The sequence below is a fragment of the Hippopotamus amphibius genome, chromosome 16 (genome assembly GCF_030028045.1).
Source record: "Hippopotamus amphibius kiboko isolate mHipAmp2 chromosome 16, mHipAmp2.hap2, whole genome shotgun sequence".
In the NCBI taxonomy this organism is placed as follows: domain Eukaryota; kingdom Metazoa; phylum Chordata; class Mammalia; order Artiodactyla; family Hippopotamidae; genus Hippopotamus; species Hippopotamus amphibius.
Window position 1 is genome coordinate 41,343,906 of NC_080201.1, and position 144,179 is coordinate 41,488,084.

At 40.8% G+C, this 144,179-nt stretch overlaps 1 pseudogene; it reads left to right on the plus strand.

Moving 5' to 3' along the window:
- Positions 1–37,866: 37,866 nt before the first annotated feature.
- Positions 37,867–103,164, plus strand: LOC130838063 (gamma-glutamyl hydrolase-like; annotated as a pseudogene).
- Positions 103,165–144,179: the final 41,015 nt, after the last annotated feature.

Sequence of the window (144,179 nt, forward strand, 5' to 3'; positions counted from 1 at the left end):
ATGAAAGAGTTTTTCATGTCTTCTTCCACTTGCACTTTGCAGAAGTGGGAACTGAGGCTCAAAGAGGAGTTTTATGCAAAATCAAAAGGCAAATTTGAGAGGATTGAGCAGCAATCCTAAAACTCAGGTCTAGGACTCACTTAATTTATCCCAAGATAGAGAGCCACCTCTGGGAATATGAGTGTCTCCTCAATTTCCAACAAAAATTTCTATTGTTTTTCTTGGGGTAGTCATGCTCTTGGACAGTCAAATAGTCATACTCGTTTAGGGTGGTCAGCACTCCCTGTTCTTGGCTGTGCTTTTTTAAGAACCACTCCCTGATGGGTATGGAGGATATCACTTCTAGGTGGAATCCTGGATACCTGGGTGAGATTGTTTAGAGAGATTTTGAGAACAACATCTAATACACGATATGAAAGTGTTCTAGGCAATGTGGGTTCCTTTCTTGCCTCTCTTAGCTCTGAGATATCAGAAAAAATTTATTTAATTTCCCTAATCCTCAGTCTCCATACTGGTAAATAGAGATAATGATGATGATGATGATGATGAAGACTGTCTTGAGCATAAGGTAGAATATCATATGTAGAATACTTGGCAAATACAGCCAAGCATGAATAATGGAAACTATTTAGTTATCTTGTGTGAATTATCTGGATTTGAGTTATCTCAGTGAAATTATTGGCCAGGTGAGTCCCTGATGATGAATCCCATTAATGCCACAAATTGCAGTTTGCCAAATATCCTTAGGATGGAAACAGTCTTCTTCAAAGCCATCAGTCAAGTCCTTGATGCTTATCCAACATTCATTTAGCACCTACTTTATACTTCCCATGAGGTGCCATGGAATTTCAGAGCTCAAATAATTATGCAGAGGAGGAACTTAGAGGACCAAAAGACTGAAGGAAGAGCTTTCTTATGAAATCACACTAAGCAGCTGAGTTTTCTTCAGTCTGGCAATATGATGACCCAGAATGGACATCAAGAAACAAAAGTTACCATTTTTTGACCTCTGTATGTGCTAAGAAATATATTAAAGTTTTAGCTCCATTAAGCATTGAGCCCTCACATGAGTCCTCTAAAGTATCAATACTATTATTACTAGTCCTAGATTTTAGTTTAGCAGACAAAGGCTCCAAGGGAGTTAACTTATCCAAGGGCATAGTGAGTAAATGGTAGGAGTGGCTGCTTTCCAAATCCATGAGGGATGGAGTGTCTGCTGCTGGAGTCATCTCTGTGATCTTCATCTCCCAGAGTCAGACTCAGCAGCTTTGCAAGGGGGGCCACATAATGCTGAGATGAACCAGAATGATGAGCTGTTCCTATCCAACCAGAAAGTCCCACATATACTACCTCAGTTTCCAAACAAATTGATGGTATTAATTCTGCTGCAAATATAGCCTTCTCCACTTATAGGGAGAATAAAGCGTTATGACCTGATTATTCATCAAAGAGCAATACGAGCTTCCCCTTTTCCACTTTCCCTGTTCTCAACTGGACTCTAAAAAACTCTCATGAAATCTGGACATATTCTAATTCACTCCATATACTTCTGGAAAAGCAGATTAACAAATACTTCCTAGTAACACTGAATATTACAAGGCATCTTTTTCTCTACTAGATTGAAATGCAAAACAAGCTGAGCTCCTCCCCAAGAACTCCTTAATGAAGCATACAATAGTGCTCAGGAAGGGAAGTATTAGGTAAAATAAAAAAATAATACTAATGTGTGCTCTGGTAGACTTACTTAAACCTTTGGGGAAGTATAATTCCCGGAGTGGTAGATGAGGTAAAGAGAAAAATAGACTGCAGAGAGATGGAAATGTTGATGTAGATCCCCAAATAATTCTGTACTCATAAAATAAGTCCAAATGGAATGTGACATTGCTTCTAAGAATTAAATAATCTCAGCAATGGCCTAAAGTGCTATGAATATATCATGAATATGTATTTGGAGGGTGAGTAAAATTCAAGAATTATTTTTCTCTTAAGTCATCGCTGGGTCAAGGCAAACAGGCCCTTAAAGAACTGTTAAAATTTAGGGGTCTGTGTCAGAAAATTGATATAATCACTGTCTAATATATGAGTTTATTTGTTTGAAATTACTTTATACATGGTCCATTTCATTTCTCCCTCCCCACACTGCACAGCCACAAACCATATATCTTACTACGCCACCACCAAGCTGCTAATGGCTGTTGTTTTCTCAGACTTTCCATTAAAATATTCATAGTACCATAAAGAAAGATTCAAAAGTTCTAGAGCAATGGAGACATGGAGTTTTGATAAATTCATTAAATTCAGAATTAAGACCTGAAATCAGGATGAATGTCCAATAATTAAGGCTCAGTTGAAGCATTTAGTTAAGACAGCATGGCAAAATAGGGCAAAGATGGTGAAAAATTTCAGTCTGTTTCTGTCTAGCCTCTTTTCTCACAGATAGACAATCATAACAATCTATGGGAGGAAAACCCCTGTCCCTATACCCAATGAAGAAGTCCATAACTATGGCATCATCCCACCCTTCTGTTCCAGTCTAGGACTCCAATTTCAGAAATACAGAAGAAAAAGGGAGAACAGATGGAGGAGGGGTATTTTAGAACCATAAGTATAAAGAGGAATACTGGAGAGACTAAGCTTGGAAATGTAATAGGAATGCTGTGCTCTGAATAAGGTTAGAGTTTGTTCTCTCTTTCTAGCAATGAATGAACCACAATTTTAGTTAAGATTATACTCATTGTTGTAAATTCCCTCTTAATGTGAGCAAATTTATAGCCATTAGAGACCAAAATTATTAGAAAAACAGCTAACAGGGATGTACATTAACCCAGTTATTCTTATCATGAAACACATAAAAAATGATCACTTGAGTAATTTTTGAGACTATCTTGTGACCAGAGGCAGTGCCCAATGCCTGGGCACTGTAAGGGTTGTTCTAGATAATGTTTGATTCAAGAAGGAAATAAAAACTACAGGAATTAGTTATATGGCTAGGACTTTCCTCAAGGGAAAACTCTTGGCATAAATATTTCAATAATCAGTAATTGTGGGAATGTACAGGCAAACTTTTAAAATATTAACAAATAAGATAGTACATTAAAAGAAAAAGTATATTAAAAGAATATTATGTTAGCCTCCCAAATTCAAGAATTATTTCATTATAAGTACATAATAAATGCTAGGTGTTATGCTAACAGATTTCCTATATGTGCTAGACACTGGTATAAGTACCTCATTTGTATTAACCTATTTAAACTTCAAAACAGCTCTAAGTGATGATGGTATTATTATTTCTATTGAGTAAATAAAGGAACAGAGATGCAAAGAGTACAGGGGCTGTGAACAATAACCTAATAAAAATTGTAATATCAATTCAATACCTGCCCAAAGAGCCCTCAACAAAACTTTAGCACCTATTCTTAAATACTTTATGAAACCAATATTAGAAGGATAAGTCTATGGCAGAGACTCTAAGTGCACATCAAGTTCTCATGTGTTGCTCTATATTTTCCATTTTCCACGCACCTAATTATGGCAAATAGGATTAAGTGCAAGTGATAAATCATCCATGCCTGAGATCCTTTTGCTCTGCCTTCCCTGCCACATGACGTCTAAGGAGTTGTGTTCCAGGTTGTATAGCTACAAGATGGTGGAGGGCTGTCTGACTGCTATTGGACTGTTCTTGAGTGAGAAATTAAACCTTTGATTTGTTAATCTGCTGGGATTTCAGGAGAATTTCCATTTTTTTAACATTAACATTTTTTTAAATTATTTTTTGGGGGTACACCAAGTTCAATCATCTGTTTTTATACACATATCCCCGTATTTCCTCCCTTCCTTTACTCCACCCCCATCGAGTCCCCCCACGCTCCCCGCCCAAGTCCTCTAAGGCATTTTCCATCCTCAAGTTGAACTCCCTTTGTTATACAACAACTTCCCACTGACTACCTATTTTACAGTTGGTAGTATATATATGTCTGTGCTACTCTGTCGCTTCGTCTCAGCTTCCCCTTCACCCCCCGCCCCCTCCCAAACCTCGAGTTCTCCAATCCATTCTCTGTATCTGCATCCATGTTCTTGTCACTGAGTTCATCAGTACCATTTTTAGATTCCATACATGTGAGTTAGCATACAATATTTGTCCTTCTTTTTCTGACTTACTTCATTATGTATGACAGACTGTAGTTCTATCCACCTCATTACATATAGCTCCATCTCATCCCTTTTTATACCTGAGTAATATTCCATTGTATATATATGCCACATCTTCTGTATCCATTCATTTGTTGATGGGCATTTAGGTTGCTTCCATGTCCTGGCTATTGTAAATAGTGCTGCAATAAACATTATGGTACATGTTTATTTTCGGATTTTGGTTTTCTTTGGGTATATGCCCAGGAGTGGGATTACTGGATCATATGGTAGTTCTATTTGTAGTTTTTTAAGGAACCTCCACACTGTTTTCCATAGTGGCTGTACCAACTTACATTCGCACCAACAGTGCAGGAAGGTTCCCTTTTCTCCACACCCGCGCCAACATTTGTTGTTTCCAGATTTTGTGATGATGGCCATTCTGATCGGTGTGAGGTGATACCTCATTGTGGCTTTGACTTGCATTTCTCTGATGATGAGTGATGTCGAGCATCTTTTCATGTGTTTGTTGGCCATCTGCATGTCTTCTTTAGAGAAATGTCTATTTAGGTCTTCCGCCCATTTGTGGATTGGGTTATTTGCTTTTTTGGTATTAAGCTTCATGAGCTGCTTGTATATATTGGAGGTTAATCCTTTGTCCGTTGTTTCATAGGCAATTATTTTTTTCCCATTTTGAGGGTTGCCTTTCAGTCTTGTTTATGGTTTCTTTCGCTGTGCAAAAGCTTTTAAGTTTCATGAGGTCCCATTTGTTTATTCTTGATTTTATTTCCATGATTCTAGGAGGTGGGTCAAAAAGGATGTTGCTTTGATGGATGTCATAAAGTGTTCTGCCTATGTTTTCCTCTAGGAGTTTGATAGTGTCTGGCCTTACATGTAGGTCTTTAATCCATTTGGAGTTTATTTTTGTGTATGGTGTTAGGAAGTGTTCGAATTTCATTCTTTTACATGTTGCTGTCCAATTTTCCCAGCACCACTTATTGAAGAGGCTGTCTTTTTTCCATTGTATACTCGTGCCTCCTTTATCAAAGATAAGTTGCCCATATGTGTTTGGGCTTACTTCTGAGTTCTCTATTCTATTCCATTGATCTTCCTTTCTATTTTTGTGCCAGTACCATACTGTCTTGATCACTATGGCCTTGTAGTATAGTTTGAAGTCAGGAAGCCTGATTCCACCAACTCCATTTTTCCTTCTCAAGATTGCTTTGGCTATTCAGGGTCTTTTGTGTTTCCATACAAATCATAAGATTCCTTGTTCTAGTTCTGTGAAAAATGCCATTGGTAATCTGATTGGGATTGCATTGAATCTGTAAATTGCTTTGGGCAGTACAGTCATTTTCACGATGTTGATTCTTCCAATCCAAGAACATGGTATGTCCCTCCATCTGTTTGTGTCATCTTTGATTTTTTCAGCAGTGTCTTAAAGTTTTCTGCATACAGATCTTTTGCCTCCTTAGGCAGGTTTATTCCTAGGTATTTTATTCTTTTGGTTGCAGTGGTGAATGGGAGAGTTTCCTTAATTTCTCTTTCTGCTCTTCCGTTGTTAGTGTATAGGAATGCAAGAGATTTCTGTGCATTAATTTTGTATCCTGCTACTTTACTAAACTCATCAATTAGTGCTAGCAGTTTTCTGGTAGAGTCTGTAGGGTTTTCTATATATAATATCATGTCATCTGCAAAGAGTGACAATTTTACTTGTTTTCCAATTTGGATTCCTTTTATTTCTTTTTCTTCTCTGATTGCTGTGGCTAGAACTTCCAAAACAATGTTGAATAATAATGGTGAGAGTGGACACCCTTGTCTTGTTCCTGTTCTTAGAGGGAATTCTTTCAGTTTTTCCCCATTGAGAACGATGTTGGCTTTTGGTTTTTCATACATGGCTTTTATTATGTTGAGGTAATCTCCTTCTATGCCCATTTTCTGGAGAGCTTTTATCATAAATGGATGTTGAACTTTGTCAAAAGCTTTTTCTGCATCTATTGCGATGACCATATGGTTTTTATCCTTCAATTTGTTGATATGATGTATCACATTGATTGATTTGCGTATATTGAAGAATCCTTGCATCCAAGGGATAAAACCCACTTGATCATAGTGTATGATTTTTTTAATGTGCTGTTGGAGTCTGTTAGCTAGTATTTTGTTGAGGATTTTTGCATCTATATTCATCAGTGATATTGGTCTGTAGTTTTCTTTTTTTGTGACATCTTTGCCTGATTTTGGTATCAAGGGGATGGTAGCCTCATAGAATGAGTTTGGGAGTGTTCCGCCTTCTGCAATATTTTGGAAAAGTTTGAGAAGGATAGGTGTTAGCTCTTCTTAAAATGTTTTATAGAATTCGCCCGTGAACCCACCTGGTCCTGGGCTTTTGTGTGTTAGGGGATTTTTAATCACTGCCTCAATTTCTGTACTTGTGATTGGTCTGTTCATGGTTTCTATTTCTTCCTGGTTCAGTCTTGGAAGATTGTACTTTTCTAAGAATGTATCCATTTCTTCCAGGTTATCCAATTCATTGGTATATAGTTGCTTGTAGTAGTCTCTAATGATGGTTTGTATTTCTGAGGGGTCTGTTGTTACTTCTCCTTTTTCATTTCTAATTCTGTTGATTTGCATCTTCTCCCTTTTTTTCTTGATGAGTCTGACTAATGGTTTATCAATTTTGTTAATCTTCTCAAAGAACCAGCTTTTAGTTTTATGTATTTTTGCTATGGTTTCCTTCCTTTCTTTTTCATTTATTTCTGCTCTGATCTTTATGATTTCTTTCCTTCTGCTCACTTTTGGGTTTCTTTGTTCTTCTTTCTCTAGTTGTTTGAGGTGTAAGGTTAGGTTGTTTATTCGATAATTTTCTTGTTTCTTAAGGTAGGACTGTATTGCTATAAACTTCCCTCTTAGAACAGCTTTTGCTGCGTCCCATAGGTTTTGGGTTGTTGTGTTTTCATTGTCATTTGTTTCTAGATATTTTTTGATTTCCTCTTTGATTTCTTTAGTGATTTCTTGGTTAAGAGTGAATTGTTTAGCCTCCATGTGTTTGTATTTTTTGCAGTTTTTTTCCTTAATTGGTATCTACTCTCATGGTGTTGTGGTCTGAGAAGATGCTTGATATGATTTCAATTTTCTTGAATTGGCTGAGGTTTGATTTGTGACCCAAGATGTGATCTATCCTGGAAAATGTTCCGTGTGCACTTGAGAAGAAAGTGTAGTCTGTCATTTTTGGATGGAATGTCCTATAAATATCAATGAAGTTGAGATGGTCTAATGTGTCATTTAAAGCTTGTGTGTCCTTATTTATTTTCTGTTTGGATGATCTGTCCATTGATGTAAGTGGGGTGTTCAAGTCTCCCACTATTATTGTGTTACTGTCGATATCCCCTTTTACAGCTGTTAGCATTTGCCTTATGTATTGAGGTGCTCCTATATTGGGGGCATAGATATTTACCATTGTGATATGTTCTTCTTGAATGGATCCCTTGATCATTATGTAGTGTCCTTCCTTGTCTCTTGTAATAGTCTTTACTTTCAAGTCTAATTTTCTGATATGAGTATTGCTACTCCAGCTTTCTTTTGACTTCCATTTGCATGGAATATCTTTTTCCATCCCTTTCCTTTCAGTCTATATGTATCCCTTGGTCTGAAGTGGGTTTCTTGTAGGCAGCATATAGAAGGGTCTTGTTTTTGTATCCATTCAGCCAGTCTGTGTCTTTTGGTTGGAGCATTTAATCCATTTACATTTAAAGTGATTATTGACATGTGTGTTCCAATGACCATTTTCTTAATTGTTTTGGGTTTGCATTTGTAGGTGCTTTCCTTTTCTTGTGTGTCCTACTTAGAGAAGTTCCTTTAGCACTTGTTGTAAGGCTGGTTTGGTGGCGCTGAATTCTCTTAACTTTTGCTTGTCTGGAAAGCTTTTGATTTCTCCCTCAAATCTGAATGAGATTCTTGCTGGGTAGAGTATTCTTGGCTGTAGGTTTCTCTCTTTCAGGACTTTCAGTATATCCTGCCATTCCCTTCTGGCCTGCAGAGTTTCTGTAGAAAGGTCAGCTGTTATCCTGAAGGGTTTTCCCTTATATGTTGTTTGTTGCTTTTCTCTTGCTGCTTTTAATATTTTTTCTTTGTGTTTAATTGTCGTTAGTTTGATTAATATGTGCCTTGGTGTATTTCTCCTTGGGTTTATTCTGTATGGGACTCTCTGTGCTTCTTGGACTTGGTGAATTATTTCCTTTCCCATGTTGGGGAAGTTTTCCACTATAACCTCTTCAAATATTTTCTCAGACCCTTTCTTGTTTTCTTCTTCTTCTGGGATGCCTATAATTCGAATGTTGGTGCGCTTAATGTTATCGATGTGGTCTCTGAGACTGTCTTCTAATCTTTTTATTCTTTTTTCTTTTTCCTGCTCTGTGGCATTTATTTCCCCCATTCTATCTTCCAACTCACTTATTCGTTCTTCTGCCTCAGTCATTCTGCTGGTTATAACATCTAGAGTATTTTTAATTTCAGTTATTTTGTTATCCATTGCTGTTTGTTTTTCTGAGTTCTTATGAACTGTTTCTTGTACTTTCTCTATTTTGTTATTGAGATTTTGTATCATTTTTACTATCATTACTCTGAATTCTTTTTCAGGCATTTTTCCTATTTCCTCCTCATTTATTTGGTCTTGTGGGTTTTTTCCCTGCTCCTTTGCCTTCATGGTGTTTCTTTGTTTCCTCATGGTTGTCCAAACTTTTGGGGTTGCTTGTCCTGGTGATAGAGGTGTTTGTAGAAGACTGTCCAAGCATCAGATTAATGTCCAAGTATTGGATTAAACAAATGTTAAGTCTAGGAAACACTTACATGTATAAGACACACAATTACTGAATCCATTAGGACATAAGGCTCTAGAAAGACCTGACAGAACCCCAGTGTGCTATCAGATATTCAAAGAGAAACCCAACAGAAACTGACAACTGAAACAGAACAAATCAGAGAGAAAAGCAAAAGCAAACAAACAAATAACACCTTACACATACAAACATTAATCCAGGGAGATTTTGTAAGCTAGGATCGAATATAGAAAAGAGCTGGAGTACCACCAGAGAGAATGGAGATTCTCAGAATGTAATTAGACAACTGTACTAAGAACTAAGATAAAGACAAAAACCTAATATTAAATACCAAGGCAGTGCGTCATCTGGAGAATAGAGCAAGGAGTCTGAGCAGACCGATAGTGTTGCTTATAAGTATGTTAAGATAAAATAAACTTAAAATGGCTGGAAGAAAGGGGAACAGAAGAGCGTACTGTGGTTGGAAATATGCAAATAAAAAGAAAGGAATTGAAATGTATAAAAGATAGGGATGAAAGGAAAGTATGAAAGATATATTGTCCATACTACCAAAAACTTAGCTAGATATAGAAGTATATAAAAAGGCAAAAAAAAATAATAATAAAAAATATGATTAAAAATTATGTTATAAAACTTGTAGATCCCTTAGGGCTAAGTTCGTATTTAATAAAGAAGAAAAAAAAAAAAAAGAGGGAAAGAAAAAGAAAAAAAAAAAAATCCAGAACTGATCCCAGAATGGACCAGTTCAATAGGAATTGATACTAATATTTCTGTTTCCTTAGAGTCTCAGCTGTAAGTGTCCTTCTCCTCATCTTGGGTTTTTTTTGCATTATTCTGTGACCAGCAGAGTTTCCTTTATTGTTCGTCTGCAAGCGTCGGTGTGTGGGGAGGAAGAGGGTACAACAGTGGCTCCTTTCCCTGGGAGTGAGTGAGCAGTGGCGCACTGTTGTTTCAGTCGGGTTTGGAGGTGACTGTTGCAGAGGGACGCCGGAGGCTCAGGTGTAAACAGAAAGTCTCAGAGTTGGGCCTCTCTCGGGTTTGTTTGTTTTTTTTTTTCTCTGCAGCCTCCCTGCTGCTGGCGTTGCAAGGGGTTTTAATCTAGCCCTGCCCGAGTGCCTGAGAGTACTTGTTATCCCTGAGCACCGTATTTGGCCCACAGGGCGTCTCTCCACTGCCTGCTGCAGAGGTGCCGAAAGAGAGAGAGAGGCTGCGCGTGCGGCTCCTCCCCCCCGCCCGTGAGCCTACAGCCTCCAGCCGCCATCATGGCCGGGCAGCTCTCAGGGGCAGGCACTCCTCGCCGCGGACCTCTTCCCTCCTGTCCTCTCTGTCTGTCACCTTACTGGCAACAATGTTTCTCACCCTGAACCAACTCTCTGGTTCCCATGCTCCTGCTCCTGGACCCTCTGTTCAGCTGTGGATCGACCTCTCAGTCCAGGAACGCTAAGCTGCGGTGCGGACCCTCCGTATGTTTCTCACTCCGTCCCATCTGCCACAGCTCCGCCGCTTCACCCTCTTTGAGCCATCGTAGATGCCTCCCTACCGATTCCGTCGGGCTCCTTGTGGTCCTTTCTGGTGTCCGAGGCCATCTGCTGGTGTTCAGTTGGTTCTCTGTGGGAATTATTGCGTCTTTTGGTGCATTCCCAATGCATCTGTGGAGAGGGATGCATTCCACATCCCTCTACTTCACCGCCATTTTTTTCCTGTCATGGGATTCTTGTAAAGGCTAAATTGAAATAATACATGCAAACAGATGTACTTTGAATGTGTGCAATGAGATTTACAGGGGTGCCAATTGCTGTATCATTTTCATATTTTTTAAAATAGCCAAAAATTGGAAACAAAGCAAAAATGTCACCAAAACAGAATCAGCTCAATGGATATTGATTAGATCCTAAAGTGAAATATTATGTAGCTGTTCAAAAGAATGATAGTCCTGCCCAGTCTTCCTTATGGTGCAAACAATTGCATTTCACAAAAGTGGAAACAATGATTGAGAAGATAATGCTGGTCTCTAAAATAGGAGGAGAGTAGGGGGTTGCAATGGCTTCTAAATTTCAAGCCCACTATGGGAAATTCTAAGCTTATATACGCTATATATAAGTCTGTAATATATGATTCAATCATTGCACCAAATTCATTCATGCACTTATCAAATACTGCAGAGAAGGCACATCAAAACCAGTGTAAGGTGGTAAATGGCAATATTTTCTCACATTTGTGATGTGCATGATAATTTGTGAGGTACTGTGCACCCCTTAATCTCCTTTGAGCCTCCCAGCTACCCTAAGGGGTAGGAAGAGGAGGAATTTTTGTCTCATAGGTTTCTTCATTGGCCAGTGACCTGGTCCTTTCTCTTTAGCCTACAAACCTGTGAATCTCCATAGCTTTCACAGGGGGTTAACCATCAAACACTGAGCTCAGTTAGATTGAGGAATGAATCCAGATTCTTTTCCTCTGAATTCAAAGCACAGGCAGCCAGAGAGAGAACAGAACTTTGCTGTGAGCTTCAGTGTCAGCCTCACTCTTGGCTCATTCCGAGGCCCTACCCTTGTTTTACTTCCTCTTTGTTGATAATGTTTAATTGATGACATCTTTCTGCATCATCTGTATCCCTGTGAGCACTTGCAGTTGCTTTCAGGGTAGGTAGATACAACCTCAGTGTGTTACTTATTTACTTATTTATTCTTTCAAGGCTAAAAGGAATCGCTGTGACTAAAACAAGAGAACATCAGTTTAGGGAAAGTGTTGGAGTTCTAGACTAAGAACAGGGTGAGAGCAGTAGAGATGATGAGGCAATGTGTAGAGCCTGTTGCCACAACTGTAGCGAAAACTCCCATGGGGATTATATTTCCTGGAGGGAAGATTCCAGGCCCAGAACTGTTAGGCACCTTCCTGGTTTAAGATATGTAACTGTGTGTGGGTTGGGGGGTGGGGGGTGGGTAAAAAAAAACAGTTTTAATTACAAAATGAACTGTAGCACAGTTGGGTTTGTATCCAATCTGCTATCTTAATTGTGCCAGAAGAATGTGAAACCAGCTTCTTCCCTAGGTGAACTAGCTTTAGAAACAAATAGGTAATTTTTTCATAGTAGAATGGGTCTATCAGAAAGGCAAACAGAGCCTCCACCTTTAGGACCTCTTCCACTGAAAGCACTCCCTCGATGGCCAGCCATATTGCCCAAATTGAAAGTCTCCAAGAGATAGGAGTTATTTTGCCTTAATCCAATGATTTCTAAATGCTGACACATAAAAATCCTTTAGGAAGCTAATTAAAAATACAAATGCACAAACTTAATATCCCAAAGATCTGATTAGCCAGCCTTAAGTGGGATTCAGGAATCTGCATTTTAATAAGCTCCCCAGGTTGATGCTGGGGACCATCTTCTCAGGAAACCTTCTTGAGTCATTTTGCTCAGAATCATCAATCAACAATCTTTCTCTAAGAAATGGCAAGGATAGTCCTATGTCTGCTAAATCCAGGGCTTTCAAACCTCGTCCTGGGTGCTTGAGAACTTCTATCAATAGAGTCCCCAGAAACATGTGAGAGTCCCAAGAGGTCCTAACTAGACCTAATTAAACTCTGATTCCCTTTGTAAAATTCATTCTGAAGTCCACTTTTGCCTTCAGCCTCCAAATCGCTCCATACTTTTCACCCTCTGTGTATTTTTCCCCAAGTACATTCAAAGGCTTTCCCCCTCACACAAATATCTGCCATTTATAGATGAAATATGTGCTGTGTTGTTTGAAATTCTAACATGGACCCAATATAAGAAAAACAAAGACCATGTTCTGATCAGCTGCATTGTGCAGAACCGTCAAATGCCAGCCTGAAGGAGTGTGGGGTCATTGTACTGGATTGGGGGGAAAGGGATTTTCCCCAGTGTTTCATCATCACTTCTAAAAGCATTGTGGAGCATCTACCTCCTCCCCACACTCCTGATTTACTTCTCAATGTATTTCAGGCTTGGAGAACCAAGCCCTTTTAAATTTCATACAAACACTGTGACAGTGAAGACTCAAGTGGAAATTCAAGGCATATAGTAAAGTTTTCTATTCCTCCAGTTCTGCAGTCAGACAGGCTTGAATGCAAACTGTGACCCTATGCCACTCTATTTGCTCATTAATATAATGGGTGTAATATCACCCAACTCCTTGGCTTGTTGTGAGAATTTAAGGGAAATGAGGTGTGTGAAGCCCCTGGTATATAAGAAGTCCTCCCAAGGATAAATTACCCTAGCTGCTGCCAAAACATCTGAATCTGGATGGAGCCACTGCTGACTGGGGTTACTGAGTCAGAGGCACGTAGCCAAATCCTAAGAAGAAATACAGAGTCCCATATTGTAAGCCTGTTAGAAGCCTTAGCTTCAGGGATGAAGGGTGGCTCTGTGATTTAGAGCCCTACCTCTGCTTAGCTATGTATTCCTGGACAAGTCTTATTAGGGACTCTAGTGCTGCCCCACCAACATCTGTTCTACCCCATCAGCCATTATGTAGCACCCGTGTGGCCTGAGGACAAGGCTGGCTTCATAAGTATATAACCTTTGCAGGTCCATAGAGCCCCTTAGTTTAATATTCTGCTGTTGCCATCTTGAAATTCTTTACATTTTTGACTTTGAATTTTGGGTTTGTAAGTAAAGTTCAGTGGGACAATGGAGCATGCATGTGAACAGAGGAGATGTGATAGGCAGCAGCAAGCACCTGTGTGGACCCAAGCTGATTGGGGAGCACCAGGAGCAGTAGGCAGCTAGTACACTAGGCAGTTGGCCTGGCTGCCTGGTGTGCATACCTAGGGCAGTCAGGGGCACTATGGGGTCCCCAGGGGGCTGTCAGGGCCAGCATCCAGGTCCAGATTGGTGGCAACAATGGTGATGCTAGCAGCAGTGGTAGTAGTAGCCACAGCTGCCCCTAGAGAGGAAAAGCTCTGCATGGAGGCAGCAGTGGGACCGCAGTCAGTTTGTCCATCCATTCCCGGAGTTTGTCCCTACAGAATATACACAAATATTAAATATTTGGCCTGAGTGTCAGGATAGGAAGTTTCAGTACTCAGGCAGTAAATTTTGTCCGCAAACTATTACAAAATAAAAGTGTACACATGGACATTGCAATAAAGCATAACGGGGATCTATTAGAATTCTTCAAAGAATTCTAAGTGAAATTTTAAAGCATTGAAATTTTGAAAGCTCCTACAACATTGCAAAGAAGATAGCCACAGGATTAGAAATGGAACTTAAATTTAAAGATGTTCACATTGACAAAGAAGATCACTATTTTCATATGGCATCTCACATAATGTATCTTCTAATAAGAAAGATAATTCAAATTTTTTTTGTAGTCAAAGATAAGTGATAAACTATATAGACAGGCATATTGAATTATATACAAATCATGAAGTCAAAGTTTCTTATGTAATTGGTATAAGTTACAGAGATGTCAGAGGAAACATGAAAATGACATTGTATCAATTTACATTATAATTAAACTCAGTTACACAAAACTGATTTGTACAAAAATTTAAATCTTCTTAGAAAAAGTTGTACCACAGAATCATCAGCTTTTAGATATAATGTTTGAGAAGGGTATCTCAATGTTGTTGCAGCCTATAACATATCCTTAATAGTTCTAGTAAGAATTGAATTAGCAGAAAAATTCTTTCCAAATTAAAATTATTGGTGATCTTGCATTTGTGAAGAGTTACTGACATTGATTTCAATTATATCATTTGAAAATGAAGTTGCTAAAAGGAAAATTTCTGATGACCTAGTAAATGAACTTGCAAAAAAGTGAGTCAGAAGAATCTTATGATTAACTAAACTATCACACTGATAAATTATTATTATTTATTGTTTAAAGTTAAATTTATGTTGAATATCATTACTACTCCATTATATTTTATGTGACATTATTTTTAAAGGATAAGTCTTTATATCTTAGTACTTTACTATTACTGTTTCATGCTTTTTTAATTTAATTTTTATTTTATTTTGGAGTGTAGCTGATTTTACAATGTTGTGTTAACTTCAAGTGTACAGCTGAGTGATTCAGTTATACACATATATACAACCATTTTTTTCATAATTTTTTCCATTATAGGTTATTACAGAATATTGAGTAGAGTTCCCTATGCTTTCTCAGTGTAGGAAAATATATATGGCATAAAATTTATCATTAGTAACATCTAGTATATTTTCCTGCTTTTTATATAAGGAGCCCTGGATTTATATTTTATACTAGGCCCTGAAAATAATATAGCTAAAATAATATAGCTAGCCCTGTTACATTTTATGAATTACCCAAATTCCTGTCCCATCCAAGACCTAATATAAAGGTCAACCATTAACAATTGATTACTCTTAAATTTCAAAATACCATTTAATGATTTTGGATAGAAAGCTTTTTATATTTTATAGGCCTCCATATCTCTTTAGACAGATACAAAAATATGTCCAAGCGTATTTTAGAGAAATGATTTTGTTTTTTTTCTCTCTCATGCCTGATGCAATGGACTCTCAGGCACCATCAGAGCCCAAATTTTGGAACATGGAAGGCAATTTGCTTCCATACTAAATAGGCTTAGGCTGCTATTGTTTGAATACTGTAGAGAAACAAAATCAATTGGATGGATGGATGGAAAGATGATAGATAGATGATAGATAGATAGATAGATAGATAGATAGATAGATAGATGATAGATAGATAGATAGATAGATAGATAGATAGATAGATGATAGATAGATAGATAGATAGATAGATGATAGACAGATTCTCTCGTGTGTATATAGAGAGACTTATTAGGAAGTGGCTCATGCAATTATAGAGGCTGAGAAATCAGAAAATTCTGTCAGCAAGCTAGAGACTCAAAACTGATAGTATACTTCCAATCTGAGTCCAAAGACCTGAGAAACAAGAGAGTCAAAGTTCCAGTCCAAATTCCAAGAGTCTCGAGACCAAAGAAATGCCAATGCTCATGTCTGAGGGCAGGAAAAAGACCTATGTCCCAGGTCAAGGCAGTCAGGCAGGAGGAGTTCACTCTTACTCTGCCTTTTTGTTCTAATCAGGTCTTCAATGGATTGGATGAGGCCCACCCATAATAAAGAGAACAATCTGCTTTACTCAGTCTACCAATTCAAATGTTAACCTCATCCAAAAACATCATCACAGACACACCCAGAATAATGTTTGACTAAATGTCTGGGAGCCCTGTGGCCAGTCAAGTTGACACATAAAATTAACCATCACAGATAGCCCTGTAATTGCTCTATTTTTTTTTCCTATTTTCCCTTGGGATCAGATCTGCAGTCTTATTTTAGCTGTTCCCTCTGCTTCCTACATCATTATTTTTATTTCCCTACCATCTATGCCATCTAGTTATGTGATCTGGGGAAGTTATTTAATCTCTCAGAAACTCATTTTCCTCGGGTAAAAGAGTAACAGTATCACTTGCCCTACAGTGCTGTAGTATTAAGACACATGGGTACTGTGCTTAGTCACTCTTTCTCTCCTCTAAGGCTTTGCTCGGGGCCCTTCTGCAGGATGCCTTGTCTAACCTCTTTGATGCAGATTGCTTTCTCTTCCTCTCTGAATCATTCTTATACTTGTGTGGCACTTTATCCCATCAATTCACTATATTGTTGAGTAAACTTTGTGTCTAGTTGCATTAAACTCTTTTATGAGTTATAAGTTCTTGCTTAATTTTGTTTCTGTAGTTTTATTTCATGAGAAAGACTGCACTGTTGCTATTATTGCTGTTTTTCCTACCTTGGCTTTTTGTTTTTTTGTTTTGTTTTGTTTTTTAAAGCTCTTTATTGGAATATAATTGCTTTACACTGTTGTGCCAGTTTTTGAAGTACACCAAAGTGAATCAGCTGTACTGGCTTTTGATGTTGTGCCTAGAAGGGACAAAAAAGTGGTTCTTGGTGCCTGCTAGGCTGAACTATCTATTGAGAGAGTTGGTGGTTATAAGGTTGATGGCCTTTAGTCCAGTTCTCCTCTCCTTAGAGCACATGGTAGAACAGTACTTTCTCATTCCTCTTTGAAGTTTGGTGTAGTATGTGACATTCTTTAGCCAACTAAATATGAGTGGAAGTGATATGTGCTACTTTCAGGTAGCAGTGTCAAGATCCAGTGCCTGAACTGCCATGTGATCTTTCCTGGCCATGCTGATGATGGAAGCATGAGTTGAAGTGAACCCTGGGCTGCCCAAAGTCCCTGAGTGACCACATTAACAACATCCCTACACCCTGTGCTTAGACACAGAACATCAGCAAGAAATAAATTTCTGTCATATTAAGTCACTAATATTTGGGGATATGTGTTACTCTAGCATAACTTAGCATGCTGTGACTGGTACAGTAAGCAAGTAAATAATACAGTTCTTACACAGGAGTCTTTATTTGGACCCTGTGAAGTGCTTCTTTCTCCAACTTCTCATTTTCTCTTCAAGGCAAGGCAACCTAGTAATTAGTTCCATAACCCATTTGCTTTCCTCGTGGACATTTTGGGAGGAGAAATCTATAACCCTGCCCAGCACTGCTTCCCTTCCCTTATGCCTGCACCCTGGTTTAGACTCAGTCAAACATTTATCCAGTATGCTCTGGACCTGTATGACTGTGTGTTTCCTCTCCTCCTCCACCCCACTTTAGAACAAATGGAACTTTTCTAAGACTATTTCAGCTTGTCAATCTCATGTCAGATTTTTTATTGTATATCTTTCCAATTGAGTTAATTAAATTGAAAAGTCTCATTTGTGTGAATAAGATACATCTACTTCTTAATGACTTTCAGCTACAAAGGCACTTTCTTTTATTCAAATTCAACATTCTCTGATAAGCATTTTTAATTGTCCTAATACAAAAGCAGTGCAACTTATTTCCCATACTATAAAAATGTTTAGAAACTTCTGTGTGTGTGTTTATATTTGTAATTTTTTAAGCTCTAGCAAGAGAGAATCTTATCTTTCCCCCAGAAAATCCATTTAAAGACTTCAGCTTGGCTGAATGAAGCTTGCTGCAGTCTTGGGCTCAGTATAGTTACTTGTAATTACTTTCAGGTGCAAAGGAATTCCTAATGCTTCAAATTCTTTTCCCACTGTATTGAAGAAAATAGAAATAATTTATTATTGAAAGTGCTGCTGCTCTGACAGTTTGGTGGGTGGGAGTGACATTTTGAATTATCATGTAACATATAATGAGTCTGAAATGAGCGGTTCTGATCCAGTCAGCATTGAAGGCAATTTCCCTTGTAGGGCAAAATGCTTGCAAGTTAAATTGCACATCTTCACGAAGGCAGGGAATGGCATAAACTGTGGAAAGACTGATTTTGATTCTGCTGTTCTTAGAAATTGTTTTGGATGTGTATTCAGAAGCATATTTTATCTGAGACAGAACCCTATATTTTCTGCCAGAGAGATTTTTGAAAGACATCTTTGGTAAGGATTGTTTTTTTAGATATTATGGAAATAAAATCAGCAGGGGCTAATTTCTGCTTGTCGCTTTCTATGAATATTGCCTGACAGGGCTGCAAACTAGCCCCAAAATAAGTCTGAGGATTGCTGCTCCCTGCCTCTTTGTCCTTTCCTCTCCAGCCCAGGCTGTGCAAAATGACTTTGCCCAAAGGGAGGCCCAAAGGTGGGACTTGCTCAGAAATGACAAGCTGGGGAGTTTATTGCTTGCCCAAGAAGTGAAGAGGAAATAGCTAGAGAAGAGGGATGGTATGCACAGCCTGCCAGGAGATGATGGAGGACAGAGCTGTCACCTATGGAGAAGCAATGTTATTGAATTGGAAGGTTCCAAGTGCAAGATGAAGGAGTGCGTGAATTTACCTGGAAATCACACTAAAATGGGGCTAATTTCTCATGCCACTCCAGGAAAGCATGTGCTCTGTCTGGGCTTAGCTTCTCATTCTCCTTCATGCCATTGCCTGCCTCAATTGATTTCAGGAGTTACGTTCCAGACCGTTAGGAGTACCTTATTAAGAGTTGTTGCCCATGGAGTCCTTTCTTCCTTCTGATGGAACAAGTGATTTGCACAATTTACTTAAAACTGTTCCAAATGTCAGTCATTCTGGAGTGCTCTTTTGGTCAACTCTTCCCACAAATTAGATAGGGAAGCTGAGGTCTTGCAAATGCCTAGTGAAATGCCTGTTCTTCCTCCCATGTATTCACTCTTTGTGACAAAGACACTGGGTTCAGAACTTCCCTGGTGATGCAGTGGTTAAGAATCCACCTGCCAATGCAGGGGATATGGGTTCAAGCACTGGACTGGGAAGATCCCACATGCCATGGAGCAACTAAGCCCGTGTGCTATAACTACTGAGCCTGTGCTCGAGAACCTGTGAGCCACAATTACTGAGCCAGTGTGCCACAACTACTGAAGCCCATGCTCCTAGAGCCCATGCTCCACAACAAGAAAGGACACTGCAATGAGAAGCCAGTGTACCACAACAAAGAGTAGCCCCCATTTGCTGCAACTAGAGACAGCTCACATGCAGCAATGAAGATCCAATGCAGCCAATAAAAATAAATAAATTATTAATAAAAAAAGACAGTGGCTTCATAAGTCCTCAGGAGTACACCAGTTATTTACTCCCATGAAGAACCATACAAAGTCCACTACCAAACCAAGAGCTGAGGCCTCATCACACTGAGGCTCAAGCTCTCACTAGGCTCCAGAAATTCCATTCCTCTCCTTAGGCTTTCATCCTAGGAATGGAACACCTTATTGCTACTCTCTGGAAGCTCAACATCTCTTGTTAGTTCTCTTAGCTCTACCCATAACTCTATAAGTTGTCTCTTCATTAAATTCTCTTCATTTTAACCATCTGGGGTGTATTCTATTTCCTGCCTGGACCCTGTGTAATAGAAATATGCAATCTAAACTCAATAGAAATAAGAAACCCTGAAGTTTTAAGTAGTCAGGGAAGTCTTCCTGGGAAGGATGGAGCTTGAGATGTACCTTGTAGGAATCATTAGAGTGTAAAGAATTTTAGATAATACAAAGATTGAGAGAAGAATAGTTTGTATCTATCTGGTCTAAGTTTGTTTTATGCCATTTGCAACTACTCAGCCTGACTTAACCGAAGGGAATTTTTTGGTTCATATAACTAAAAATCCAGGAGTTTCAGTCATGGCTAGATCCAGGAATTTAAACAAAAGTGTAAGACTCATTTTTTCTTTACATTTTAGCTCTGTTTCTTCCTTGTTGGGTTCATCCTCTAGTAGGCTCTTTTTGGTGCAAAATTTGACCACTGGGTCAATTAGCTCACAGTCTCTGAAGGAGCAGAAAAATTTTCCTCTAATACCTAAGGCAACCTCTACCAAAGGACCTCATTGCCCTGTTTGGGTCAAACATGCACACATGACCAATCAATGTGTGCATGGTATTGGGGCATTTTAATTAGTTAAAGTTCTCACATCTATGGTCAGACAGTGGTGGCCTGTGTATTGAGTATGCTACCATGCTGGAAAGGGGCAGTTTTCAGAAGAAGGGGATGTGGGAGAGGCAAACAAAATGTCACAGTTGTCTGCTTCAATAGCAACTTTTCCACCTACCTTGGACCCAAACCCAATTCTGGCCTAGTGGTATGATGTTTAAAAAGCCACTGTCTACAAAATATGCTGACCCTGAACCAAAACATGAGCCTCTAAGTCCAATGAAAGGGTTCGCTTGAGGTGCCATGACTTGAAAAGTACTTTGCTAGGTAAACCTCTGCCTCCTGAGAATATCTCTAAAACTTCCAGTCTGTACACTGTTTGACACAGAGGCCCATAATTCAATTCTGGAGGTCAGAGAATTGAAGCTGATGACAGAAGATGAAATGTTTCTTCTAATTCCATCCTGCCAATCATGTTCACCTAGAGGAAGATAAGGCTAACAGCCTCTTTGTTTCTCAAACAATTAAAACTGTGTTAGCGTTTGGTTTAGAACCATACCTGAATGAGCTCCCAAAACTTTGCTTTCTTAATTTGATCTTAATCATCTTTATCCATAACCAATCATCCAGTAACTTCCAAGGAAGTAGACTGTGACTTCCTGGGACATTTGTATTTTTACAAATTTATCTTATTGGTAGTGTTGAAAGTAGGCCAACTGCCTTAGAACAATAGACCATTCAGCCCATCCTATTGAAATAGACAATGCCAGCTTCGATGAATTTCACCTGCAAAATTTTCAAAGGTAGGAAATACATGTGTTTCAGGGAGAGTTGGGGAGAGAAGGACCAAAGCAGCATACATTTGAAGGGATTAAAAGTCTTTTTCTAAGAAGCCATTGCCATGGCTTCAAAGAGCACTTTTCCAGGTAAACTTAGAAGACAGCAGGGCTTAGAGCCATATCTGTTCAACTACTGGCTCAACATCTAGCTTTACAAGCCAGTATCCACCTTCAATTCTTTCTTGGTCTATTCAGCATCATTACTTCTCCCAGTGAAATCAGAATCCCACCTTTTGCCAGCCTGTAGTATTGTGTATGTCCTGATCCCATCAGTAATCCTAGGCTACAGTGTTTTTCCCAAGCCATGAACATTCATTGCCATCATGCAGTACCCTCGCCAATTGGCCCTGCAATCCATAAAAGTCAAAACACAACAGAGATGTGGAAGCATGCTGAGCTTGAAATTCCTGACCCTCATAATTCCCAAAGATGGTTCGGGGTGGGGGGGTCATTGCCCACAAATAAACAGTGGGTGTGGTAGCAAATTACAATGCACCATAGAGTCACCAAGGAATTGCTGTACACAGGCTCTAGGCCAGCCCCAGACCAAGCCCTCAGAAGGGAAGACAAGAGAAAACAAAACAGAGAAACTCCCATTTTTAAAGATTTCCCCCAGCTCTTTGAGGCAGGGTATATTCTTATTTCTGTTATACAAAGCAGAGACTGGGTCTTGGAGAGGTGACTGAGGCTAAACTGCTGATTAGTGGGAGCATCAGGATTTGAGCTCACACTTTGTTACTCCAGTTCTTGAGAGCCTGACTACTGTATTTAATTCCTGCTACAATCTACATGAGTTAACAAGGGAATTGTTGAGCAAGGCAATTTCTTCTTAGTTGATGGAGCGCTGGCAATAGGTATGAAAAATTTGATTAACTAGACTATTTACCAAATGGGCACTTCTGGTTAATGAAGACCTTCTCTGAAGAAGAAAGGAGGTGGGAGGGAGGATAATGGTCGTGATCATAATGGCCAACTTCTTTGAGGGAGTACTAGGTTGAATCATGGGCCTCTAAGTTGTCTTTGTCCTAATTCCTAGAACCTGTGAATATGCTACATTACATGGCAAAAAGAAACTTTGCATATGTGATTAAGTGGAGTAACAGATATGATTAAGTTAATAATCCTTAGATGGAAAATTATCCTGAATTATTTGGGTGGGCACAGTGTAATCACAAGGGTCCTTATAAGAAGGAGGCCAGAGGATCAGAATCATTGAAAGATAATGTGATGATACTGTGCTGCTTGCTGGGTTTGAAGATGGAGGAAGGGGCCATGAGCCAAGGAACATGGGAGACCTCTAGGAGCTGAAAAAGCAAAGAAAGTGATTCTCCCCTAAAGCCTCCAGAAGGAACTAGCCCTGCTGACATCTTGACTTAAAACCAATGAGACTTCTGACCTCCATAACTGTAAGATAATGTATTTGTGTTATTTTAAGCCAGTAAATGTGTGGTAATTTGTTACAGCAGCAATAGAAACCACATAATGTGATTCTAAAATTTAATGTGCAAATGAATCACTAGGATATTGTTAAAATGCAGATTCAGTGGGTACGGTGGGGCCTTTCTGCATTTCTTTATTTTTTATTTTTTATACAATTTGTGAAGGTTATACTCCATTTACAGTTATTACAAAATAGTGGCTGTATTTCCATTGTAACCTATCTTACACCCAAAGTTTGTACCCCCCACTCCACCATCCCTATACTGTCTTTCCCCTCCCTCTCCACACTAGTAATCACTAGTTTGTTCTCTATATTGGCGAGTCTACTTATTTTTTGATATATTCAATAGTTGGTTGTATTTTTCATATTCCACATATAAGTGATATCATGCATATTTGTCTTTCTCTGTGTGACTTATTTCGCTTAGCATAATGCCCTCCAAATCCATCCATGTTGCTGCAAATGGCAAAATTTTGTTCTTTTTCATGACTGAGTATCATATATATATATATAATACATCTTCATTATACACTCACCTGTTGATAGACACTTAGATTGCTTCCATACCTTGGCAGTTGTAAATAATGTTACTATAAACATTGGAGTGCTTATACCATTTCAAATTAGTGTTTTTGTTTTCTTCGGATATATACCCGGGGTGGAATCCTGTGGTAGCTATGTTTTCAGTTTTTTGAGAAACCTCCATACTGTTTTCCACAGTGGCTGCACCAATTTACATTCCCACCAACAGTGTATGAGAATTCTATTTTCTCATCCTCACTAACATTTGTTATTTGTGATATTTATTTATTTATGGCTGCATCAGGTCTTAGTTGCAGCATGCAGGATCTTTGTTGAGGCATGTGAGATCTTTTCATTGGGGTATGGGCTCTTTGTTGTGGCGCACAGGCTTCTCTCTAGTTGTGGCATGTGGGTTCCAGGGTATATGGGCTCTGTAATTGTGGCACATGGGTTCCAGACAGCATGGGCTCTATAGTGTGTCACATGTGGGCTCTCTCATTGAGGCATGTGAGCTCAGTAGATGTGGCAGGGGGGCTTAGTCACCCTACAGCATGTGGAACCTTAGTTACATGATCAAGGATTGAACCCACATCCCCTGCATTGGAAGGCAGATTCTTTACCACTGGACCGCCAGGGAAGTCCCTGTTATTTGTGTTCTTTTTGATGACAGACATTCTGACAGGTGTACGGTGGCATCTCATTGTGGCTTTGATTTGCATTTCCCTGATGATTAGCAATGTGAAGTATCTTTTCATGTAGCTGTTGGCCATCTGCATTTCCTCTTTGTAAAAGTGTCTATTCAGTTCTTCTCCTCATTTTTTAATAGGGTTTTGTTGTTGTTGTTGTTTATCTTTATTGGGGTATAATTGCTTTACACTATTGTGTCAGTTTCTGCTGTACAACAAAGTGAGAGAGCCACATTTTTACATATACCCCCTAATCCCTCCCTCTTGAGCCTCCCTTCCAACCTCCCTATCCCACCCCTTTAAGTCTTCACAAAGCATCAAGCTGGTCTCCCTGTGCTCTATATTAGCTTCCCACTAACCATCTATTTTACATTTGGTAGTGTGTATATGTCGATGCTACTCTCTCACTACATCCCAGCTTCCCCTCCCCCTGGTATCCTCAAGTCCGTTCTCTACATGTATATCTCTATTCCTATCCTGCCACTAGGTTCATCAGTACCACTTTTCTAGATTCTGTAAATATGTGTCAGCAAACGGTATTTGTTTTTTCTCTTTCTGGCTTACTTCACTCTGTATGACAGACTCTAGGTCCATCCACCTCACTACAAATAGCTCAATTTCATCCCTTTTATAGCTGAGTAATATTCCATTGTATATATGTGCCACATCTTCTTTATCCATTCATTTGTCAATAGACATTTATGTTGCTTTCATGTCCTGGCTATTGTAAATAATGCTGCAACGAACATTGTGGTAAGTGTATCTTTTTGAATTATGGTTTTCTCCAGGTATATGCCCAGTAGTGGGAATGCTGGGTCATATGGTAGTTCTATTTTTAGTTTTTTAAACAACCTCCATACTATTTTCCATAGTGGCTGTATCAATTTACATTCCCACCAACAGTGTAGGATGGTTCCCTTTTCTCCACACCCTCTCCAGTACGTATGTTTTTTTTTTTTTTTTTTGAGTTGTATGAGTTGTTTATATATTTTGGCTATTAATCCCTTATCAGTCATGTTATTTTCAAATACTTTCTCCTATACAGTAGGTTGTCTTTTAGTCTTGTCGATGATTTCCTTTGCTATGCAAAAGCTTTAAGTCCTATTTGTTTATTTTTTCTTTTATTCCCTTTACATTAGGAGACAGGTACCCCCCAAAATACATTGCTCTGATTTATGTTAGTGTTCTGCCTATTTTCCTCTAGGAGTTTTATGGTATCTGTTCTTACATTTAGGTCTTTAATCCATTTTGAGTTAATTTTTGTGTAGGTGTTAGAGAATGTTCTAATAGTGTTTTACATGAAGGTGTTGAGTTTTTCCAACACCACTTGTTAAAGAATCTGTCTTTTCTCCATTCTATATTCTTGCCTACTCTGTCACAAATTAATTGACCATAAGTGCCTGGGCTTATTTCTGGGTTCTCTATCCTGTTCCATTGATCTATGTGTCTGTTTTTGTGACAGTTTCATGCTATTTTGATTACTGTAGTTTTGTAGTATAGTCTGAAGTCAGGGAACATGATTCCTCCAGCTGTGTTCTTCTTTCTCATGATTTTTTTTTTTTTTTTGGTTAAGCAGGGTTTTCTGTGTTTCCATACAAATTTTAAAATTCTTTGTTCTAGTTTTGTGGAAAATGCCATTGGTATTTTGATAGGGATTGCATTGACTATATAGAGTGCCTTGGATAGTATGATCATTTTAACTATATTAATTGTTCCATTCCATGAACATGATGTACCTTTACATCCTGTTTGTGTGATCTTCAATTACTTCATCAGTGTCATAGTTTTCTGAGTACAGGTCTTTTGGCTCCTTAGGTAGGTTTATTCCTAGGCATTTATTCTTTTGAATGTGATGGTAAATGGGATTGTTTTCTCAATTTGTCTTTCTGATGCTTCATTTTTAGTGTATAGAAATACAATGGATTTCTTTACATTAATTTTGTATCATAACTTTACTGAATTCATTGATGAGCCCTAGTAGTTTCTTTGATGGTGTCTATTTTTCTATGTGTAGTATCATTTCATCAGCAAATAGTGACAGCTTTACTTCTTCTTTTCCAATTTGGATTCCTTTTATTTCTTTTTCTTCTCTGATTGCTGTGGCTAGGACTTCCAAAATTATGTTGAATAAAAGTGGCAAGATTGAGCATCCTTGTCTTGTTCCTGATCTTAGAGGAAGTGCTTTCAACTTTTCACCATTGAGTATGACGTTAGCTGTGGGTTTGTCATACATAGCCTTTATTGTGTTAAGGTATGTTTCCTTTATGCCTGCTTTCTGGAGAGTTTTTATTGTAAATGAATGTTGAATTTTATCAAAAGCTTTTTCTGCATCTATTGAGATGATTTTATGTTTTTTTGCTCCTCAAATTATTAATGTAGTGTATCAGACTGATTGATTTGCAGATACTAAATTTTTTTTGCATCCCTGGGATAAGTCACACTTGATCACACTGTATGATCCTTTTAATATACTGTTGGATACAGTTTGTTAATATTTTGTTGAGGAATTTTCACCTATGTTCAAAAGTGATATTGCCATGTAATTTTCTTTTTTTGTGATATCTTTGTCTGGTTTTGGTGTCAGGGTGATGCTGGCCTCATAGAATGAGTTCCTTCCTCTGCAAATTTTTGGAAGAGTTTCATAAGGATAGGTGTTAACTCTTCTCTAAATATTTGATAGAATTTGCCCATGAAGCTATCTGGTCCTGGACTTTTGTATTCTGGAAGTTTTTAAATTACTAATTCAATACCATTACTAGTAATTGGTCTGTTCATATTTTCTGTTTCTTCCTGTTTCAGTCTTGGGAGATTGTTCTTTTCTAAAATTGTCCACTCTTTTCTAGGCTGTCTTTTTTGGCTTTTAGTTGTTCATAGTAGTCTCATACAGTCCTTTGTATTTCTGTGGTGTTGGTTATAACTTCTCCTTTTTCATTTCTGATTTTATTGATTTGGGCCCTCTCCTTTTTTTTTTCTTGATGGGTCTCACTAAAGGTTTTCAATTCTATTTATCTTTCAAAGAACCAGCTTTTAGTTTCATTGATCTTTTTCTTTTTCCTTTCTATTTTTGTCTCTAGTTCATTTATTTCTGCTCTGCCCTGTATAATTTCTTTCCTTCTACTAACTGGATTGTGTTTCTTCTTTCTGGAGTTGCTTTAAGTGTAAGTGCAGGTTGTTTGAGATTTTTCTTGTTTCCTGAGTAAGCATATATAACTATAAAATTCCTGCTTAGAACTGTCTTTGCTGTATCCCATGGGTTTTGGATTGTCATGTTTTCATTTTCATTTATCTCTAGGTATTCTTTGATTTCCACTTTGATTTCTTCAGTGATCCATTGGTGAGTAGTATATTGTTCAGCCTCCATGTGTTTATGTTTTTTGCAGTTTGTTTCTTGCAGTTATTTCTAGTCTCATAGCAGTGTGGTCAGAAAAGATGCTTGATATGATTTCAATTTTCTTAAATATACCAATACTTATTTTGTGGCCTAGCATGTAATGTATTCTGGAGAATGTTCCATGTGCCCTTGAAATTAATGTGTACTCTGCTGCTTTCAGATGGAATTCTCTCTCTCTCTCTCTCTCTCTATATATATATATATATATATATATATAAATATATACACACACACACACACACACATATAGTCTATTATTGATTCCTTCTAGTATTTCTTTCATTTTGGTTGTTCTTTATATTTTCTAACTCTTGTTAAAAACTTCTAACTTCTTGCTCTGTGCATCCATTCTTCTCCCAAGTTTTTGATCATCTTTGTGATCATTACTTTGAACTCTTTCTTCGGTAGATTGGCTATCTACACTTTACTTAGTTCTTCTGCATTTTAATCTCATTCCTTTGTCTGGAACATGTTCCTCTGCAGCCTCATTTTCTCTAAGTTGCTATTTGTATTTTTATGTATGTGTTAGCTAAGTTACATTTCTCAACCTTGGAGATGTAGCCTTCTGTAGGAGATGTCCTATGCATTCCAGCTGTGCACTCCCATCTCTTTACCCAAGCTATACACTCTAGGGATTTCCCCTAAGTGGACTGAAAGTGTCCTACTTTTGTGTCAGGCTGACTGTGTGACTGGACTAGTAGGCTCTGTTGGCCTCTAGCCTGGTTTGTTTCCAGGCCCTCCCTTGTATGGATGTTGATGGCTGCTGTTTGGCAGGGTCTGGTCATGAGACAGCTGGCTGTAGAAACTTATGGGGCCCTGGGGCTAGTGCTGGCTCACTGTGGGCAGAGTCAGGGTCTTGAAGACTCTGGGGCTGTTGCTGGCCCCCTGGAGTGTGAAGCCAGGTCATGGGGTTAGTTCCAGAGTACTGGTAGGTAGAGATGGGTCCTGGAGTCTGGTTGAAGGTCCCAAGGATCCCAGAGCTAATTTCAGATTATTGGTGGAGGGGGGATAGGTTTCTATATAGTTGTGTATGGGGTCTGGGATGTCCTAAGGATTATGTTGGCCTGCTAGTGCACAGGGCTAAGGCTCAGCTGGTCCCAGGGTAGGGTCTGGCCTGTTGTGAGCAGGCTGTGTCTTCAGGCTGTGGGATGGTAGTTTTCTTGCATCTGGTATCTGCCCACTGGTGGGTATGACTGGTCTAGAGGCTAGCACAGGCTTCCTGGAGGGCAGGGCCATGTCTAGGGGTGTGTCTAGAGGTGGCTGTGGGCTCAGGAAGTCTTTAGGCAGCCTGCCTGCTAATGGGTGGAACTGCGATCCACCCAGTTAGTTGTTTGGCCTAAGGTGTTCCAGCACCAGCACCTAAAGACTGTTGGGTGGGGCTAGGTCTTGGTGCTAATGAGCTACAGGGAAGATCTCAAGATGGCAGCCACCAGATACGGTTCAAGATAGTGGAGTAGGATGTGCTCTCACTCCCTCTTGCAAGAGCACCAGAATTACAACTAACTGCTGAACAATCATCGACAGAAAGACACTGGAACTCACCAAAAAAGATGCCCCACATCCAGAGACAAAGAAGCCACAATGAGATGATAGGAGGGGCACAGTCACATTAAAATCAAATCCCATAAATGCTGGGTGGGTGACTCACAAACTGGAGAACCGTTAAATCACAGAAGTCCACCCACTAAAGTGAGGGTTCTGAGCCCCACATCAGGCTTCCCAACCTGGGGGCCTGGCAATGGGAGGAGAAATCCCCAGAGAATCAGACTTTGAAAGCCAGCAGGATTTGATTGCAGGACCTCCACAGGACTGGGGGAAACAGAGACTCCATGCTTGGAAGGCACACAAAAAATAGTGTGCTTACCAGGACCCAGGGAGGAAGGAGCAGTGACCCCATAGGAGACTGAACCAGACCTACCTGCTGGTGTTGGAGGGTGGTCTGCAGAGGTGGGGGGCAGCTGTGGCTCACTGAGGGGACAGGGACACTGGCAGCAGAGGTTCTGGGAAGTGCTCATTGGCATGAGCCCTCCCAGAGTCCACCATTAGCCCCACCAAAGAGCCTGTAAGCTCCAGTGCTGGGTAGCCTCAGGCCAAACAACCAACAAGGTAGGAATACATCCCCACCATTGGCAGACAAGCAGATTAAAATTTTACTGAGCTCCACCTACCAAATCAGATTAAAGATTTACTGAGCTCTGCCCACCCAGCCCTACCCATTATCAGTCCCTCCCATCAGGAAACACACATGAGCCTCCTAGATAGCTTTCTCCACAAGAGGGCAGACAGCAGTATCAAGCAGTATCAGCAGTATTTCATTCTGTGGAACTGGAAACCACAGCCACAGAAAGATAGAGAAAATGAAAAGGCAGAGGACTTTGTACCAGATGAAGGGACAAGATAAAACCCCAGAAAAACAACTAAATGAAGAAGAGATAGGCACCCTTCCAGAAAAGGAATTCAGAATAATGGTGGCAAAGATGATCCAAGGCTTTGAAAAGAGACTGGATGCAAAGATCAAAAAGTTGCAAGAAAAGTTTACAAAAGACCTAGATAAATTAAAGAACAAACAAACAGAGATATGCAACACAACTGAAATGAAAAATACACTAGAAGGAACCAAGAGCAGATTAACTGAGACAGAGGGGCGAATAAGTGACCTGGAAGACAGAATGGTGAAAATCACTGATGCAGAAAAGAATAAAGAAAAAAGAATGAAAAGAACTGAAGACAGCCTAAGAGACCTCTGGGACAATGTTGGACACACCAACATTCGCATTATAGGGGTCCCAGAAGGAGAAGAGAGAGAGAAAGGACCCCTTTTCAATTTATAAGAGAAAGAAGATATTGGAAGAGATTCTAGTTGAAAAGTTCCCTAACATGGAAAAGGAAATTGCCACCCAAGTCCAGGAAGCACAGAGGGTCTCAGGCAGGATAAACCCAAGGAGAAACATGCTAAGACATATGGTAGTCAAATCAACAAAAATTAAAGACAGAGAAAAGTAATTAAAAGCAACAAGGGAAAAATGACAAATAACATACAAGGGAACTCCGATAAGGTTAACAGCTGATTTCTCAGCAGAAACTCTGCAAGCCAGAAGGGAGTGGCACAATATATTTAAAGTGATGAAAGGGAAGAACCTACAATCAAGAATACTCTACCCAGCAAGTATCTCATTCAGATTCCAGGGAGAAATCAAAAGCTTTACAGACAAGCAACAGCTAAGAGAATTCAGCAGCACCAAACCAGCCCTACAACTAACGCTGAAGGAAATTCTCTAAGCGGGAAACATAAGAGAAGAAAAGGACCTACAAAAACAAAAACAAAACAATTAAGAAAATGGTAATAAGAACATACATATTGATAATTACCTTCAATGTAAATGGACTAAATGCACCAACCAAAAGACACAGACTGGCTGAATGGATACAAAAATAAGACCCATATATATGCTGTTTACAAGAGACCCACTTCAGACCTAGGGACACATACAGACTGAAAGTGAGGGGATAGAAAAAAGATATTCCATGCAAGTGGAAATCAAGATGGCAGCCACCAGCAGCAGTGTTCTTTCCATACTATATTCCCAAATGTGGCCCCCAGGTAAGCCACAGCTCCCCCCCCCCGCCTCTCTGGAAGACTCTCCAAGACAAGCAGGTAGGTCTAGCCCTGGCTCTTATCAAATTACTGCTTTTGTTCTGGGCCCTGGTGCACATGAGATTTTGTGTACACCCTTTAAGAGTGAAGTCTCTATTTCTCCCTGTCCTATGGGTTTCCGGAAATTTAGTCCCACTGGTCTTGAAATGCAGATGCTCTGTGGCCTTATCTTCCTGGTGTGAGGTAGCTCAATGTGGGATTCAGAACTCTCACTCTTGTGGGAGACCTCTGCAATATAATTATTCTCCCAGTTTGTTGCTCAACCACCCAGGGGTATGGCACTTGATTATATCCTGAGTCCACCCCTTCTACCAATCTTGTTGTGGTTCCTTCTTTATGTCTTTAATTGTAGAAGATCTTTTCTTGTAGGTTCTGGTCTTTTACATCAATGGTTATTCTGCAGATAGTTGTGATTTTAGTTTACTCATAAGAGGAGGTGAGCTCAGGGTCTTTCTACTCTGCCATCTTGGCCAATCTCCTAGGATTCTGCAGTTCTAACAAAGTCCCAAGCAATGCTGAAGGTGCTGTTCCATGGATCATGCTTTGAGAAGGAGGGCTTTACATGAGACACCTCCCCTAATCTCCATAGTGACTATGAAGTAGTCTTTAATTTCCATTTTACAGTTGAGGAAATTGAGACTGAGTTTAAGAAAGGACAAGCAGCAAATGGCAAAGCATGAAACTGACTCCAATTTTGTTAGCGTTCAAAAACTGCTCTTTCCACCAAGTTAAAAACAAACAAAAAACAAGAATAAGAATGTAGGCTAGTGAGGGAAAAGCAGCAATTTATAATTATTTTTACATGGACATTGGTAACCTCTCTCTTCTTGGGGTAAAACTGAAGGAAGGTTTGGGATCTAGTAGAAACTATTGGATGGTAATAGCAGGTCAGGGTGTGATCCACATGTTTTCCTGTTCTCATACATGTGATTACTTCATTCACACATCAAAAAAGTAATCATGTGTGAATGAAGTTCAGTGCATTTAATTTACTTCAGAAAAGGCAATATTTAGTTTTCAACTGCATGAATTCAAGTCCACCTTTGGGTCTGAGGGATTACATTAACTATAAAGGAGAATAGATGGGCTTTTTCATCCTGGAATCTTTCTTTTGTGAATATTAAGAAATAGTAGTATTGATATTTGAACTTTCTCCAGATAGAAAACTATTTTTTTAATTTTTTTCTTTAACTGGTTTTAAAACAATCATTTCTCAACACCAGATGACTTGTTTGTGGTGCTCATCACACTTCTACTGGCTTGTATCTGTCACTTCCTTACCAGTTTATTAGCCATGTGAGGCAGAAACTGCACAACTTTCCTCACTACTGCCTTCCTAGGAGAGCTTTGCACCTTGCCTGGAACACAATAAGAAAGCATGTGCATGAATGGATGGTTGCATACATAGGATTCCCCTTGGCTATATCAAAAGCTCCCTAAGAGTAGAGACAATTCTCAAATTCATGTCATCCATATCTGCATCTCCCATATAGACAGTCAAATATGAGCCATAATTTGGGTTTAGAGCATACAGTCACTGCTTTTCCATGTCTTTGCAATCTTGTTTGGGAAACACCAGATGTGAACCTTCATGTTTGACATCAAGTCCACAGCTCAAGCCTTGGAGTTCTCTGTGAATAGTTATGTGGTCACGTGGTTGTGCTTTTCTGAGCCTTAGTTTCCTCTTCTGTCAAACACAGAATCGCGAGGTATAAAATTACTTTGAAATCTCTAAAAATAATACAAAATACCAAGTAAAAACCTTCTCCAGTATTTTGTCTATTGTAAGGAGGCATCAAACATTGATTGATTAAAAGGTTGCCACCTCCCTTGCCTGAGTTAGTGTAGCCTAGTGAACATTCCTGACTCTTTCTCTAACACCAGGACCTCAGGGCTACTAAGAATATCAGTTTTCAGGCCCTGAATTGAAGAGAAAAGTAGTAATTGAGGAATGGGCAACATATGAGAGCCAGAATTGGGCCAACCAGGTTTCCATCCCCACCCTGGCTTTACTAACATCGTGACCATGGGAAAAATCACCATGCTCTGAGCCTTGATCCCATCACATATTTCATGGGGTAATATTAGTGCCAGTTTCACCAGACCATTTACATGCAGTGCTTTCACCATGGCTAGTATAGACAGCAGTCAGAAAATGGCAGTTATCAGGTGGCTAAGGAGTCCAGTGACTCTGATTTAATTGATCAAGGTCTAGCTTTGCTTCCACATTTCTGTTTGCCAGTTTTTCCATCCTATCCTCCCTAAGGAAATCTGAGGTCCAACATCCTCTAAATGGCCAGCATTACCTAGTTCCTTATTTGCATAGCCCCAATTTAAGCATTCTTTTTTGGCAGAAAAAAAGCAGACACAAAATGTTTCCTTTTACTTCTACTTTGGTAGAATTGATGATAGCCAATTAAAAAATAGCCTTATTTATATGTTAACCCAGAAAAAATAATCAAAACATTAAAAAAAAAACCCTACAGGAAATTTATAAATGTAGAAAAGAAATAATCTCTCCGGAAGCAGAGTATGATGTTCTCCTCATTTGTCTGAAGTACAAATGTGCTGCGCCTCTGCAATCTCCCATGAGCAACAAAAAGTACATGGAAAGAGATGACCAGGTGAGTTCTCAATATTGATTTCCCCACATTTAATTGAAAGGTTTTTTTCTGTTTGATACTTACAATTGGACTTTTAATGCGATTTCAACCTCCCCAAATGGCTAAAATTTCACCAACATCACCTATCTAAAAGCAACCATTTTCCCTTCTGTGAAGGACTCCTGAAGGCATGTTTGTTGTCCAGGTCAGTATCTCCTGCCCTGACTTCCCCTTGCCAAAACATGCTTCTAACACAACAGATCTGACACTTTGTTGTAGCATTTGTGATATGACAGTCTTGTTGCTTTCATCTGTGGACAGCTAACTTGCTGGTTTTATTTTTCACTTTATCTTTTTCCAATCAATAAAGCTATGTAACTAGTGTGCTAAATACTACAGTAGATACTGAGGCCAGTAGACAGTACATGCTAGTCAATTTTTAATTATGGTTTTAATTTTTATATGATGTCATTTAATTTTATTAGATTATTGAAGTGAAGTTGTCAGATCACAGGATCTACTGCTTGGGCCAGGGCAAGAAATGCCCCAGAGGCTGCATGCAGGTGTATGACATCATTAAAATGGTCATAATTGGGTGTACATTACAATGTGCATATTGTGTACATAGATGTCACATATGACTGGGTGACTGGAACAGCTTTACCACTGGCAACATCTGAGTTAGCAGAGCCACTGTGCTCAGTGCCCCTCAGTGACCACATGGGACCATGGACTGTGAGCTGACTATAGACCCAGATTGCCACCAACTTGTCCCATGGCCTTAGTTAAATCCGTTATTTTGCTACCTGAGCCATAGATTCTGCATCAGTGAAATGGGGATCATGTCAGTTTTAGTCTTCTTGGAGAGAAACAAAAAGCAATAGAAACTTAGCCAGGATTATTGGCACTAATCTCTCTTCCCCTGGAAAGAAAGAAAAAGAATGAAAAGAAAGGAAGGAAGGAAGGAAGGAAGGAAGGAAGGAAGGAAGGAAGGAAGAAAGAAAGAAAGAAAGAAAGGAAGGAAGGAAGGAAGGAAGGAAGGAAGGAAGGAAGGAAGGAAGGAAGAAAGAAAGAAAGAAAGAAAGAAAGAAAGAAAGAAAGAAAGAAAGAAAGAAAGAAAGAAGAAAGAAAGGAAGAAAGAGAAAGAAAAAGAAAGGAAGGAAGGAAGGAAAAGAAAGAAAGAAAGAAAAAGAAATAAAAAGAAAGAAAGAGAGAAAGAAAGAAAGAAAGAAAAAGAAAGAAAGAAAGAAAGAAAGAAAGAAAGAAAGAAAGAAAGAAAGAAAGAAAGAAAGAAAGAAAGAAGGAAAGAAAGAAAGGGAAAGACAGGAGTAAAGGAAGAAAAATAGTAAAGGAGAACAGAATGAGGAGCGTAAGGGATACTGATAGTGCTTTGCCTGCATCCCCCCAGATCCTTCCCCCAGGTTCAAATTTCTTTAGCTTCCAACAGCCTGGACCCTCAGGCCAGAGCCACTTGACCTTCAAGAGTGGAGACTGGAAGCGTGTTTATGCCACACCCACAAACTCCCAGGTGTTACCTATATTCTAAAAATCTCTTCTGCATCTTCTCCTTCCTGGTCCTTCTTCCCCTACTTCCTGTGGGGTTCTCCAGAGTGTAAACCCCTTGCATACAAATCCGTGACTCAGTAAATGAGGAAAAGCACAGCTAAGATACCAAGAAAGAGCTGAGGAGATGAATCAATCATGTCACAGGCCAAGAGAAATTTTGATCAAGCTTCAGTTTGAAGGGCAGAGATATTTTGCACCAAGATTTCTTTATCAATTGCCATGTGCATACATGTGCATGTGTATATATGTGCACAGACTATTAAAGACTGCTTCCTATTATAGCAGGCTGCAATCCCCCTGAGAAGAAAACCCAACATAGTATCCAGTTGTCTCATGGAAACAGTATTGTCAGAGGAAATCTGTGCTCCTATGCATGAATGACTTGCTTGAATTTCCAGAATTGGCCACAAATGCCGCACGTAGTCAACCATTAACTAAATACAAAGGGCTCAATTACATAGGAAATAGAATGCAGAACTTCCTAAAGTGGAATATAAGTTTATTGAGCAGACCAATGGCATAAAATTGTATTGAATGTTTCAAAATGACAAAGAAATGTGCAAGGTTGCTTAATGTCTTAATTTCTACTTTGTTTTCCTTGCCATGAGGCAGAAGGAGCACTCTTTTAGACATGGAATTTGAAAGGCCTTCTTTCAAAGATTGTTGACAGGCATCTTTGGGCAGACTTAAGGCTGCTCGAGTGACATTAATCCATGGAGGTTTGGTTTGCTGCCTTCTCTCTGCTGTTTTTCCTTGACCCAGATTGCAAGCCATTTTCTCCTTGGATAAAACAAATGACTCCCCTGCCATGTCCCCTCCCATCCTTATTTGTACTTTTCTTGTGGCACTTCTTTCCTTACATTAACTGGATGGATACATGTGTCTCTCAAACGAAACTCTTTTCAATTTGATTATGTATTCACTACATAGTTACTGAGCACCTTCAATGTGCAGACTGTTCATCTATGCATGCTACCCTACTTATTGAGCACCTACTATGTACCCACATTCTTCCAAGCACAGGTGATCAGAGGTGAACAAGGCACCAAGGTCCCCATCTGGGGAGCTGCAGTCTATTGAAGGGAAAAAGTCGGTAAATGAAATAATTCCTGATAGTGATAAGAGCCACAAAGGACATGAATCAAAATAATGTGATACAAAGTGGGCATGGGAGTTCAGGGACAGTTTGAGGGCAGGACATTTTGACTGAGAAGGAGCCAACCATGGGAGGCAGGAGAAGCAACTGAGCTGAGAAAGTGCCTGAAATAGGGAGAAGGCCAGTATGGCTGACACATGGTGGGCAAGGTGGAAGCTGACAGGAAATAAGGTCAGGAAGGTGGGCAGGGGCCAGGCGGGTGGGACCTTGTGGCTGTGAGGAGGAGCGTTCATTTCATTCAACTGGACAAGTGAGGCCCTGAGCCAGCTGATCGTGCTGGGGCCTCCTTATCGTGTTCCCTTATTGTGTTCCCTTGGGAGATGACTGGAATGTGTATCCACATACTCTGCGTAGTTTCAAGCTCTGTAAATTAGCAGGTGAGGGCATGTCAGAGAGTAGACCGCTGTTTTCAAGCTGGCAGCATTCTCTTGGCTGGACCTTTAGGCTGAGACCTATGGCTTCCACCATGAGGAGACCCAGCATACATGGGGCCTCTGTCCCGGCCTCTTCCTTCTCTCCCCCTGTGGCCCCTCCTCCTGGGTCACACTCTCCGGATTCAAAGCCTAACCTGTTTTTTCTCCTATTGTTTTGCCTCAGAAGTGGGGACTATATCTTGTAAGCTCCTATGCCAAGTGTACAGTGAGCATACACTGAATAAAAAGGTGCAGACTCAAAGGCCTCTGCAAGGCCCAGTGAGTGGTACAGAGGGGCAAAAAGGCCCAGGCAGGACCTACAAAGTCTGGGAGGGGAGATCCTGACAGTAGGAGTCAGCTGCTGGCCATTTGGACATAACAATTCCAGCACTGGCAAAATACCCGATTTTTTACAAAAAGCTAGAAATCCATATTATTACATGAAATCCTTCTATTTGTAAATATTGATAATTAATTCACATTTTAACACTATGTGGGTCAAATGTGTCTTATTAGTTATATAATAAGAGCAAACACTCACAAAGCAATTACAAAGTGCCAGGTGCTCTTGCAAGCGCTTACATGTACTATCGTAATTTTAACAACCCTATTTGGCACTATTTTACACCCATTTTATCAGTAAGAAAATTGAAGTGCAGAGAGATTATGTAACTTGTCTAAAGCCAGCTAGCAAGCCACTGAGGCGCTGGGATCTGAAGCAAAGCTGTGTGGCTCAAAAGCCAAATGCTGTCTGTAGGTCAAGCATGGACAGCTACTGCCTGGAGTGCCCCATGCCTGTTTTGCCCTGTAATGGAGCTCTGACACCTCTCTAGGCCCCTGTCACCCTGCCTGGTAAGTGAGCTTGAAGATCAAAGCTGGCTGACTGGGGCTGAGCCAGGAGAATCTCATGCAAGGAGGACAGAGTCACTCTGGACATTTGGGCCTCCTTAGGGGCTGAGGTGAAACGTGCCTGCACGCCCGGCATTGGTGCTGTTACAGCAAGGCGCACAGTGTGGGGCTCCGCAGTTGTCATTAGCTCCATCACGCACCAGCAGTACAACCTTGAGCTGTATGGTGGTAGGAACACAGAACTAAGGGTCCAACCCCAGGTTCTGTTTTCTTTGTGTCCCTTGAGTAAGCTAAGTCACCTCTCTGAAACTCGTTTCCTCCTCAATAAAGGAGAAAAATAGTCTTTACCTTGCAGGATTGCTTTACATGAAAGGGAAGATACTAAAGTGAGACAGAAAAGATGCCTGAAGTGCAAAATGGAAGGAGGCCTGTCAACCCTGCACCTTCAGGACCCTGAGAGCGAGTGTGTCAAGTTTTGCCCTTTAGATGGCACTCTTGACTCACCTTCACCTGGCTCTGAAGGAAGTAACGAAGTAGAGGCCTAAGCTCAGAGGAAACACTCCAAGGTTGTTAGGTGTCATACTGGTGAGATCTTTGGGGATCTGTTATCTGCAAGTGAGAATGAGGGTATATGACAACTTTCCCAGGCTTGTGAGGACTGCATGGAATGCTTGAGATAGGCCACTTGGCATGGTGCCCAGCACACAAAGGGCTTTCTCAGGCCTTTGGGCAACCCCAAGCTTACGGTCTCACAGACAAGTGTTGACCTTGGTCAGCCATGGTGAGGGCCAGGAAGCACCTGACAGAGCGGTTCCTTTAACAGTGCATTGCCAGCTCTGACAATGCTATTTGGATGTGTCCTTCAGTCTGAAAAATAGCTCTGAGTGATAAGCACTTCTGCCCAATTTCTTGCAGTTGACACACAATGCTGACTTGAATACAGCTAATTTTGAAAGGAGAGGATTATACAAGGACAAGTTTCTTCCCTCATAGCATTCTGGGGAAGGCCAGGACCCTACTGTTTACCTAACAGACTGGGACAACATGGGATACAGGGGAGGGGGCAGTAGTGTGTCTGTGGTCATTGCTGTCAGTCCCCAGCTGTCAGGCCAGACTCCACCTGAACCAGCACACCTAGTGTGTGGTGCTGTGTCCTGGGAAGCAGCAGTCCCCTACACCTCTTCTCAGCCATTCAGCCAGTACCTGCTGAGTGTGGGATCTATGCCTGGAACTGTGCTAGAAACAGGGCCAGGGGAGCAGAATGGTGCAGCCCTCACCTTAGGGCACTCACGGAGGAGGAAACATTTAAGTAAAATTAAGGCAGTAGGAAAGAGATTCTCTGCTGTGAGGAAGAGAGAGGCCAGATACATCCCATGGGCTTCCCTGCCAGATTATTAACTACTCAAAGCAAACACCCAGTTTATACACCTTTGCATGAGTACCCAGAGATGAGGACCCAATAAAATCTGTTGATTAAAAATGCAAATATAGGGACTTCCTAGATGGTGCAGTGGGTAAGAATCCACCTGCCAATGCAGGGGACATGGGTTCGAGCCCTGCCTCAGGAAGATACCACATGCCACTGAGCAACTAAGCCCGTGTGCCACTACTATTGAGCCCATGTGCCATGACTACTGAAGCCCACATGCCTAGAGCCCGTACTCTGCAACAAGAAAGGCCACCATAATGAGAAGCCTACGCACCGCAACGAAGAGCAGCCCCCACTTGCCACAACTAGAGAAAGCCCGTGTGCAGCAACAAAGACCCAAAACAGCCAATAAAATAAATAAATAAATTTATAAAAAAAAAATGCAAGTATACAACAATGCAAAGGGATTCCAAACTTAGAAATCCCAACACAGAAAGTAACTGAAATAAAAAGGAAATTTCACTGCTCAGAACATTTGCCACATGGTCCCTGTAAATCACCATCAGTCTCACACAGTGTTAAACAAAGGGAATGGTGCCTCTAAAGGCCTTCAGAGGCCTGGAAACTGGCAAAAGTAGTTGCCCTTCCAAACACAGGGTGTCGAAGCTTTCGTGGGATTTAATAAAAATGTATATAAGAGACTTACCTGGTGGTCCAGTGGTTAAGACTCCACACTTCCATTGCAGGTGGCATGAGTTCAAAATGTATACAAATTCTCTTGCTGTGAGGTAACATATCTGCCCTTCTGTGGGGAGCCATGCCTGCTCAGGGACTTTTTGTTTAGAGCGGGAAGAAAAGTGGTAACAGCCAAGTCATTCTGGAGGTAATTATGATCCCAAAGTGCAGAGTAGGGAAACCAACAGGCTGGGGCTGGCCTCCTGTCTAGGCTGCGTCCAGCACGGCTCAATTCCTAGGACCTGGCATGGGTCACTCAAGTGACCAAGCTTTAGGCAAATTTCCCAAAGTGGGGCCTGCTTAGGTATTTAGGAAAGAGGCCAGGTTCCTGGGCATCCTTTATCAAGACAAGGTTGTAAAATGTGCCTGCTAGTTTCACACTGGGATGGGAAAGGGAAAATGTGAAACTTAAAAATAGTAAAATAAAATAAAAGCCCTGATGAATGCTGAAGAATTGAGCAATTAGGAACCCATGAATGGATGCATTAGAAATGACAGCAATAATTATTCCTTGTGTTTATACAACTTATATAACTTTGCATTTCACACATGTTATCCCATTAATCCTCATTTTTAATAATTTAAAATTGACTTTGTGTGCTTCTGAGTTTTTAGTGAAGCTTCATAACCATGTTGGGCTACTTCCACAGGACTGTAGAGGCCTTTGCAGAGACATTGTAAAGACTTATCCGAAATCACACCGCAAAAACATAACAGAGGGGAAAAATGAACTCATCCCCCCAACCAAATGCAAGGAATCCATCTTGCCTTCTCTGGGCTCCCACAGATTTGGCTTGAACTTGCCTTTTCCTAAACCTTCCAACTCTTGACACTAGCTTTGTGTGCATGATTCTCCCATCTTCTGGGACCCCTGCAAGATCTGGGGCCTTGTCATTCATTTTTGAGCCTCCAGTGACCAGTTCCATTCTCAATAAATGCACTAATAAATAAGTGAACATTAACATCAATAATGCCTTGCAGTGTTTATTGTGTTGGTCAGTAGTTTCTCCTTCTAGGTTCAGGAGCCACATATTCCTAGCTGGACTGTATTTTCCTGAGAGCAGCAACTGTATGTCATTTTTTTCCCCTTTTTTCTCTTTCTGCATTTGATAAAGTGACAGATTCCAAAAGCTTAATAAATGTCTGTTTATTAAGTTAACTCAAGTTTTCTTCATGATTCAAACAATCACCATGAGAGGGCAGCAGAAAGAAACAGTTAGGGGCCGCCGTCTTCCTTGTGGATCAAAGATGGTCTTGGTTTAAATTTTCCCCAAAGTAGAGCTTGAGACAAGGATTTGAATACAGGCAGTAGTTTATTTTGAGGAAATTAGACAGGGAAGGGAAGGCAGCAGTAAGAGGTATGTTATCAAGTCAGGGAACACCATAGGCAACTGAGCTGAATCCCACTGGGGAATGCTGGGGGACACTATAGAACACACTCAGAGGTGTCCCATCCCAGGAGTGAGGGAGCTGAGATATTCATCCACCAATCCCTGTTAGTCATTTTGGGGCTGTTCCTAATTGATTGCCTAACACTTTGAACCTAGTATGGTTCTGGCAGCCAGACAGTCTTCAGGCAAAAGAACGCAAGTCTTAGCTGTCGGGAGTCAGAGCAGAGTACACAGAAATGCTGAGCACTGATGGCAACTGCTATAACTGCTCTTTAAGTATGGTGTCAAGTGATATATGGGGCCCAGACCTTGACTATGAGCCCTGGTTTCCAGCTCTGGGTCAGAGTTCTCAGGATTTTTTGCCTCTTTCTTGGCTGTCCCAATTAAGTGGAGGACTCACCACCATTCTTCGGATCCAGAGGTTCATGACAGGAATGAAAAAGCCTGTCAGGGCTCCATGATGGAAAGGGGAACACTGGCCCAGGATGTCCTGGCTTGCATCTGAACTCTGCCTTTAATCAGCTCTCTCTGGGTATGTTCAGCAGACTGTATGGTTCTCCTCTCTGAATGGTAGTATATTTTTTCAAACCAGAGCAAGAAGGGACAGTTCTTATAAACCATGCAAACTGTCCTCAAGAGAGACAGAGAGGGAACCAGGGCACTATTAGAAAAAATATAGATAGTCCTTATTGTTTTTTTGCCCCCTCTCCCCAAACTGCAAACTCTATGATTGCCAAGTCTCAGGAAACTAGAACATTCCCTGACACATGGTAAATATTCAATGATGATTTATGTTGTTTTTATTTGATGAAGAGTAGGTGTATCAAGTCGGGGGAAGGAGCTCACTTTAGGCTGAAGGAGATTAAGAAAGGTCTCTGTGGAATGTCAACATTTAAGCTAAAACCAGAATGACAGGAAAGAGACATCCAAACAAAGATCTAGGTCAGGGACTGGCAAACTTTTTCTGTACAGTGCAGTACAGTAAATGTTTTAGCCTTTGTGGGCTATATGTGATCTCTGTCACATCTTCTGAAAAAGAACAACAACCAAAAAAAACCTTAAAATTATAAAACATTTTTAGCTCATGGGATGCACAAAAAAACAGGCTATGGGTCATAGTTTATTGACCCTTCTTCACAGGGAAAGCATTTCAAGTGAGGGAGCTGCTAGTGCAAAGGCCCTAAAGTGTTATGTACTTGGAGAATTTAACAGACAGAAGGTGGCCAGTGTGGCTGGAACATAGTGACCAGGACCCAGAGAGAGTGGAGGAGGAGATAAATCCAAAGAGACAGGTGGGCCCAGACCAACGGGGCCTGTAGGGCATTTCTATTTGATTCTAACTAAAATTGGGAAGCCACTGGAGGATTTTAAGCAAGGGGATGAGGTGATACAATTTATCTTTTACAAAAGATCTCTAGCTGCTTTATGGAGAAAGGCATTTGGTGGGAAGAGGAAGGGCAGTGAGGCCAGGCAGGGGTGAAACAGAAGACAGATGATAGATGAGGTGTAGAAAAGGCACCATCAGACTTGGGACACAGATGGCACTATAGGAGTTGTTTTTCAATCTGCTTCTTTTCATTTAACATCTAATATGTGGCACTTAATCCTTGCATAGAATAGAAAGAAATAGAAATCTGCAGAATATCACATTTGTACTATAATTTATTTCAGCCATCTCTGAAAGGCAGGCATTGAAATTGTTTCCAATTATTTGATATTAGCAGTACTTCTCCAGCGGTGCTTGATTTCCTTAACCTATAATAATAATCTCTTTGATGGAAACTAAAATTTTGGTAGTGAGCACTCATAGTGTATGCAGTGTTATACACACAAAACTTATACAATGTTATAAACTAATGTTACCTCAAAAATAAAAACAAACATAAAAAACTCCTAGAAGAAAAAAGATAATCTCTTTGAATGGGTGCTCTCTGAGGGCTCCCATATTTCCTGCATTTCAGGAAGAGCCAGAAAAACAAGTAAATAATGCTTCCTGTCTAGTGACCTCTCCCAGAGTTTGGAGTACTTTAAAGTCTTCATGAGCATTCCTTACCTGTCAGCACTCCCTTCCCTCTTTACCCCCAAACCGTCGTGCCCTTTGTTACCCTGTTTTTCCTTTGAACAGTCCTTCTGGATCTTGTCTCCTCCTCAATTCTTTTCTCCCCCAATCTCATTCTGCTACCTGAGGGATCATTTTCTCCCCAGATTCGGAGTAACAGCAAACTAGAGAACATGCGGATTAGGTAGACTCTAGAGTGCGCAAGGTGGTCCTTCCTGGCTATTGGCTCCTCCCTCCATCCCCTCACATCGTCCTCCCCAGTGACTGGCTCTCCTCTGTGATTGGTCTACCCAGAGACTGGCTCTCCTCTGTGATTGGCTTTCCCCTAGGGTATGGCTCTCCCCACCCCCAAGCTGCCATTTCCCGCTTTATGATCTCACCTAGTGACTGGCCCTCTTCTGTGATTGGTACCCCAGTGACTAACCCTTCCTCACTAAACGTCCCAGTCAGAATCTGCGAGGACCTCAGGGAGAGAGTCTGCATCCTGCTTCAGGTAGGAAGTTATGACAGTTAAAATGACACAGCTGGGAGCAGGCAGCAGGAAATGAAACCCAGGCTTGGGTTCCCCTTACTTTCCTGAAGAGACAGAGGGCTCTATTTCCCTGTAAAAACTTAATAGAGCCTTTTAGTCAGAATTCCAGAAGCAGAACCCTCTTCCAGAGGCAGCAACCAAGAGAACAAGGAAATCCAGGATTCTCTAGGTGGGCTGATGTTGAATCTTGCACACACTCACTTCTATTTTTTTAACTTGTTCCCCTTCTCCTCATTATAACTAAGTTTTGCATTCACTGCCCTTAATATGGAAGCGTGGTCTGGGCTGAGCTGGAAGGTTGAAGGGAGCTGAGGAGTAGCAAGAGACATGGACTTTTCTTTTTTTTCCAGTTTTAAACTTTTTTTTAAGCTCTTTATTTGTTTTACACTTTTGTACCAGCTTTTGAGGCACACCAAAGTGAATCAGCTGTATTTATACATATATCCCCATAGACCCTCCCTCCTACGACTTCCTCCCACCCTCCCAGTCCTGGCCCTCTAAGGCATCACCCATCATCCTGTTGATCTCTCTTTGTTATACAGCAACTTCCCACTAGCTATCTATTTTCCAGTTGGTAGTGTATGTATGTCTATGCTACTCTCTCATTTCATTCCAGCTCCCCCTTCGCCCCCCACCCCCCCAATCCCGTGTCCTCCAGTCCATTCTCTGCATCTGCATGAGACATGGACTTTTGAAAGGTCTCTGAGATGGGAATGTGAGTCCCTGGTGCTCCAAGAAAAGATATGGAAATCCCAGAAAGGTTGGGGAATCTGAACTCAGGACCTATGCTAATTTCTATGTGGAATCACACGTTTCTTGTATGGGATCTCTGCAAAGCCCAGAATATTAGGGCAAACGTGGCAGTTCCTCAGAGCCCAGGCTGAGCAGAAACTATAATTTCTAACAGCCCAGAATGTACCCACAGCTCAGGACTGGAAAACACAATTGTCTGTCCAGCCTAGGACGGTGCAGATATCATGGGCCCACATAATCCAGGATGGTGCCAATATCGTCATCCCTCATACCCCGGACTGAGCAGACACCATCCTCCCTCACAGGCCAGGACTGTGCACACATTTTATTCTCTACAACCCAGGTCTGTGCAGACACCAACTCCCTTATAGCCCAGCATGGGGCAGACAGTAGTCTCTCATAGCTCACAAGTGGGCAGGCACTGAAGTATTTCATAGCTCAATACTGGAGAGATGAGAATGAGGCTTACATAGACCCTGTTAACCAAACCTCGGGCATTTAGAGTGTATGTTCAGTGACTGAAGCTCAGTAGGAACCAGACAACACTGTAGATGTCAGCGTGGACAGAGACTGCCCAAGGATAAAGCCCCCATTCCTCAAAAGTAGCATTTCAAAGTCAGATGAGTCTTGCATATTTAGATGCTACTCTGGGGAGAAGAAAATTTCTGGATTAAATTTATCTGGATTAAGTATGATGCAAAGATTATGTTACAGAAAAATTTATCAGCACTTCTGTGCACACTTGTGTGGTGTGCTTCAAGGACAAAGAACAAGATAGACTCAAAGGGCCAATATTGCCAGAACAAAGAACTATAAGACTCCTATCACTCTGTACTGTGCAACAATTGCAATGTCCCAAACTTTCCCAAGCAGAATGCCATGTCCCTTGCCCAGCCCATATAAGGAAAGATATTTGCCCCATTTTTCTCCCACTCAGCACACTAAAAGTATACCTACTCTGCCCAGTCAGCAGATAACTGCATGTTCCTTGGCTATAAAAACAGGCAAGCAACCCATGCTCAGGGCTGACTTTCCCTGGCTACCAGGAAGTTGGCCTGCTGTTCTTGCAGCATCCCTTCTCCCTAATAAACTCTATCATCCTTGCCTTCGGCCTTGTGTCTGGAAATTCTTTTTGAACCGGCGCTCAGACCACAACATTTGGTGGCCTGTATGGGGAACTTCTCCTAGGGGAAGATCTCCTACTCCACTTCCTTTCCTCATTCCTTGGGACCCTCTGTGAATAGGCAGGTGGCTGTGGAAGCAACAGAGGAGCCCTGGCCAGGACCATACCCCGGTGGGTTCCAAGGGCTCCACAGTGCACTTCGCCCCAGTAACTGCTGCCTGGAATAGATGAGGATCCTTCTGTCTTCCTTCTGACTGAGGACTAGGCCAATTGATATTGTGTGGGCACGGGTCAGGCATTTAAAAGCCATTAGGGTAACTGCTGCTTGAAGACTCCCGTGAGAGGATAAGGGGGTCACAGAACAGGCCAGGCTTTTAGAGTGTCTGACCCCAGCAAGACAATTTCCGTGCAACGTGAGGCACATAGTGGTTGAAGCAAAACATAAAGCCCACAGTCGCTCGGCCACCGCCTCCTCAGCAGGGTTCAAAGGCAGGCTCCTCAGTCCTCTTTCCCTATTACCTCCACTTCCTCTCCTCCGGCCCGGACTGACTCCAAAGGATCTCGCCACCTCTAGACCATCCTGAAAACGTCTTCCCATCCCTGAGGAACTTCTAACAGTGAGTCAATGCCTGGCTAACCACTGGGAACTCCCCTCTCTGTTTTCACTGGTGCCACAGATGCACATTTCCCATGGGTGCCTCAGACACAGGGTTTCTCACTGGTGCCTCAGCCACACAGTTTTCTCTCTGGTGCCTCAGATGCATGGTTCTCACTGGTGCCACAGATGCATGGGTTTCACTAGTGCCACAGCCACACGGAGATGTCACTGAGACAAAAGGGGATGCCTTTTTGCCCGTCACTGATTCTCAATACCCCTTCCCCATTCTACAGCATCAGGGCTAAGAGTGGGGTCAAAAATGTCTATCCCCTTAGACTCACCTCTCGGTTGTATTCTCAGGAAATGGAAGAAGTTTGACCCAGACAGTCTCAAAAAGAAGAGGATCATTTTCTTTTATAACAAGGCTTGGCCGGAATACAAACTGGGAGACCAAGAACAATGGCCTCTTGATGGGACACTAAATTATAACACAATCCTCCCACTTAATCTCTATTGTTGGAAACTAGGAAGAGATTCTGAGGTTCCATACATCCAGGCCTTCATGGCCCTCAGTCAGAATCCGAGCCTGAGGGGCTCCTGTCACATGTGTCTCTCCACCGCCTCTCTATTGCCTCGTCCTTCCCCTTCTCCTTCCTCATCAGCTCCACTACCCTGTCCCTCTCCCCCTCCACCAGATACTTTAGATGACCCTTCCTGTCCCCGGTCACACTCACCTCCTCCTCAACCTTTTGTTCCCCCACCCCACTTCCTTACCCAGATGCAAATCAACCCTCCCATCCCCACACTCAGTCACAGGCAGCCCAGCGCTCTACATCAGGCTCCAATGTGCTTCCCTTACGAGAGGTCACTAATAGAGACCTAGGTACTATCAGAGTTCACGTCCCCTTCCCCATGTCTGATCTCTGTCATATCCAGGGTAAACTGGGCTTTTTAGCCAGGACGCTTCCACTTTTATCAGGGAATGTCAAGCCCTTACCATAGCTTATCTTGACCTAACCTGGCAAGACATTCATATAGTCCTAAGTACCTGCTGTACACATGAAGAAGAGACCAGGATCTGGGCCTTAGCTCAGGCTTGTGTAGATGAGGCACACGCTGGAAATCCTAATGAGAACCAAACAGGGGCAGAAGCAGTCCCACAGGCAGACCCAGGGTGGAAATATCAAGCAAATGAAAATGGGCCAACAGGAGGGCTCCCTAGGAGAAATTACATGGTTACCTGTCTAGTAGAAGATATGAAAAAGGTGATCATCAAACCTGTCAATTATACTAAACTCAGAGAAGTTACACAAGAGCACTCTGAGAATCCAGCCTTTCTTCAGGCCTGATTAGCAGAGGCTATAAGGAAATACACCAACCTAGACCCTGAGACCCTTGAAGGTCAGACTATACTTGCAGTTCACCTTATAAGCAGGGCATCCCCTGACATAACACAAAAATTACAGAAATTAGAACAGGGCCCACAAACCCCATTCTCTGTCCTACTTGACCCAGTCTTTAAGGTCTTTAATAACAGGGAGGAGGTTTCCAGGAATAGGCAAGAACTAAGAGAGGAAGAAAAACTAAAAAGACATGCTCAATATATTGCCATTACTCAGTCCCTCCCATGACAGGGACCCATGGGAATCCCTCCCTCTTCTCAGAGACTGCCATTGACCTGCTACCAGTGCGGTCAGCTGGGGCACATTGTCAGGAATGGCCACATCCTGCCACCTGATACCCCATGCCCTTACTGTTGCCAAAAGGGCCATTGGAAAAGCAGTTGTCCCTCCTGCCCTCAAGTGGGTAGGCCAACACAAATCATCCAGCACCTGGGGTACTTTGGGACTTGGCCCCCTGGGCCAAAATCAAGGACAATTGCCCCTGGTGGTGGTAACTGACTATCAGGAGCAAGAACCAGATTGCGCTTTAGAGCTGGGGCTCCGGAATATGGCTGACCAAAGGTGCCCAGAGCTCTATCTACAGGCCCCTATGTTCCCCATAAGAACGGAAGAGCCCCGGATAACCCTGGATGTGGCAGGGGCTACTATAACCTTTCTGATTGACACTGGGGCTACTTATTCAGCCCTGACTTCCTTCTCTGGTCCCATTCGCCATTCCTCAATCCTCCTAATAGGGATAGACGGACAGCCCTCTTGTGGCCGATTCACACCTCCCTTACCTTGTTCTCTTGAAAATACTTTATTCATACATTCTTTCCTAGTCCTCCCAACCTGCCCTACACCTCTGCTAGGCCAAGACCTTTTAACAAAACTTAAAGCTACTTTATCATTTACTCCAGTAAATATGGCCTTAACAACCACCATGAAGCCTACTCTAATCACACACAACACCCAATCAAGCATGGAACAGAAATCTTGGACCTATTAGAGGCCATAAAATCCCCTAAGGAAATAGCTATCATCCACTGAAGCACACACCAAAAGGACACATCAGACACAACTAAAGGAAATGATATGGCAAATGGGCCAAAAGGATCACCCAAAATGTCCTACAGACCCCCTTGATCCCAAGTTTAGAGTCTTCACCCCCACGGTACTCACCATCAGAACTTAAAGAGGGACAAAACCATGTGTTCACTCTAACCTCTCAAGGCTGGCTAAAAACCCCAGACACCAAACTTCTTCTACCAGAAGCCGCCCAATGGAAGATTCTGAAGCACCTTCATCAGGCTGCACATTTAGGACCCAAATCCCTTTACAGACTGGTAGGGACAATATTCACAGGGAATCTTCTCCACCCTCCAAACTATATGCCAGGCCAACCCAGAGGGGGCTATAAACCCCCCACCCACCCCATTATCTCATCTGATCCAAAGGTGGGAGAACCAACCAGGAGAAGATTGGCAGATAGATTTCACCCAGATGCCCCCTTGTAAAGCCTTCAAATATCTCCTAGTCATGGTGGACACCGTCACAGGATGGATAGAGGCCTTCCCTACTAAAACTAAGAGAGCATCCAAAGTTACCACCACTCTCATGGAACATACTATACCCTGGTTCAGGCTACTGCACTCTTTACAGTCAGAGAACGGCCCCGCCTTTATTTCAAGTCTAACCCAAGGGGTCAGCAGGCCCTCTAAATCAGTTATCTTCATTCAGCATGCTGTCCTCAGGTGTCAGGCAAGATGGAAACAGCCAATCAAGCCCTCAAGAAATATCTGACCAAGTTAACAATAGAGACACACCAAACATGGGTTTCCCTCTTAACCAATGACAAAACAAACCATCCTTATACTTACTATTTTGATTCCCCTTTCTACATTTACTTCCCCAAATCTCCTAATATCACCACCGATTGGACCCAAACTAGCTATTTTGGGACCTCCACCTGCCCCACCCCTCCCTAGGTGTACCCTGACAGAGAGCAGGTAATGGGAACCCAGGGCCCTATGATGCCCCCACCCAGCAGGAAGCAGCCAGAGAGATCGTAGCCCCTTTCCCTTTCAAAAGGGATTCCTGCGAGAGAGTAGCACAGACATATACATACTACCAACTGTAAAATAGTCAGTGGGAAGTTATTGTATAACAAAGGGAGTCCAACTCGAGGATGGAAGATGCCTTAGAGGACAGGGACGGGGAGGGTGGGGGGGGGACTCGAGGCGGGGGGGAGTCGGGGAGGGGAGGGAATGCGGGGATATGTGTATAAAAACAGATGATTGAACCTGGTGTACCCCCCCCCAAAAAAAAAAAAAAAAAGGGATTCCTGGACACCTGAGAGAGAGCTAGGCAGATAGAAAGACATGAGCATGGTATCAAAAAGGGCCAAAATATTGGCCCCTTAAATAAAAAGAGGGGGGAATGTTGTGTGCTCCAAGGACAAAGAACAAGATAGGCTCAAAGGGCCAATATTGCCAGAACAAGGAGTAACAGGACTCCAGTCACTCTGTACTATGCAACAATTGCAATGTCCCAAACTTTCCCAAGGAGCATGCCATGTCCCTTGCCCAGCCCACATAAGGAAAGATATATGCCCCATTTTTCTCCCACTCAGCACACTAAAAGTATACATTCTCTGCCCAGTCAGCAGATAACTGCAGGTTCCCTGGCTATAAAAACAGGCAAGCAACCCATGCTCAGGGCCAGCTTTCCCTGGCTACCAGGAAGTCAGCCCACCATACTTGCAGCATCCCTTCTCTCTAATAAACTCTATCATCCTTGCCTTCTGCCTTGTGTCTAGAAATTCTTTTCCAACCTGCACTTGGACCAAGACAACTTGCATTCTGAAGAATTAAAATAACCAGCCTTCCATATTTTCCTAGGTTCCATAATCCTTTTGCCTCCATGTTAGGTGACCATTATGGGAGCACATGGAGAAGGACATCCTAAATGTGATTTTGTGCTACCTATCTTCTCACAGGACAGTCCCCATTGTCAAGAAATTTGGGCTGTTTAGCTCTTGGTACTCAAAGGAAAACCTTTAACAGAAATCAGCTTCGCTGTCCCTGCCTCAGCCTTCTTAAGAGGGCTTCATAGAGGACCCTCAGGCAGTGTGGGTTATGTGTTAGATGGAAGCTTTATTTTCCCCCAAAGATGTTTCTTCAACAGCCTGTTTCCACCAAGAAAACCAGCCCTTATCACTGCCTTCGACAAAACAGACCTTCATGCTGAGTGCTGCTCTCATTGCTCCTGTTTTCTCTGTGTTTAGACAAAGACAGTGGATTTGTGTTTTATTATACAGTGGTAGGCCTAGGAAAATCAATTAGCAAGCAGAGTGATCAACAGTAACCATGATTACTATCATTTGCTAAGCTCTTATTATGTGCCAGGCACCGCATAAGCACCTCATGTGCATTATCTCACTTTATCGTAACACAAGGAGACAGGAATTATTATCTTTTGCACTTTACAAATGAATAAGAGGCAAAGAGGTTAACGGACTTTACCAGTCACGGAAATGCTAAGTGTCAGATCAGGATTTCAAAACAGGTTTTTGTGATTCTGTAAATCTTACACTAAGCCTCTGGGGCTGTAGCCAGGCCTAACACTGTACGTTATGAGACTTCAGGGAGTTTCCAGGGACCAGGATCCCCTAAATGCAGCTGTTGGGGGAGGTTGTGAGCAGCCTGGAAGGGACCCTATGAATGATTTATGTGCCTTTCTTTCCGCAAACGGATAACTTGGTCTCATTTCTTGTTTTCTGTTTTTGTTTTTTAATTTGAAATAACACCATACAGTTGGCAAAGCCTGTGAGGAAAACCATTTTATTACTTTTTCTAGATATAATGTGAAAAAGTTACTGACCCAGAGCTCTGGAGCAGGAGCCAATTATGCAAGGTCTTTTAAGAAGGGGACAGATGGCATGTGAAGCTGCAAACATGGGGCTCTTGGACAAGCTTTTGTGGAGAAGTTAAGGCCCACATTCTTGTTCTCTCCCTAATATAATCATCACATTAGAGTAAGAATGAACACTTTTCATGAACTGTGTTTGAACTTTGTGATGATATTTGCAAGGAATGCCTCTGAGCCCCAAAGGGAGTCACATTACCTCCATAAAGTGTTCATTGAGCCAATTTGCCAAAGGGTCAAATATTCTGCATTTTGGGATTTCAGTGTATGCCACCTTGACTGTTTCATCTTTGTTGTCTAAATTTGCCTCTCTGGACTGTTTTCTAGGAAAGCAGGAGCTGAGTCTCTCTTTTGATCACTCCCTCACTGTCTGGCAGTGACAGGCATTTCAACTCTCAGTAGTCACTTGTTGTTTGATAAGCCCTGTTTGAATACCAAATCTTACTCTTTATAGGAAAAATAATAGGTGTATACCCTTTGGGGTGTTGGGAGGATTAAAGATAATGTAGGCAAAGTATTCATTACATTGCATGATATGTAGTAGGCAGTTAATTAATGGGGACCACTACAATCTGTCTCAAAAATAAATGGTTGCAAATGGTACTCACATTGTGTTCCTCCAGGGAGTGAGATTATGTCTCCTGGAACTCTGCAGAGGTCGGTCATCTGTATCCTCATTTATCTTTCTTATCGATCCTAGTCCACCTGCTGATGAGACCTTCTGGTAATGCTTCTCCAGAAGGTGTAATTAAAAATAAACAAAACAAAACAAAACAAATATAAGAGAGAGTTGAGGAGCGAGGGCCGGGAGTGGCATGGTAACAAGTTGGAAATGCAAAAGAGGTAGTGATAAAATAGTAATAAAATAGTCTCCACACCTGAAAGAATGGAGAAATTACTTGAGACCTAAGGATTTTCTAAGAAATGATAAAGGCAACATGGGAGAATTGCAGGGGAAGAACCACAGATCCAGGCAACTTGGGTGTGTCAGGGGCCTTCTAGATGTCTAGGGGCCAAACCCTCTTATTGTGTGTGTAAGCAAGAGAGGATGAGGAAGGTGGAGGAACTTGTCCAAAATCCTGAGGAGGTAAACAGCTCTTCTTTTGTGTTGTGTTGCATTGTTCTGCTTCCAGGATACAGGTATACTCTTCCGGGAAATCACCTCCAGCCCCACATTTAGTTTATATGCCCCAGTTATATGCCAGTTAGACTCCAGGACCCTCTGTTTCCAGGGGATTGCATGTGACTCGAGCCTGGGCAGTTAGTCCCTGAAATGCCCTAGAGATGGTGATTAATTCATGCCACATCCTGTGACCCAAGCTGGTTCAATGAGAATGGCACCCAGGATGAGTGTAGGAGCTATTGGGAATAACAGTTTTTTCCCACTGGATTTGATGCTGGGAGAATGTGAGGGCAGAACATTCGAGGGTCCTTGAACCACCAGGTGGAGTCTGAGAATAAAACATCAGGGAGAAAAGCAGAGCTGAGAGATTGGGTTTCAGTGACTTTTTTTTTTTTTCTTTTTTTAATCCCTGGGTCAAAGCACACCTGAAGATAAAAAACTTGTTGCATTTTCCGGTTATGTGAGGCAATAAAGTCCCTCTGTTCTTGTCCAGTTTGTGGTGAGTTCTCTTTCACTTTCAACACTCATAGTTCTGACACACTGGGTCTCAGTGGGGAATACAGTACATTGGTTTACTCATCATCTGTTCCAGTCTCTAGTAGTTTTCCCTCTACTGCAGGAATGGGGGAAGGGGGGCTAAAAACTCCAGATTGAAGAGTTCTTATAGCTAGGACTCTGTATGTGATCGAGGTTTTACCAATCAGATGAATTCCTGTAAGACTTGATTTACAGCCAAGTTAAATGGGGAAAAAGATGACACTTCCATGTTACTTGTGCTGAGATAGCTGTTGTAGGGGTGCTTCTTAGTCCCCATATGCTGCCGAAGTGGCAGAACCTGGAGTTAGTGCTTAGGACAGAGTTATGTTGATTTACCCGTGCCTGATAGTGACAAAACTGGCAAGCAATTCGCTTGGTAGCCTCTTCTATATTGATGGTCTTGGCCTCAGTGTTGTAGAGCCTATAGAGCCTTAGGCCTTCCAGGGATTTTGTAAGCATCTTCTTTCTTTCTTTTTCTATTTATTTTATTTTTTTTAATTTTAAGAACTTTTATTGAGATACAGTTAACATAAAATAAACTGCATGTATTTAGAGTGTACTATTTGGCATCCCAATCTCCCAATTCATTCCCCCCCCAACCCTTCCCACTTTCCCCACTTGGTGTCCATATGTTTGTTCTCTACATCTGTGTCTCTATCTCTGCCTTGCAAACTGGTTGATTTGTACCATTTTTCTATAGTCTGCATATATATGTTAATATATGATATTTGTTTTTCTCTTTCTGACTCACTTCACTTTGTATGACAGTCTCTAGGTCCATCCATGTCTCTACAAATGTCCCAGTTTCATTGCTTTCTACAGCTGAGTAATATTCCATTGTGTATATGTACCACATCATTTTTATCCATTCATCTGTTGATGGACATTTAGGTTGCTTCCATGTCCTGGCTATTGTAAATAGTGCTGCAATGAACACTAGAGTGCATGTGTTTTTTTTGTTTTTGTTTTTGTTTTTTTTTTTTTTTTTTTTTTTTTTTATGTTGTTCTCTGGGTATATGCCCAGTAGTGGAATTGCTGGGTCATATGGTAAGTTTATTTTTAGTTTTTCAAGGAACCTCCATACCGTTCTCCATAGTGACTGTATCAATTTAAATTCCCACCAACAGTGCAAGAGTGTTCCCTTTTCTCCATACGCTCTCCAGCATTAACTGTTTGTAGATTTTCTGATGATGCCCATTCTAACTGGTGTGAAGTGATACCTCATTGTAGTTTTGATTTGCATTTCTCTAATAATTAGGGATGTTGAGCAGCTTTTCATGTGCTTCTTGGCCATCCATATGTTTTCTTTGGAGAAATGCCTACTTAGGTCTTCTGCCCATTTTTTGATTGGGTTGTTTGTTTTTTTGATATTGAGCTGGATGAACTCTTTATATATTTCAGAGATTAATCCTTTGTCTGTTGATTCATTTGCAAATATTTTCTCCCATTCTGAGGGTTGTCTTTTCATCTTTCTTATAGTTTCCTTTGCTGTGCAAAAGCTTTGAAGTTTCATTAGGTCCCACTTATTTATTTTTGTTTTTATTTCCATTACTCTAGGGGGTGGATCCAAAAAGATCTTGCTGTGATTTACATCAAAGAATGTTCTTCCTATGTTTTCCTCTAGGAGTTTCATAGTGTCTGGCCTTACATTTAGGTCTTTAATCCATTTTGAGTTTATTTTTGTGTATGGTGTTAGGGAGTGTTCTAATTTCATTCTTTTACATGTAGCTGTCCAGTTTTCCCAGCACCACTTATTGAAGCGGCTGCCTTTTCTCCATTGTATATCCTTGGCTCCTTTGTCATAGATTAGTTGACCATAGTTTATTTCTGGGCTTTCTATCATGTTCCATTGATCTATATTTCTGTTTTTGTACCAATATCATACTGTTGATCACTGTAGCCTTGTAGTATAGCCTGAAGTCAGGAAGCCTGATTCCACCAACTCCATCTTTCCTTCTCAAAATTGCTTTGGCTACTCAGGGTCTTTTGTGTTTCCATACAAATCATAAAATTTCTTGTTCTAGTTCTGTGAAAAATGCCATTGGTGATTTGATAGGGATTGCATTGAATCTGTAAATTGCTTTGGATAATACAGTCATTTTCACAGTGTTGATTCTTCCAATCCAAGAACATGGAACGTCCCTTCATCTGTTTGTGTCGTCTTTGATTTCTTTCATTAGTGTCTTGTAGATATCTGAGTACAGGTCTTTTACCTCCTTTGTTAGATTTATTCCTAGGTATTTTATTCTCTTTGTTGCAATGGTGAATGGGATTGTTATTTAATTTCTCTTTCTGATCTTTCATTGTTAGTGTATAGAAATGCGAGAGGTTTCTGTGTGTTAATTTTATATCCTGCAACTTTACTGAATTCATTGATTAGCTTAAGTAGTTTTCTGGTGATATCTTTAGAATTTTCAATGTATAATATCATTTCATCTGCAAACAGTGGACAGTTTTACTTCTTCTTTTCCAATTTGGACTCCTTTTATTTCTTTTTCTTCTCTGATTGCTGTGGCAAGGACTTCCAAAACTATGTTGAATAGTAGTGGTGAGAGTGGACATCCCTGTCTTGTTCCTGATCTTAGAGGGAATGCTTCCAGTTTTTCACCATTGACAATGATGTTTGCTGTGGGTTTGTCATATATGGCCTTTATTATGTTGAGGTAGGTAAGCACCTTATTTCTAAACTTTCTCCTTGAAATAGCTAAAGTGGTTTCTGTTTCCTGCAATGAAACTTGGACTAATAAACCAGAAATTCTGCCTCTGGACAGGGCACTTGCTTTCCATGATTAGGCAACAGCATCCCAGGCTCTCCCTGACCTAGGGCATCTTATTATTGTTGGGTGGCAGGAGACTGATGACTGCCACATGGACTCACAGAAGTATAGATTGACTGTTGGTGATGCTTGACTCCCAGCTGGTGCAGATTTGGGTCAGAGCAAGAAGAGACCTGTGGGAAGTGGTGCAAGGGGGTAAATGGGCTGAATTAGAAGAAAAGGTTTGCTTAGGCTCTGGGAAGAATAGCAGTTGAGCCCTGCTGTGCATACTCCACAGGGGTAGCTTAAAAGCAGATTATGCAGGGGTCATTGATTGTGATGCACCCCAGTAACAGTGCAGGGGAATGAGATGGTTTCTTGATTGTTTCTCAAAAGTCTGTATGACATTGGGATCACTGGTTATAAAACCAATGACCTTATGATTTTACACTAAGTAGGTGAGGTCACCTATTCCCATATCATCTAGTTATGAGCACATCTCAAGGTACTCTCCAGGTTTCTGGATCTTAAGTTTTCTCAGATATATGGATTGTTCCCTGAGATTAAGGACAGGGCAGTGAGTTCTCACAGTGTAGCTGGGCCCCAGTATTTAGCTCTGCATTTACATTTGAGTTCAAGCTCCAAATAAGATCTCCTCAACATAAAGATTCTGCAGACTTGCTGACTCGACATCCTGCCTGACTCCTTATTGTCCTCACACCAGCAACACCAGCATCATCACAGAACTTGTTAAAAATGGAAGTTATCAAGCCCCAACCCAGACCCACAAAATCTGAGCTTTCTGGTAGGGTTACTGTGGCAATTAAACTGGAACAAAGAGTGTAACACATGTAGCTAAGTGCCTACAACCACAGAACTGACCCTCCCTGTGTTTGTGTGTGTGTCTAAGTCTTTGCCCAAACGGGTGCCTCTGTCTGCATTGACTCCTTCTCCCTCAGCCTGCTGGACCTATAGTCTCTCACATCTTAGCTCAAGCATCCCTTTGTCTATTTGTCTCTGCAATCTTTTCTTATCTTCTTCTCTCCTGGTACCGACCCCTCCCTCCACTGAGCTTTCATCTTTTTTTTTTTTTTTTTTTTTTATGAATAAAGAGTCTTTTATTGACATTTTAGGATACTCCACGAGTGGAACTTTGAACTCCCGATAAGGACCCCCTCTACACACCTCCTGCCACAACCAAGCAGGGGCTAGAATGCCTTTCACATCAAGGGCAATTTGCAAATACCTGTTAATATACTGAATCTAATTTCTCCTTCTATCCACAAGAAGGAGATAAAATCAGGCAAATGGAAGGAAAGATGAGATGATTTTTTTTTTTTGAGGTGATCTTCTAAATATTCCTACTCCACTCTAACACACACACACACCACTATCCTTGGGATACAGTTGAATACACTCTGAGATACCCGCCTTACCGTAACTGGGATACCATTCACCATATTCCTCAAAATGCCTGCATTATTTTTATAGGCACTCTAGAAAATTTTCTGCCTCTCCATGGGAAAACGTTAAGAAAGTAAGTACAACATTGCACATTTCAAATACATCCTGAGGGACTGAATCCGTTTTGAATGGTTTTTAAAATGCCAAGAATTCCCAAGATTTAATCATAACTACTTACTTGAAAATGGTCGGAGCCATTTTCAACAGTATGATTTAGTAGAAGATGGTTTCCGATCTGTTTCAACTAGTTGGCTATCAATGAAAAGGTCAAAAATTGGCTTAAACCAACGTTTTCCAAACGTTGGTTTTTTAAATCATTTTCATAGAAAGGTAACAGATGTTTTCCCCTAAGTTGGAAATCTACAGAATAAAATGAAGTATCATTCTCTAGACGATACACCTTTGTGTGTGTGATGGATCTAGCGTATATGATGGTGCTTGAAGGGGAGTATAGGCAGCATTTCCTCAACTTTGGGGGGATCGTCTGATGGGATTTAGCAGGAACGGGTATGAATATTCACAAAGTGGCTGTGAGTGGTTTCATCTGTTCTTTCTGACCATTTTAAGGTAGGCAGCACTTTCAAGCTGATTAAGATGTATTGATATTTAACTTACTAGCAGAATGATAACTGATTCTGTTATTAACTGAGGTAAATCAGTATGATTAGGCAGAACCACACCAAAAATTTCAAAATTATTGGAATCGTTAGAGCAAATAAATCCCACTTGAGTTGGTCAGAACAAGTTTTAATTGGAAAAAGGCTGTGGGTTGGCATAAAGGTCCAAATATAACTAACTCATCCTTGAAAATTTAACAGATCAGCTTGAACCCGTAATTAACTGTTCAAAATAATTTTTTAAAATTGTTTAAAAATTGTTTTTAAAATGTTTTATCTAATTAAGAACTAATTCTGAGTGGATTAAAGCTATTTTACGCTATTCTAGGTTAATTTGATGTAGCCAACATTTATTTGTTAAAATTTGGTCAAACTTATTCTCGTGGGGGTTACTCATTCATTTAAAAAATATTTATTTAGCATTTTCTATAGATAAGAGTCTGGGTTCAAATTCTCACTCTACCAGATGGCATTTATATCAAGCAAGACACTTTGCACTTCTACTTTATCTCTAATACAGGGATTATAATAGAAGTTTAGATTCTTTCCAAAGTCGGAAGATTAAATGAGAAAAAAAAATACACATAAAGCTCTTTGCACACTACACAGTACTTAGTAAGCAACCAATGAGTGTTAGCTTTTGTCTTATTTTAGAGAGGTAGTATGCATGGTAGTTAACAATATGTGTTTGAGATCAGCACAGTCTGGGGGGATAACCCAGAGTCTGCCATTCTCTGGATGCATGACCTTAGCCGAGAAACTACCTTTAAAAGGAGATGATCATATCAAGCTCATTGGGCACAAAGTAAATGTTCAAGAAATAATATAGTGACTATAAGCCTCTCCACCTGTCACTGGCTAGTTTGGGTTCTGAACAGAGATGTTCTAGAGTGTTCATTATACAGTTACCCCTCGTTATCCACAGGGGATTGGTCCCAGGGCCCCCAGAGATACCAAAATCTGCGGATGCTCAAGTCCCATATGCAAGATGGCGTAGTATTTGCATATAACCTACGCACATTCTCCTGTATACTTTAAATCATCTCTGTCTTACTTATAATATATCTAATACAGTTGACCCTTGAACAATATGGGTTTGCATTATGCAAGTCCCACTTAACTCATGGGTTTTTTTTTTTTTTTTTTTTTTATTTTATTTTTTTTGGGGGTACACCAGGTTCAATCAACTGTTTTTATACACATATCCCCATATTCCCTCCCTTCCTTGACGCCCCCCCCTCGATTCCCCCCCACCCTCCCTGCCCCGGCCTCTAAGGCATCTTCCATCCTCAAGTTGGACTCCCTTTGTTATACAACAACTTCCCACTGACTATTTTACAGTTGGTAGTATATATATGTCTGTACTACTCTCCCGCTTCTTCTCAGTTTCCCCTTCACTCCCCGCCCCCTCCCATACCTCGAGTTCTCCAGTCCATTCCCTGTATCTGCTTCCCTGTTCTTGTCACTGAGTTCATCAGTACCATTTTTAGATTCCGTATATGTGAGTTAGCATACAATATTTGTCTTTCTCTTTCTGACTTACTTCACTCTGTATGACAGATTGTAGTTCTATCCACCTCATGACATATAGCTCCACCTCATCCCTTTTTATAGCTGAGTAATATTCCATTGTATATATATGCCACATCTTCTGTATCCATTCATTTGTTGATGGGCATTTAGGTTGCTTCCATGTCCTGGCTATTGTAAAGAGTGCTGCAATAAACATTATGGTACAAGTTTCTTTTGGGATTATGGTTTTCTTTGGGTATATGCCCAGGAGTGGGATTACTGGATCATATGGTAGTTCTATTTGTAGTTTTTGAAGGAACCTCCAAATTGTTTTCCATAGTGGCTGTACCAACTTACAGTCCCACCAACAGTGCAGGAGAGTTCCCTTTTCTCCACACCCTCTCCAACATTTGTTGTTTCCAGACTTTGTGATGATGGCCATTCTGATTGGTGTGAGGTGATACCTCATTGTGGCTTTGACTTGCATTTCTCTGATGATGAGTGATGTTGAGCATCTTTTCATGTGTTTGTTGGCCATCTGTATGTCTTCTTTGGAGAAATGTCTATTTAGGTCTTCTGCCCATTTGTGGATTGGGTTATTTGCTTTTTTGGTATGAAGCTGCATGAGCTGCTTGTATATTTTGGAGGTTAATCCTTTGTCCGTTGTTTCATAGGCAATTATTTTTTCCCATTCTGAGGGTTGCCTTTTAGTCTTGTTTATGGTTTCTTTTGCTGTGCAAAAGCTTTTAAGTTTCATGAGGTCCCATTCGTTTATTCTTGATTTTATTTCCATGATTCTAGGAGGTGGGTCAAAAAGGATGTTGCTTTGATGTATGTCAAAGAGTGTTCTGCCTATGTTTTCCTCTAGGAGTTTGATAGTGTCTGGCCTTATATGTAGGTCTTTAATCCATTTGGAGTTTATTTTTGTGTATGGTGTTAGGAAGTGTTCTAATTTCATTCTTTTACATGTTGCTGTCCAATTTTCCCAGCACCACTTATTGAAGAGGCTGTCTTTTTTCCATTGTATACTCGTGCCTCCTTTGTCAAAGATAAGGTGCCCATATGTGTTTGGGCTTACTTCTGAGTTCTCTATTCTGTTCCATTGATCTTCCTTTCTATTTTTGTGCCAGTACCATACTGTCTTGATCACTATGGCCTTGTAGTATAGTTTGAAGTCAGGAAGCCTGATTCCACCAACTCCATTTTTCCTTCTCAAGATTGCTTTGGCTATTCGGGGTCTTTTGCGTTTCCATACAAATCGTAAGATTTCTTGCTCTAGTTCTGTGAAAAATGCCATTGGTAATCTGATCGGGATTGCATTAAATCTGTAAATTGCTTTGGGTAGTACAGTCATTTTCACGATGTTGATTCTTCCAATCCAGGAACATGGTATATCCCTCCATCTGTTTATGTCATCTTTGATTTCTTTCATCAATGTCTTAAAGTTTTCTGCATACAGATCTTTTGCCTCCTTAGGCAGGTTTATTCCTAGGTATTTTATTCTTTTGGTTGCAATGGTGAATGGGAGAGTTTCCTTAATTTCTCTTTCTGCTCTTCCGTTGTTAGTGTATAGGAATGCAAGAGATTTCTGTGCATTAATTTTGTATCCTGCTACTTTACTAAACTCATCAATGAGTGCTAGCAGTTTTCTGGTAGAGTCTTTAGGGTTTTCTATATATAGTATCATGTCATCTGCAAAGAGTGATAATTTTACTTCTTCTTTTCCAATTTGGATTCCTTTAATTTCTTTTTCTTCTCTGATTGCTGTGGCTAACACTTCCAAAACTATGTTGAATAACAGTGGTGAGAGTGGACACCCTTGTCTTGTTCCTGTTCTTAGAGGGAATTCTTCCAGTTTTTCTCCATTGAGAACAATGTTGGCTTTTGGTTTGTCATATATGGCTTTTATGATGTTGAGGTAATTTCCTTCTATGCCCATTTTCTGGAGAGCTTTTATCATAAATGGATGTTGAACTTTGTCAAAAGCTTTTTCTGCATCTATTGAAATGATCATATGGTTTTTATCCTTCAATTTGTTGATATGATGTATCACGTTGATTGATTTACATATATTGAAGAATCCTTGCATCCCAGGGATAAACCCCACTTGACCGTGGTGTATGATTTTTTTAATGTGCTGTTGCAGTCTGTTAGCTAGTATTTTGTTGAGGATTTTTGCATCTATATTCATCAGTGATATTGGTCTGTAGTTTTCTTTTTTTGTGACATCTTTGCCTGGTTTAGGTATCAGGGTGATGGTAGCCTCATAGAATGAGTTTGGGAGTGCTCCGCCTTCTGCAATATTTTGGAAGAGTTTGAGAAGGATAGGTGTTAACTCTTCTCGAAATGTTTGATAGAATTCGCCTGTGAATCCATCTGGTCCTGGGCTTTTGTGTGTTGGGAGATTTTTAATCACTGCCTCAATTTCTGTACTTGTGATTGGTCTGTTCATGGTTTCTATTTCTTCCTGGTTCAGTCTTGGAAGATTGTATTTTTCTAAGAATGTATCCATTTCTTCCAGGTTATCCAATTGATTGGCATATAGTTGCTTGTAGTAGTCTCTCATGATGTTTTGTATTTCTGAGGTGTCCGTTGTGACTTCTCCTTTTTCATTTCTAATTCTGTTGATTTGCATCTTCTCCCTTTTTTTCTTGATGAGTCTGGCTAATGGTTTATCAATTTTGTTAATCTTCTCAAAGAACCAGCTTTTAGTTTTATTTATTTTTCTTATGGTTTCTTTCCTTTCTTTTTCATTTATTTCTGCTCTGATCTTTACGATTTCTTTCCTTCTGCTCACTTTGGGGTTTCTTTGTTCTTCTTTCTCTAGTTGTTTTAGGTGTAAGGTTAGGTTGTTTATTCGATCATTTTCTTGTTTCTTAAGGTAGGACTGTATTGCTATAAACTTCCCTCTTAGAACTGCTTTTGCTGCGTCCCATAGGTTTTGGGTTGTTGTGTTTTCGTTGTCATTTGTTTCTAGATACTTTTTGATTTCCTCTTTGATTTCTGTAGTGATTCCTTGGTTGTTTAATAGTGAATTGTTTAGCCTCCATGTGTTTGTATTTTTTGCAGTTTTTTTCCTGTAATTGATATCTAGTCTCATGGCGTTGTGGTCTGAGAAGATGCTTGATATGATTTCAATTTTCTTGAATTTGCTGAGGTTTGATTTGTGACCCAAGATGTGATCTATCCTGGAAAATGTTCCGTGTGCACTTGAGAAGAAAGTGTAGTCTGTCGTTTTTGGATGGAATGTCCTATAAATATCAATGAAGTTGAGATGGTCTAATGTGTCATTTAAAGCTTGTGTGTCTTTATTTATTTTCTGTTTGGATGATCTGTCCATTGATGTAAGTGGGGTGTTCAAGTCTCCCACTATAATTGTGTTACTGTCGATGTCCCCTTTTATAGCTGTTAGCATTTGCCTTATGTATTGAGGTGCTCCTATATTGGGGGCATAGATATTTACCATTGTGATATGTTCTTCTTGGATGGATCCCTTGATCATTATGTAGTGCCCTTCCTTGTCTCTTTTAATAGCCTTTACTTTCAAGTCTAATTTGTCTGATATGAGTATTGCTACTCCAGCTTTCTTTTGACTTCCATTTGCATGGAATATCTTTTTCCATCCCTTTACTTTCAGTCTATATGTATCCCTTGGTCTGAAGTGGGTTTCTTGTAGGCAGCATATAGAAGGGTCTTGTTTTTGTATCCATTCAGCCAGTCTGTGTCTTTTGGTTGGAGCATTTAATCCATTTACATTTAAAGTGATTATTGACATGTGTGTTCCAATTACCATTTTCTTAATTGTTTTGGGTTTGTATTTGTAGGTGTTTTCCTTTTCTTGTGTTTCCTACTTAGAGAAGTTCCTTAGCACTTGTTGTAAGGCTGGTTTGGTGGTGCTGAATTCTCTTAACTTTTGCTTGTCTGGAAAGCTTTTGATTTCTCCCTCAAATCAGAATGAGATTCTTGCTGGGTAAAGTATTCTTGGCTGTAGGTTTCTCTCTTTCAGGACTTTCAGGATATCCTGCCATTCCCTTCTGGCCTGCAGAGTTTCTGTAGAAAGGTCAGCTGTTATCCTGATGGGTTTTCCCTTATATGTTGTTTGTTGCTTTTCTCTTGCTGCTTTTAATATTTTTTCTTTGTGTTGAATTGTCGTTAGTTTGATTAATATGTGTCTCGGTGTATTTCTCCTTGGGTTTATTCTGTATGGGACTCTCTGTGCTTCTTGGACTTGGTGAATTATTTCCTTTCCCATGTTGGGGAAGTTTTCCACTAGAACCTCTTCAAATATTTTCACAGACCCTTTCTTGTTTTCTTCTTCTTCTGGGATGCCTATAATTCGAATGTTGGTACGTTTAAGGTTATCACTGAGGTCTCTGAGGCTGTCTTCTAGTCTTTTTATTTTTTTATCTTTTTCCTGCTCTGTGGCGTTTATTTCTTCCATTCTATCTTCCAACTCACTTATTCGTTCTTCTGCCTCAGTCATTCTGCTGGTTAGAGCATCTAGAGTATTTTTAATTTCAGTTATTTTGTTATCCATTGCTGTTTGTTTTTCCGAGTTCTTATGAACTGTTTCTTGTACTTTCTCTAATTTGTTATCGAGATTTTGTATCATTTTTACTATCATTACTCTAAATTCTTTTTCAGGCATTTTTCCTATTTCCTCCTCATTTATTTGGTCTTGTGGGTTTTTTTCCTGCTCCTTTGCCTGCATGGTGTTTCTTTGTTTCCTCATGGTTGTCCAAGCTTTTGGGGTTGCTTGTCCTGGTGACAGAGGTGTTTATAGAAGACTGTCCAAGCCTCAGACTAATGTCCAAGTATTGGATTAGACGAGTATTCAGTCTAGGAAACACATACATGTATAAGACACACAATTATTGAATCCGTTAGGACATAAGGCTCTAGAAAGACCTGACAGAACCCCAGTGTGCTATCAGATATTCAGAGAGAAACCCAGCAGAAATTGACAACTGAAACAGAACAAATCAGAGACAAAAGCAAAAGCAAACAAACAACAAATAACACCCTACACATACAAACATCAATCCAGGGAGATTTTGTAAGCTAGGATCAAATATAGAAATGAGCTGGAGTACCACCAGAGAGAATGGAGATTCTCAGAATGTAATTAGACAACTGTACTAAGAACTAAGATAAAGACAAAAGCCTAATATTAATACCAAGGCAGCGCATCATCTGGAGAATAGAGCAAGGAGTCTGAGCAGACTGATAGTGTTGCTTATAAGTATGTTAAGATAAAATACACTTAAAATGGCTGGAAGAAAGGGGAACAGAAGAGCGTACTGTGGTTGGAAATATGCAAAGAAAAAGAAAGGAATAGAAGTGTATAAAAGAAAGGGATGAAAGGAAAGTATGAAAGATATTTTGTCCGTACTACCAAAAACTTAGCTAGATATAGAAGTATTTTAAAAGGCAATAAAAAAAAAAAAAAAAAGAGTAAAAAATATCCTTATAAAATTATGTTGTAAAACTTGTAGATCCCTTAGGGCTAAGATCGTATTTAATAAATCAAAAAAAAAAAAAAAAAAAATCCAGAACTGATCCCCGAATGGACCAGTTCAATAGGTATTGATACTACTATTTCTGTTTCCTTAGCGTCTCAGCTGTAAGTGTCCTTTTCCTTGCCTTGGGTTTTTTTTTTTTTTTTTTTGCGTTATTCTGTGACCAGCAGAGGTTCCTTTATTGTTCGTCTGTAAGCCTCGGTGTGTGGGGAGGGAGAGGGTGCAATAGTGGCTCCTTCTCCTGGGAGGGAGTGAGCAGTGGCGCACTGTTGCTTCAGTCAGGCTTGGAGGTGCCTGTTGCAGAGGGCGCTGGTGGCTCAGGCGTACACAGAAAGTTTTAGAGTTGGGCCTCTCTCGGGGTTTTTTCTTTTTGATGCTGTTTTTTTTTTTGTTTTTTTTTTCTCTCGGCAGCCTCCCTGCTGCTGGCGTTGCAAGGAGTTTTAATCTAGCCCCGCCCGAGCGCCTGAGGGTGCTTGTTATCCCTGAGTGCCTTATGTGGCCCCGCAGGGCGTCTCTCCGCTGCCTGTTGCAGAGGCGCAGAAAGAGAGAGAGAGGCTATGCGCGCGGCTCCTCCCCCCCGCCCGGGAGCCTGCAGCCTCCAGCCGCCATCATGGCCGGGCAGCTCTCAGGGATCAGCACTCCTCTCCGCGGCCCTCCTCCCTCCTGTCCTCTCGGTCCGTCACCCTACCAGCAACAATGTTTCTCCCCCTGAACCAGCTCTCCGGTTCCCACGCTCCCGCTCCTGGACCTTCCGTTCAGCCGCGGATCGATGTCTCGGTCCGGGAACGCTGAGCTGCGCTGCGGACCGTCCGTATGTTTCTCACTCCCTCCCGTCTGCCACAGCTCCGCCGCTTCACCCTCTTTGAGCCCTCGTAGATGCCTCCCTACCGGCTATGTCAGGTTCTCCGCAGCCCTTTCCGGTGTCCGAGGCCGTCTGCTGGTGTTCAGCTGGTTCTCTGTGGGAATGACTGCGTCCTTCCGTGCATTCCCAATGCATCTGTGGAGAGGGATGCACTCCACGTCTCTCTACTTCGCCGCCATCTTTTTCCTCCTGGGTCTTTTTTCCAGTAGTAAATACTACAGTACTAGATGATCCATGATTGGTTGAACGCAAGAATTCAGAAGAACCACAGATGTAGAGAAGCACCTTATTTTTATTACAAAGAGTAACGGCCAAATGGAAGCGATGCGTAGGGCAAGGTCTCGGGAAAGGGCACAGAGCTTCCGTGCTCTCTCACAGGAGCACACTCTCCCCCAAACTGCAAGACTATGTCCGAGCTTTCATCTTGTCAAAGCAGATGTGTCACTCAGCACTCCGTGTTTACATGTCTAGAGTACCTATTGTGACAAGTCTAGACTCCATTCACCCTTACCCTATTCATGACATTCTCATTGTATTTTGGAAAATCTTGCCTCCCCAGTCTCAGTCCATGTAGTTTGGATGGAACTGATCCTACACCCCCACCAACAGACTACTGCTTAGATCTGGACAATCTTATTCCACTGCATGACTGCAGCAAATGATTAACAGGTGGGCATGTGACATAAATAAGTCCAAGGACGGTTGGTCTACAGATTTTGGTTTCAAATATTGGGAATATAGGTTTATTTTTGGATGGGGGTGGGGGCTAAGTTGGAGAAATCATGCCGAACACAAAGCCACCTTCTAGGGCAGCAGAGGGGAGCCATGGAGACAGATTCCTGGCCCTTTTTGATGCCCAGTCTGTCAGTGCCTACAGTCAGACCTTGCAAAGTGACAGCTCTATGCATGAACCAAGGCCTTTTTCTTTTTGTTTCCCCACATCAGTGTGAATTTGGCTTCTACCACTCATAAAAGAAAGAGTTCTTGGCTTTTGTGACCACCTTAAAGGACCTTGTTTAGAGGCTCCTGAAAGGTGCTTGGTCTGTGGTGGGTTCCCAAGAAGTGTATGACTGTTGGGATGAATATCAACAAAGAGCAAAGAGAGGGCTGAGTCCCTATCCTCGATGTGCCTGCCCTTCAGCCCTTTCTTCTCCTTTTTAGCGTATACTCATCAGGTATTTCCCAAGTGCCAAACATCTCTCCACTGTGCAGTTTGCCTTGTGGGGCATTCCTGATCTGACCACCATAGCCCTCAGAGGGTGGGCAGAGCTGTCTTCACACTGAGAGCCAAGCAAAGGCCACTCCATGACTCCTTTGCCTGAAAACATTTCAGCTTTGATGGCCATGAACCGTCCCCCACAGAGGGGAACAAATGCTCTTGTCAAAATGTCCCTTTGAAACTGGCTCTGTATGACCCCCTCCCACATGAATTAATTCCCTTTTCTAAGTGAGAGTAACCAACCTATCACCCAAAGGACATGTGTCAATCAGGTCACAGTGACTGGTGGCCAAGCTACTGGGGGATGCTTAGCAGGGGATAACTCTCCACAGGAAATAGCTCCCTTTCTCCCTTTCAAAATATGATTATTCTTCTAATCAGAAAACTTTAGGTCAAGCTTTTGGGCAGCTGCAGGACTGCAGGTAGGGATAGGAAGTCTACCCTGGAATAAACTCTTGGTGGCACCCTGAGGGGAGAGCATGAACTGGGCCTATTTCTGCCTGAGGAAGACTACAGCCCACAGACTGGGTCAGCTTTTATTCCTGATGCTTTCAGGAATTAGACATCCTCTTGGGAGTCACTCACCCAAAGGGTCCCACAGTGAGTCCCTGGCAAAGCCTAGATCTGAATTTCAGGCTCTGGACCCCTGAGCAGTGCCCTCCCACTCACCATCATGTGGGGGAGGAATGGAATGAGAGATGAGATAAGATGAGGCTAAGAGAAGAAGAGGGTAAGAGGAAAGGATATCAGTGATGTTCCAGACCTTTTTTAAAACCATAGGTTAAATTGTTGAGACCCAATGCCATGAGTCTCTCCTTAGAAACAGCTCTCATTCCCTGGAGCAAATAGTACCTGAAGGCTCAGAACAGGGGTTTCCGTCTTCTATCTACTCCCCCATGGACATGATCACACCCACACTGTCAAGGACAGGATCTTGCATCAGCGAAAGGACACTTTTTGTTCAACTGCTCCTTTTACACATCCTCAGGCCCCAGGGATTGAGATATGCTGAAAAACAAGAACAGAAACGTAAGAGCTGACCTGGACTAGAATCTGTTTCTGCACTTCTAGCCCTATGCCTCCTGTCCAAAGGAATTTTTACCTCACCCAGAGTTCTAAGGTATTAATTATACAAATCCTGGATGCCGGTGCACTGGTGCTGAATATGTTATCCTGTAGCGCCACCTGGTGGACTTTTGGATGACCTTCTTCTAAAATCTATAGGGAGGACTGCAGTGGCAGGATCATGACAGAACCCCGTTTCCTCTGAGGCTCTGAGGTAGTTGGCTCCATCTACCCCGCATTCTCGCACACCTGTGGTGACCAGCCTTTCCCCTCTTCTTCAAGCTGGATATGGTTATTATCCCAGTTTTCCTTTCTCAAGCTCTCCGTGTTTTGCTGGTCAAGCACTGAACAGAGTGTGTTACCCAACACATTCCTGTGCCAGATGCACAGTGAGTCCAAATAAGCCGGAACGGTCAGAGCTGGAGCATTGAGAAAGGTTTATTGCAGGGCCAAGCAAGGAGATGCGGGTGGCGTGTGTTCAAAATACCCAAAGGTTTCAGCCAAGCATTTATAAAGTGGGGAAGGGGGTCGCAGGGTATGAGATCAGCTCCTGCACTGTTCTCTGATTGGTTGACGGTGAGGTAACAGGGAGGGTAAGGTTGTTAATCCTTAGGCTCCAGAAGGTCTGAGGGCTAGCGGCTGTGATCATCAAGTAGTTAATCTCTTCCATCTGCTGGTGGCTTTAGCATCTGAAAAATTCAGGAAACAGGCATCAGATACTATTAGCTAGGTACTCCCAAGAGGAGCTGCAGAAGAGGATTTGGAGGAGGGGTCTGTCCCTGGAAGGCCCCCTAGGGTCTTGCTTTGTTACAAGTGTGGATCTGGAGAGGTGTAGGTGTAGGCATAGTATGCTTAGAAGGGTCTCCCCACTAGATGGGAAGCCTCCTGAGGGTGGGGACTTCACTCCTTGTTGCTGTAACCTTATTACACGATACCCACACCTTACACAGGGCCTAGTATATACTAGGCACTTGAATGTTTTTTAAAGGGAGGTAAGGTGAAAGGCAAGGACACTCATTTTAGACAGTTTTGAATGCCTGCCACACCCAGAGTAGAGCCTGATGCAGGGTAGCATTGATCAAGGATGGACCAGTGGGTGGATGAAGAAGTGCCTCTCTCCAAGACCTTCTTTTTGTCAGGCTCTCCCTGCTGGGCACCAGCAGCATCAGTGCCCTGTAGTGTCCTAGCTGATGTCTGGGTCTACAGCAAGGGGGGAGGGGGGTGGCAACAGAAGCTTGTTTACCCTTCCTTACTCTCCTTTATTCTCCTTTGCTTTCAGATTCATCCAGTTTTTCTCCTTCATTAATTCATTCACTAATTTAGCAAACATTTACCAAGCAACTTTAGGTATCATACCTTTGGGTAGGTAATATTGCTATCAAGATAAACAAAATACTGTCCCTGCACTCAAGGAGCTGTGGTCTCCAGAGGGAGGGAGCAAGACTAGAGGCAGGGAGACCAGTTAGTAAACACTTGCAGGCCAGAAGAATTGTGGTTGTTATAGCTAAAACTGACTGGACTGGCCAAGTCTCCATCACCTTATGCTTCACTTACATGTCCTCTTTCCCATATATATTTATCTTTCCTTAATGATTAGTTTGCATCTAATTGCTTAAAGTAACTCACCTGTTAGCTATAACTATATCGGTCCCCTGGTGTTTTCCTCTTTGAAACACTCCTTTACATTCCTCTCCTTTGTAAGCAGAAAGAGAAAGTCCCAGAAGAGAGAGTCATGGTATGATAACCCAGAGCTGATCTTTGGACCTCCGGATGCCAGCCTTGATGGCTTTGAGATGTTCCATGAGAAGAGAGGAAGGTGGACCCTGCACCTGTCCCAACCCTTATCAAGAATCCTACTTTGAACTAACAGTATAAGTTTTACTCATTGAACTCTTTCTGGGAGGACACAGTCTTGAGGGCACTAGACTGCTGTGACCTCCCTTGCTTGGCAAAAAAATAAAGCTCTTCTTCTTCTTCACCCAAAACTCTATCTCCATGATTTTGATTCAGTGCCATAGTACAGAGGCCAAGATTTCAGTAGCATGGTGAGTTTTTGAGATCAAGTGGGTGGTAAAAGTGAACAGTCGAGGCTAGATTTGAGCCATATTGTTGCAGAAATTGGTCCATCGAGAAACCAAGCACCACACTTGGAGGGTTGGAGAACTCAGGTTTATTAAGCCAGTGGCCCCAGACAAGCTAACACTCCAAAGTTCTGGGCCTCGAACTCAGGGTGAGCTTTACTTTTATAGTGCATATGTTTACAGAGCATGGAAGTTTCCAAACAGAAACTTACAAGAGTAGGTGCAGAACATTCCAGTTTTAGCAAAACATCTTAAAGTTACATTAGATTGTTAGGTCATCCTGTTTTTCTGTTTTTCTGGGCGCAGCAAGCATATTTCACAAAAGCAAAACAAGCATGGAGTTATTTTCAACTGAGTGTAAGTTCTAATTTTCCTCTTCAATATGACTATCAGGCAAACCTGGGGTCCCATTGCTTGGGGTTCCTTTCAATGGCACTTTCTGTGTATTTCCACAGGCAGTGGAGCCAAAGATGTCCTGCTCATTGTTATGAAACCACAGTGTCCCTGATTGCCTTAGAGAAAGTTCCTGAGATTCCATGAGAAATGACTTGATTCTGGCTGCATCAAGGTCCAGCTAGCCTGAACTGGGCCTTTTGACAATCATCTGTGCCATTACAAGGAATGTCTCAATTGGGGAGAGGTGGGGGGCAGGGCTGATGCTCATTTACCTTTCAAGCAAATGCATCAAAGACTATTCTAATAGGGAAAGCAAGTATAACTAATGAAATTAAATTCAGGGAAGAAAGATGAGCTCTGCTAATGATTAATATTCAACTTAATAGATCAACAGGACATGCTGAGTTGAGAAGTTGCCCAGAGGGTTCCAGTCTGATGCCCATGAAAAGGAAGAACAATGAAAGAAACAATTTCGGCTCCCCCACCTCCCCCACAACTTGTCTCTGGGGAACACAATTATTCATTGCTCTGAAATGTCAGTTGCTTTGCTTTAATGTAACAACTTCCTCAGCTATTTCCTGGTTCTCTCCCAATTTCCCCACAAATGATTTGCAATTTGAAAATCAACTGTTCTGTTTGAAATCGAATTTGGGGCCTGACACCCACTCCATCTATGTCCAATGAGCTTTGGACAAAGGGACAAATCACCTTGATTCAGCCTGTGTGGATGGAGAGCCAGCTGCTCCCTGTGCCTTTCCCCAAAGAGGCACAGACCAGCCAAGAATAGTATAAAGCAGGGTCTGGAGGCAACTGGAGGAGAGACAAGGGGCCAAGGAAGGCAGTGATGTCTTCCTGAAGGGACAGGCTCTGGGCTCATGGCATTGGAGGAGGGGTAGCTGGGGTCTGCTGCTCTTTTCCAGGCACAAGTGGTAGGTAGGAAAAGACCATGCCCCTCTGGCTTCCACTTTAGGTGTATGGCCTCCTTACTTCCTGCTCTCCTCCCTATTTGGGTTTCATGGAACCCCAAGTGTGTGCCAGGCTCTGGGATGGAGAGGAAAAGCAGCAGCTGAGAACACAGCCTCCAGACCCTGCAGTTCACAGGAAAAACCCTGTGGTGTTTGGGAAGTAGAAAGCTGGGAAATAAACCACCAGGAGAACTCAAAGCAGGCAGACACAAAGGCATGGTGGGGGGAGGGGACATCTGTGTCATAGCCAATAATCCCCCTAATTTGGACTCTTGCATTTAACTCTGCAGTCTTTAAAATAATGTAATCTCTAAGACTCTGCAGAGTTCCCAAATCCTATTGACCTGTGAGTTGGATAAGAAATGATCTCATTTGTGTCTGAATGAATGAATGTTGTATGCTCAAGCAGTAAACTTCAGGGCCAGGCTGGTATCCAGCATAATAAAAGCAAACATGTGCTTTGTGGTCACAGATGGGCACAAGAGCAAACAGCCACCCTCTCTTATGTGGCCCACAAAAGTCTGGGGATGAGGGGAGCACATCCTGGAGGCCTGCCTCAGTGCTTGTTTGCTGAGTATTTCATGACCTTGCGGCAGTGTGTCTGATCAGCCATTTCCCCTGTGACTAAATATTTGGTCATGGCAGTAGGAGAGAATTCCATCAGTGGACAGCTCTATTTTTAAGGCTTAGGTTTTGTTTTCTCTCTCCCATGAGGCAGCCCCTCTGTCAGGGCCAAGCATCTCTCACTGACAGAAAACTTTGCATAATGTTAAGCAGGTGTCTGATACTTGTGGGGAGGCAAGGAAATGCAATGAAAAAGGGTGAGCTGAGAGGCTGTGTTCCTTGGGTGAAGGCAGTTTCTATACTATTGGGGAATCCATCTGCCAAGCTACGGTGACGGCTACTTTCTGCTCCCTGTGGTGTGTGTGCGTGCATGTGAGTGTGTGCATATGCACATAATACAAATTTGCTACCAGGTCTTCCATTACCCACCCAAAGCACCCTCTTCTCCAATCTAGCTTACCAGCTCATTCATTCACCCTCCCTAGGGTGCCTGCATGTCTCCTCTCATCCCTTTGCCTGCCTCCAGGCTTCTTCTTTCATTCTCTTTATTTTATTCCTTCAAAACTGAATGGAATGAGTCCTACTTGTAGCTCAGTCTTGACTCTCCTATTAGCTGGCACTGTGTTCTTTGGCAGGCTGCTTCATTAACCCAAGGCTGTTTTCTCCTCTGTGACAATATTCCCCCTCATACAGATGTAGTGGGAATGCTGTGCCCAGAGCCCCATCAGAGGGTTAGCGACTCTTATACTATAGGCTAGTTTGAGGCATTACAACTCTTGCTGTACACCAGTCATTCGTGACCTAAGGCATAGCTTTGTGGAGGCAATAATCCTGGCTTCTGAGTGAAGAAAATGTAAGAAAATTGACCCATTTTAACCCTCCCTGCAACACACACAGCTGTTGCCCTTCTAGGAAAGGTACAATGGAGCATGGCTAGAAGTCAGCCTAATAGACATTAGTGCATTGTCTGAACACCTTCTGGAAGATGCTCCTTCCAGCCAATACCTTGAGGATAACTCCCAAAGATAGGACCCCACCCTTTAGGGACACAAGCCAAATGGGGCTGTCTTAGCTGCCTGCTCCTCAACATAGTAATTGGTCCACAGATGAGCTCTTGAGCCATGTGAGCCAATCAGAGAATTTCCCTGGGGATATTTTGGATGATACTTGCACTGTCCATCAACATTTTCATGTTCAGGCAGGAGCTGGCCTGGGAGAATGTGTCTGTCCTACAGAGAAGCAGAAAGGAGAAGCTAGGAGTGTGTTCCTGATCATGCTTGGGTCCCTTCTCCAGTGTCATTTGCTTGTATGGACCTGTCCATATACCATTTGAACCACAAGGACCAGGAGGAGGTAGGGTACAGACTCTGAGGGAAGCATAGGTTAGGCATAGTGGAAGAAAAACTGCAAGGTTTGGTAACATACTTTGTAATTGATCCCAAAGGAAACTGAATTTAAAAAAGATAAAAAGGAAAAAAAGAAAATGAAAAAAACTAGTAAAAGAAAATGAAATTTGCCAGGGCTCTTGAACAAATGGGAGAACGGAAGAGTGAGGCTGATCGAGAGACCCCTTCACCCACAGGTAGACCCTGTGAGGTACTCAGAACATTGACCCAGACTCATCCCTGTTGTCTGTGTGTCTCTGTGGGCTCCACGGTAAGCCAGAAAAGGAAATGACAGGGCAGATTCATGTTGACTTGGAGAATGTGATTATCCTCAGAAAAGCCAACACATCAGCTGGGAGACAATCAGGCTTCTCTAGACCACCTCCAAGGAAAACATTTTGACCCAAATTTCTGTGGGTCCCAGGAATCTCCTCTCCACAAAATCCAGCAAGATGGGAAGACTTTGATGCATTCCATTTTGGATTCAGGAGTTATTTCTGACATCTGGGCTAAAAAGCTCCTCTAGATGTTTTTCTGCTTCCTCAGACTTCCTGGAGTGAAATTCAACATCTCATCTTCAAGATCCCAAACATAACTAACTTTGACGTGCTGGGGATAAAATGGTCTTTTGAGGGCTCCAAACAAAAACAAACAGCCCTAAAAGTAAGCAAAATACAGGCAATACCAGAGGTACCCTAAAATCATTATGTAGGTTTAGTCACAAAGTAATGCCAGTGCTGAATCCAATCTCATAGCACTGAAAAGAAAAGAATTTGAGTGTCTTTAGAATGGGCAAGTAGCTCCAATTCTAACCCACACTGCACTGCTTCCCCTTGTCTTACCCTGGTAGCTACACCCACTTATATTTCTTTTGGTCTCCTGCAGACATTTGAATATGAGAATGTTGGATTCTGGACCACTGAAAGAAACAAAAGTTTAAATATGGGTGTCAGAGTATTCATTTCGGTGCTTAAAAAATGTGATATCTAGGGGTGGATATGTGGTGGGGGACTCCTGTTTACCTTCAAAGTTTTCTCAATTGGATTTGAACAGTAGCCTCTATAATAATTATTCATGGAAGCAACCCCCAGTTTACAGGTGAGGCTTCGAGTTGTGGGAGCCATCAGCTAGAAATGGCCACTTGACTCCTATTTTGGTGCCTTTCTGTTTGACACCTTTGCTGCAGGTGTGGTGGGAGATTGTTTCAAAGGGACTTTAAGATGCATTTGCACAAAGTGCCTTTAAGGCAATTTGGAAAGCCTACATGTGTCTTGACATGTAGGTAGCAGCAAGCTGCTAACTGTATTTTGAACAGAAATTATGTAGCTTCTGAAAATAAATTGTGTTGCTCTGATGGGGCTTAGCTGAGTCAATCTGATTCTATTTTCCCTTTGACCAGTTGTGAGTTTAGCTTGTTAGGTACAAAGCTGGAGCACATACAGAACCCCCATACCTTCCTCAGGCCTACTGCTTGGTGAGTAACTGGATATTTTGGGCCCATGACCTGGTTCATGTAAAAGCTGCCATGAATAAAGGGGAGAAGTTCAGGCTCAAGCAAAGTGAGGATGCTCTATTGTGGGCTCTCTGCAAGACGTGGATGCAGACAGGCAGTGCTATCTAAGCTGCTGGGTTTTCAGGCACCATCATCATCTTGGGAACAGCATCCAAAGCCCTACTGAAACTTCTCCACACTGAGCTCTAATGGGCATCAGATTCTTTCTGGGATTTAGAGCAGGAGTTAGAGACTTTGGTAGGAAGGGGAGATCTGGGAGATCAGAAACAAATATGCCCAACTTCATAATTTGACTGAGAGTCAGCTGTAGGAGCAGAAGGGCTGAGGAAAGGCAGAGGTGTGTCCAGCTGTGAACATCTTCAGGGAAGATTTGGTTGAAGAGAGAATGTAAGCAGATAACCAGAGTCTCCAGGCCTCTCTCCTGGTAATGAGGACTCCAACATGAGCAACCCTGAAGGTACAGGCTTGAGGTTTTCTTAGAAGCCTAGTGAGTATCTGGGTCAAGGCCCAATGGGAACTGCAGAAGGCCCAGGCTAACTAAGAAGTCGGCTTTGGGGTGTTCCTGTACACTTGGAGGCATTACTAAGACATGCCTCCAGTCAAAGAGGCCTCTGATAGGTATGAGCCAAGAACCAGGGCATAATTCTAACAGGAACCAATGGATGCCTTATCTGGCTTTCAAGAAACACTAGTGTGCTTACTGAAGCGTTTCTTTCTTAGTCCTGACTCAGGGGCACTGAAGTGTGTGGGAGGTGTGTACCTCCCTCTCTGTCTTTTCTACCTAGGGAGCCACAGGAGCCAGAGTCAATGGGCAGGTGACTTGTGCTTCTGGGACCCCTGATCCCTACTGTTGAGATCTAAGAGGACTCAACCCCATCCGCCTGCATGGAAAGCAGCTCTGTTCACAAATCAAGTATGCTCCAAATGAGTTTTTCCAGCAAAGCACATGGAGGCCATTCCTCAATAACTGCTTAATTTACATAATAGGTCCTATTACTGTTTTCTAAGGTAAAAGCAGGCTGGGAAGGCTGGTCAGCTTCTGTGTGTCTGACATCTGGCCAGACTTTCTGTGTCTGCTTGCAGGGCCCAATCTGGCTTTTGGTGGAATGTTTGTTCTCCTATTACAAAGGAAATGGAAGCCACAAAAGATTCAAGCGCAAGCCCTTCACAGGATGGAGGAGTGAGGATGTGGAGTAAAGGTCCTTTGTGAGCAGGGGCTGAAGCACAGAAGGGTGGCTGTTCAAGGATCTACAGAAAGAAGGAGCAGCTCTCAGGACGTTGCAGGCCTTTGGGTCCAAATGCTTGGGCTTCAGAGAGACCCATCTTTCGGGGGGCACTGGGAAACAGGCAAGATGGAGAGGCAGTGAGGTAATTATGTTAGAGCATATGAACAAAGAGACAAAATGGCCATCTGTGCTGAGTTTTGGTGGAGAAGACTTGGAATGGATTTGAGTTAATACATTTTAAACAATTGGTTTTCGAAGATTGTTCCAAGCAATCTTGGTAGGTGCTTTTCATGGAAGAAATCTCCAACCACTTTTTAGGAGCCAGGCTGCAATTTTATTAACATTAACAGCTGAAATAACACCAGGCAGCAAATGTGCAAAGAAGTTTGTGGAGATGCCTTGGGGATTCAATCCTTCAAACTTGCCCTCCAGGAGATGACAAAGTGCTGGAAAGTTCTGCTGTGCTCTGCTGAACTTTTTGTAAGCATTGCCTAAAAGCAGAGTACATGGTTCTACATTCTGCTTCACAACTTGGACTTTAGTTCTGTGGCAGTGGCTGTGGCTGTTGGCCTCCACGGAGGGAGGTCAGTGCAGATCTCCCTGCTGTGTGGCTCTGTGTCTAAGCACCTGGTTCCCTCGAAGAAACCATCAGGGAAATTCTAGAGAGTATGTAACCAAAGCCCCACAGCCTGATGTTTGTAAGCAAAAAAAATGTGACTGGTATTAAATAGTGCCTATTTGAGGAAATGATAATGTATATCTTTGGCAGCATAAGGCTGGTTGTTGACTGCTTGAGTCTCGATGGCTGAGACTGTCAGCCTTTCCATCATGAAACCAATTTTGCAGGGTTTGTAACTTGGAAATAAGAATGTTCTCCAGGCAGAAACCTGGCATATGAGGTCTCTGTCCAGAAAGGGGCACTTGAGCAGTTTTGCTCAGATCATTTTGGGAGCTGTGAAGGGAAACTTCCCTGTGTGTACAGATGAATCCAGTGCTGGGATAAACTGCCCAATTTTGACTGCAACAAAGCTAGCGCCGGGGGAAAGGTTAGGGGAAAATTTGCCCAGAAAGAACCTGCCTGATGCTGTTTACCTGGCAGTGCTGATAGGTGAGTTGAATCCTGAGGGCAAATAGTGCCAATGGCTATTGGAGAGTAAGGGATTGGGTGCCTTCCCATCAAAAGGAGCTCAAAAGTGATCTGAGCCTAGGATCTGTGGCTGGCTTCCTGACTAGAAGGAATTCATCGAACCTGGTTTCTAAAGGTTGTTCAGTGCTGACTGTTCTTCCAATGTCATGAGCCAAATTCTTCTTCTAAGTCATGCAGACCCCCAAAGAATCACTTAGCAGAATAAATAGGTACCCAAACGGGGGACCCTAGTTTTCCATCATTAGATACCTTCACTCTATTTCTCAAAGACCTTGATAACAAAGTTAGCTAGATTCCTTCCCACAATTTCTAGAAAATAATCAAATGAAATGGTCTCATCCTCTTTAATAAGACCGTTAGTATCACTAATAGGTTAGCGGTGTCTTTCTGATAGAACTATTGATTCAGCTGTGGACCTGGATGCCATTTACATCAATCGTTTATAATTAGAGGGTGACAAGATAAATGACAATGAGCTGAGGCAGGGCTAATACTTCCAGGGAATCTCAGCTCCAGGAGATATGGGCCAAACTCTCAGTGGGGTTTGGTTGGGAACCTCCATCATCAAAGAACCCCAGGGATTAGTTCAGCAGCTTAAAAACATTTTGTCTAGTTGTTTACTGTAGGAAATTTGGAAAATATAGAAGGGAAAGATAAGAAAATAAAAAGGGCTCAGACAACATCATCTGTCTATCATATATATCTAGCCAGTGTTAGCATTTTTCAAACTTCCATCCTGTTATTTCTCAATGATACAGATCCAAATGTTTTACAAAGCTGAGATTATATTGTATATTTTGCTTGATTTCTTTAGCATTATTTTATCAATAGGTGCATTTTCCTATCTCATTAAATATCCTTAAACCCTTTAAAAATTAACTCTGCAATTCTCCCTTGAATGGATTTAAATATTCTATTTCTGGACATGTTGTTCTTATTTTTGTTATTATTAAATAATTCTTTGATGAACATCTTTGCTCATAAATATTTTCCTGTACTTCTGTATATATCCTTAAAATAGGCTCCTGAAGATCCTAAAAATAACTGTATCAAAGGATAAATCTATTACAAATGATCAAATTGCTTTCATGCAAAGTAAGGCATTGGCCTACCATATACAACATAAAATATTTCTGCTCCCTCCTGCAAAATGAGAGTTTGTCAACCAGAGATGAAGCTCTTGCATAGGTTAACAAGTCAGTACCTCTTTTTTCCTTTCTGTTGTGGAGGTGAAAATAACAAATTAATATTATTAGTTCACTTTTATTGAGCAGTTACTCTGTGCCACTAAACTGAGCACTTTTTCTTATGTGACTTTCACAACCTTGTGAGGAAAGCACTATTTTCTCTAGATTAGTCGATAATATTTATTCACAATTCTTCCTCCCCCTATCCTTTCCCTGTCTTAGTTTATTGAGTGCAAAGCATATATCCCCACTCCACTGATTTTGGCTTGGCCTTATGACTTTCTTGGATAATGTGATATGAACACATATATGCCAGAGGCTTTAAATATGTTTTGTTTTGTTTTGCAGGGTTTCTGTTCTTCGTCTTCTACTCCTGCACTCAGCTATGAAGAGAGTGTGCCCCAGCTAGCCATTAGGAGATATATGGAGATATGTGGAGGATACCTAAACCCAAATCTCTCTCTGGAGCTAAGCCAGCCAAAGCCAACCAAGCCATAGGTAACTAACATACCCATGAGTGAGACAAATAATTGTCATTGTAAGCCACTAGGATTTGAGAGGATGTTTGATACACAGCAATATTACAACAAAACTTGATTAGAACAGCTTTGGCTGTGAGTGAGGAAAATGAAACTCAGAAGGATGGAGTAACTTGGTCAAAGCCACACAAGATAAATGATTCAAACTCAAGTCAGTCTTAGTTCCGGAGGCAGTATTCAAAGTAGTTAGTGCATACATGCAGTTAGTGCACACAAGCGTGGTATTATAACTTCTGGAGTTGGCTGAAGTTCTAGGGGTTTCCATAGATGCCTAAGGCAACTGTGGACCCAAGATCCTGCTTCACTGTAGATAAATATCTGCTGTTATAGACAAGGCGATAGACAGGGTCAGAGCAGAGCCTCGGCAAAGATGACTGTCCCATTGAAATCATCTATTATCATGACTAATTAATTTAGAATCTGCGAAACTTAACACCAAAATCTGATGCTTCCTGCACAAAAAAATTATCTGTAAGTGTGACCTGGGGAATTACACTGCTTGGTTTTGAATTCCAGCTCTGTCACTTACTAGATTTTTGACTTTAGGCAATTTATGGAACATCTCTTTGTCTCAGTTCTTTCATCTGTAAAAGGAGATAACAAGAATACTTTCCTCATACACATGATGTGAAGATTAAATGAAATGATGTTTATAAATACATTGATGAGTACTTGGCATACAGTAAGCACTCAATAAATATTAACTATTTACTAATAAAATTAGTAAATAAATATTAACTTTGTAGCCTGGGGACCTAATGTAAAGCACTGACAGCCTTGGCTTGTTTTTTTCTGATAATTGATGGTTCCATGGTTGAGGTATGAGGTTTTCTTGTGAGACATAAACTGTGTTTCTTTAAATTTGCATTCCTTTGGTCATTAGTAAGGTTGGACATATATATCGGTAATTGGTACAGTTGGGGACATTGTCAATAAGCAAGATGTTTAAAATCATATTTCAATCCCATCTTCATTTTGCCATTCTCAAAAATCTTTGGCTATGATCCAGTTATACAGAGTGTAATATTGATGCACATTAGGATTTCCAATCTGCCCCCTTCTTTTTGGATTCTGCCCGTGAAAACATCCCATTTGCATATCTTGCAAAATTTTTATATTAAAAGTACCAGGGCCTTAAAAAATAACATACAAGGAAACAAACAAGAAAGAAAGAAATGCATTTGAGCCTGGAGATGATAAACGGTATGGTTTTATGGCTGTAACCAGATTGTTGGAGGCATTTAGGAGTTAGCACAGTTGTCAGCAGAAAGCTAGCTCACAGACAGTCTTCTCCCAAACACTAGAGAAAAACCAAAGGCCAGAATGCTCTATTGAGGAATAGAGTTGAAGAAATTGGCCAACTTTGCTGATTGGGTCAGGTGATTGGCCCTACTATGAGTTAGTTTCGAGTTACTCTGAAAGGATGATGCCACTTCCTGCTGACATGAGCTTGCCTGGTGCCCTTTGACCCCTGCTGCAACTGCTGGGTCCTGAGACTCAGGCTTGGGGCCCTCGATGAACCAAATCTGGGTGTATTCCTGGTGACACATGAAATAAGAGCAGTGGAGGGGAGTTGCAGAAGAAAGTAAGGGTCCTAGAAGTCAAGAAGGGTTGGTGCCCACTACCTGCTTATCAAGAGGAAAAGAAAATCGCCCTGCTGTTTGCCATCCTCTTGAAGCTTGAAGCTCTGTGGTTGTCAGCCCCTGCCTGTGCCTACCACAGTGCTTATCACACAACAGGGCTTCAGTTAAAGTTTGTCTTTATCTCTCTCCAAGACAGATTAGTGTGTCAGATTTGCATTCAGTGCTGCTTAGAAAAAAATTAATAATTACAGAACTTCCAAGTAGAAAGAGACCTCAGATGGTAGCTGTTGCATGTCTTCCAATTGTACCTAACTGGCCTCTGTTTGCAGACTCCTTGTGTGAGAGAGCTCACTATATACTGATGCAATTAATTCCATTGATGGACAGCTCTGCATATTTAAAAGCTCTTTATTATACTGAGTGGAAATTTGCCTATGGTTTAGCAAAGTAAAAGGAAGAAGATGCCCGAAGCCCTGTAGATAGATATGTTCCTTTCTCCCTCCCCCATTCATTCTCATCCCAGATGAGTCTTTAGCACAATAGAATGGGCCTGGGTTGGACTTGGGATTAATGAAGAGGTGCTGCTTCCAGCTTTGCAGCAGGAAGGATTTTGGTCTCCAATTATTTCACCTTGAGGTCAAGGATGTTTCAAGCCTGCATAGTTATAAAAATGGCCCAATGTAGTAACATCACCAAATGCAAAGTTTTGGATAAATATTTCAGATCCTTCCATTATAAATCATTTATTATGATCACCCTCTCAGTGGTCATGGAACAAGATGATGAGCCTTTCTTAATGAAGTATTTCATATAAATATCTTTTCATTTATCTTAGTGTTGGATGCTATGTGAACTGAATGGCTAATGAAATAATAGATGTGCAAACCCTTGAATGTACCCATCTCCCATGTTGGAGGGCAAGAGCAGAGAGATCTTTGCTCTGACTGGCTTCAGAAGCCTCAACCCTGAGCAGTGCCTCCCCATCCTGACCCTGAACTGTGGTATTCAGGGGGCATTTGACTTCAGTTGTATCAGGTTCCCAGAGCTCCTTCTTCAAGGAGTTTGGTGGGATCTAGAGGAAGCATTAACTGGTGAGGTGAAAAGTGATGAACATCCAAACACAATTTGAACTTTAACTTTTATGCTTGGGAGTTCACCTATATCAGTTTCCAGAAAAGGTCATGGGCTGGCCAAGACAGATACTCAAATGAAATAAATGCATTTTGCAGATGACAGTAAGGTAGCAGGGATGGGGACTTTCAAGGGTCCCCTACCCACACTTAAAATCATAAACATGTTAAGTCTTAGAAATAGGATCAAGAGATTCATGACAGCTTTATATAAAATGTGTATCTCGTATCTCAGGTCAGGCTGATCTAATTTAAATATTTTAGTGTTTGGCATTCTCCACTTGACATTGTAAAGACAAATGTAAAGGGAAGGTTAAAATACATGAATGACAGGGAACAATTTTACCTTGAATATACTAAAAATCACATGTGTTCTGGGGTTGCACATTTAATTCGAAACATCTGTATTCCCTGTTCATGACATGTCTGCAACTGGCTGTCCTGTTCTATTGATATTAAATAAGCAAATTTAAATGAGTCAAAGTTCTCCTTTGCCTTCCACAGAATTTCAATGTTTTTGTTATTGTTGTTACCTTTTTCTTTAAAGATCCTACCTCCATCAAAAAGGGAATTAACACTGGAAGTGGAGGACATTGTTCTCAACTAGGTTCCCGATCCCACATAAGATGGTAGCGTCACTTTCCATCAGATCCCAGCTCTGCAGAAAACAGTGGACCAGGAAGTGCTAGACTCAAGGGCCCAAGGACACAGAGCAGAGGAGAATATTTCCCTTGAGGCTCTGCAAATTTCAAAGAGAGCCGCCCAAGGGGACATGTGACATACATACTGCACGTGGGGGGTGTTGCCCCACCTTCTACCCATGGATGGGACCAATAAATGCCTCCCAGCTGAGGGATACTTACAAAGCCAGGTCTGACCACAAAGTTGCCCACCATTAGATAAATGCCCATCCAGGAGCTAGAGAATAACCTCTCCCTTTCCCAGTTACCAGTAGGGTGCAACAATAGACCAGAAGCTAAAGCCTGCAGCCAGATAGTGGCCTCCTTTTTAACCTCTCCCTTTCTGTCCCCACATCCCAGTCAGCTAAGTCACAAGCCATTACTCTGGTGATGCCCCTCCTCTGTTCCAGACCATTTAGAGGCTCCACTTTGCAAGCAGTGAGCCAGAGAATCCTCCCCGCTAAGACCCAGCCTCCCCTTGCCCCCTCTTGTGCCTGCTCTCCTGTAGGTAGCATGGTCTCTCCAGGCTGCCTCAGTGCCTCAACATGCCACATTCTTCCCAGCCTCAGAGGTTCCCACTGTGTCATTCTTCCAGCCTTGAACCTGCTTTCTCAGACTTGGCTTTCTGGTTTCAGTTCACCCTTCAGGTCTCTGCTTATAGGAGTCCTGTAGTTAGCAAACACTATAGCATTCTCATGGCAGGCCCCTCTATAGGCGCTTTACCACTCTTAAGTCGCTAATGCTCTTAACAAGCTGAGAAGTAGGAACTGTTATCACAGCCCCAGTTTTATGGGTGGGGAAATCACCCAGGGTCATGCAGAGGATAAGTGGCCAAGCTGAGCTCAAGTAGTCACTTTGCTATGCTACCTCTCTTGCTTTCTTCATGGAAGTGTCCTTTGATATCCTTCACACACCTTCACACCCTTCCCTTCCACTGGGCCAGGGCCCCTACTGCACCCTCCCATAGACCCCATTCCTTTTACTTCACAATGCTGATCACAGTTTGTAATTTTATAAGCCTCACTGTGATTGCTATCTCAAGTGTGTCTCTCCTGCTAAGTGATTTGGTCCCTGTGGGCAGAGCCTTCCCTGTTTTGCCCTCCACTGTGTGTATCACTATTGCCTGGCCTGCAGTTAGTGACTGAGCTGGGCGTTTGTTCTTCCCCTGGGTGAGCATTTCAGCCATCCTGCTATGTGGGGGCAGGCTGAGCCAGTGTACCTCCAGATGTCTTGTCTACACTTATGAGTGCTTCCCATTTCAGGGTCTTGTGCACCATGGTTCACCTGACCTGAGCTCAGGGAGACAGAGCGGACACGATACCTGATCTTGCAGGGTGTTTGGTTTGTTCTCATGGTCTGCAGAGGGAAGTGAGCACAGTGTGTGTCAGAGATGCTGCAGCTGCCCACATGGGGGGTCTTCCATTTGTACATCTAACTGCTGAGTTTTTCCTTTGAGAATGATAGAAATTAGCAGAGCAATGGGCAGACATTGGGAACTGAGGGGACAGTGGGTTCTTTCCAAAATTCTTTACTGCTACACTGTTTGTTTTTAAGCGCAATCCCTGACTGTGCTATCCTGGCCTGCTAATGGAGAATGAGGCTGTTTTGCTACAATATGGGCCATTGGGGGACAAATAAGGCATTTCTGCTTGCTGACATTAGGAGAAACCTTCCTGCAAAGGATATGCTAATGCTGGTATGCAGCTGCCTTGGGTATAAATGCAGTGGAAACTGACAACAGTTTTGCAAAGGTAACATTGAGTAAGCTATTAGGCACCCCCAGAGCTGGCAGCTATCTCCTGGTGTAGACATCTCAGAGGCAGCTCTCCAGAGATGCCCTAGGTTCAAATTCCAGTTCTACTACCAACTAGCTATGGGAGCTTAGGGCTCACTTTCAGATCGAAGTACTCACAAACAAACTGTGGGAAATGACACTATTCTCTCACAAATGGTGGATTGGTTAGTAGAGCCTGAATTTGAGAAACTACTTGATAACGCAGTTCACTTTTTCTCCTACCTAGTGTCAATAACTGGGCTAATCATTGTATAAATGCATGGCACACACAAGGTAAATCTTATTTTATAGAGAACAGTCCAGACATCTATGAGACCAGATTCTTCTTTCTACCTTGTGTAAGTCCTTTTGAGCCAACTTGCTGGGCCCCTACTCCAATATCTCCTACAAAAGATTTATGGCATGCTGCCTGGCTAATATCCATCTTTTCTTCTGGTAACGCTTCTTGATTGCTCTTTGGTGAATGGACTCTCCCTTGCTCTAGCTCCTTGTGGTTGGGCAGTGTTCGACCTGGCCCTAGGAAGATATCTGAAGCCTGCACCTGGGCATCAGTGACCTCCGTCTCCCAGACACCATGACTGATTTATCTTTGAACACATGACAGAGTCAGACCCAACAAATTGGTGGAAACCACTGGGAAACATTATCTCTCTTTTCTCTGAATTTGCTTGGCTGCTACAATGGAAGCCTGGGATAGCTAGATGCTACCATGTCACTCGAGCTGACCTGAAAAAGTTGCCACATGAAGGAAACAGAGCAAGGAAGAGAGGCAACATTTAAGGTCCTGGAGGTAGGCTTACTTCTCAACCTGACAGATACATAAGCATATGAATTCCCTTTTTTGTTAGTTTCAGGTTGCCTTTTAACTCTTGATACATCTTTTTCACTCATTTGTTTGTTGCTAAACCTGTAAGTTTTACTGTCTGCAAGAGTCTGTCCTGGGTGTATGTCAGCATTAGGGAGGATGAAGACACTGTCCCTGTCCTTGAGGAACTTAGAGTCTAGTGGAAAAGGTATGGCTGGGCCCCAATCATAATGGCAGAAGGCACTAGACAAAATATGAAAAATCACGAATGTGGGAGGCCAAAGAGGGTCATTTGGTAAGAGTCTTTCATGTTGATAGAGTGAATAAAGATTCATGGAGGAAGTCACACTTGAGCTAGGAGGACTACCAGAACCCCATGCTAGGCTCCAGTTCTGGGTCTTTGCAAGGGTTGTTTGGGATTCTGCCACATCTTCTTTTCCCACCTGCGGGCTCCATGGATCCAATCCCCAATGGTGACTGGCTGGACAAGAAATTACTCAGCTCCAATAATAAGCAAGATCAAAAAGAAGGTAGGGTATTGGGATAGCAATATATAAACTTGTATAGCTCTGGATATTTGCTCCCCTCCCACCCCCAGGCTGGGATGTATATGGGGTAGGCTTTGAATTAGACTGTAAGCTATCTGAGGTTAGGATAAATACCTCCTTCTTTCTCTCTTGTGGTGCCTAACATTAGGACACACATTCACATACACATACACGTATACACACTTGCACAAAATACTTAATAAAGGTTAACTGACTTTTTTATAACCCTGTGACATTTCTGGAAAGATTGAACCATGTCATAAAAAGAGATCTAAAAGGAAAAACAAATTAATATGTCAGTGTTTTTCCAAATGTGAATTGTTAAAAAGAGAGACCACACAGCACAGTATTTAAGTCTGGTGCCAATTGTTCTGGATTTAAATTCTTACTTCTTCACTTACTTGCTATGTAACCTTAGGCAAGTTACTCTATCTCTCTGTGCCTTGGTTCCCCTACCTCTAACCTGGGCATAGTCATAGTACCTGTCTCATAGGATAGTGGTATGGATTAAATGAAGCAATGCATCTGAAGTGTTGAGTGATACCTGGTCCATGATAAGCACCATGTGTGTGTCAGCTCTTGTTACTAGTATTATTAAAGAAAAAGAGGGAGAATGCTATTAAAGATGGAATCCAGAAGTATCAAAGTATCTTGTCCTAGATGATAACTGTCATTGACTTAGGGAAGCATTAATTTATAAAATGGGACTGATCAACTATTTATAAAGAGGGAACCAAGGCACAGAGAGAGGGAGTGTCTTACCCCAAGTCACATGTCATGACAGAGGCTGACCATAGACAATACCAGATCTCCTGTTTCCTGCTCTAGAACTTTTCCTGTTCCATCTCTCTGGGCTCCTAGTTCTCATGTCTGAATACCAACCAAATGTGCAGGAATGTCAAAACTAGACCATCCCACCAAACATCTGGACCCAAATCCCACAGCAGGCTTTCCCCATGATAGGAAAACAGTTCATACACAAGAGGCTGGCTTAAGGAGGCAAGAATAATTTTCAACACTTATAAATCTGCCAGTTGTTGAGGCTTGTCCTGGGTTCCCTGGAAAATGTGCACTTTGTGTTTATGCAACGTTGAAGCAATTATTTCATAAGAAAGAAAATCTCTTGATCACATTCCTTAACGTTTTCTAAGTGAAAATTTTGTATTTAGTGGCTAAGCAAATTTACTTGTCTGTAATGAACAGAGTGGATGATTGAAAAACATTTAATATACTGAGGTATGTGTGCCCCCTGCCCAAAGGATTACTTAATGCATAGTTAAACTGTCTGTTTTATTCAAAAGGCAAACATATTTCCATTATAGCAGAGAGCTTGGGATTAAGTGCTTTGTTCTCATTAAAGTATAACTAAATTTGTGAATTGTGTGCTTTTGTTTATGTGTGCTATGAGGATATATAGATATGCTTTTTCCTATGTTGAATGACCCTGTCATTTTGCCTGGATTTCCTCTTTGGATGGGCGTCACTCTGCATTGGTGCAGGCCTGCCAGGTGGGGCTGAATGGAGATTCAGTTTGTAAGTGTCATTGAGTTAGACAAAAACACGGATGCCTACTCTGGCATTCAGGTTATCAGTGTTTTTAAAATTAAACCCATATAAATGCATCTTACCATTGCCTTTATAGCAAGCAACAGAAAGCAAACTGACTCTCTTTTTCTTTTTTTACATTTTTATTGGAGTATAGTTGATTTACAGAGTTGTGTTAGTTTCAGGTGTATAGCAAAGTGAATCTGTTATACATATACATATATTCACTCTTTTTATAGATTCTTTTCCCACATAGGCCATTACAGAGTATTGAGTAGAGTTCCCTGTGTTTTACAGTAGGTTTTTTATTAGTTATCTATTTTATATATAGTAGTATACATATGTCAATCTCCCAATTTATCCTTCCCCCCATTATCCCCTAGTAACCATACTTTTTTTTCTACATCTGTGACTCTTCTTCTGTTTTGTAAATGAGTTCATTTGTACCTTTTTTTTAGATTCCACGTATAAGCAATATCATATGATATTTGTCTTTTTCTGTCTGACTTCACTCAGTATAATAATCTCTAGGTCCATCCATGTTGCTGCAAATGGCATTGTTTTGTTATTTTTTATGGCTCAGTAATATTCCATTGTATGTATGTACCACATCTTCTTTATCTATTCCTCTGTTGATGGACATTTCAGCTGCTTCCATGCTCTGGCTATTGTAAATAGTGCTGCAATGAACATTGGGGTGCATGTATGTTTTTGAATTATGATTTTCTCTGGGTATATACCTAGAATTGGGATTGCTGGGTCATATGGTAATTCTAGTTTTAGTTTTTTAAGGAACCTCCATACCGTTCTATATAGTGCCTGTACCAATTTATATTCCCACCAATAGTGTAGGAGGGTTCTCTTTTCTCCACAACCTCTCCAGCATTTATCATTTGTAGATTTTTTGATGATGGCCATTCTGACCAGTATGAGGTGATAGCTTGTTGTATGTTTGATTTGCACTTCTCTGATAATTAGTGATGTTGGGCATCTTTTCATAAGCTTTTTGGCCACATGTATGTCTTCTTTGTAGAAAGGCCGATTTTGATCTTTTGCCCATTTTTTGATTGGGTTTTTTGTTTGTTTTTGCTATTGAGCTGCATGAGTTTTTTGTGTATTTTGGAGGTTAATTCCTTTTTGGTTGCTTCATTTGCAAATATTTTATCCCATTCTGAGGGTTGCCCTTTTGTTTATGGTTTTCTTTGCTGTACAAAAGCTTTTAAGTTTAATTAGATCCCATTTATTTATTTTTGTTTTTATTTTCATTACTTTAGGAGGTGGATCAAAAAAGATCTTGCTGTGATTTATGACAAAGAGTGTTCTGCCTATGTTTTCCTCTGAGTTTTATAGCATGCAGCCTTACACTTAGGTCTTTAATCCATTTTTAATTTATTTTTGTGTATGGTGTTAGGGAGTGCTCTAATTTCATTCTTTTACATGTAGCTGTCCAGTTTTCCCAGCACCAAAAGATAGAAGGGACTATCTTTTCTCCATTGTATATATTTGCCTCCTTTGTCATAGATTAGATGATCATAGATGCATGGGTTTATCTCTGGGCTTTCTATCCTGTACCATTGGTCTATACTTCTGTTTTTGTGTCAGTACCATACTGTGTTGATTACTGTAACTTTGTAGTATAGTCTGAAGCCAGGGAGCCTGATTCCTCCAGCTCTGTTTGACAAACTAACAAAAAAAAAAAAAGAGAGAGAGAGAGAGAGAATTTATTGGAAGAATATGCAATGGGAAAAAGAGTTTAAACAACTAGGACTTAGAAAGATAGGGAGGTTGGTGGGGGTACAGGATAGTTGTAGGGTCCTCTGCAAAGTTTATGGACTTTCTACAGGACCCATGTGCAGTGACTTCAAGCCCCTGTGTCTCTGTTTCATATTTCAGATTTACTGGAGAGAAAATTTTAGTGGCCCAGCTTTAGGCAGGTACTTGCCACTAGACTGATCACTTGAGACCAGGGAGGCAGTGCCATGCAACAGAGGCATTCCCAGAAGAAGGGGCCTTATTGTGAGCTAAGCAGCAAGCTCAAAATGCACTCACTGATCCAAGATAAAGATGTAACCAAAAAACCTTCTAAAATTGAGCTGTTTGACTGCTGTAATAGACAAGTAGACACTGTCAGTGGGCTGCCAAGTCCTCTCAACCACAACCCTCTGCACTCCCTATTCCAGTGCATGTGCATGGCTCTCCACCACTTCTCACATGCAATGACTCCAAGTGGTTGCTATGTTATGTCTCACAATTCCCCAGTGGAGTGAGCCCTGGTTGTCCCCAGCAGTAACTTGCTCATTAACACATTCTATATTATCCTCTTTCCTTTTCTTGATCACTTACCCACTCCTCTATCAATGCTTTCTGGCATCACCTCCCAAGTAAACCCCTTCCCCTTAAATATTTGTTTCAGGATCCACTCCTGGGAAGATCCCAGCCTGAAATACATTTTTTTTCAAGGAATATACCAGTTTTCTTGTGATTGATGGGTATTATCCTTAAATGGACTTGACAGTTGCCTCACTCCAGAGGAAGTCTGTCTGGCAGTACCTTGCTTTTCCATCTCCATCATAACTGGGGAAGGACCTGGTGGCTGAAGAAATACCCTTACACCATGACTAGCTGCTGAGATAGTCACGATTCCCTTTGTTTGGAGAGAGGCTGTCTGCAGTCCTCACAGTCAGCTCTGCAGCTTAATGGCTGCAATATTGATAGTTTCATGTTTGTGGATATTACCTCTCTAACTTCATGATGAGCTGCTTAAAGCCAGGGATCAGTTTCCCTTTCTTTTGTCTCCCCAATGGGACAAAAAAGAGGGATGGGTACACTGAGGGTTCTCAAAGGAGGTGTATTGCTAGATTAAAGAACCAAGGGTTGGCCGGGCATAACAATTCCCAGTTTTCCATAGGCCAGAGGGATTTCTGCTCTATATGTCCAGTGATCATCTAAATAGTTTAGTGAGGGGTGTTATAGGCATTGTCAGAACACTACCCCATTTCCTTGGCAATTGTTGTTTCTATTTAAACCATAGGCTTCTTACATAAAACCCTAGCAACTTGCCTTCTCTGGCAGCAAAAGTATGCTTAGTGCTGCAAAGGTGGCAGACCACATGAGGCAGACCTCCATCAGTGACAAATGGGATGTAGTGAATAAACACTCTGGCTTCCTTGTCCTTCAGATAAAACAGCTCTGAATGGAGTTACACAGCATCTGCAAAGGGAATCCAACAAGATCAGACCCCAGTTTCCATAAGGTAGCCTGCTCTGTCCCATACCCTATATAGGCTCCCTTCCCTTCCCTTCTTCTCAATTTCTTCTTCCTCAGTTGATACCTCCTAGAGTTAATCGTAGCTCCCAAATATCCATCACAAGTTGTGCTTCTGGGTTAATCTAAGACAAAGAAGGACTGGTACGTGTGAAAAATTCCTTCAGAGTCTAAGAAATGACTAAGGGAATTTTCTTGTCAGTAAACACTTACAATTGGATTACATTTCTCTCCTCTGTGGGCCAGCTTATGTTTTATTCCTACTCTTTCTTCTTTTCTTTTCATTTTTCAGTAAATGTGTGTCTCCATTCATGCAGAACATTATTTTACAAGGTAGAAGTTATTTTCCCAAGCTGGTGGAAATTACTATCGAACAATGGAGCCCTTTCTCTAGTCATCTAGTGCTACCTGGCCAGGCTCAGATAAATGTCTTATTCTGGAGGCATGTGGAACTGGATGAATTATAATATGATCCTGGGAATATAGCAGCCCCAGTGAATGGGCCATGGTATATCTGTGAGTGTGGCCTTGTGATGAGCTCCTGGAGGGGAGGGCTTTACCGTGATTGAAGCTCATACTGCCGGTGAGTCTGAGTAACTCTGTGGGCACAGGTCCAGTTGTTCAGGCCTGAGTTTAGAAGATAACATTTACTTCTTTCTACAACCTGCCTTGCATGAGGAACAAGACATCCAAAACCCAGCTAGTGGGGAAATGAGTAGCATGAGTAGCATAAGTTTCCTAATTTTACATTCTGGGTATCAAGACTTATTTGCTGAAGTGGACACTGCTTCTATTAACCTCTTTCTGGAGTTGGAATTAGATGAGTTTACAAATGGAGAGCCTATTTGGAGATGGTCTTGGATGTGTTTTAGTTATTTTACAGCAGTAAAGCCTTAAATCATTTCACTTAACAGCAGTTCTTAAACTTTTTGAATCACTTTGAGATTTGATAAAAGGTCTGCAGTCTTCTCCCAGACAGATGCACTTTGGTGCACTCTTAACATTCTGCATGCAAAGTTAGAAGCTGACTCAACCCACTGAGCCCATCCATGGACTCACTAGCGGCCCATGCATCTTCAGCCAAGACCCCTGTGCTTGACACTGGTTAGTAACTGTGGTAGTTTCAAGAGAGGAGATTTAGCCTGAATCATCCTTCTGTTGAGTAGGACGCATAGTCTGTCTGATGACAGAAGATGATGCAAAGAATGTCATACACTAGACTGTAGAAAAATTCATTGTGAAGCATTTGGGCATGGAAGCTACACTTGAACAATAAGTCCAATATTCCCCTCCTGGTCAAATTTCAGAAAATTTAAATTTGAGAATTTTTACTTTAAATTCAAGAACTTGTATTAATGTGTTTTCAGGTTAGAAGGAAGGCACCAGTGCTTGCATTTGATTGTCTCTTGTTATTATAGCTGTTATGTTTATTTTCTTTCCATATTTTAATGTAATAAAATAGTATGTTTTATATACTTTGTATAGAGCATTTGGAAATACATATTGTTAAATAAAATCACATTGAATAAGTCAGTAACTCCACTACTCAAAGCTAACACTTTGAATAGTTTGATGTTCTTCCTTCTCATCATTTGCTATGCGTATATGTATATAGTTTTTAATTAATTTACTTAATATATTATTTGTCTTCACATTTTATCAGATATTTATAAAATATTTGAAGATTACATGATTTTTGTTTAACCATTTTCCTGTTAGAATCTTCAGAACGTTCAGTTTCTTATTCTTTATGTTACTCCTGATGCTCAAACTCATTTGAGAATTTCTCCTGACACTCTGACCTGATCCTGAGCTTCCTGGAATCACCTCCCAAACAAATCACTTGCCAATGAATCCTCAGCTCTCAAGTGGCTTATCAGAGAGTTTATTTTTTCCCAAAAAAATGTGTTCTTTCCCATGAAATGGATAATGGTGGTGTGACTTTCCGTTTCTTGTTACAAATTTTCTTTCTCTTTTAATCCTCATAATAGTTCAGTGAGGCAGGCATCACTCTCTGCATTTGTCAGATGGAGAAGCTGAGACTCAGACAGGTTATGTCCCTTTCCCAAAGCCACATGGAGGGCTTTAGGGATCTGATCTCAGTTCTGCCTTGCTCCAAGTTTTGTTTTCTCAGCAACTTTTCTCTGTTGTCCTTGCATGGGCAATCCACCCATTACTCCTGTGAGTCCTTGGGTGTACTGCCTTTCCTCCCAGCTCTGCTTTCTCACAATCCCACACACATGCATATTTTAGGAACTTTGGGGCCACCTCAGGAAAAGAGCAGCAAGTTGACTGCTCACTGCCTGAAGGGCAAAGCCCCTTTGCTGGGTTAAGATAATTTCTGTAAAATAAATTCTACATGCACCCAATTATCTAATTAATGAAACATTATTTCTGTAGGAAGAAATGTTTTATCAATGAAAAAAAAAGTTACCTGCCATATCAGTAAACAAAGGATGTTGCAGCCATCAAACCTTCACATTATAGCCACCCAGATCAGGGAACTCAGCTTAGAAACAGGATGCCCACCATCTAGCAATCAGCAGCTGCAGCTGCCTCCAATGGCTGAGCCCTGGGGAGACTCAGGATGAGAAAGCACAGGATACCAGCCTCAGATAGCGAGATGCATAGCAAAGGAGTGATTTCAGTGAGCTCAGACTCTCACATCTTCCCATACATAGAAAAATGCTAAATTCCTAAACTTGAGATGTCTTGTTTTCTTATTAGTAGTAACATTTTGATGTTCCAACTACTTGGTCTTTGTTGCAAAACTCCCATATGTCTTGGCTCCCCTCCTTGTCTCTTTGAAGCATATCGCAGAGCCATCTGCGATGCTGTGTCCCAGGCTTAAGTCTTCAGTTTCGTTTGTCAAATGAAACATAATTCTCAGCTTTTAGGTTGTGCTTTTTTTTCCCAGTCAACAGTATTTTGGGGGGTTAACCTCAGACTCTGCATATCTCCTCCCAAGCCTTCTTCTTCTTCTTTTTTTTTTTTTTAATTTATTTTTGGCTGTATTGAGTCTTTCTTGCTGCACGTGGGCTTTCTTTAGTTGCTGTGAGCAGGGGCTACTTTTTATTGTTGTGCACAGGCTTCTCAGAATGGTGACTTCTCTTGTTGCAGAGTATGGGCTCTAGGCATGCAGCCTTCAGTAGTTGCAACACACAGGCTCATTACTTGTGGTGTATGGGTTCACTTCAGTTGCTCTGCAGCATGTGGGGTCTTCCTGGACCAGGGATCAAACACGTGGCCCCACATTGGCAGGTGGATTCTTAGCCACTTCGCCACCACTTCCCCCTCTCGAGCCTTCTTGATGAAACTAACTCTGGGCAGAAGGGGAAAATTGACATTTTAAAAGCCAGTTTTCTTTCTTGGACTGATTGATCAGGAATACGTCTCTGTGCTTGTTCGCCCAGGCCCCAACACACACACACACACACACACACACAAACACACACACACACATACACACACACACACACTCATAGCATGCTTGCCTCGGAGCTGCTGCAACCTAGGGGGCCACAGTGCAGGGTGTTAGCATTCAATACAGCCACCCACTTAACACAGCTGGGGAGTATATTCCAGGTCCAGGTAAGGAAGGAGAAAACATGCCAACTCATGCTACAGCTGTTGCTTACATAGATTTACCACCTTTAATGTATTTTCTAATACTATGTTTCTCTGACTTTGGCTCTGCCTACACCAACAGGGTAGGACAAGAGGGAAAGCTGAGTTTTGAAAATGGCTTTTCCTATCCCACCCTCAGCTCCTTGGTGCATCCATCTCAGGACCCACAGCCAGAGACTAGAACTCTGAGCTCCATGAGATTTGGGGTGGAGACCCTAGGTCTCTGCTGCTCTAATATTAATAAAACTTGCATTTACTGGATGCTCACTGTGTTACAGGCATTGTTATAAGTACTCTGCAGATATTAACTTATTTAATCCATGTTAAAATATATACTGTATCCCTATCCCTGGTTTACGGAAGAGGAAACAGGTATAGAGAGGTTAAATAGTGTGCCTATGTCATACAGCTTGGATGAGGCAGGTTATCAGTGAGTATATTGTTTTCCTGCGTGGAGTGAAAATGAAGAGTTTCTTCCTTCACCAACCAAGAGATATTCTCAGGGCACAGTTTGGGAGTAATTTGTACAATTGGATTGTGATGGCTTGCTCAAATAATAGAGGGTAGAAGAACCTAATATATGCTAGGAGCCAGCTCAGTGTTAGATACTGAGCTAGACATTTCTTCCAACCTGGCTCATGTAGCCCTAATAACAACACAGTAAGAAGGGAGAAAGAGGAAACTAATGCTTATTGAGCATATATGATGTGCCAAGTATTCTACATCATATGAATTAACTCTTTGAATTATACCAGGGATTGATAAACTACAGCCTATGGGCTAAATCTAGTCTGCTGCCTGTTTTTGTAAATAAAGATTTATTAGAGCACAGCCACACTCATTCATTTACTTCTTTTCTATAGCTGCTTTCACATTACAATGGCAATGTGGATTAGCTAGTTGGTACATCAGTGCATGAGAGTTCCATTTTGTTCCACATTCTCACCAAACTTGATAATTTTATCTTTTAAAAATTATTGCTTTAGAAAGATTCAAGTTTTGTTTTTTATAACAATATCTCTTTTACTATTTTTATTTGTTTCATTTTAGAAGAGAATAAACTTGGAATTAGAGGAGGTTTTTCATGTTATGTACCATTTTGAGGTGTTCTCTCTCATGTCTAGGCAAAACCCCTGTTAGGTACCAATTTGCCCCATTTGACAAAGCAACAAATCATAGTTGTGTTTTCCCTCCTGGCAGAAACCTTTGCGTATCATCAAAATACACCTGCCTGTAAATGTCATCCATTGCTGGGTCTCCTGGGACCTGGCTCCACATAATTTATCACTGTCCTGTCTCGCACCTCCCTTTCAGACATCTGTGGCTTAAGACAGACACAAACCCAGCATCTTGTGAGAAGCTTTCATCTCTCCCAGCGCTTCACATACATGTGCCCCCTTAGCAATTTTTGTCATAATCACATACCAGCCATATGCTTATTTACTTAAAACTTTAAAAATAAAATTTGAATTATCATGTGTGATATGCTGGTTACTTATTTCTCTAAAATGCATGAAAGTGAACACATACTAAAATGTTTCTGTCTCTGCATCGCTGCAGATGTGCACTTTGGCTGATATGGCCCTTGCCACACTTGCTGGTGCTCCCTGGTTTGGAGTCACTGCTGCTGCCACCATGGGCCAAGTGGCCCTCTGAGATGGCTGTTCTTGGCCCTCAGTTGCTCACAAGCACATCCTAAGAGCATCACATCCCACCTGCCCTGTGTACTTCTGGCCACTACCCTGCAGTTTCCCTCTTGCTGCTGAAGCATGACATCCTGAGAAACTAACTCAGCAATCCCAGGGGAAGTAGGACCACTGCAGAAAAGTAGAGAGAGTTAATGCTGCATGGCAGTAAAATTTGGACCAGTGGGAGACAGGAACCTATGGCTAATCCTTTCTCCTCCCCACTCATTCCCCCACTTCCCCAAGTTGGGTCAGAGGCACAGCAGTTCTCACTAACTATGAATGAGGGCAAAGACAGCTCTCTCACTCCATCTTCACTCCTGCTTCCCTGGGATTGCACTCCACAAAAAGTATCAGCAAATCAGTTTTTGCCTCATCTTCTGTTTTCTAGGGAACTTGGACTAGAACATGTGTATTGCCTAAAAATCACCTCCTCTCCCACCATGTATGCATGCCACCCTTTTCTGGAGTATTCACCCAGCAACTTCCCTCCATCATTGGTTGATGGCTGCTTCCCTCTTGTGAAACAATGTTCAGAAACAAAAAACCCTCAGACCAGGAGTTGCAGGGGTTGTCTGCTGCAGGTTCTGCTTTCATAGAGGCCTGCAGAGCACCAACAGCTCTTTTTCATGAGGCCTTCACCACTCCCCTAGTGTCTCATAGGGAACACACAGTGCTACCTCTCAGGAGATATGCTGACTACCAAATTCTCATATAGGGGGTGGATGATTCCCTTCCCAATGTTGACAGGACCACCTCAGGAGCAGCGTGGCTGGCATGACACCGCTTTCCAGGTCAGACAGGTGCACACATTCTTCCACCACTTGTGCCCAGGGCCTTTTCTTCAGCTCCATAGAGCTTCCTCTGGAGCACCAAGGTCTAGCCTCTCTACTTTGTATGTGCTTTTACTCATTTCTGGGAAAGAAAAACCGTCCTACTTATCTTAAAGCCCTAATAGCACCAGTTAGAGGCCCAGCGAGACGAATAAGGCTGCTGCCACTGTCTGTAGAGCTGCTCTCCCCTGCTGGGATGTTCAGTGATCAGTGACAGGCTGATGAATCTTCTTCTTGCCATTGTGAAACAGAAATTCATTCCATCTGCAGGCCAAGAATTCACTCACACATACTGAAAACTGAAACACTCTACATGGACTCTTAAGCCAGGATTTAATTTCAATGGAGGTTTCAATGCCCTGCCTGAGTCCTGAATCATGTCAATTTTCTTCTCTTGGGAGAGAGGAGAGTGAGGTCTCCAGAGGCCAGAAACTGGCTGAAGCGAAGCATGTAGATTTGGGAGTCTGCAGTTTCTGTAGGCTGTTTGGGGGAACATAATTTATGTTTGTACAACTTAAGAGGTTGCGAAGGCTTTTTATATCACAGTTACTGTGTTAGGGCTGAAATGATGTCCCCTCCTTTTTTATTTTTTTATTTTTATATTTTTTTAATTTTATTTATTTATTATTTTTTGGGGGGTACACCAAGTTCAATCATCTGTTTTTATACACATATCCCCGTATTCCCTCCCTTCCTTGACTCCCCCCGCCTCGAGTCCCCCCCACCCTCCCCGCCCCAGTCCTCTAAGGCATCTTCCATCCTCTAGTTGGACTCCCTTTGTTATACAACAACTTCCCACTGACTATCTATTTTACAGTTGGTAGTATATATATGTCTGTGCTACTCTGTCGCTTTGTCTCAGCTTCCCCTTCACCCCCCACCCCCTCCAAAACCTCGAGTTCTCCAGTCCATTCTCTGTATCTGCATCCTTGTTCTTGTCACTGAGTTCATCAGTACCATTTTTAGATTCCGTATATGTGAGTTAGCATACAATATTTGTCTTTCTCTTTCTGACTTACTTCACTCTGTATGACAGACTCTAGGTCTATCCACCTCATTACATATAGCTCCATCTCATCCCTTTTTATAGCTGAGTAATATTCCATTGTATATATATGCCACATCTTCTTTATCCATTCATTTGTTGATGGACATTTAGGTTGCTTCCATGTCCTGGCTATTGTAAATAGTGCTGCAATAAACATTATGGTACATGTTTCTTTTGGGATTATGGTTTTCTTTGGGTAGATGCCCAGTAGTGGGATTACTGGATCATATGGTAGTTCTATTTGTAGTTTTTTAAGGAATCTCCAAATTGTTTTCCATAGTGGCTGTACCAACTTACATTCATGTAAGGCCAGACACTATCAAACTCCTAGAGGAAAACATAGGCAGAACACTCTATGACATCCATCAAAGCAAGATCCTTTTTGACCCACCTCCTAGAATCATGGAAATAAAATCAAGAATAAACAAATGGGACCTAATGAAACTTAAAAGATTTTGCACAGCGAAAGAAATCATAAATAAGACTAAAAGGCAACCCTCAGAATGGGAAAAAAATAATTGCCTACGAAACAACGGACAAAGGATTAACCTCCAAAATATACAAGCAGCTCATGCAGCTTAATACCAAAAAAGCAAATAACCCAATCCACAAATGGGCAGAAGAGCTAAATAGACACTTCCCCAAAGAAGACATACAGATGGCCAACAAACACATGAAAAGATGCTCAACATCACTAATCATCAGAGAAATGCAAGTCAAAGCCACAATGAGGTATCACCTCACACCAATCAGAATGGCCATCATCACAAAATCTAGAAACAACAAATGTTGGAGAGGGTGTGGAGAAAAGGGAACTCTCCCTCCTTTTTTAAATGCAGATGGTCAGAATGACAATGCTGACCAGATTATGACAGGTATTTCCTACAGAACTAGACTCCTTCTTTCTTCTCAGCCTATACTGTGCCTTACTCCCAGGCTCTACTCTCAGGATGCCAGGAATAATTGTCAGATTATTACTACTCTCAGGATTGGGCCTCATGTTAAGGACACATGGGACACATGGTACAGGTGAGGCTGCTCCCTCCACTGTCCCCCAGGGCAGACATCATTAATCAATCCTGAGCCTGGAAACAGACTCCTCCCTTGTCTACCAATATACCGTTCTATTAACCATGATCAAGGAATCAGGTTTTGCATACAAGTTAAATTGCATTTCTGGTTTGTTTCTCTGTTGAAACTGGTATCTATAATGATCATCATGGGACCTGGAAACTACCTGTGCCCTACATGGGTTTTTCCACATTTATGCTACATACATGTATTCACAGAAGAATTCATCCATCCCCAATATCCAATATTCATTGGATAAATTTTTATTAAACATTTACTAGGAGCTGGAGACAGTGCAAAAATTATGAATATTCAAAAGGAGCATATACAAAGTTAAAGCTACTCACTAGGAGAAACCTATCAAGATCAGTACCATTACTGGAACTGCAAAAAGGGCTCTATTTATAGGACTAGAGTTAGTTCCCTAGGACATGTCACAACCACCCTTCAGGCAGTGAGTTTTTCTGATGGAAAAGTAAGAATCCAGAAGAGGAGAGGAGTGAGTGCAGATAGGAGGAAGGAGGAAGCCAACAAAAAAAAACTGCTGGAACCAAATTGTGAGTTCTTTATTATATCTTGTTTCTCAGTTGTTTCCCAGGAAAGATCTAAAAGCACTATGGTGGATTGGAATAAACTGGACCTTTCTGGGAGGAGTGAGCAGCCTAGTCACACCTGTTTCCCCATTTAACTGCCCTTAGTCTAGGTAAAAGCAGTACAGGTCTATTTATACACAGGGGTAAGGAGATCACTGAATCAAGTGTCTGCACCTGCAGCAAAGGCAGCTATCCAGAGACTAGCCAGCAGCATAGGAGGGGACAGCCACAAAGGGCTCTGCTTAAGTGGGGGAGGAGGTACCTACCTGAGCCAAGCAATCCATTTCTCTCAGACCTGGACCTGAGCCTACAAGAAGGATTGTGAAGGTTTCAAAAAATCCTAAAGATACCACCAAAAAACTACTAGAGCCCATCAATTAATTCAGTAGATTTGCAGGATACAAAATTGATATATAGAAATCTGTTGCATTTCTATATACCAATAATGCACTATTAGAAAAAGAAATTAAGAAAGCAATCCTATTTACAATCACATCAGAAGGAATAAATGTCTAGCAATAAACCTATCTAAGGAGGTAAAAGACCTTTACTCATAAAACTATAAGACATTGATGAAAGAAATTGAAGATAGCACAAACAGATGGAAAGATATACCATGTTCATGGATTGGAAGAATTAATTAATATTGTCAAAATAACCATACTATACAAGGCAATCTACAGATTGGATTCAATTCTCATCAAAATACCAATCATAGAACTAGAACAACAAATTTTAAAATATGAAACACAAAAGACCTCTTAAGGAAAATGACCTTAAGGAAAAACAGAGCTGGAGGAATCACACTGTCTGACTTCAAAGCTACAGTAATCAAAACAGTATGGTACTGGCAGAAAAACAGACACATAGATAATGGAACAGAGTAGAGCACTCAGAAATAAACCCATGTGGAAGAGGGATCAAGATGGTGGAGTAGGAGGTTGTGGAGCTCACCTCCCTCCACAAACTCATCAAAACTACATCTACATGTGGAACAATTTACAGGGAAAATTAACTGGAAACTGGCAGGAAAACTCTAATACAAACAAAGCTGCAAGAAAGATTTCCATGTAACTGGGTAGGATGAAAAAAAGGAACAGCATCAGGACCTTCACCTCTGAGAGGGATCTGAAAAGAAAAGGTCTGTAGGCACAGGTGGACCCTTGTCCTGGGGAATTGGCAGGTCAAGTCTGAGACTGGGCTTCCCAGTCTTAGGGTCCTGCAAGGAGGAAGCAACCTCATCTGGCTGGTGGGAGAACTACTGGGGCATAGAGAAGGGCTGGAGAAGCCTGGACTCTACTCACAGGAGTATGCACATGCAGGCTTGCCAAAAATCAGGGTGGAGACAGCTTTGCACTAGTGACTGACACCTTATCAGCCTTCCCAATCTGAACAGGGTGAACACCTTGGCTCCACACATTCCATATTACAGCTTGTTGCAAGATCTGGGCCAACCAGCCTTGGGAAGAGATTCAGTCTAGCTATGTGGAGACAGCTGGGGGGAGAGGGGCCTGAGGTGTGGTCCAGATGGTGTGACAGCAGCCATTGTCAGTGTGGGCTTGCAGAACATCACAGGAGCATGCTGCAGTTCATCATCCATCAAGCAAGGGTGTTTTGGCCCCACCCACTTCCAGACAGGACCTGGGAGAACTACTACAGAGGCAGCCCAGATATCTGGCATCAGTGCCACCATCTCAGTTCCTGCAGCCACAACACCCTGAGCTCTAGCCCCAGGCAACTGAATGCTCTGGCCCCTTACATTCCACACCATAGCCTTTCACTAGATACAACACAAACACAACAGGGGAAAGGATGTGACCTTGGGCTGAGTCTGAGCAAAGCCATGGTCACTTACAGGAGCAGCACATTGGTCCTCTGTGAGCACATAGGCTTCACTTATTTCAGCAATCACCCTCTTTGGGGCAAGCATGCACTCAAAGGGAACAGTTTCTAATTGAGCCTGACCCTCAGAGTCTCCACTCCAACAACTTGGAAGCAGAACCCTCTTCAGACAAGGGTGGCAACAGCCACAGAGCAGAGAGAACATTCTGACCCACAGAACTGCACAGACTCTAGGTCCTCCTACAGTAACCATATCCTATCAAGGTGATAGTGGCCAATACATCCTGAGGAAAGGTGTGGCTGGCCTCCATATCAAAACCAGCCCTCCCACCAAATACATTGGATACACACAGGTCAGCACAGAGATGCACTAACATAAACCCATCAGGACCACAATAGATAACTGTTCTCCTAAATTCATAGAGACAGGGAAAGTTAAGTAAAATGAAAAGACATGGGAACTACTCCCAATTAAAAGAACAAGTGAGATCTCCAGAAAGAACAAATAATGAAACAGAGCTCACCTGAGTTTGAAACAGACCCTGAGTTTAAGAAGGTGGTAATAAGGATGCTAACTGAATTGAGAAAGATTATCAATACAAGTGCTGTAACAAAGAAGTGCAACTATAAAGATGAACCAATCAAAATTAGATAACTCAATTTCTGAGATAAAAAGCAATCTAGAAGCAATGAATAGCCAAATAAATGACAAAGAACAAATTAGTGTCTGGAAGACAGAATACTGGAAATCACCCAATCAGAACAGCATATAGAAATTAAATGAAAAATGTAGCAGTAGTAGTAGTAGCAGTAGTAGCAGAGGAAGAAGAAGGCGGCAACATACAAGATCTATGGGACAATATAAAGTGTGCCAAACTATGCATCATTGGGATTCCAGAAGGAAAAGAAAGAGAAAAGGGAATAGAAAACATATATGAAAAAAGTTTGGGGGCGGCTGCACTGGGCTGCGCGCCCGCAGTGCCTTTGAAAGGCGGCAGGAGGCGGCAAGCGCGACGGCGAGCATGGTCGCCTGCTGAGCGTGCTGGTTCTGGTGCTGTGCGGGGCGGCAAGCCTCGGGCTGTCCGCTACTGCCCCCCCGCACCTCCAAGAAGCCCATCATTGGTGGCCTACAGAGACATGGAAGATGTTCCAGATGGTGAAATAGTGAGATACAGGCACAGGTGTCCTCTCCAGACAGATGGATTTTGATGTGTCCTTGATGCCAGTGCTGTGCTGGGGCTGAAGTTTCAGGGATGAGAGGCAGCCAGAGAGGAATATTAATGCAAAGGTGCCACAGTGAGAACATGAAAACCCTGGGAAAATATTATATTGCTGCATCCTATGTGAAGTATCTGGAATCTGTAGGTGCGAGAGTTGTACCAGTAAGGCTTGATCTTAAAAATGAAGAATATGGAAAGCTTTTCAAATCTATCAATGGGATCCTTTTCCTTGGAGGAAGTGTTAACCTCATGAAGTCAGGTTACGCCCACATGGCCAAAATATTTTACGACTTGGCCATACAGGGTTTTGGTAATGGAGACTATTTTCCCGTGTGGGGGACCTGCCTTGGATTTGAAGAGCTTACATATTTGGTCAGTGGAGAGATCTTATTAACTCTCACAGATACTGTTGGAATGAAAATGCCACTGAACTTCACGAAAGGTGCATTGCAGAGCAGAATGTTCCAGAATTTTCCCACTGACCTGTTGCTGTCATTAGCAATAGAACCTCTGACTGCAAATCTCCACAAGTGAAGTCTCTCTGTGAAGAATTTTACCATGAATGAGAAGTTAAGGACTTTTTCAGTGTGTTAACTACAAACACAGATGGCTATACTGAGTTTATTTCAACAATGGAAGGATACCAGTATCCAGTGTATGGTGTCCAGTGGCATCCAGAGAAGGCTCCTTATGAGTGGGGGAAATTAAAAGGCATTTCCCATGCACCTAATACTGTGACGGCTGCATTTTATTTAGCAGAGTCCTTTGTGGCTGAAGCTCGGAAAAACAATCACCATTTTGAGTCTGATGTTGAAGAAGGCAAAGCACTAATTTATCAATACCATCCAGTCTATACTGGAAATATGTCTGCATTTCAGCAAAGTTATATATTTGATTGAAAGCCTTTGATGTGTTAACAGAGGAATTTTGATTAACTCCATGATTAAACTGTTACAGTAACTTGCTACTCATGACGGTAATAGGAGGCCACAGAGATTCCCTTTCTATGATGTTATTGGCTCTGATTCTTCATTCAGTATGACTATATCACATTTGGTAATCAGTGAGACAGATACATAATCATAGTGTATGTCATAGAAGAGCTTTCTTTTATCTGAAGATTAGAAAAAATAAATTTATTGAAAATACAGATTACAAAAAAAAAGTATGATTGAAAAATTTCCAAACCTAAAGAAGAAAACAGATATCCAGGTATCAGAAGCACAGAGACCCCCAGGCAAGATGAACCCAAACAGATCCACACCAAGACATTATAATTAAAATGGCAAAAATTAAAAGTAAAGAGAGGATTCTAGAGGCAGCAAGAGAAAAATGAGTCAGTTACAAGGGAAACCCCCAAAGGGTAGCTACTCTTTTCTCTGCAGAAACTTCACAGGCCAGAAGGGAGTGTCATGATATATTCAAAGTCCTGAAAGGGAAGAATCTGTAACCTAGGATACTCTACCCCACAAGATTATCATTTAGAATAGAAGGAGAGAGAGAGAGAATTTCTCAGACAAGCAAAAACTAAAAGAATTCAGCAATACTAAACCTATCCTAAAAGAAATATTGAAAGATCTTCTCTAAATAGAAAAGAAGAAAGAATCTAAAGGAAAGAGAAAATCAAAATAGGAAAGGAAATATGTAGTAAGTGTTGAAGATCACTTAAATAAATCAATATATAGATTAAAAAACAGTAAAAAAATTGTAAAAGCAATTACAACTACAATAAACAGTAAAAAGATAAGCATGAAGATGTAAAATTGGACATCAAAATCACATCATGTTGGAGAGGGGAATTTTTAAAATGTAGATCTGTTAGAATGTGTTTGAACTTGAATGGCTATCAGTTTAAAGCAAGTATATATAGTTGTGGGTCAACATACATGAACTGTAAGGTAACCACAAATCAGAAACATACAATAGATCCACAAAACCCAAAAAAGACAGAATACAAGAATACTACAAAAGAAAATTATCAAGCCACAAAGGAAAAAACAAAAAGAAGAAAGGAACAAAGAACTACAAAAACAACTGGAAAACAAAGATTACAATATGGCAATAAGTACATACCCATCAGTAATTACTTTATATGTCAACAGACTAAATGTTCCCATCAAAAGACAGAGTGACTGATTAGATAAAAAAAAAGACCCAAAGAACTCACAATACAAGAGACTCACTTCAGTGTGAAAGACACACATAGACTGAAAGTGAGGAGATGGAAAAAAGATATTTCATGCAAATGTAAATGACAAGAAAGTAGGAGATAAAATAGACTTTAAGACAAAGGTCATAAAAGAGACAAAAAAGGCATTATATAATAATAAAGGGATCAATACAAGAAGAGGATGTTATACTTGTTAACATATACTCAGCCAATATAGGAGCACCTGAATATATAAAGTAAATGCTAACAGACATAAAGGGAGAAATAGACAGGATTACAATAATAATAGGAGACTTTAACACCACACTGACTTTAATGGAGAACTCATCCAGACAGAAAATGCATAAAGCAACAGTGGTCCTAAATGACACAATAGACCAGTTGGACTTAATTGAAATTTATAGAACACTACATCAAAAAAGAGTAGAAAATGATTGCTTTTCAAGCATTTGTGAAACATTCTCTAGGACAGACCACAGACTAGGGACAAAACAAACCTCAACAAATTTAAGAGGATAGAAATTATATCAAGCATATTTTCTGACCACAATGGTATGAAATTAGAAATTAGAAATCAGCTACAGAAAGCAAAATAGGAAAAGAACAAATACATGGAGGCTAAACAACAGGCTACTAAAAAAACAATGGGTCAATGATGAAATCAAAGATGAAATCAGAAAAATACAAGACAAACGAAAATGAATACATAACTTGACAAAGATCAATATGATGGAGAAAAGCAGTTCTGAGAGTAAAGTTCATAGCATACAGGCCTTCTTCAAGAAACAAGAAAAATCTCAAATAAACAACCTAATCTTCCACCTAAAAAAAAAAATAGAAAAAAGAACAAACAAAGCCCAAAGTCAGCAGAGGAAAGGAAATAATAAAGATCAGTGAGGGACTTCCCAGGTGGCACAGTGGTTAAGAATTTGCCTGCCAATGCAAGGTATATGGGTTCGATCCCTGGTCTGGGAAGTTTCCATATGATGCAGAGTACCTAACCTCTTTGCCACAACTACTAAATCTGTATTCTAGAGCTCACAAGCCACAATTACTGAGCCCACATGCCACAACTACTGAAGGCCATGTGCCTAGACCCTGTGCTCCACAACAAGAGAAGCCACTGCACTGAGAAGCCCACACACCACAATGAAGAGTAGCCACTGCTCTCTGCAACTAGAGAAAGCCTGCATGCAGCAATGAAGACCCAACACAAACAAAAATAAAAATAAACAAACAAACAAAAAATAAAGATCAGTAAGGAAATAAATAAAATAGAGATTAAAAAAGTAGAAAAGATCGATGAAACCAAGAGCTGTTTTTTTTTTGGTAAAGATAAACAGAATAGACAAACCTCTAGCCAGGCTCACCAAGAAGAAAGGAGAGAGGACTCTAACAAAATAAGAAATGAAAGAGAAGAAATAATAACCAATATCACAGAAATATTAAAAAAAAAGTAAGATAATACTATGAACAGGTATATGCAAACAAATTGTACAACCTAAAAGAAATGGAGAACTTCGTAGAAACATACAGCCTGCCAAGACTGAGGAGAGAAGAAATAGATAATTTGAATAGACCAATCACTAGAAGCAAAATAGAATCTGTAACAAAAATAATCCCTGCAAACAAAAGCCCAGAACTGAACAGCTTCACTGGGGAATGCTACCAAGTGAAAAACTTTTACCTATTCTTCTCAAATTATTCCAAAAAATTGAAGAGGAGGGAACACTCTAAAATTCTTTGTAGGAGGCCACCATTGCCCTGCTACCAAAACTAGACAAAGACACTGGAAAAAGAAAATGGCAGGCCAATATCTTTGATGAATATAGAGGTAAAAACCCTCAACAAAATATAACAAACTCAATCCAACAATACAAAAAAAGGATTAGACACCATTATCAAGTTTAATTTATTCCAGGGTAAAAAGGATGGTTCAACATATGCAAATCAATCAATGTGATACACTACATTAACAAAATAAAAACCACACAATAATCTCAGTAGATGCTGAAAAAACCTTTGACAAAATTCAACATCATTTGCGATAAAAACTCTCATCAAAGTAGGTATAGATATAGGTATATCTCAACATAATAAAGGTCATTTACAACAAATCTAGAGCCAACATAATACTCAATGGAGAAAAGCCAAAAGATTTCTGGTAAATTCAAGAACAAAACAATAGAAATGGTGAGGTGCCCACCCTCACTACTTCTATTCAACATAGTATTGAATGTCCAAGCAATCAGACACTGGAAAGAAATAAAAGATATCTAAATTGGAAGGGAAGAGGTATAACAGTCACTATCTGCAGATGGCATGATACTTTATAGAGAGAATCCTAAAGTCTCCACACAAAAACTATTAGAACTAATAATGAATTTAACAATGAAGCAGGATACAGATTTTATATACAGAAACCTGTTGCATTTCTATACAGTAATAATAAAATATCTTGAAAGAGAAAACTTTTTTAAAAATCCCATTTAAAATTGCCTCAAAAAATACCTAAGAATAAACTTAACCAAGGAGATGAAAGATCTTTACACTGAAAACATTGAAACATTGATACAGGAAACTGAAGATGATGCAAAGAAATGGAAAGATATCCTCTGGTCTTTGATTGAAGAATTAGTGTTGTTAAAATGTCCATACTGCCCAAAGCAATCTGTGAATTTAATGCAATCCCCATCAAAATATCCATGATATTTTTCACAAAACTAGAATAAATAATTCTAAAATTTATGTAGAATCACAAAAGACCCAAAATTGCTAAAGCAATCCTGAGAAAAAAGACCAAAGCTGGAGGTATAACCCTTTGAGATTTGAAACTATGTTACAAAGCTACAATAATCAAAACAGTGTGTTATTGCCACAAAACAGACACACAGATCAATGGAACAGAATAGAGAGCCTGGAAATAAACCCACTTACCTATGACCAATTAATCTATGATGAAGAAAGCAAGACTATACAATGTAGAAAAGACAGTCTCTTCAATAAGTGGTATTGGGAAAGCTGGATAGCTACATGTAAAACAAGGAAATTAGAACATTCCTTCATACCATGTAGAAAAATAAACTAAAAATTGTTTAAAAACCTAAAGGTACACATGACACCATGAAAGTCCTAGAAGAGCACGTAGTCCAACACTCTTTGACATAAATTGTAGCAATAGTTTCTTAAATCAGTTTCCCAAGGCAAATAAAAGCAAAAATAAACTAATCAAACTCAAAAGCTTTTGTGCAGCATATAAAACTATCAACCATTAACAAAATGAAAAGTCAACGTATGATATGGGAGAAAATATTTCAAATGAAGTGATCGACAGGGGCTATATCCAAAATATATAAATAGCTCATACAATTCAATATCAAATTCCAAAAAAAAAATCCAAAAATGGGCAGAAAACCAGGATAAACATTTTCCCAAAGAAGATATACAGATGTCCAATAGGCAAGTGAAAGAATGCTCAACATTGCTAATCATCAGAGGAATGCATATCAAAAGCACGAGCTATCACCTCACACCTGTCAGAATGTCAATCATCAAAAAGACCACTAATAAGAAACTTTGCTGAGGAAGTGGAGGAAAGGGAACACTTGTACCCTGTTAGTGGGAAGGCAAATTGGTACAGCCACTATGGAAACAATATGGACATTACTCAGAAAACTAAAAATAGAACTATCATATGATCTAGCAATTCCACTCCTGGGTATATAGCCACAGAAAATGAAAACATTAATTCAAAAAGATACATGCACCCCAATATCCATAGCAGCATTGTTTACAATTGCCAAGATGTGGAAGCAACATGTGCCCATCAATAGACAAATGGATAAAGAAGATGTGATACACATACATACAATAGAGTATCACTCAGCCGTAAAAAAAGAATGAAATTTTGCCATTTTGCAACAACACAGATGGACCTTGAGTGTATCGTGCTTAGTGAAATGTCAGACAGATAAAGACAAATACTGTATGATATCACTTATGTGTGGAATCTAAAAAATAAAACAAACTAGTTTATATAACAAAAAAGAAACAGACTCACAGATTTCAAGAACAAACTACCGGTTGCCAATGTGGAGAGGAAAGTGGGGAGGGGTAAGTTAGGGGTAGGGTTTTAAGAGGCACAAGCTACTATGTGTAAAATAAGGAAGATACAAGGATATATTATACAACACAGAGAATAAGGCCAATATTTTACAGTAAATGTAAATAGAGTATAATCTGTAAAAATTTTGAATCACATTATACACCTGAAATTAATATAATATTGTAAATTAATAGTCATCTCAATATTTTTTTTAAGTAAAGTGGTTACACAGGTCAAAAAAAATGAGATTTAGAGAACTGCATCACTACTTAATTCCCACAGCTGATCGAGGATTCAAACCCAGACACCATTGAGTTACATCCTCTCACTGGGTCCTGCATAACTACCTCTGCATATTGTTGCTCCCACAGAGCTTGACACCAAGACTTGTACCTAGAAAATGTCCAATAAATGTCCAAGGGAAGGAAGAAAAAAGAAGGCAAAAACTTATGAGTAAGAAAAGTTGAAGGGAAGGAGGAACAGAATGAGTCAAGTATATGGCATTCAGTCTGGTGACAAGAGTGACTTCCTGATGGGGCCTTACCTTAGATTAGAGGGAGGCCCATCATTTGTGTCTCCTCCATGTTTCCTGGACCTGTCACCAACTAGTTGTGCACCAGCTCAGTGGGCTCAGTCACTCCCCATAGCCTGCACTCAGTTAGCTGCCATGACTGACCTTGTCTGTCTGTATGAGAGCTGGCAACACCTCAGAATTTATCCCCCAGATTAGCCCTTCACTAACCCCTTCACTAACAATGGGTGAGAATGCTTCTTGCATCTCATCTGAAAAACTCTCAAGTCTATCTCCAGAATTCCATTTTGGAATTGAGTGAAAGTTTCTCAGGGTCTTTTCTTGATACTGCATCCTTGTTTGTCCTTTCCTTCCTTGCCTTCACTCCTTTGCTAGTTTTCCTTGGATCATTTCCAAATAAAACATGCTCATACAGATCCACATTTTAAAGTCCTTTTCTGGGGAATCCAACCTAAGATGAGAGCCTCGTTAGAAACATCCCTTCAAGGACTGAAGTCTTCAAACAGCTTCTCTTCTTGCCCATGTCTGAGCTTTGGCAAAGCCTGAGGCTCAAGTTATTCTGAGCAGGTTTTTAAAGATTTTTGTTCATCCTTTTCCAGCCTCTGGTATGTGAGTATTGGGGGTAGAGCTTGAATTTTTAAGTCTTTTGCTCAAAATATCTTTAGGAAGTTGCCAAAATGTCCCTCTTCAAAGTATTTCATCACATGTCTTGGAAGATTTTAATCAGAAAAATTCAGGATAAAGTAGACATAAAAATAGAACTTTTATGTGTAGGTAGAAAAATAACAGTAATTAACATTGATTTACCCCATCCAGAATGCCAGACACTGTGTGAAGTTCTGTTTGTGAGCTACCATGTTTATTCCTGCTGTAACTCTGAGAAGAATGTATTTATTATCACACACTCCCCTTTTCCAGATGAGGAGGAGACTAGCATCTAACCACTAAGAAGTTCATCACAGAACACAGAGTCAAGTTAAAGAGGCATTGCAGCTGGTGAAGCCCTTGTCTTGTGAGTGGGCATTAGCCACACCTGGGCAGACCTAAAGAAAGTTAGCAAGTTCCCTAAGCAGTGGCTCTTTCTGATGCTCTCCTTACAGGATAGGTTGTAGCAGGGAGCAGAAGCATTAGTTGGTGAGGAGACAGAAGCTCACCTCTCACCAACCAACACAAAATCTCCATGTGCTCAGAAGTCCCTTCTGCCACCCCAAAGAAGAAAGAAAAGATTTGATAAGGTGCCTCCACTTTGGAGAAGACTAGGCTTGCCTACTCATAACGAGTAGAGCAACTCCAATTTTAATGGGGTGAAAAATGAGTGTAAACCAGCATAGAATGGGCTCCAAGAGCATGCAGCAAGATTTGCACAGCCACAGTTTATGGGGCACTGTCAGTATGCTAGGAATCATGTTCAGCCCCTTCTCACACTTAATTCTCTCGCAGCCCCATGCATATTCTATTCTTACTTCCATGTAGCCAAATAGAAGTTGGGGAAAGTTTAGGTAAGTTAAGACCTTTGCCCAAAGTCACCCAACTCTTAAGTGGGGAATCTCAAATTGGAACTGAGTGTTTCTGACTGTGCTCTTACACTGTACTAGCAGTGAAGGAAGGTTTCCAGGAGTTTACAAAGCTTGAGCTGGTCAAGAGGACTCTCTTGTGGTAAGAACCTGGTAAGTCCTGCCCTTGACCTTGTTGAGGAGAAGAGGTGAATGAAGGAGGCATGACTCCAAGCCTGTTGATTTGGTCAGACTCACACAGTGGGGGTTTGCTTCGCCCTCCCTCTCAGAATTGTCCTGTGTCATGGTGTCATGATTACTACCTTCCAGTAGTCATCACTGCTGCTATCAGTGACACATGAATCATTCAAAATGTAACCTTTGGGGCACCTGGCTCCTTTCTGCCCTGAGTGAACTGCCAAACATAGTGCATCCCCCAGCAGCCTACAGAGCTGCTTGAGGAGGGCAAGGGGTGCACGTGAAAGAGGCATTCATTTCTTCAGATTGGTTACATAGTATGCCTCCAAATTGATTCAGAGTCTCCTTCTCACTCTTGAAAGTCCCCTCAAGCTATAAGCCAGCAGATAAAGGGGACAGTGTTGGATAACACTGACCTCCACTTCAAGGCATGTCAGCTGATTTTTTTCTCTTTTTTTCCAGATGAGATTTGCCCAGGGCCTAATGGGCCTGAGAGGAGTTGCTGGCTGGTGAGGACCAGGTGCCTGCCCGTTGAAAGCTCTGGAAGGTAATCCTGTGTGTTCATGGGTAGTCCTCTGTGGCATCCCTAAGCCAGCTCTGAGATGGAAACATCCAGTAGATCTGTGCCTTGTGGATCAGAAGCCCCATGAAGAAGCATGGGGGACTTTGTATTCCCCAGTAACCAACCCATAGGTGACTAATTATCCTAGTTTGGCCACAACTGCTGTAGATTTAACTCTGAAAGTCTCACATTTCAGGAAACTACTCAGGCTGAGGCAGGCTAGGACAGAGCCCAGGGTCAGTGAGAGCTCACAGAAGAATAAATGTGCAGAGAGGAAATTTGCTCTTTGGGACAGATTTTGACTGAAAAATCATAAAACAAAATCAAACCCAGCCATTTTCAATGCTTATGACTGTGCATGGGATTGATCCTCACACGCTGTCACTAGGAATGCAATTTGTATGTACCAGGCATCATAAAAAAGTTTGAACATTTTCCTGAGAAACTTTCTTATATGGCTCTCTTAAGAGGTTAACAGAAACTGTGGCACAAATCTTGGTACTATAATTTTCTCCTTTTCCTCAAAATATTACAAAAGAGAAAAGGAAACAAGGGAAACAGGCCACTGATCAAAATACAGAATTATTAAAATTGTAGCACTTCCATTCATGAGTAATTTTGGGGGTTAATTAACACCTTGTTTTCTATGCCTGTATCTTGTCATTTTCTCCTGCAGCTGAATAAGTTGAAATTGTGCATATACAATGAACCCAAATTTATAAATAAATATGGAAAATCTACACATATACCTGTTAATATGTTAAAAAAAGACTGGAGGAAAGTACATGAAAGGACTTCACTGATGGCGCAGTGGTTAAGAATCCACCTGCCAGCACTATTTACAATAGCCAGGGCATGGAAGCAACCTAAATGCCCATCAACAGATGAATGGATAAAAAAGATGTGGCACATGTATACAGTGGAACATTACTCAGCCATGCAAAGTAATTAAATTGAGTTATTTGTAGTGAGGTGGTTGGACCTAGAGACTCATACAGAGCGAAGTAAACCAGAAGAGAAAAACAAATACCATATGCTAACTCATATATATGGAATCTAAAAAAATGGTACTGATGAACCCAGTGAGAGGGCAAGAATAAAGATGCAGATGTAGAGAATGGACTTGAGGACACAGGGTAGGGGGTGAAGGGGAAGCTGGGATGAAGCAAGAGAGTAGCATTGACATATATACACTACCAAATGTAAAATAGATAGCTAGTGGGAAGCTGCTGCATAAAATAGGGAGATCAACTTAATGATGGGTGATAACTTAGAGGGGTTGGATAGGGAGGGTGGGAGGGAGTTGTGGGAGGGAGGGGATATGGGGACATATCTATAACTACAGCTGATTCACTTTGTTGTACAGCAAAAACTGGCACAACATTATAAAGCAATTATATTCCAATAAAGAGCTTAAAAAAAAAAAAAAGAATCCACCTGCCAATGCGGGGAATATGGGTTCGATCCCTGGTCTGGGAAGATCCCACATGCCACGGAGCAACTGAACCAATGTGCCACAACTACTGAGCCTGTGCTCTAGAGCCCATGAACCACAACTATTGAGCCCAAGTACCACAACTACTGAAGCCCATGCACCTAAAGCCTGTGTTCTGTAACAAGAGAAGCCACCACAATGAGAAGCCTGCATACCACAATGAAGAGTAGCCCCTGCTCTCTGCAACTAAAGAAAGCCCATGCCCAGAAAAGAAGACCCAATGCAGCCAATACATACATACATACATACATACATTTATATATTGAAAAAAAGAAAGTACATGAAAAAAAGAGATGCTAAGATCTCACAGGCTGTGTAGCACAGCCAAAAAAAGAAAGAAAAAAAAAAAAAAGAAGAAAGAAAGAGATGCTTTAAACACCACCTCCTCAAGATAGCTGTGATGTTTTAAGAGAATTTGTACCTTTTCCTATTCTATATGTGATATTGGAATTCCAGTGGAAAGAATTCTCAGTACAATGTTGAGAAATTCTGTGACTTTGAGAAACATAAACTCTGAAACCTTAAAAAAATAAAAATTATCAACACCTTATATTTCTAAAACTGATATTTTGGGGAGTGCCATCACACATAATTGTGAGAGGAGATGGAAGAGGTATTAATATCTCTAATTCATAAACAAAGAAACCATGACTCTGAGAAGTCAAGCTACCTGCCCCAGATGGCAGCAGCTTACAAGTGCAGCCTCAGCGTGGTGAGCACCTAAGCCGAGGTGAGATCTCAGAGGTGCAAACTTCAGCTCTCCTGACACTCAGCTCTATGTCCTTTGTAATCCAGGTTGCCTTTTCAGACTTTGAGGGCAGACATCCCTTATTTAAAAACCAGCTATAATCTTTCTAGCTGTCATATCCAGCTTCTTCAGCAGAATTCCTGTTTTTGCCTATTATTCTAGTATAATTATTAGTAGCACCCTTTTTACTCTCAGGAATAATCCATTGTGGAACATAAACTATCTTACCTCCTTTTAGGGAGCATATCAATCTCCCCTAAATCTGTCAGTATTTCATAAAACCACCCTATGTTGTAGGGTGTGTAGGCAATGATCTCCTGGCCTCATCCCTGGTGTGGGCATTCTCCAGCTTTGAGCTCTGGTGATTATTCCAAAGAGATTTTTCTCCCTTCAGCTGTGTCATAATGAATCAAAGACACTGCAAAGAGCAGAACTCTCAGGAACTCTGTTAAAATGTGACTGAACTCAATCCACAAACATCTGTTGAGTTTGGAGGCTTAGCAAGGCCCCAGAAAGTGCCTGCTGTGTGCTAAAAGATCCTAAATGGGTCTTGATTTTTCATGTGTCCTGTCAATAGTTACGTATTCAATAAGCGGTTATCAAGGACCAGCTAACTTCCAGGCTTGGGCACAGAGGAAGGTCCCTATGCTCATGGCACTAATACTCTAATAGAGATACAGGCAACTCACAAGAAATATACATGAATAAATGCAAGAATTGATACAAATAGGTATGATGATAGCATTTAATGGGAATGGGTCTATTCTAAACTGGATTGTCAGGGAAGGACTCACTGAGGAAAGATTTTTTTATGGTGAAACCCAAAAGTTGAAGAGGTGACAAACATGGAAAGCTGTGGGCTAAAAAAGATCCAACTTACATAGTAATATCAAGTTCAAAGACCCTAGGGTGGGAAAGGCCTTGGCACATTAAAGACTGAAAGAAAGTTGGTGTGGCTGGACTGGAGTGAGCAAAGTAGAGAGTGGCATGAGGGTGGCTGCAAAGTCAGGCAGGAAAAGTTACACTAGTGCTTGTGAGGATTTAGGACTTGGCTCTCAGTACAATAAAAATCTTTGAGGCGCTGTGTGGTGAACAGGTCACTCTGGCTACTCTGCAGAGGATGTACTGGAGAATGAAAAGCTTGAAGGCCGCAGAAGAGATGGAGGCAGATGAACGCAGAAGTCCAGATAGGAGAGGATGATGCTCTAGGTAAGAGGTGTTGCAGTTAAGACAGAGAAGCGTGAGTGGGTTTAAGGCTGATTGCAAATAAAATTTGGACATTGAAACAAAATATGGATATTGAGAGGGGGAGCAGAAAAATAAGTAACCAGAGATTACATTTACGTTTCTAACTTGAGTAAGTGATTGATACGGTGTCATTCTCTGAGATGTGGCAGAAATAGGTAAAGTTTTGAGTGGGAGTGGGAGTAGGTGAGGCAATCAAGAGGTTGTACTTGAGACACACTATTTTGAAGTGCCTCTGAAACATCCAAATGGAGCTCTTAAAGAGACAGTTGGATATGCAAGGCTGGAGCTCATGGAAGAGGTCTCTGCTGGAGATATAAATGTGAAAGTATTGGTCTATACTGAAGACAAGGAACTTCTCAAAAAGGAGCAGGCAGTCACTTGTGTCAAAAGAGAGGATGAAAAGCTACAGATAAAAGTGTTTTCTATAGATTTGGCAAAAGTAAAGGCCAGTGAGATCTGATGAGAACAATGTCCCCAGAGTTATAGGGCAAAATTCATATTGGGGAAGGTTGAAGAGTGAATGAGGAATGTTTTTTTCAGCAATATGGTGGACTAAATAAAAATTATTGTTTTGAGCTCTATTCCACACACACCCCCTACATACACCCACACTCCAGTAATGATGGCTAAAATATGTTTAAATTCATAGCTTAAGTCACATAAATAAGACAAATACTCAAAAAACAGAACCAGAACAGAAACTAAAAACTAAAGTTAAATCACATGCTGCCAGTGTCACTGGCTGGAGAGCTTCAGTTTTTAATGGCTACAAGTGGATGAAGCTGTGAGCCTAAGGGAGATAGGAAGTTGGAACTGAGACTTCCCCTGCCTTCCCTCAGAAGTGCTCCATCCCAGGGAAAGAATAATCTAGAACACTCAGGCCATTGCCTAAGGCAACAGCACTGATGCTTGTCATCCTCAGCTCAGGCTCTGGGACACATCTCCACTTAATAGTGTATCTGATACACCATTAAGGGAGATTTCCACTGGCTCTGAAACTCAATACGATGTAACTTTTATGGCTTCTTTCGTTTTTCCTCCCATACTAGCTTTTCTTCTCATCCCCTTCCTTTATCTCATGGAATCATTGAACTCTCCAAAGCTACTATGTCAAATGTCAATGTCAGTGTCTCCAAAATCAAACTTCAGACTCACCTTCCCCTTCAAGAGACCCAGCTAAACAAATGGGCCCTCCAATTCAATATTCTTATCCCAAACCATAGCATTTATGGTTGAAATACTAAAAATAAGAAAAAATAAAACTATACATGTATATATATATATATATATATACACAATATATATATACTATATATATACACACAATATATATATATATATAGGTTATCCTCTATTAAAGGACTCCATAATGCTACTTTCATCAAGAATTGTAAAGAGTTTACAGAGAAATTGTCCTCCTATACTTGGTCTTTCTCATCTCCACAGGCCTCATTGTGAGTCCCCAAGTTGCTGGGCTGGAAGGTATCCGAGGTAACAAGTAGCACATAGCATTCAGAATGTCCCTCCTATAAAATAAGAATAAGAAGTTTATTTTCCATGTGATGAGCTTGTTATACCTCCCTCTTCCCTAAGGTGAGTATTCTACCAAAAACTATTGAGTGCTTTGAAAAACGATCTCCAGGCAGCCTACCCAACCAGTTTACCTATTAGACATGGATTGCAGGTATGGACAGTGCTTAGGTTCAGGCCCCAGTTATACTAAAATTCTTTTATATAGAGGATCAAGTGCACAATTTAAGTTTAATTATTTTATGTGTTTACAATTTGTATTCTACTTATTTTTTAAAAGATGAGGTTAATTCAATATATATGTATATATGCATAAATATATATGTGTGTATATATTTTTTTTTAGGTTAAGGGATACAACAAAAATATATTTAAAAGTAGAATCAGAGTTGAGATCATTTTTGTACTTGTGTACTAAATTTAATACAGCATTTCCTGGCAGCCAAGGCAAAAACAAGAGCAGGCTCAGCCACATAGTTCTCATTTATCTTGTCAAAGGGCGCATACCTGTTGTTTAAGAGAAAGACATAATGATTATACCAATCACAAGGGAAAAGACAATAATCTTCAAAGACCTTTTGATACATATTTTACTTATTTAAAATGTGAAGAGGCTGTATATATTGCTTTTGCCTGGAATTCCAATAATAATCTTCCAATTTTGCTGATAGAAATTCTGGCAATACATTAACAGCTCCAGGTTCCAGATGGCAGAATATGAATGTTCATTTGTTTATGTGACCTTCTTGGAACTGTGTTAAAATAAAAATTATCTGTTCAAAAGCAATAAACAGCAAAAAGAAGTGGAGTGCCATAAATAAAATTATCGACAAATTTCTAGAAGGCAAATAGTTTTGTGGAGACAAGTTAATGAAAGAGGCAGAGACAACTACATTTTAGAAAAAATGCTGGAATGTAGTGAAGGTGAAAGCCACTCTATTCTTCAGCACCCTGGACAGGATATGAGCTTAGAGTCCTGAAGGTAAGAAGGGGTTGGAAACAGTGGAATTCATTGGAAGTCTGTAGTACCACACCAGAGTACAGACCACACCCATCCACATCTCCAGAGAAGGACACTCAATAATGCAACATTGTTCTAAGCAAAGCCCAATATGGATTTTCTGTAAAGACATTGAAAAAAATATGTGGGGAACAAGAAGGCATTTTGTGTGGACAATGGTGCCCCAGAGGGAAGCCCTCCTCATTCTGGCAAAGAAGGAAATGGATTATGGCCTGAAGCCTGACACTGGCAACCTTCCCCACACCACACAGAGCTCCTACGTACAAATGAGAGGCCACCCAAGGATCACCAAACATGTGAGGTGAGTCAGCAAGATGGAAGGGAAAGTTCAAAATATACAAATAAAAAGCATGTGTCAACTACAATTGGCACTTGCCATCTACCTCTACAAGGATTAAATCATGTGTTGCTGCAACTGCTGACTTTCAACACCCACTGAAAGGTAGAGAGCTGAAATGAGCTACTCTGTGCTCTGGGACAAACTGGCAGAACAAGTTTTAGATAGTCAGATATTTTCAGGATCCAATTTTATGAGCCCAATTCTTATATCTCCTCATATCTAGAAAAACACTAAAATCCTTCATGGTGACATCTGCTCCTCATGACTAGCAGTAAACTGTATGAGACTAGCTGAAACCTTCTGTAAACAATATGTGCTTGATTGCATATTTTTCCCTTTCACCAAAATCACATATATACTGACCTTCCCCCTGACTCTTTGGAACAGTTCCTCAGAGCTATCTGGGATGCTGTCTCCCAGGCTACGGTCCTCATTTTTCCACAAATAAAAAACTCACAACTTTCATGTTGTGCATTTTTTTTAAGCTGACACATGACTCTAGAGAAAACAAACAATTCAGGGAATAGAAAACTTTAAAAGAAAAGAAGACACAATTCCCAATATATTCAACAAGACTCAAAAAGATTTATAACTGTAAAACAAAAAAGATGGTTTAAATTGGTAAATTAAATACAAATAGCAAGAAGGAATGGAAAATATGGAAAGTAAAGCTAAGATACTCTTCCAGAATAAACATAAAAAAGACCAAAGAGAGAGAGAGAAGAAATCCAGAAGATCCAACATCTAATAGAAGCTCCAGAAGAAGAGAACAGAAAAAATGAATAGGAGGAAATTATCAAATAAATACAAGAAGAGACATTCCTAGAGCTGAAAATCCTGAATTTCATATTGGAAGGTCTACCATGAACCACCAAGACCCCATGCCTAGGCATGTTCTCATGAAAGGTAAGGAGATATCTTCAGTGCTTCCAGAGGGACAAAAATAAACTCACCTGTGAAGCATGAGAATGATAAAGAAATAATATTTCTCATGAGTAACCTTGGATGTTAGAAAACTGAAAAACAAAAACCCAGTATGCATTTTGAAATAAATGTATAAATAAAATGTTATACATTAGAAACATTAGAACTATTTGGGGGCACAAAGAATAAATTGTGGAACATGGACAAAGAGAAGTAATGAAACAAGAGGAAGAGGGAGAATGGAGAAAAGGAGAAAGAGGAGAAAAAAAGAAAGGAAAGAAGAAAGAAGGGAGAATGGAAATGGGAAAGACCATGTATGCATATAAAATTATTTTCATAAGTCTGCCAAGCAAAACAAAACAAACAAAAAACTGAGAAAGAAGAATACATAGGGCTACTGGAACTAGTGGATTCTACACAGGAGAGCAGAAGAGAAACACCTCTGCTTTCTTTTTCTTGTTACTTTCTTCTTTCAGTAGCCGTAGCTGTGTGATCATGTTGATGTTTTATAAATTCTTGTTATTTCATATTTAAGTTTCTACTTTTTCACTATTTAAGGTTATACTGCAGTGAAAATCTTTGTGAATGTATCTCTTTTATTCTCTTAAATTACTCCAGAAAACAAATTAGCAAGATTGGCATAATTGGAAGAAAGGATATATGTTATTTAGTTTTGGTACTTCACTTGTCACATTGTTCTCAAACCATGTTGTGTCAGCATACTGTTTCCATAATCAAGTTACTCAATCTCTTTAAATCTCAATTTCTTGATCCATAAAAAGGGAATAATAATAGTTCCTATTCCATAGCATTGTGAGGACCAAATAGAACGAAATGTGTAAAGTATTTAACATTTGGTAACTGCTTAATAAATGCTAGATATAAAAAAAGTCCAGAAGCCCCAGAAGATGTGCAATGGAAGCACAGAATTCCCTGGAAGGGATGCATGTAATAAAGACCAGGCTAGAAATAAATAAATAAATAAATAAATAAATAAGAAGGATAGGATAGAAATTTTAGTTATTATGCATTTTTCTTTGACTTTTTAATTCTCTTTTTAAAATATCTTTTGACTTTAAGTCCAAATATGAAACAAACCAAAATGAACCATAATTTTAAGCAATTAATAAAGAGCAAAGACAGAAATCCCACTTGACCTTATCATTAGTAACATTCTATTCTGGCCCAGGCATAACATAGACTCCTGGAGATGAAATACAATTCTACTCTTAGTAGTACAATACTTGATTGAACATTTAAATTATTTATGTCTTTTCACTTATTGTCTGCTCCTACACCACTCTGAGAGGACTTTGCCTGTCTTGTTCATTACTGTAACTTTACTACCTTAGAACATTGCCTGGCACATTCCAATGAATAAATAAATGCATATTTATACATTCTTAACAATATAAACATTGTTTATTAAATTTCAATTATGTAAACACTATTGGACAAAGAATGGGAGACTTTACTGAAGTGAAAAGATGTATTGAAATGTTAATAACCTTCAGTGGCAAAAGGAGAAGGGCAGCTTGACAGAAAGTAGAACATAGAGGAGCGGGGAAGGAGTAGATGAAGAGGTAGAGGAACTGTTAGGATTGCTAAGATTCTTGTAAAGTGGAGAGTGAAGAGCTAGTAGAACAAGTAATAAAGTTTAAATATATTATTTAAAGTTAAATTACTTCAGGTTGTCGGCTACTATGAATCATGCTGCTATGAATATTTGTATACATGTCTTTGTACAAACATGTTTTAATTATATTAAGTTTCTAGAAATGGAAATGTCTAGAAAAGGCAAATTTGTAGCGACAGAAAACAGAACAGTGGTTGGCTATGGCTCAGGATAGGAGTGGGTTTTGACTCCTACATGAGAAATTTTCTGTGGTGATAGAAATGTTCTATAACTAGGTTGTGACAATGGTTACACAACTCTATAAATTTACTAAAACCATTGAATTTTACACATACAATTTTATGGTATATAAATTATATCTCAATAAAGCTGTTTTTAAAATATAGTATGTAAAGCCATAAGAAAATAATAGGGTAATATTCTTGTGACTTGTATATAGGCAAACATTTCATAGAAAGCAATAATCATGTTTAAAAATTAATTTTTATTAAAATTAAAATCTGCTCATCAATAGACATAATTAAGGAAATGAATAAAGAAGCCACAGACTGGGAGAAAATATTTGCAAAATATATATTTGACAAAGGCCTACCTTTCCTACAATTTAAAAAAAAAGAAAAAGAAAATGAACCAATTTTTTAAAATGGGTAAATTATTTGACTACACACTTCACACACACACAAATGTACAAATGCCAAGAAGCACATGAAAAACTACTTAATGTGCTTAATGACTCATTGGTCAACAGGAAAATGCAAATTAAAACTATAATGAGATACTACTACACACTTATCAGGGTAACTAACATTTAAAAGAATAACAATGGATTCCTTTTGTATAAATTATAGAACAAAGAACACTAATGTGTAACAGAAAACATCCTAGCAGATTGTCTCTGTGGTGGGAGTGAGGCCACAATTGACTGGGAAGAGACACAAAGAAACACTCTAGGGCAAAGTAATGTTCTATGCCTTAACAGAAACTTGAGTTACATAGGAATATGCATTTATCAAAACTCATGCAAGAGTACACTAAAGATTTGTATATTTCATTTTATATAAATGTTACTTCAAAAAGAAAAAGAAAAATGGAAATATAAAGAAATATTAAATTCTGGATCAATATCAATGCTGAAGTGTTTAGAAGTAGAGCATACTGATGTTTCAACTTTGAAACATCAAAAAATAAGATGGATCAATGGATAGTTATAGGCAAGGATGAATGGATGGATACGTGATAAAATTAGCATAGTAAAATATTAATTGCAGAATCTAAGTGATATGAATATAGGTATTCACTGTAAAAGTCTTTCAACTTTTATGTATGTTTGAAAAGTATCATAATAAGATTTTAGAAAAAATATAATCAATGGAAGGACTAAAATAATTTAAATATGAAATATAGAAAAGAAGAAAAGGGGGGCTGTAGGTGAAATGAACTCATTTCTCATTATAGAGAATCAATAGATATTGTTTAAATTTAATAAATCAGTAAATAGATGTGTGTTCATATTACTTAGAGCAATGGAGGACAAGAACAGTGGAAAGCAAATATAAACAGTTTAAAGAAATTATCTCTGGGACATGAGATGAAAGAGTGTGTGCGTTAAACTTGCCTTACATAATAATCTTTATCTATTTATTTTTTTATCATACAATGCTTTACTTTGATCAAAGAACACACAGAAAATGTCTCTGAGACTACAAACACATTTATCAGCTAGAGGACTGCTTGAAACCTTAGCTTTTTCTGCCCACACTCTGGGGCTGGAGTGATTAATGATGTTGAGGGGTGTCACTGCTGGAAGGAATTCAGGATCAGAACCACTTTCACCTTGTGTCAAGTTTGAACTCCATGGCTGCCTGGTATCTCAGGTGAAGTGGACAGCTGAATGTGTTCAGATTAATCCCAGGATGGACTATTGCTGAGTGTGGAAGACAAGTGCCCACAGACACTTTTTAATTGGTTCCCAAAGTTCTTCCTTCATTTCCAAAATAAGATAGGTCAAACAACAGAGCAATTTGGAAGTTAATATTATCGTCTCAATGGAAAGAGATGTGAATAATCAAAGTGTATTGCACTTAATTCCAGTAGTAGTGCTGACCTTGCTACAATGGAAAATATTGACTCTAATCTGAATTGTCTGCTTATACACTTGATGGCTTCCTGCCACCTGTTCAGTGGCACTAAAAGATGGAAATTCTTTGGTTAGAAGTTGTCTAAGTCCAGTCCTTCAGACTGAGGATGGCTACCTTCAATAGAGAGCAGGAGCTGCATTTCCATGGACAATCACCATTTATTCACTCATCCAGCCATCCACCCATACATTTGTCAGACAAATACTAATTAAATACTGAATATGGGGCTGATTTATTCTAGGAGTTCAAAAATTTCTGTGGACAAAATAGACAAACCCTTGTCTTCACATAACTTACTTTAATAAGTATACTACTTACATAGTATACTTGCATAGTACTTTACTAAGAGCCAATATAATTACATTTGACTGGCATGAAGGATATTATCAAGGTAACCTGAGTGGCAGAGATATAGTGGCAAGAGAAAGCCTGCTAAGAGAGGTAGCATTTTAGGTGGACCAGAAGAAGGTTAAGAATTCAACTATGAGAACATGAGGTAGTCCATTATAGGTGGAGGAAACAGCAAGAACAAATGTCTAATTTGAGAAAGAACTTGGTGTGTCTGAGAAACCAAATGAAGGCAATTACAGCTGGATTTTAGAGTGGGATGAGATAAGATGGAGCAGAAGGTTAGGGACAGATCTTATAGGGTCAAGGAGGTCATGGTAAGGAATTTGGATTTTATTATCAGTTGAATGAGAGGCCATGAAAGAATTTCAAGCAGGGAAGTGATGACAGAATTTATGTATTTAAAAGATGATTCTAGATGATTTGTGAATAATGGACTATAGGCAGGTATGAATGAAAACTGAGGACTTTTTTAGTTATGTAGGGTGAGACAATGATGGCCTGAAAGCAAAATGGTGGAGAAGATGCATGATTCAAGATGCTATGGCCCTCTAGTTTACCAGTTATTTTTTGCCCAAACCTGTCAGTACTGTGACTTTGGGATTGAAGTTTCTCTGTGGTACTTCTTTCAGTAAACCCCCCCTTCAGTATTCTTTGGGACCACTCTGGAAGGAAGCTTTTGTTTGTGACATCTTTAGGTGGCAATATAGCTTGTTTGGGACTAAAACTTGTCTGAAAGATTCTTCATCCTTATTCAGAAAGTGTCCTGATGCCTTCTATAGAGAATCCCACTTCAAAGTAGCCACCTGGGGCCTTAACTACCTCTGATCATACACTGGTCCCACTCCATCTCTTGGCTCTGCTTTTGTCTCTTGGCCACATTCTTGGGCAGTCCAGCTCCAGAAGCCTTACAGCTCAGGGTCTCTAAGATAAGATACATTCCTCTTCCAACAGCTGTAGCAAAATTTATAGAATTTGACCTCATTAGACTGACCTATTTAGCATGGCTATTCCTGAACAATCACAGGGATGGTGTAGCTATTGGCTAGGATTGAGTCCGCTGTCAACTGCTCATGCCAGTGCCTGTAGAATGGAGCCAGGCACCTGAACCACATTGTTGGAGACTGACAAGGGGATGTTTCTTCAAGGAAAACCAAGGTGCTTGTGCCAGCACAAGGGGGAACGTATACCTGGTAGGGGAAAACAGTGAGATTTCCCAGAGTATCTTTCAAGTGTGGATCATGAGCTCTCTTTGAGGAAGCATTCTTTATCTTGCCCCAGAAAGAATTTTTGCCCCCACTGCACCCCCACCACCTTGGAGAGTCTGACTTGGTCAGTGCAGTTGACTTTCTTGACAAGGGGAGGTACCCTAGACGTTTGGGGTCCAGTCGTCAATCATACTAATGTTGTCCTTTCGTGTTGTCATGGACAGGTGCTCAATCACAGTTGTGAGTAAATACATATTACAGCTTAGCACACAATTATTGATCTGGGAAAGGCCATGAAGTAAGTGATAAAAAGCAGTCTCTGTTCCCAGAGCCCTTACAAGTATTCTGTTCATAAGCTATGCTTCTGATCAGGTCACTGGTTTGCTGACCCTCTCTGTGGCTTCCTTTGCCCACAGAAGAAATAAAATCTGATCTTCTTACCATGGGCTCTAGGCCCACCGTGATCCACTCCAGGCTGAGGTTGTATTGATGCCACCTGCTCTGCCTGAAACAGTTTCTAGCCTATCCAAATCCCACTAACTTCTCAAGACTCAGCTTGAGAAGTCTCCCAGGCAGAAACCCATTGCATTGCTTCCTGCCACTGTGCTTCTATAGTCTTTTGCTAATACCTCCGTTGTCACACACACTGAAGACTGCCTGTGTTACTGTGAGATCTGTGCCTATTTGCTTCTCTCCCCAGAGCATGAGCCATTTGAGGCCAGAGGCTGGCCTCAGATAACGCTGGTCGAGACTCAGGACACAGAGAATGCTCTCATGAAATCCCCCCTGGGCTTAATTTCCTTATTTCCCTCCTAAGAGTAGCTTCCTAAATAGTCAGGACACTCAGGGAGGCCATGGTCTCTTTCTTTCCAGAAAGGATTTTCTTGGGCCGTGGTTCTCTAAGGTATGGAAAACTGTCTCATCAAACAAATCGGCAAAACTTTCTGCAACTGCTGGTTGGCAACCAATTAATTCAGCAGCAACTTGCAGTCAGCTGTCAGAGCACTTCCTGATTCTGTCTTATGGCCACTCATGCTGAGAGTTCACTAGCAGCACCAACAAACTGGTTTGGGGCAAGACAGAACTGGACACTGGAGCTGTCACTCTCTGCAGACCAACATTGTCATCAGTCACTGTGTGAGGAGGGAAAATAAGAGATGAGGGAAAGGAAGGTGTGGTTTTCCTTTCCCCATAGCAATTTTAATATTTCTATAATTTCTACAGAGTTATTGGTTAATGCAACATTGCCACTATATATTTACTTTAAAATACTCAAATTAGAGTCAGCTGATGAAGTCCTTCCAAAACAAATTATACTGGATGTATTGTAGCAGTCAATGCTGAGGCTCTATTTTGAAAAGACATCATTACGGATAATATTCATGGAAGGTTGCTCTTAATAAGTAAAGGCTGGGCTGAATGGCTTTGAAGAATGTTTACTGAATTTCAGGATTAAACTCCTGGTCCATTAGGGAGAGGAGGAAGCCAAGGAGAGGGTGAGGAGGAGTATTCCTATGCTTCAGCGATTTACTCCCACTGTTATTTGGCCCATTAAGGTTTTACTGGAGAAAATACTTATCTTTGACAGCCAGAAAGCCTTCTGAAAAAAAAATTTAGGTGACTGATGAATTTTCAATGAAAAGAGAAAAGCTAAGAAACAATGACAGTGGAATGTGCAGTCCTGCTTTCAGGAGGTTTGAGGTTTCACCTCACACACTGGATCCTACTGATTGGAAACAGCTTCTTATGGTCCTGCATTGAGAAGGATTGCAAAGGATATTCAGAATGCACTGAGCAAATATGCCATGATCAGCTAATGATGTCTGCCATGGATGTAGAATGGATGAATAAAGGTACAAAGAAATTTGAATACTTCATTCAGCAACAAAGACTCAGTCCGCCAGGAGAGCCTATAGGAAAAGAAAAGCAACCCCTCAATTATAAATTCATCTCTAATACAAATTATGTTTTGTGTGGGAAAGAGGCACATGTTTTCTATTGAGGTTGCCCAGAAGATAGGCAGCAATTTGGGGGTTGCTGGTAGCCATCTTGCCACCAAGAGGAGAGAAGCTACCTGGAAATGAGGACAATCAAAAGAAATCAGTGCTAAGAGACATAGAGACTGATTTCTGATGACACCCGTTCCAAATCTGGATCTAGCTATCCCTTTAGTCACGAAGATCGACCCTTGGGCTTCAGTTACATGAGTCAACTAGTCCCCCTGTTTACTTAAGCTGGTATGAGCTGAGTTTATGTTATGTGCAACCCTAATAGGTTTATAGTGGCCTAATAGGTTTATAGCAATTGCCTAGAGGGGAATATCTTAATTTCTTCTGACTTTGTGTGGCCTTATCTGTCAATGGAAAATAATGTACTTATCTGTATTTCTTTTATAGGATTAATGTAGAGAGCAGCTGAGATAATAGATGTTAAAGTTCTTTGAAAATGTATATAGAGTTTTCAAAATTAAATTCCAGATGTGAGTGTGTGTCTGTGTGTGCATGTGTAGCTTTTGTGTCTCTTAGGAGAACTAGGTGATGTATGTATCAGATAACAAAGTAGATAATCCACTATCTTCTGGTTTTTTGTTTGTTTGTTTGTTCTATTTTGGAAACCCAGATTCATCAAAATATGTTGCCATATCATCCCTGCCACATCCATCAGAGATGGCAAATTCTTTCCTTTGTTGGATGATCTGCTTTTCCATAGGAGTTTTCTATATGACTAAACACTTTGATTACATATTTTCTTGCAGTGTCCTGAAAGTTTGTCTCAACTCAGTGATTTCTTCATGTTGCCTGCAATGCCTTCCCTATATAGCACTCTGAGATAAATTGTCTGTAGACCTTGCTCTTCCATTGATTTTGAGTCCCTTATTTAAGACCTAGGTAGCTCTCTGTGACTCCACTGTATTCTTAGAGAGCTGCTGGAACATCAATGCTAGAAATCTTTTTTTCTCTCTCTACAGGTTTATGAATGCCCTGTTCCAGTCATCATCCCTGCTGCAGACTCCATCATTCAACTTCTATGTGGTGTTTGTCCCTAAATTCTGGCACCCTTTGAGGCTGCCTGCTTGACTGAGATTGTGTCCCATTGTGGAGAGGAGTATATTATGTTTCTGCCTCATTGCCAAGACCTCTCCTTGTTTGAGTCTGAAGACCACAATCACAAAAAGATCATCTAATCTTTCAGGAAGTCAACAGTCATGGGTGATTTTTTTAATTCTGTTTTTGATTCAAATGTTATGCTTAAAATATGGCTGTGAAAAATCCACCTGTCCCAAGAGAATGACCCAACTATCTCTTAAGGTCAATCTCTTCTTTCATTCAAAGAGAAAGTGGTATAACCTCTTTCACAAGTTTGTGGCAGTTTCAATATCTCTAATATCTAAGAGGGATCTCAGTTCTCCTGGTTACTACTAGTTCCTCTGGCTAGTATTACATTTACATTTACACCATGTCTATATGAATACTTTCTCTTTTGCTTACTGAATTGCCTTGCTAGGCCTCATCTTGGTTCTTTTGAACAGTGGCAACTCAAAGTCATGTGCAGAAGATTTTCCTCAAGATTCAGGGCAATGGAGAGGATTATATTATACCCACCATAGCAAATGAACCAAGTTTGAGGCTTAATATTTCTCCTTTAAAACTCTCTCAACCATTTCTACTCCTGTAACCATTTCATATTTCATCCAGCCTTCTGCTTTATTGCTGGGCCTCCTGTCTTCTTTGATCTTCTGCCTCTCTGCAGCTCACTCATGCCAACCCCATGAACTCCTATTCAAGTATTACTCAGAGCAATTAGTGTGATCTCCTTCTCTCTCTTTCCCTCTCTTTCTTCCCCCTGCATCCTTCACTCCCTCTTTCTTTCTCATTTTGTTTATATATTCCTCATTTTGTTCATATAGCAGCCCAGCCTGGCCCATCCTAGGCTCTAGGGGCTTTCATATGATTATCAGATGGTATTCCTAAAACAGAGAGTTCTCTATAATTCCTGTGCTAAGGGGCATTGTACACTCAGCTCTTGAAATAAATTATGTCAGTCTCACCATTACTCTCACAATGAATTTGCAGCAATTTGATGGATAACATGAGGGAAATGGCCTGATCCTTATTAGATCTATCAAATGCTGGCTATTATTATTGACAACATTATTGACAGAGTAGGTGCTTAGTATATATTGGAACATTGAATGAATGAATGAGTGAATGAATGAGTGGATGAATGTCAGAAAAAAAGTATTCATATACATAGAGGAATCCTAGGGTCCAAGAGTTTTTTGGGAAGATCACCATAACACCTCTCACCTATCCTTCATTACCTTGACTTTTCTTAATGAGGTTGCAAAAAGGTTTTTAATAGCTTGTGAAAAGGGGAAATATATTTCATTAGTCCCATTTTGCAGGTGGAAATTCTGAGGACTAGAAACTTGACTTTCATAAAGGCATGCAGCTAATAAGATTCTAGACAGGTTGAGGAATGCTCACAATGTGGACTCTGGAGTAAAGCTGCTTGGGTTCACATCCAAAGTGAACCATATAAATCTACAACCTTTGGCAAATTATTATACATCTCTGAATCTTAGTATCCTTATTAACAAAATGGTGATAAGTATAGTACCTACCTCTTAGGAGTGTTGGACAATTAGAGTATCCATGTGAAGTGCATTGCATGTCCTCTGCCCAAATACCAAGCATACCATGATTGGTCCAACTCCTGGTTGAGGCTCTGCCATTGTAAGGACTCCTTTACCATGTCTTCCCTCTACTCCTCATCCTTCTTATTACTAAAAGGTAGGTGTATCCTGCATCATTACAAGACGTCTGCCCTCTCCTGAGGGGACTATCTCAGGTGTTACAGTTCCTGGGCCTGTCCAACATTCCTATCAGTCCAAACAATCCTATAAACACAGTTTTTGAGCTCTGACAGTGTTGCAGAAAACTGATCCCATGAGAAACCAAGCACCACACTCAGAGAGTTGGAGAACTCAGGTTTATTATGCTGACGGACCCAGATGAGCTAACGCTCCAATTCTGGGCCCTGCTTCAGGGGAGCCTTTTCCTTATATAGATTAAAACGTACAGCTATAATTGGTACAAACTGATTGGTTACAAAATTACTATAGGTTAGGCAGTTACAGAGCGTGGGCGTTGCTATGGGTTACACCCAAGGTGGGGGGTGGGAGGGTGGGTTTCCAAACAGAAACTTGTAGGAGCAGGACATTCCATACTTATCAGGACTAAGGTCACAATTGGCATTCTCCTATTGGTTGCAGGTTGAAGTTAATGATCACATAACAAGTCTATGTGCAAAGTGTCTCAAATAAAGGCTTGGGGTGGGTGCCTAAGAATGAGGCATTCTTCCCTTATCTGATCACTCTAGTAACTCATTTTACTGTTTAACTGAGAGTGGTGAGCAGGCCTTTGCAAGATAGAGGAGAGTAAGCAATTATAAGTATGGAAGTTTCAATTCCCTCATCAGCAGTGTTATGGGCTTTCCCCTCCCCCCACCCCCCATTCATATGTTGAAGTTAATACCCCGAACCTCAGAATGTGACTATATTTGAAAATAAGCTCTTTAAAGAGATAATTAAGTGAAAATCAGGTCATTAGATAGTGGGCCCTAATCCAATATGACTGGTTTCCTTTTTAGAAGAGGAAATTTGGGCACAGATAGTACAAAGGGAAGACCATGTGAAGACACACAGAGAAGATGAATAACCAGCCAAGCAGAGAGGCCTCATGAGAAACAAACCTTGCTGACACCTTTGTCTTGGACTTCTAGTTTCTAGAATTGTAAGGAAATTAATTTGTTGTTTAAGCCACCTGGTGTGTGGTACTTTGTTATGATAGCCTGAGCAGACTAATACTGATAGCAAAGGTCCAGATCTACTGTTTCAAAAACTGATGCAGGAAGCAGAAAGGTAAATGTTGTGGGAATGCCATTTGATGTCCAGGGTTTTACCCTGCAGTTGTAATTCATGGAAGAATCTCTCATAGGCCTATGGGAATGACAACAGAAAACTCAAAAATGGTATTTTTCAAAATAAGCTCTGTAGAAATCAGTATAAAATCTCCTTGAAAGAAAGAAAGAAAGAAAGAAAGAAAGAAAGAAAGAAAGAAAGAAAGAAAGAAAAATGAAAAGAGAAAAAGAAAGAAAGAAAAGGAAAGGAAAGGGAAATGGGGGGAAAAAAAAGAAAATTTCCAAGAATACTGAGTTTGGAAAGGTTTACATACTCTAATGCCCATCATTCTCCCATTAAGACTCATAATGCATATTAAAGGCATTGAGAAGTCCTAGAGAAAAACAAACTAGAAATTTGTTATTACAGAGAAAAGATTGTAAATCCTTTTTTCTGATTAATAGTCATTAGCCTATAGCAGAACTGGTGTACCATGAAACATACTTTCTGAAATTCTTATTTTATGGTTCCTCCAATGTGCAAAGAATCAGCTTAGAAGCAAGCTGAACTTATAATGAGAAATGAAAGCATTTTGAGCTTGGACAGCATGTTGCAGGACCACACAAGTCCGCATGAAAATGCAGATAAGTAGTGGACAGAGCACATTTCAAAACATGCCTTGACACAAACTCACATCTGTCACAGAGAAGGAAAATTGTGAATTTTGTGTGTCAGGGCTTTGCTCAAGTCTATTGTTGGGATTAATACAGTAACTGCTTAATTATTGGTAGCTGGGAATAACTGAAGCTCGACTCACATATTTTCATATATCTTACATCCCTTGGTAAGAGCCCAAAAGTGGCCAAACTCATCTTAAAAGGGCATCACGTGTTGGTGGAAGGGAATGAGGAGAAAGAGGCTAGGGCAGTAGGTTGAGGCTAGATGGTAAAAATACTTGGATCCCCTCAAGGAGCCTGAATGTGCTCCTGCAGGAATAGAGAGATGACAAAGAGCACTAAGATATCAGGGAGACTTTTTTTAAGAAGCTTATTCTGGCATCTAACGAAGAAAATGGTACAAAGGGAGGAAATTGGAAGCAAGAGAACTAGAAAGCATTCATAATAGAGAGCCCTGACTCAAAGATTTGGTCCCGAATTGGGGATGAGGAAAAATTCAGGGACGAACAGTTGCTTTGTGGCTTGGTGGTCCAGAAGGCAAGGATATGTGCTGCCCATTGACTTGATCAGGGAAGTAAAGGGAGACAGGTTTGGAGGAAGAGAAGGAGTCTGTGTTATATGCCCAATGCTTGTAAATTAGAGTGAGAAAACCACTTGCTGAATCTGCCTTTTTAAAATATCAATTATTCCACAGCATAAATTCTGTTATGTAAATGAGCATCAAGATCATTATGTGATTCCCTAAGCCAGAAACTGACTGGCAATTCCAGCTAGTGAGCATTTTTGGTGAAGTTCTACCTTGAAGAAAGGATTCTTGCATGGCACCATCTGTCTGACTCAGCTTTACATTTGGACCAGGTTAAACACGCAGAGCTTTTGAAGATTTGCTTCTTGCAGGCAAGACTCTGCATACATTCTGCCACAAGCCTCCTTGCCTGACCATATTATGTCAACTTTGAGACACTTTCCTGGACCTAACATGCTTTAAAAATTGAATGATACTTCAAGGGATAATTTTGTTATTCTCAGTAATGGAAAGATTTTAAGGAAGGGAATTTCTTTTTAAATATCTATCATTATAGGTACAGCTGTAGAAAAAAACGTATCAGGTAAATATGTTGGAACATCTTGGTAGAAAAAGGTAATTCAAAGAGCTCAGTTTGCATTCAAAGTGCCTTTGGGAATCACTGGGTGTGATAAACTGCTCATGCCCTCTGACTTGTGAAATTTAGGAACATATGAAACATATGAATCTACATACATGAGAAAACCAGTCAGTCACTAATAACTCAGCCTTGGTTGGGCTAAAGAGTTATTTCCAGAGAAAGGGGGGAAAATAACATTGTAGGGGGTATGTTTAACCTGCATAAGAAAATATATGATTTTAACACATAATATAAAAATCAGTGTTGCAAATTATAGTTATCAGTTCATTGAATTAGGCTTAGCAGGGGCTCTGTTTGTTCCACCCTTCTCTGGTACTGCATTTAATTATTCTATATAGTTTAAAGCTAGCAGAATGAAATAGCACTTTTATTTTTTCAAATATATGAATTTGAACTTCAGCAACCCAGACTGGCCTCTTCAACCCCCAAGCAGCCTGGGTGAGGAGTCTGAAAAGTCTGCAAGGAAAATGATGCCTCAAATGGGCCACAAGGAACACTCCAATTCTGCTTAGGTGAGAAGTTTCCACATGTTCTTCTCCCAAGTTCCTCTTCTGTGAGGGTTTTAGAGTGGCAGCATAATGGACTTCTTTGTGTAAGATATTTTCAAAAGTTGTGTTAATGGAGAAATTTCTTTGGGGGCTTAAGTTTCTATTTACCATTTGTGACATCATTTAAAAAAAAAAAAACTTATTACCTCCCTCTCCCACAATCCTAGCAGCAGAAAGGAGATAAGGCAGGTCCAAAACGAACTGATGGCTGGTATGCTGCCGGGATTATCTAATGTGCCCCTTTAACAAATACAGTCTTTAGCATGCAGTAACACTTGCAATCTCAGGGCTGGGTGATAAGAATAATTGTATTCATTACACAGTCGAATACAGGGACATAATTCTGAAATAATTTTCCTCGTCTAGAATTACACAGAATTCTGCTAAGTGGCACATTCAAGTGAATTTTTATTAGGAGGGTTCCAATGAACTCTTCAGTGGCAGAGAGACTTCATGTTTAATTTAATTTCTCAGAACCAGGGTATTGTTGAGAAAAGGATCAGGCAACCACTAAGTGCTGGTTAACAGGAACATCTCACTAGTCAGGGCTGATGTTTTTAAGCCCAGCCACCAATATGCACTCATTGAGACACTCTTATTCTGAAGTGGACATAAGTTACTTCAGGACTCCAATGAGCATATGTAGCCTGCCTCTTCTTTTATTTGGTTCCAGAGGTGACATAAACTTTTGTATTGAGACTGGATAAAAATCATCTTCAAACAGATCTTCACATCCCCATTTACTTGGGTTCAGGGCTTTGTTATAGGGTGGAATCAAGAGTTTTATAACAAATTTTTCCCGTGTGAGGCATTCTCATTTTCTTTTTTGCTTTCTGCATAGACAACAATCTTAAAAACAATTTAATACATTAGAAAGTCCTACAAGATTGTCATATTCTTATATGATAAGAGTTTACCTCATAAACTCTGGTACTGATCTATAGTGGGTTGAAGGGTGGTGCCTAAAAAGATTTCCATGTCTTAATCCCCAGAACCTATGCATGTGACCTTATTTGGAGAAAAGGTCTTGTAGGTGTAATTAAGTTCTCAAGATAAGTAGATCATCCTGGATTAACTGGTAGGCTTTAAGTCCAAGAATAAATGTCCTTTATAAGAGGCATAAAGAAGAAAAACAGAGAAAAGAGGCAAAGGCCACATGAAGACAGAGGCAGAATTTGGAGTGATGCTGCCACAAGCCAAGGAAAACCAGAATCTTAAAGAAGCAAAGGAAGGTTCTCCCCTAGAGTATTTGGAGATATCATAGCCCTGCCAACTCTTCAATTTTGGACTTTTGATCTTAAGAATTGCAAGAAAATACTTTTCTATTATTTTAAGCCACATAATAATTTATTAAAGCAGCTTCAAGAAACTAACATAAGGTCTTCTCTCTAAGCATAGAATAAATTTCTCTTCTTTGTTTCCCTTGAAAATCAGGTGTATCATGACACAGAGCACACCTTACGCTATGCTTATTACCTACCTGAAGTCTCCAAGGCTGGAATGGTTTAGCCTACAACTCTTAACTAGAGAATCAGAAGATGTCAGAAATGGAAGGTGCCTTAGTCTCTTCTTAAAGGGAAGTTGTGGAACAAGCTAATCCCTGTACCTGAATCCTAGGCCCCACCCTACCAGTCACTGGCTGGGTGCTCTTTCCTGAAGCTGGAGCTTTCTTCCTTCCAGGTTGCCCTAGCTTGGTTAAGAAAGTTCTTGTGATCTGGCCCCAAATTGCCTCCCTCTGTAGCCTCACCTTCTACACCCACTCATAGCCCTCCCAGCCACAGGAACTTTTCTGAACATGCCCTGTACTCTATCACTCATGTGCTGTTCACTACACTTGGCTGAATGAGGGACAAAAGACCCTTTAAAAACCAGATTCACCTCTCCACAGATCTTTTCCTGATTTCCCAGGTGGGTATCACTCTTCGACTAGTTCCCTCTATATAGTGTACATCACTCTGTCGCTACTGACCACAATATAGAACTCCTTACAAGACCCATAAGACCTTCAGGCTTCCCAGGTTTCCTCTCTATATTACCTCAAATCACTCTCCACTCCAGGCCTTCAAGTTCACTCTGCCAAATTCAGTCCTGCCAAAGGAGGTTTGCACACACTGTCCTCTCCCAGAAATCTTTATCTCTTTGTTTATGAAACTCCACTAAAGTCTTTAATCATAGTTGATATGTTCCACTTCTTTGATGTGGTTATTTGCCCAATGTCCATGTCATCACTGAGTAGTAAACTCTGTAGGGCACAGATTATATTTTATTGTGTTCCTAGTATTGAGGCTAGCACATAGTAGGAATTACAGGTGATTGTATGGTTAATCTACAAGGATCCTATTTCATGACTCTATGAGTTCCCAAAGGGTAGGGACTTGTTAATTTTATACCTCTAGCATTAGCACAGAGCCTGTGTTCAAGAACTTTTTGGCAAGACTTCATTGAATAAATAAGTTAAATTTTCCCCTTCTGGACAATAATTTTCTCACATAGAAAATTTGAGATTTGAAATATCAGCAACTCTTACACTTAGTAAGTCATAGCTCACTCAGAGGGATTAAAAAATCCCATATTCTTCTTAAGCTAACTAGTCCCACTTATTGATGAAAAAATAACAAAATAATGACAAAGAATCAAGTAGTGGTAAATTCATTTAAAACATTAACCTATGTTTTCTTTTTGACTGGTAATCCTTTTTTATCTTTATGCTTCCCCTTCCCACTCCTTTTTTCCCCACTAATTTCCTAATTCAAACTAGACCAGAAGTGTCCATTACCTTAGGGAAAGATTATTATAGAAGAAAGGCAAAGTGAAAGAAAAGTCAATTCTCACCTCTCAATATCGAATCAGGCTGTTGAAACCAATGACTGGGTGTCACCAGGGGATCTGTAGGAGGCAGACAGACAGAGAACTGAAATTGAGGAGAGTTTAACAAAGGGGCTACTTACGCAAATATGGGTAATATGTAGGAAGACCACAATATGTGGGGAGATGCATGGCAAATAGCAACAGGATGTCTTTACCATGCTAAGCCAGAAGAAGTAAGGGAAGGAGAAAGCCTGGCAGAAAGGGCTACTTGGCAGGAGTGGAGATACTTAGTCAAGGGACCTAGACAGCCTAGAGTGACCGGGCAGGGGTGGAGCTGGGGGTAGAAATACTCAGTTCCACACTTTTCCTTCTCTTAGACCCTGCTTATGCTCCCTCTGCCCCAAATCCTCTGGGAACCAGAGGGCAGGAGAGCACACTGTTAAAGCCCATACAAGGCTGCCTCCCAGAGCACAGAGGTGAAGGGCAGATAGAAAACATCCAGAACAGACAAATACTGGTTTCAGAGAATAAAGTTTAGAAGGACAATCAGCCAAAAGTTTATGTCATAACAACAAATTTGGGAAAAATATGAATGCCCTCAGGGCCAGTTTTTCCTGCCCCTCCCATTTCAGTCCCTCAGGATAAAGACCCTTGGAACTAGAACAAAGGAGTGGGAAGGGAAGTGAGGCAACATGATGATGGGGAGAGGATGCTCATTAAAGGTACATTATCCTCTAGGTTGACTTCCTTAGGATAAGGAAGTGAAGCTCTAGATAAGTTCCAGGAGCTGAGAACTTAGGTGATCTGTGCTACACTTCCAGTGGAGCCCTGGGAAGCAGCACATCTCCTGGAGCCTCCACACCAGCACTATGTCACCATGTGGCAGCATGAGAGCTGAATGACTGTGGGCAAAATCTAATTGTGAGGCCCTAGAAAGCCCATATCCTCTGTTTTCTGCAGACCCACAGAGTGCAGGAGAGCTCCTTTAAGTTTCATGTGTCCTCACTTGCACATAAGAGGGTGCAGAGGCTACTGAGATCAGAGGCCATTAGGATCATGGAGGTCGCCTCAGTGGATGTCAATGTTCACAGATGACTGTGCTCAAAAACCACAGTCTGTGTATTACATTGGCTTCCTGACACTTAGCTGCAACTCCACTGAGGAGGGGAGGGGAAACACATGAAATGATCAAGTTAATTTTTATGTGACTAAAATCATTTCAACTGTTGTAGGAATGGGAAGTTGAGATAGAAACTAAGTTCAGTTATAGAAAAACAAACCTACATTTCTTTTATGCACACCTGAGTTGTGGCTCATACAGCAGATACCTCCCCATTTGGATCAGGTAAATCTGTTCATGGTTTATTGAGGCCTCAGACCACACTTGGAAAAGCATAAGAAAAAGAATGAGGTTTCACAAGATATGGAACAATCCCTTGGTCATTTCCTCTGTCATTTATTTTTTATTAGGAATATAGGTCAAGGGAAAAGATTATGACTCAAAATAACCTTGATAAATTATCACCTAGATGATAGAGAAACTCATAGAAGAAAATATGCCATTCAAACCATTCCATCCGAGCCATTTTAGCAAGGAAGTCCTTCTCATTGCTCTGCTAGTATCTGGTTCTAGATCCACATCTTTGGAGCCTGGTTTCTAGGCCACTTAAGTTAGCTGAAAATGAAGCATGAGCCTATTGGCTTTGCACTTGAAGCTCTCCCTACATGTCTCTTAGGGACTTATACTACCTTCCTACCAAATGGTCTCTCACTTCTAATGCATTTCACCTAAGTTGCAAGGAATCAGAGATCAGACTGTCAAGGTGTAATAGAATGTTAGAAATGAAAGACCATTTAGGGGGTAGAGATGAGTTAACTCAATATGAAAATTGAGACCCAGGAAGAGAAAATTATTTCCCAGAGGTCACCTGACAAGTTAAAGACAGAAATTGAACTTGAAATCAGGCCTTCTGACTGCAAGGCCAAGATCTTTCTCTTTTGCCAATCTGTGCCACACTCACCAACATCAGTCAGAAAGTACAGCTGGTGCATTTCACAGATACAAACTCTTTGTATCCCAGGCTATGTGCTAGGCACTGGAGATAAAATGATGACTACTTTATCAGCTTCTTCTGCTTAGCCAATTCAATCCTGTGTCCGTGGCCTGATCCTATACACTCAGCACAGCAGTTTGGGTCTTCTGCTCTGTCTGGGCACAGAGAAGATCATCTGGTGGGAGAAAAAGGTTTGTCAAATATTGTGATGTGGAGCTCACATGTAGAGCAAATACACCAGTTGGTCTGCATGCTAGATGGAACCTGAATGTGGGGAGACCAAATAGGACTGACAGGCTTATTGGAGATGAACACAGATGTGGCCAGATTTCCAGGAGAAGTTTCCTGGCAGGGGCTGGGGTGTTGGAATGGTCATGGAGCATATATGTTTGGAAAAGAGCTCATTGAAAAGTCTCACACACGTTACCACATATCCACTGAGCAGGGGGTGATCTCAGCAGAGGAGAGCCATAAGAGCTCAGCTCTGGCCAGAATAGTCAGATATTAAATAGTATTTAGGAGGACATGTATTTATAGAGAAAAGGACTAGAGAGGTAAAATGTAACACAAACTACCGTGTCATTTATGCAGCAACGAGAGTGATGTTTCTTAAAAGAGAAGTCAGAGCATTGTATCACCATTTGTATACCCCTGAAGTGGTTCTCCTTGCAGTTTAGATACCAACTTCTTACTGATTCTATAACCTCCCCCCACATCCACCCTCTTCCCTCAGTCCCCAACTTCATTTCTTGCTATTTCCCCTCCCCTCACCCAGCTTGGAAAGTTCCTTGACACCTGTTAGTATGCTAACCACTATCCTCTTCCCTATGTGGGGCTTACACAGGCTCTTCCCTCTACTTGGAACTCTTTGCTACTCCAACCCCACCCCTGCTAGGCTTGCCCTGGTTAAATTCCCATCTATCTTTCATGTCTTTACTTGAAGGTCACTTCCTCAGAGAAAACTTTCCTAACTTTTCAGTCTAGCTTATTATTTCTAATAAGTACTCTAATTTTCCTGCATGGCACTTATCAAATTGTATAAGCAAGCTTTCACTTGTGTGCTTTTGCATTTAATGTTTGTCTCCCATAAGTTTCAAGAGCCAAGTAGAGCTTGATTGTGGCTGTCTGATCTCAAAGACCCCATACTCTCAACACTTTACCACCCAACTCTCCCTGAAGGAATGAAGATGAAAGAACTGGAAAAACATGAGGTGCAAAGCAAGCTGACTGGGGAGACCCATAATGACCTTCGATGACACTTGTTAGCCTCTCCTGACCCAGCAGGTAAGCACACTGATGCAGGGAGCTCTGAATTGAGGCAGGGCTCTGGGCTCGGCTTCGGTGTGACCTTGGGATGTTGCTCAGCCTTCACCCTTGCCCATCCATAGCCCCTGTGGAATAGAGCTAAACCGTTCCCTTATGAGGCAGGAACTCTTATCCCCATTTACCAGAGAAGTGAGCAAAAGTCGACCATGGGGAGACCTGGAGTGGGAAGTATGTGTTATTGCAAAGCCTATGCTCTTTCCAATAACACTGTGTCTTTTAAATGAAGATGATGCAAGCTCCTTCCACCATCACTGGAAAAAAGGCAGTACTGACAGATGGATAGATATAGAGACAGACAGACAGATGGATAGACAATCTTCCCTTTGCTGCCACCTAAGGCACTGACATTTCCTCTCAGTTCATTTCCCAAATCCTTCTGCTCCCTGCAGTCTTATCATCTTTTGGTGGCTTACCTCTGCACTTTCATTAATGCCTTATCACTTGTCCCTCAGCTCTAACCTAGGACTTTATGAGGACAACTAATTAAATCTAAAGGCTCTTAGAAAGTGATATTGACCTGCAATCCAGCCCTTTATCTCAGCAGGATCAATCTTCAGGATCTGGTGAAGCAGACATGTATTTAAAAACATGTCTGGCTAATCAACATTTCAGATGTGTCTATGGAGTTTCATTAGCTGTTTATGAATTCTAATTGCATGTCCTACTTACCACCTAAGAAGAGCATGCCTGACAGAGGTGCAGATGGAGATCACAGATTGAAGAATTTATTGCAGAGGAAAAAAGGAAAAGGGAGAGAAAGAGAGAAAATATATATATGTATATAGCCAGCCCCAGGAAGCATAGGAGAAAGCGGTCACCCAAAGATGGAACAGATGACTCCAATATACAAATTATAATAATAGGACAGACAAATTGTCTGTTATATAACATGCTGATCTAAGAGCCTAGAGATTATCTAAACTGACATGCAGATGAGGACACTGGGGCCCTGAGAGGGTACACAACTCTCCAGTCCCCATTGCAGGGCAGGGCCTGGACTTCAGAGTCTCTAATGCCCAGGTAGGGCTCTCTCCAAGAGAGGCTGCCATTTCTCAGGAGAGAAGTTGAGAGAACAAGCCAGTCATCTTCCTGTCTGGCCTAAGATGCCTTGGTTCTCATGTCTCCTAAGCATACACAGCAGCTTTCCAATCACTCTTACAAAGAGAAAGATATAAATCTATCCTGAGTTGATGAGACAGGAGAGGAAGAACAAATAATTTGGGTTTCAGATTGTCTATTATTGTAATAGCAACAGCCTGCTTTTACTGCATGCTAACTGTACTCAGGTGTGGTTCTTATCTCTTTACACACTACACATATTAACTCATTTACAAAGGAAGCATCAGAGACTTAGGAAGGTCAAGTGGCTTGTCTAAGTTCACATAGCTGGTCAACATTGGAGCCAGAATTCTAGGTTTAGTCCTGTATTGCAAAGCATTTTTTTTTTCTTATTGCTTCAACAGAGAAGGTGTAAATTATTTTGAATTAAACTAAGTGATTTGATTTTTGTTCTTTACAAAGATTTATTTGAAAGCCAGACTTGCACTTGACCTTTGCCAGGAGCTAGAGGTGATACAGATAATGGTAAAAAAGAGAATCACATGGCAGACCAGGGTAGTGAATAAAAGTTCCTGCTTGTGTCAGATAGATGCATGGTTGTGTTCTGCCTCACTGAGAAAAGTTACTTAAAGTCCTGGACCATAAGTTTTTTTCATCTTTAAAATGGAAATAAAATAGTACCTATCTCAGAGTTGTGAGATATCTTAAGTTAGTTCATACACATTTCCTGGAACAAGCCAGGCACCTGGGGGTCAGTAAAGCTCATTAATAAGATCCTCAATCATCATGAATAACCATTAGTGGTTAGTGATGATGACTGATGAAAATGCTGTTGCTGGCAGTAATGATGGTGATGCTGCTGATAAAAGCAGTGGGGATGTTGTTATTGCTACTGTTACTGCTGCTGCTGCTGATGTGATAATAGTCATAAAGCAAAAGAATATGGTCCTGACAGGTCAGGAGCTGGCCATTGATGTCAGTGGTTCCTAGCTGTAGGCAAGTTTTCCCAGGGGATATTTGGCAATATCTGGAGGCAGTTTCAGTTGTCATAACTGCAAAGGGGGTGCAGGTGCTACTGGCATCTAGGGGGTGGCATCCAGGCATACTATTAAATACCCTGCAATGCACAGGACAGTCCCCATGGTAAAGAATTGTCAGGCCCAAAGAAGATATACAAACAGCCACCAAGTACACAAAAAGGTGTTCAACATCACTAATCAACAGGGAAATGCAGATCAAATTGACAATAAGCTATCACCTCACAACTGTTAGCGGGGCTAGTATCACAAAACAAAAGATAAGTGTTGGCGAGAATGTAGAGACATTAGAACACTTGTGCACTGTTGGTGGGAATATAGAATGGTGCAACCACTATGGAAAACAGTATGGGGGTTCCTCAAAAAATGGAAAATAGACCTGTTACATGATCCAGCCATCCCACTTCTGGGTAAACAGCCAAAAGAAATGAAGTCAGGATCTTGAAGAGATATCATCACCACATGTTTATTACAGCATTGCTCATAATGGCCAAGATACAGGAAAAACTCAAATGCCCATCAACAGATAAATTGATAAAGAAAGTGTGGTATAAACACACAATGGACTATTATTCAGCCTTTAAAAAGGAAATCCCACCATTTGCTACAATGTAGTTAACCTAAAGAATATTAGGCTAAGTGAAATAAGCCAGTCACAGACAGACAAATACTGCACGATTCTACCTACAAGAGGCATGCAAAGTAGTCAAACTCAGAGAAACAAAGAATAGAATGGCGGCTGTTGAGGGCTAAAGGGAGAGAGAAATGGGGAGATATTGCTCAACAGGATTTAAAATTTCAGTTTTTCAAGATGAATAAGTTCTAGAGATCTGCTGCACAGCATAGCACCTATAGCTAACAGTACAGTATTGTGTACTTTAAAATATGTTAAGGGGATAAATCTCATGTTAAGTGTACAAAAGAACACAAGGAAAGTTTTGGAGTTAATAAATATGTTTAGTATCTTGATTGTAGTGATGGTATTATGAATGTAAGCATATGTCCAAACTCATCAAGATGATAGAGTAATACCACTACAAACCTATTAAATGACCAAAATCTAGAACAGTGACAATACCAAACACTGGCAAGGATGTGGAGCAGCTGAAACTCAGTCATTGCTGGTAGATATACAAAATGGTAGAGCCACTTTGGAAGACAGTTTGGTAATTTCTTATAAAACTAAACATATTCTTACCACATGATGACAGTGGTGCTCCCTGTTACTTACCCAAAGGAGTTGAAAACTTGTGTCTGCACAAAAATCTGCTCACAGATATTTAGAGCAGTTTTATGCATAATTGCCCCAAACTGGACATAACCAAGATTTCCTTCAACAAGTGAATGGATAAATAAACAGTGATACATCCAGACTATGGAATATAATAAAGCACTAAAGAGAAATGCATTATCAAGCCATGAAAAGACAGAGAGAAAACTTAAATGCATATTACTTAGTGAAAGATGCCAATCTGAAAAGGCTACACACATGTATGGTTCTAAATACATGACATTCTGGAAAAGCCAAACTATGAAGACAGTTAAAAAGACCAGTAGTTGCCAGAGGTTGGGGACAGGAGGAGAGGGATGAAAAAGTAGAGAACAGAGGATTTTTAAGGCAGTGAAAATACTCTGCATGATATTATGATGATGGATACATGTCATTATACATTTGTCCAAACCCACAGAATGTAGAACACCAAGAGTGAACCCCTAAGATAAACTATGGGCTTTGGGTGATAATGATGTATCAACGTAGGTTTATCAATTGTAACAAATGTGCTACTCTGATGGTGGAGTATTGATAATGGGGGAGGCTACACACATGTGAAAGCAGGTGGTATATAGGAAATCTCTGTATCTTCCTCTCAATTTTGTTGTGAACCTAAAAAAAGTTTTTAAGTCTTTTTAGAAAAAGGTATATATTAAAAATGTTCAGTGTGCAATTTTTGGTTAAAAAAATGAATTATCCAGCCTAAAATGTCAATAGTGTTGAGAAACCCTGACCTAGGAAGATGGGAAATCTAACTACTATAAGTTAGACTGAAACTTCTATTGACTGACTACTTGACACAACCCATTCAACAGCTGCCTTGAATTGTATAGGAATCTGTACCAAAAAGTAGGGGGAGAGTCCCTGAAGATTGGGAAGGCTATAATGAAGCCTCTCATGTGGGTCAGGACCAAAGCCTTGCCCTTCTCCCTCTCCCACAGAACAGCCTGGTTCAGCTGTGTTTCTGACCACTCCAAGTCCCCAGTTGGAAACTGTACCCTGGTTGTGATGAGCAAGAGGGCATCTGGCAGGAGCAATATCTCTCACTGAGGCTCTGCTGCTGTGATGGGATGTACTAGGCAAGAGAAGAAGGGGAGAGAGGAGAAGAGCCACCAATAAATGAAAGAATAATGGAATTTGATCAGCTCTTCATCACTAATGAGGAGCTACTTCACTCAACCCCAGCACTGTCAGGCAAACCCATGATTGAACCTGCACAATTGCCTGGATGGATGGCCCTGCTTATCTCCCATCAGTAGAGGGAGAGATACCACAGATATTGTGAAGTGGACCAATGCATTGGCTGGATATTCAGTGTGCTGGCTTCCTCGTCCCACTACCATAGCTGGCTCCAAATTCCAGACCCAGAGCAGAAAGTTTATTTTTCCCAGGAGATGCAGCTGGTTGTGGGTGAAAGTGTGGGGAAAGCAAGATTCACTAGGAAAGTCCTGTTGCTTTCCTTGACATGAGGCCAGGCATTTGCAGGAGGTTTTACTGAAGTGATCTTGTTTCAGGGCAGGGGGACACAAGTCTCACCAAGTTCCAAATGCCTCCACCAAGGAGAAAGTGCTCAATTTGGTGATAAAAATGTCTTTTTTTTTTTATTGAAGTGTAGTTGATTTGCAATACTACATTACTTTCAGGTGTACAACATAGTGATACAATATTTTATAGATTGTATTACAAAATGTTGGTTATATTCCCCATGTTGTACAGTATATCCTTGTTGCTATATAATACTTTGTACCTCTTAATCTACTACCCCATCTTGCCCCTCCCTACTTCCCTCTCCCCACTGGAAATCACTAGTTTGTTCTCTATAACTCTGAGTCTCTTTCTGTTGTGTAACGTTCATTTATTTGTTTTATTTTTTAGATTCCACATGTAAGTGATAACATAGAGTATTTGTGTTTCTCTGTCTGTCTTATTTCACTAACATAATACCCTCTAGGTCCATCTATATTGTTGCAAATGAAAGAATTTCATTATTTTTACAGCCAAGTAATATTCCATTGTGTGTGTGAGCCTGTGTGTGTATCACATCTTCTTTGTCCGTTCATCTGTTGATGTACACTTAGGTTGCTTCCACATCTTGGCTAGTTTAAATAATACTGCTGAATTATGCTGATGAAGGAAATTGAAGATGATACAAAGAAATGGAAAGATATCCTGTAATCATGGATTTGAAGAATTAATATTGTTAAAATGTCTATACTACCCAAAGCAAGCTACAGATTTAATTCAATCTCCATTAAAGTACACATGGCATTTTTCACCAAACTAGAACAAATAATCCTAAAGTACACAAAAGACCCTGAGTTGTCAAAGCAATCTTTGAGAAAAAAGAACAAAGTTGTAAATCTCATGC